Source organism: Gouania willdenowi, chromosome 22 (assembly GCF_900634775.1).
Source record: "Gouania willdenowi chromosome 22, fGouWil2.1, whole genome shotgun sequence".
Lineage (NCBI taxonomy): Eukaryota > Metazoa > Chordata > Actinopteri > Blenniiformes > Gobiesocidae > Gouania > Gouania willdenowi.
Genome location: NC_041065.1, coordinates 16,626,287 through 16,759,832, shown reverse-complemented (window position 1 = coordinate 16,759,832; position 133,546 = coordinate 16,626,287). Strand labels below are relative to the sequence as shown.

Below are 133,546 nucleotides of genomic sequence, written 5' to 3'. Positions count from 1 at the left end.
AGATAAAAGTCCTCATTCAAAAAGAAAACTCATAATTACAAGACAAAAGTTCTAATTTTAAGAGAAAAGTCGTAATTAAGAGATAAAAGTCCTCATTCTAAAAGAAATCTCATAATTACAAGACAAAAGTTCTAATTTTAAGAGAAAAGTCATAATTAAGAGATAAAATCTTAATGGAAAGGTAAAAGTCCTAGTAGATCAGTGTGGAAGATGTTAGAAAAAGCCCACTTTGCCTCAAACCCCTGAACGCATCATTTTAAAGGCACAGATGACTCAGAGGAAGAGGATGGACGTGACAGGAAGGACAAGGAAGCTGATGGCCAAATAAGGAAACTCTTGATTCACGTTTTTCTTTCCACCTCTTCCTCCTCAAGCTTCTCGTACCTTCCACGGACAGAAAGGAAACGGAAAAACCTCAGATGTTCAGTGGTTGTGGAGAAGATAAAAGGAAAGAATGGCTGATGTCCAAACAGGAGACTGAACACTAACCTCAGTACAACATCTGTTTAAAGGAGAAGTTCAAGCTCATGAACTAAACCTCAGCATTAAGACTCGTGTCATATTTACCTTATGAGATCCTTAACTCATAGGTATGAAATGGAAAGTCTCAACTTTTAGAGAGAAACCATAGTTATGAGATTAAAAGAGTCACGATTGTGAGATTAAAAAAAGTCACATTGCGAGAGAAAGTCATATTTACAAAACAAAACCATAACTATCAGATTTTAAAAAATGCAAATTATGATATAAAAAAGTTATAAAGTCATGAGACGAAGTCTTTATTATGCGATACAGCTCTTAATTAAAATTATGAATTTAATAAAGCAAAAACTTTTTGTGAACAATTAATGCAGCGCAGTCATACAAAGGTGTAAATATCCAGTTGTTTGCTAAAAGAACAGTGTGTTTTTGACAATGTTGTACCCACAATAACGTTTAGCTCTGCAAACAACTGCAAAGAGTACATTCACAAGCAGCCTAAACAGAAGTGAATCCAGTTTTAGCAAATAATCTAATGATTTGCCTTTGGTTTTTGTTTTAAAAAAGCTGCATCGAGCCATGTTTAGTGCTAAGAATTGCCGGGTTTGGCCTGTGGACCTCGAGTTTGTCCAATGTCATGAAACAATGATAACAAACTGTCCACAGATTTTAAAACCTGCACATAACTTGAAAAGTTCTGTGGAGAAACCAAAAAAATTGTCAGCATAAACCACATTTTGATAATATTTAGAACTTTATTACCCGTAATTGTTAGTTAAAAAGCTTAAATCTGTTTTGATCTTATAAAAGTATCAGAGTTTACCAGAATTATTTAAAAGCTACAACCTGTTCACTGTATGAGAGCCACAGGTTTTTCTCAATAGAAACTCTTCTGTGTTTTTTCTTAAAGTGACATGTATATATTTTGTATTCATCTTTTCACGTGCCTTGCCCATCAGCACATAAACAGTGTAATGCGAGAACTTAAAAGTTTGATGTGAGCACGTAGAGGCATTGAGTACGTTACCCAGATGTTATGCCGGTGTTGCACCAAAATCTGTGTCCCATCAGATTCTGTGACTGCGGGTGCTAATGGTTCCCAATGTCAACGTGTGCCCGGTCAATATCAGCCGATTACAATTATGGCGTAATTAAATTGTAATTTTTTGAATCTGTTGCTGCCGTAATCGTAATTAAATTGTAATAATTGAGTTCAGATAATTGACTTTGTAATTGTAGTTGCCATGAAAATTGTCGATTAGAATTTCATGCAAAACTGGGGAACCTTGTTACAGTTGTATGTACTGTTTTACATATATGTAATTAACAATGATGCATGTTTCATATCAAGCTTTCCCACATTTTACCATTTAAAAAAATATTAATACCTATATTTTATTATAGCCTAATAAGTTAACCAATAGATAGGACATAAATTAGATGATTGATATTTTAGTGTATTTTACAGTTGTCATAAGTGATGCTAACACAAGAGGAAGGTTAACTTTTATTAGGTTATTTATTTCAGGTTCAGTGATTAATTGTAATTGAACTTTAGTAATTGCGATCCTTTCTGAGGATAAAAAATAATTATTATTCAGTTATAATTGGGGAAAAATGCTGGTAACTGCAATTGTAATAGAACGTGGGTAATTGAAAATGTACTTGTAACTGAAAAATGTAATTGACCCCAACCCTGACATCAGCTGACAACACAGGCATCACCTCTATATATTGATGTGCACCTGTTTAGAGTTATATTGATATATTTGGGTTTTACGCACTCACGTAGAACTTTTACACAAGCAAATATAATTCATGTCCGTTTAGGGGCTGCTTAAGTTTTTCTTACAGCTAAATTACATTTAAATATTATGACATTAAACACCTCTGCACTGGTTAGAAATGTGTAAAAAGCATTTGTTTCAGTTGTTGGATTTAAAACCTGGCAGGGCAGAAAATGTGGTTGAATATCCATGAGTTCTGTTTTATATTTTTTTTAATTTATTTATTTACTGAATGGATGTTGTTGTTATCACAGTGTTTTACTGCATTGGCTCCTGTCAGGTTTCTCTAAAGTTGTTCCTTTCCATGTCTGCGGTTTTCTCTGTGATGACTCGGCTTTTCCTCTGGCTGCCTTTTTGCTGACTCACCAAGGCTGATAATCTTATTCTAAAGTCTAACCACATTTGTTCGCCCAAAAATCTTCCTTCAGTGGAACAGGAATATCCTTTATGTGGGAATTATCATGTGAGCGCAAACCAAGACTAAAGATGTGATTGTTGCCAAACAGCAGAACAACTGATTCAATTTCACTGGTTTTAATTTCTGAAAAAGGTTTTGCTGTGGATTGGTTGGATTTTAGCCAAATGTAAGAAAAAGCTGCCTTTTCTGAGCTAAACACAGTGTTTATCTGAATTAAGCTCAGCTGATCCATCCCTCTGTGTTTTTCACTGTTTCAGTCTAGGTTTACATCAAGTGTGTAATCAACTATCAGCCTGTGGGGAAACTTTAACCTAGGAGTGGCACAGCTCGTGGTTAGTTTGGAGAAAAAACAATAATGTGCTAGAAATTCCAACAAACCTTGAATGCAACAGTATATACAACTATATGCACAAACACAATATTGCACCTTGTTATGAGTAAAAATGCATTTTTTTTTTTTGTTTTTTTTTAATACCTGAAACGTAAAAATTAAAAAGGAAAACAGTTTATCTTGGCTTTTTGTTTTAACTTCTCAAACGTCTTGATTCTGCATTATTCTCAAATTAACATTGTTACCAAGCTTTAAGACGCAACCACAAAGGATGATTTAAAGCCCCTTCATTTGACACTGAAAGCTGTTTTAAACTGCCTTAATTTTCAAAGATGTTTTCAGATATGAATCAAAATAGCATTATTCACAAAGCTTCCACAGGTGTCTCTCTCAATTTTAATTATAAAAATAGCTAATTTCAATAAATACTAAAGACGTCCAATATCATAACAAGTGCTGAGATTTGTATACTCACTAATACAGATAATGCAAAAAAGGATACTACAATTTAACAGAAACATAAATGAAATTTTCATTCGTATCTATTATTTACTTTACTGGTCATGCAGCTTTGTTAAGGCTGTGTTCTCTTTGTGTGTATATTTAAGTAAACAGTCACAGATTAATCGAGCCATTGACTTTTTATTACTAACCTAATGTGGAACATGAACATGTGTATTTACAAAGCTGCCGATATTGCTTATTTACCTTTCAAACTAGTTAATTAATAGATTAAATCAAATTGGTTAAAATTAAGTCTGTTAATCGAGCCAGTACACACCTTAGGTTTCAGATTTCATACCGATATCAGGACATTCCTATTAAATGTATTAATACTCTATGGTTTTATGTTTGTGGGACGACACTGGGATAAATGTGGGCCCCCATTTAACCACAGGTTTATTCTCTTTTCCTGTGGACAGATGTCAGTTGGTGAGTTTTGTCTTACAACAACAGGAAGAATTCAGTGAAACTTGTCCTAAAAAAAACTCTGCAGAAGAACAATGTCAAAGGCATTAATAAGGAATAAAACACACAGCAGCTAATCAATAGTTGCACCTTTAATTATAAAAAAATATTTACAAAGATGCTACAATGTTTTGTCTTGGTATAAAAAAATGCATACATTGTACAATGATAATTAGTCTTTGAAGGTCTAGCTCCCATTCTGACATCCTTCAGGAGTGTTTGCGGTATCAAGGGTGTGGTAATACTGTGTTAGAGTCCGTACGTGACGTTAGCCTGAGTTATTAACCTCTTCGTCAACCACGCCGACGAACAATTTAGGATGAAAATGCATCCGAGGAAAGGCAACTGTTTGCATAAAGGAATGAAAGGAGGCGTGTTCAGTGGATGCAAAATGACAGAGCTGCATAGTCGTTTGAATAGTAACCCGGTTCCTTTTCATCATCACTGTTATTTATCTTCAAACATCAGGAATAAATATTTACTGCATTCAAAACCAAGGGCGAAATTTGGGGGCAAATTTCATCAGGCCTCGTAGATGATGGGAGTCTGTACCGAGATACAATAAATACAATAAATAAAGCAACAATAAATTAGCTGGGTTGACACAGATCCTCGTTTGAAGAGAAATATGGCTTCTGGATGCAGTTTTTCATCCCGAAAGGCTTTAGGAAGGAGCTGCTCGTTACCATGGTGACAGGATGAACGCGCGAAGCAAGGAAATCACATCAACTTTTTCACGTTTTGGTCGGTGGTTGAGAGTAATTTCCCTGCTGGGCGTCGTAAAGCTTTGGAATGAAATGAAAACAAAACAGTGCCGCCAAGTTTGACTGTGTCGTTGCTGACGAACCTTTAGTTTTTAAAATTACCGAAACAATGGAGACGACTAATGCCTTAAAAACCGCTTCAGAGGGACAGGAAAATAACAATAATATCAAAATGAGGCTCCTCCTCTTCGACTGTATAATGCAAAAAAATATATTTCTATATACACATACGTACATATACATATATTCCATTCATAATTACTCAAATCTCTAGGAAAATATGCATTCATTCTGCGTTGATTTACAATTTGTTCTGGTTTTGGGATGTAGTGTGACGACTTGTTCCTCAGTCCATGTAACAATAAATAGAAAATGGACAGAATGAAGAAAAGAGCTCGAACAACAGAACAGAAGACAGACGTAAACATGTAAATATGGTAAAAAAAACAAAGGACAAACGAATGCATCATGGTGTTTGTAATTATCTTTGCCTTCTCACACGTTTTGTCCACAAAGTAGGAAACTAACCACTCAGAACTCCCCAAATGTATGATTCTGAGCGCCTAAGTGCCCGTTACAATTTTCAGAGTAAAAGTTGGAAGTGCAGCCATCAGAGGACAATCTACAATCCTATATTCTACGTCAGAGGTTCTCAACTGGTGCTTTGGGACCCAAAAGGTGGATCGCTGACCTTTTTTAGAGAGCCAATTTAAAAGTTCCTGTGCAATTATTTCTTTTTTGTAACGCCATCAATTCTTGCTTTAAGGTTTTTCAGTATTCAATTCATGACAACTCTAACTTAATATTTAACTAAAAATCTACAAAATTTAATTTCACAGTTATTTTATGTGATAAAGAAGTGATCCAGTAAATGATCCATATAAACCATTTTTCCTTTACCTGTTAAATCTTCCTTAATTCTGGTCTGGGTTTGTTTTTCAGAGGTAATGGTGAATCCCTAAAGCAAACAACAACAAAAAAAACCCCAAAACACTGCTTTAAATAATACAATAGAAAAGAAATCTACATTGAATCTGCTTTTATATTCATTCTGACTGAGCACATTTGTGTTGATAAACATTTGTCCATCTTGAGCCTAAAGCTGTATTTGTTGAGAACCGCTGAAGTTAGTTTCCCACCTTGTCCCAAAACCAACAATCTCCATCTGTAACAAAACAATAACACAATCAGGCTTTGCACATGCGGACTGTGCATAGTGTGAGGGCTGTTTCACACCGGCAGCTTCTGTGTTCCCCGAACCCCATGGCGAACTGGCCATTGTGTTCAAACCAGTTCAGAACCAAGAAATCGTTCCCACATTGGGAACCACGGCAACCTCAGTGTGCTCCTAATTTCCCCTTTTAAAATGTGTTCCAAATTCAGATTGAAAAACCATCTTCATTACTTCTGTTACTTTCATGTATTATTATATTACTTATTAATTTTGTTCTCAGTGCCAACTAAATCATCTTAAATTTGTATCATCTTCAGTTTGTTATTCAACCAATTATGCAAACGTTATAATTACATTTTGGTGTTATAACATATTTGTATACTTTTGGTTGTTTTTTTTCTGATGTGCTGATAAAAGATACATAATGTGTAATAGTTACACATTAATATTAGTTAAAAAAATGTTTTACTGTCGGATGTTTTTGAATTGCTGGCTTCAAGCCGACTGGAGCGAACTGTGAACAGAACTCTGGTTCTGTTTTAACTGGTTTGAACACGGGCCGATTCACTGAAAAATCCCCAGAGTTCAGAGACCCGTTGTGTCTGAAAGCAGCCTGAGAGGAGTCAATTTTCAGGATCCCACTATGATCTCCATGATGTGGTCCAGTTCGTTCAGGTCTGAGCGGCAGCTGGTTCCGGTGCTCAAAGCCGGCGCTGCATGAGGGGAAAGACTATCCAGCAAGTCGTAAGGCCCCATTTTAGGCGTGCTCTGCATGCCTGTGAGCACTGTGTCCAGGTCGTAGTACGACGGGTCCACGTCTGAAAACAGCTCCTCAAGCGCCGGGTCGGGCGGCGGCGCCGGGTGTTTGATTTCAAAGGTCCCAAAAACCTGATCCCCCCTCCTGGAGTCCGGCACGTCCTCTGCGTCCGACGGACACTCCTCACTGTCTTCGTCCTCGCTGTCATCCTCCTCATCCTCCCAGCCCGGCTCAGCGCCGAAGGGAGCGGGCAAGAAGGAGGAAGAGGACAAAGGGTTGGCCTCTGAATCCACATCCTCCTCCATCGCCGCTGCCACTACGACCTCTTCCTCTTCCTCCTCCTCTTCCTCCTCCGGCCCAGCAGGGAGCGGCTTCGGGCTCTGCGCCGCCGCCAGCGCCTCGCTCGGCCTGCACAGCACCTCGGTGGCCACCAGCCGGTCGGCCGGACACTGCGCGGCCGCCAGCGCTTGCGTCATGATCTGCCAGGTCCCATCCTGGGTCATCTCCTCCTGGATCTGCCGCACCGTGTTGGCGATGAGCACCGAGCGGCACAGGTTGGGCTCCACCAACATGTGGCACAGCTGCAGTTTGATCAGCGACATGTCCAGCAGAGACTGACGCTGCAGGCTGTACGTGGACGACAGCGGCCGTACGACTGGGCCCAGCTCAGCACCCAACGCAGGTTCCTCTCCGGGGTCGGAGAACTTGCGTTTGGTGCCCTTCGCGAACATGTTTTTTTTCTGTGGGAAGGGAAGAAGAAGGAAGAGTCAAAATTAATTCAGCTCCACGACCCACTTTTAGGTCCCGACTTGAACTTTGAAGAACCTACGCGATAATAAACGACGAGCTTCAGAAAGAGAATGTTTTCACTGTTCACAGAAACACACCAGCAGCAGCCCTGCTCACACACAGTGTCAGGTTTCACAATCTACACATGACGCACTAGGAAAACAAGAAAAACTGGAATTTCTTTCTTCCTCAAACACAGAAACTCCAGCTTCTTCAAACCAGGATGGTCCTGGTCTTGCTTAAAGGGGTGGAATGCGAGTTGTTTTAAATATTTTTACGAATATTTTTTTATTTTTATTTTGAGGCACTGCTCTCTGCCCATCAGCTCTATCACTGGGTAAGAATCCAGCTTTGATTGCAAGCGCAGCTCGGAGAAGGTGTGAATTAGCTCTTAGTGATACTCCATATTAAAACCTGCAGAAGTAAAAGAGCTTGGTATGTTCATGTTTTATAACACAGTCATAAATATGGTATGCATTGATGGAAAACATCCATTAAAAACAGGCAACACGACCAAAAAAAAGATCAAATGAAGAAAATTACTTTCACTTTACTGAATGCAGCCAATTCAGTTATTTGGGTAATCTTTACTAAACTGTCTAAAAGTAATCTAAAGCTAAAGATACAGAAAACAACGTCTGAAGATAAATATTTAAACTACAACAATGTTTTATATATATCCACCCACTGTTTTGAATTCATTTACAAACCACCTACACTTCCTCTTAAATTCCATATTTTGTTTCATTATTATTGCTCACTATTTCCTTCTGAAAACGATACTTCAAAATATGTGTCCCACAATCTTAAATTAATTTCTTAAAATCAGAGCTTTAAAAACATATTTAATGGCTCAATTAGTGTTTATATAATATCTGCACTAAAATAAGATGTCAATCAAAATTAAATGAGATATCAATGCTGCTGCTTAGTTAGCTTTACTTAAAGGAAACCAAGAATCTTAAGTACTTACATGTTTTTTTTTAAAAGAAACAGACCTCATTATGTCACATTTATTCTACGTACAGTCACACGACATCAAATCATATAAAGATTTTTGTAGGTCTATATTTAACAAATCAAAGATCACCATTTAATTTACATTGAGCAACATGTATCAGATCAGAACAAGAGTGAAAGTGAAAATAAAAGAGTCCTGACGGCTAAAAGTGAAAAAGAACTTATGATGGTGCTCGCAGATCTAAAGTGAGAAATCACTATGAGACACTTGCGGTGGAGAGTTTACACTAAAAATAATATAATATGGTAGGGCTGAACGATTAATTGCATTTGCGATATTACCGCAATATCATAATCTAATCACAAAGGCTGCAATTTTTGTTCTTGTTTTGTCTTGTCTTGTTCAGTTCAGAGTGTTTACGTAGTGCAGTCCACATGTTTACATGTTTAATGAAACGTGAAGTTAGTTAGATATGTTGAAGAGGTAAAGCCACAGATTAGTTTGCTTTTTTGTTGTAATCTGTGCTTTAAAATGTATATTTTAAATTTATTTAAAGTTTATATAAATCTGAAATTGTTTATTATGAAACAGATTGATTTATTGCTTGCGTTCATTGAAAAATACATGACAAGAGGTCCTTGAAAAAACAATTGCATATTAAATCACAATATTGAGGGAAAAAAAATTGCAATTAGATTCATTTCCAAAATTGTTCAGCCCTATAATATGGTGATAATCATTATCTTTCCACGTGGATTACAATAATCAATATGTTTGGCGCTAATTATTTTTTAATTCATTTTTTATCTTAAATTACCCTGTCTGCATTTGTCATTTTAGATTGACACTACATGTAGAGCATTTTTTTTTTTTAACAAACACTATACATATTCTTTGTTACAAAAAAAGTACTATTAAATGTGTTATATAACTTGTATTGCATGATTGTGACTGTCACCAGCCCTCCCTAAGGAATGCTGAGCTTAACTTTATTATGGGGAAAAAATGTAAAAAAAAATGAAAGGGTAGTGTTAGACCTGAGTAAGGGGGAAAGACAAGGGTCAAAGGGTTTGGGGCGATTTATTTAATTAGATAAAAACAAACACCTGCTGGACTTTTAAAAGGCACTAAATTTTAAACTGCATGAAGTTTTTATTTATCGTTTCATCACAGTCTGTGCTGAATTCTGTAAAACTGACACTAAATCACACGAATCAAACTGAGAAATGATGCACTCGACAGTATTGCAGCTATTTTTAATCATTGGAACTGATATTTCAATGCACTGTTGTGCAACTTTCTTGCAATATACTATTGTTGAACCACAGTAATATTGGCCTTGTAAACCATGTATTGTTTTGTGAGGTACCCTGCGAAGTATCTAAACATTGAGCCTGAAAAGGTACATCATATCACTAACAGAAAACATGCAAAACTCCAAACTGTAGTCGACAACGGTGCTTAAAGATTCATGCAAACTTCACAAGAACAGTGTGTATGTGCATGTAACAATGTGCATGGTGTCGTTTTTGCATGTTTACATTTACGTTTTAGTGCACTGGGTATATCCTATATAAAAGCCCAACTAGGGACAAGACTTAAAATCTATAGCGATAAAACTCCTTGCATAAAACATATGTTGCATTCACAGTTTATAGTAAAATAAAATTTAAATAAAATTATATTATATTTTAATTATCATTCTTACCACCTGTATTAGTGTGAAGATTCACTGGTTTTAGAAAAACTACACATTTGTAAGCCTTAGAACTGTAACCCCCCCCCCAAGTTTTACTTGTAATTCAATTCAAATCATAATTGACAATTTAATTGCATTTTCATGTCAATTACAATTGCACACAAAATTATCTGAACTCAATTACAGTTGTATTACAATCACATTTTAATTCCAGTATATTATAATTACACTATAATTGTAATTATCAATTACATGACTTTAAATATAACTAACCCCAAGCCTGATGCCTATATTAGATTTCTGACCATTCAGTACTCAGATAACAAAAGGATTTTCAATTATTTTCAACGACAATCATGTGCAAAATAATATGCTACTTTTGAAAATTCAGAGAAAATATAGTTAAAGAAAATGTAAGCTAAATTTTTTCCCCACAAAATACTACAGATTATTTAAATGTATGTGTTACACATATGCATTATGTTTAGATTTTGATGACACTTATTTGTGATGCTGGTATTGGTTATCAGTTCATATTCTGAGGTATGTAAACATTGTTGTACCACAAGCATAATTTCACCCATGGCCATTTGGATTTCATCTTTAAATCAGTGACTACAGTCACCTAAATAGTAAATACACACACTGCACGACCGCAGTCATTAAATCTGTTTATTTTAGGAACATAGGGCAATTCTAATACTTAGGTAAACTATACACATATATTTAATTCTCCTTATTATTTGGAAATAAGATCATCACTAAATCCCACTTTTCTATTGTAGTATGTACAAATAAAAAATATGACAATATTTTGTATGGAAACCAAAGATTTCGGGGGTTTTTTGTTTGTGTTTTTTTTTTTTAGATCATTTCTTTAAATTTGAAATTAAAAGTTAAACATACTTTCTGGAGCTTGTCTCTCTACAATAAACAGCATTAAAAGTGGATTTTTTTAATGGTATTGAAGTGGCCTTTCTTTTACGCAGTGTGATTATTCATCTTTTTGAGCATTTTTAAAGGCTTGTTTTTATCGCGAGATTTGGCGCCTCAGCTAATGAAATTGAACCCTCTGAACCGAAGACAACTTAGTGAAAGTTGATACATTTCTCTCAAATGACACGAATATAGTTATCCATGGTTGTGCCTGAGTAAAAAAAATATTCATTTAAATAGACGTTAAGGTGAAATTATTTTTTCTAGTGTTTATCTATGTTTACCGCAGTAATTTGTGTCAAACTGAGGACAAAAACAAAATGCTGCCTCGCTGTTTCTGAAGTCAATGGCGGACGGCCTGCCCTTCCCCCACCGCGCGCACAGCTACTTTCACAGCCTAACTGTTAAAAACACCGACAACAGCGACTGGTTACCGGCTGTGAACCGTCAGTCGCCCACTGTACCCGGTATTACCGCTGAATCCGACACGGACGGGGTGTCACGGAGTCCGTCTAGAGCCTGTGGGGCACTCCGGGCCCGGACCGAAGCATGCTTTGTCTTTCCTGCTTCACCGAGCCACAACGAGGCCATTTTACGCTAGTAGCTAACCAGTGTAAGGAATCTGTTAGAGCCCCAGCTAAACTGTGACAGACGTCACAATGAAACATAAACAAGCCTGCTATATAAATAGCACTGCAGGTAGTAACATACATTTAAAGGCTTTGTTTAATCAGCCAAATTAATAAAACATTAACATATCCTCCTGTTAATCAGATTTGAGACAATTATACATTAAGTGATTTTATCTCATTTGTACAGCAGAACCTAATCTTATCCATCTACTATGAATTTAGCCACTTTATCCTCAACAATATCACTTCTTATTTTGATACTTCTATACTTTTTGCACACTTCAATGTCTCTTTAGCTTTTGTATTATTTGACACCCAAATCTCCCAAGTTAAGTAACTTACCAAAGGAACTGTATAGTTCTTTGATGATCGTGTTATCTAATGTAAAATCAAATTGTTATCAAAACAATATTTGTATTATACAAAACTGAAATGTGATTATTACTCAAAAGTTGAAGCTAAATGTATCTATAGATGGACAAATGCTTTATTCTTCATGTGGAAATACTTGTATTACAGCCGTAGGTTAACAGTATTAAAGCCAAAACGGGAAAAAGACAGAAAAAAATTCAATATAATAATTTTCGTTCCATTTTAAATGTTGTATTTTGTTGCATTGTTTTCCTTTTTTACGTGTTGGTGTGTTTGCTACCTCATATCCATTTTGCATCGGCTCATCTGGAATTGTATCGGAATTAGTGGATCTGTTTCATTATATTTATTTCCCTGTGATGGATGATCTCTCCTACACACTTTGATTTTGGCATTGTTATTCAGTGTGATAGAACCATCTCATGCATTGGTAATGTTACTTTTGAAATGTGTATTTAATGGTAAATGATAAGTAAAAACTAACATGAATGTGAGTCACCGTCAGAAACGATCAATGATAATAAATGTTCAGAAATATTCAGAACTCACATCCGTTTACATGATAACATGTTGGCACAGATGTATAGTAAATAATGTTTTATTGTGTCCATCTATTGTGTTTAGTAATATTATTATGGACATTAAATCCACCTTTTTAATTAATTTTCATGAATTTATTTCCTTGTGTGAGTCGGTTTTGCAACTTAACAAACAACCCAATTTTCCCCATTATAGGATGAACACAGTTATATTTAATTTATTTTATCTCATTAACTTAAAGTACAATAAGGTCATACTTTTATCCAGTAACAATGATCAATGACAATTATTAAGCAGTGGTGTAAAAACGAAAACCTTAATTATTGTTTACTTGTGCAAATATGCATTTCTACCTATTTTTAATGGCTTTTCTGTGCATCTATTTTGTTAAGCTACTATGTTTACTGTTCATTGATTGTGACCATGCTGGTTAAATTTCCTTTGAGATCCATAAAATACAATCTAAATCTTTAACCGCATTCAGGGATTATCATGCAATAGTCATACTTCACAAATCAACAAATGATTATTATTCAGCTTTCAATTTGGAGGGTGAATTTCCCTGTAGAGATATTTTTTACATGTTAAATATAATTTTGATAATTATTATCCCCATTATTTTCTGTTTTTTTAGAAATCCTGAAATAGTTTTCCGCTATAATATTTAAAAACAGGTATTGTTGTGTAATAATGATTTTACTAATGAGCAACATATATTGATTTAAAGCATGTATTGCTATAGACATTAGCACTACGATTACTCAAGCCTCGTTAAAAACAACATTTAAAGCATTTAGTAGAACATTATATATACAAACATTACAATAATATTAGACAATATGAGCAATAATAAAATCATCTTTAAATGCGATACAGTGGATGTTGACCCTCTTCCTGTCACCAGTTAACGGTGTAACCAGTAGATCCGGAACACCCAGCTAGCAGTTAGCTCACATTTCCACCGCGGAGCTCCGTGTTCGTTAACCGGCCCAAAGTGAACACAGAGGTGGGTGAAGCTCCTCTAACCGTCGGTAGAGATTCCTCCAAACCTCCGACAGTAACTTTTTTTAATCTTAGCCGAGCTTTAAATGTTAAAGTCCCTGAAGCGCTCACCGTCCTCCTCCTCTTCCTCCCTTCTACCCCCTCCCAAAAAAACGAGAGTTTTGGTTAAAGTTTGGTTTTAAAAAAATGGCCCAAAATCACCGGGAGGACGGACCGAACACGCGGACACACTCACCGGTTGTTAGAGTTATTTTATTCCCGTCTGGGTCATAGGATCGACGGCCGGGAGAGCGGAGACACGGATCAGATGAGATCATTCATGCCACGGCTTCAAACACTGAAGCTCCGAGAGCTGGAGGAGCTGACAGGGAGGAGGAGGGAGGAAAAACACACAGGGAGGAGGGGGGAGGAAAAGAGAAGAAGAAGAAAAAATACACACAGGGAGGAGGAGGGAGGAAAAGAGAAGAAGAAGAAGAAATACACACAGGGAGGAGGAGGGTGGAAAAGAGAAGAAGAAGAAGAAGAAGAAGAAGAAAAAATACACACGGGGAGGAGGAGGGAGGAAAAGAGAAGAAGAAGAAAAAATACACACGGGAGGAAAAGAGAAGAAGAAGAAAAAATACACACAGGGAGGAAAAGAGAAGAAGAAAACATATAGACACATACACAGGGAGGAGGCATAAAGTGTAAAAAGAGAAGTAGGCTGCGTCCGAATAATCCCTTCTATCTCCTTTCCTATCTACTGTTCTTTAACCCCCGGAAGTGTTTAAATGGTAGTCTGATCGTCAAAACAAACGTGATCCCTTTTTCCTAACACCTTTCCTTAACCCCCTCACGTCATCCACGGGGTTATGGAAAAGTAGATAGGAAAGGAGAATAGGACGGACTATTCGAACGCAGCCGAAGAAAAAATACGGCATTGGCTATCCGTACGGTTGCCGTATCAATATACTGACATTCTAGCCGTACGCAGCGCCCCTGATTGGCCAGTTTATGTTGCGTGACTAAGGCTAAACCTAACCCTAAAAATTGTGGCAATATTGGGAAAAATACACAGGGAGACAAAATAGTAAAAGAAATGAATGAAGAATGAATTGACAAAAGGTGCAACAACGCATAACTCCAGAAAAAACTACACAATAAAATTGAACACAATCTTTGGAAATATCAATTGGAAATCTGTCATCAGTGAACCTTCTAAATGCTGCCTGTACAATAAAATCAAGGAAGTATCATTCGAAATTATTCATATTATATGACGCAAACAACCTGTATGTAAAAAGATTAAACTCTAAAGCTGAGGTTCATTACACTTTATATAACTTGTTCCCAGAATCCATGACACAACTCTTTTTTTGAATGTTTGTTTTTTGGATGAGTGTTGAAAATATTTAATTAAAAAACGTAAACTAAGAATAGATAAGAAGGCCACAAATTTATTATACTGTAAATATTAAATTAAAACAGATGCAGAATTTTATTATATTCAGCAGATATTATATTCATTAATGGGCTCAAACAGAACCTACAATTACAGTATTTCACATGGAAATAAAACATTACTTTAACATACTACAAAGTAGTAAAAACAAGAAAGCAATAAACACTTTAGACATTTATATTGCAGCGCAAATTTAATTATATTTGGTTACAATAATATTATAATGGCTTTAAATATTATAATAAAATAAAAACCCTATGTGAGGCACTAAATATTGTTCTTTGATATTATTTTAATGTAGTTTTTCTTTATATTTTCTGTATTGTATAATCTCTGTATTTGTTTGCACAATACATTATTTGTATGTATATGCATAATTTGTATATTGTATATGTTGCTATATATATTATAATGTATTATTACATTGTATACTCGTTATACTGAGGTGACAATGTTGTTACTACATTATTGCTGCATGTATCAATAAAAAAGAGAAAGAAAAAGAAACTACACACAGGAAAAATACACTGGGAAGTAAGAGGAAAACATACACAAAGAAAGGATAAGGGAAAAAAAGAAGTGACACGGGAGGGAGGGAGGAAACATTCACAGAGTCGAGGGAGCAGGGAAAGAAGAAACAACACACACAACAAGGAGGGTAGAAAAAATACACAGGGAGGATGGAAGGAAGAAGAAACATACACAGGGATGAGGGAAGGAAGACAGAGAAGAAAAACTACACACAAGGAAGGAGGGAGGAAAAAACAACAAGAAAAATACAGAGTAAGGAAGGATGGAGGGGGAGAGAAGAAGAAAAACTACACATGTGCGTGTATGTTTGTGCTCATATATATATATATATATTTATTTATTTTTAACTGCATTTTAGTTCCTCTATATATATATATATATATATATATATTTACATTTTTCTTTATTTCTGGTCACCAAGACTGACACTTTGTTAATTTATCTCTCTCTCTCTCTCTTTAGTACCCCCCATAGTACCATCCCTACCCTACCCCCATTTGAGAAACACTGGTTTACAGTATGATTACCAGGGAAACCAAAAGACAAGCACAAAAACGGCACAATGTCCAAATCCTTTATTTTCATTTTAATCAGCCTTTACATACCATGTGCAGTGTATATATATATATAGGTCTATGATAGTTTAGCGTCTAAATATTATTCACTTAAAAGCCATATAGACTAAATTCCTCCATAGACTTATTTTTGCATTTAAATGATATAAAATCAATCTCGGGAAAAGAAGGATATTTAAACTTGTTTCTTCAGACTTTTAATTCATCATCCAACCACTGAGCATCCTCCAGTATGTAGCCCAGACCCATGGAGCGGCGGGGGTGAGGTTTAGTGGGAACTGCCTCCTCCTTTGAATCCTCCACTTCCTGCAGGGACATCAATTTGTGAGCCGTGATGTGAAAAGTCATGTTAAAAAGAAGGTTCTGGTCTAATTCTCACTCTGGGACTGATGACACGTCTCACTCTCACTTCCATCCCTCCGATGCAGTGAGGCCCAGCCCAGTCTGCTCTGTCGGCCTCGGTCTCACAGGCAAACATCACAAAGGCCACTGAGCTCTGTTTACCTGAGTGGAGGTGCTTCCTTATCTACAATTCACATTAGAACATTTGTACTGGACGCCTATACCAGATTGGAGGGACAGATTCTTTAAAAATATCATGTTTTCCAGACTTTACCTTACATGACGTGACTGTACCCCATTCTCTGAAATAAGCCTGGATGTAGCCTTCATTTAAATAGTTAATCAGCTCTGTTATGACGATTCCATGTTCCTGAGGGAATGGGAATAAGTATTAATATCATAAATTAGATGCTGTGTGTAAAACAAGACGTTAAAACATTGTTTACAATCCTGTAATGTGAAGCCAATTCAGCCATATACTTCTTAGGAAGACTGATGTACGCTCTTTTATTGGAAATGCTCTTTCCGTCCATATGATCTGAAAGAAACGTAGAACATGGATATTTATTGTGGAAGATGTAAATATTACAGCATGTTGGTCTTCCAGAGGGTGAAAAAGTAACTTACCAGAAGTCATTGTTGAGTTTCAGAGTTTCGTCCTCATCCTCCTCGAAGTAAGACGAAGTAGAGAAGACTGCTTTGTGCAGTGGGTTTATGTATCCTCCTCCTCCTCCTACTTCACCTCCGTCACCTTGGTTTGTCTGTGATTTTCTCATCGATGTTTTGAAGGACTGAACAAAGAGTGACCAAACTTGTCACACTGCATTGGTGTAAAAAAAAAAAAAATGGCATAGTTACAGAGAATGGCTGACATTACTGACACCATGATAATAATAGTTGCAGATGAATGTTTTCATGCACTGGGACATTTTTTAGAAGTGTAAAGCAACATGTCAGAGTCTTTGATGTTGTTCGGATCTACAATGAAAGCTAACAGCACCAATCAATATAGTAAGTTAACATAACCTAATTTAAAGAGTAAGTTAGACGTATTTATAACATAACTTTGAAATGATTTTTGGAGAATTAACATTTTATGGCTCGTGTTAAGTGGTTTGCTCTTGATGTACTTTAAGTACAAGAAATGTGACCTGATGGATATATTGTATTTCAGGAAGGCTCACATGCCTTTCTGTATTACTGTATTACTGTATTTACGTCCGGACTTCTGGTGACAGATACAGTTCCTCCAAGAAAAGCACAAAAGAGTGGAAGACAGATTGGTCACCTGGGAGAAAATTGTTTAATTCAACTTTATTTATAATAGTACCAAATAGAAAAGGTTATCAATTGGCAATTGTCACAAAATATATAGTTTATTTGAAAAAACATTTCCACAAGAGCAACCATCAGCAACGATGGAGAGGAAAGGATACCTGAAAATGACAGAAGAGCAAGGAGAAAGCACTGTGTGCAGAAAGAAAAATGTGATACATCTAAATGTAATGGGCTTGCAGCTCTATTTTTATGTATTTTTGTCTATTTGGTCATTGGAGGAGATGCAAACAGATCAATGTGATTTACCAAAGCTTATGAGCTCCTTTTTTCCCTTTCTTCTTCTTGATGATGATATTTTTTTGTTCTTGGCTGTCTTCAAACATATACATACAATACAAAGAATAAACATTCATTTTAACCACCAAAAATGGAATGGGCTGAAGCAGTAACTGCTTATCGGAGCCCATCCCCAAACAGCATTATAAAATCAAATAATAAAAAAAAATAGAAACAACTTAATAACCGCGCTATTCATCAGTTTATCAACTTATGTTTCAATAGGTGCAAAACGTTTTGTTGTTTGATTTTTAAACATAGACAATTAACTAATTAACTTCCCAGATAGCACGCATACGTCTCGCCAATGTCGGCCTCAGATCGTGCATCGGCATTCTACTCCTAATGCGTAATTTTGTGTGTGTTTTTCACCCAAATTGGTGACACCACTTATAAAACTGTAGAACTGTAAAATGTCACTTCCATGAAGCTGCTTTTGTGCTGGGGCTCTTTTGGCTATGCTGCTGAAAATACATTTATGATCAAGAACTGTGTCTCTCTTTATTTTGTCCACACATAAGCTATTTAGTGGTAGTATATTGGTTTTTTGTTGTTTTTGTGATATTGCCATATTCCTATCAGATTTAAGTAAACACTCGACTATGGATATGAAGATATTTATACTAATTGAATGATCCGTCCTAAATAAAGGATAATATAAGCTGTAGAGAGGCCGCGCTGAGCATCTTTAATCAATCGTTCAAACGGCGATGTCTCCGCGACGTCTGCCCAGTGAGCAAACGCTCTCCATAATACGTTCATCGCGTTTATGTCGGTGAGATATGTGTGCCATCAGGGTTATTTTTATTTTTATTTATTTATTCAGTTTATTTCCGACATGGTTACATTTTTTTTTTTTTTTTTTTTTTTTTTCATGCCGAAAAAGGAGACGAGAGAAGCAGTTTGCTTATCCGGGTCCCGTCCCCTGTTTTACCATCGCAAATTTACATGGGTTTACATGTCTCTCTGGTCAAACATTCTTGATTTCTTCTGAACGTCCATCTGTAGTCAGTGTTGTCCTCTCTATCTTTGTTTGTGTTGGCCTTGTTCCCTGCCAGACGTTGTTAGCATTCCTCCAGTTCAAGAATAGTTCCTCTTTCGAAGGTGTTTGGAAGGTTTTTCCCTTTTCATCCACAATGTCACCTTGTTTTGTCTCTACATCAAGGGTAATCCAGCTGTTGTTAGTTCCATTGGCAGTGTTGTATCCTCCACTGTCTGATGATGGGATCAGATCCAACTTGTATAAACACATCACTACATCCCAGTTCACAAGCAAGGCAGTATTTTAATGTAATATATCTTAGTTCATAAGCGTGTTTCTAACTGCTGTTGTTAGTTTTATTGGCAGTGTTGTATTTTCCACTGTTAGATTTAACTTGTATAAACACATTATTATATCCCAGCTCATAAGCAAGGCAGTAATTTCATTGTATAAAAAAAAAAAACGTGTTTCTAACTGCACATATGACAATAAACACTTTGAATTTAAATTTAATGTAATCCTTAATCACCCCACCACCTAGCAATTGAAATGAATAAATGACAGACCTTTTTTACTCTTGGTTTCACATTTAAATCGGTCTCCGTAAAATAATCACAGTCTGAGTTTTGTTTCCAGTGTTTATATAGATCTGGGTCCATATCCATGATTACCATCAGTAGTGTTGTTGTTTAGGTGGATCCTTCGTATTTTCCCAAGTTGTCCATCGTTTTGATGAGAACTGGTTTTCCGTCCTCTTCTTCCAGGATGTAAATCCTGCAGTTTTTTGACCAAGTCTTCATAATCTTTCCTTCTTTTTTCAAAGAAGTTAAAGTGATCCTCAAGATCATTCCAAAGTTTAACACTGTAAACAGAAATTCATCTTCTTTTAACATTTGTTCTAAATTGATTTTGTCCAATATACCGTCCTTCTTTTTGTTTAAAAAATGATACAATACCAAAGGAAGTGGCTCACTATTGGTCATTTCAAACAGTAAAAGAGTAATACATCTGAAAGATAGCTTATTGGGATGATCTGGTTTTACCAAGAATGAGTTTATTCCTTTTTAAATGGAAAAATAGCAGCTGCACACACACACACACAATACAACACAAAGAAAAAGCGTTGTCCAACCTCTTGTCTCTAATTACCCAAAGGCTCTTTTGCCTTTAGGAATGGAAACCAACCATCACATTCATACGAGTGCGTGTCGCTGAAAAATCTATAATTATAACTGTCAACAATGACTTTGTGGCTCCACTGCAGTTTTCCTCATTCATACCAACACAGCTGTGATCCTCAGTAAAGAGTCTGACAAAAATGTAGTTTGAGATTTATTTAAAATTATGACCAATTTTCTCAACAACACAATGCATAATAGCGCCTTGAGATGACTTTTGCTGTATTTAGCGCTATATAAATAAAGTTGAATTTAATTAATTTTGTGGGATTATTTGTTTTAAAAATTCAGGGGTTTATATTTTTTTTTACTGCATTACTGCAGTAATATGTTATACATTGACAAATTGAAAGCTGCTGCATATTTTGGGGAGTTTCACTGAATTTGTGATTATTGAGGGGATACTGTATTTATTACTGATTTGGTCATTTACAAAAATATTTATGTTTGTGCAGAAACTTTTACTTTAAACAAAATCTACCACAGGCAGACCGGGGTGCTCTGGTGTGCCAGAGTTGGTAATGGTTTTCATGGGATTTTAGTTGACTTTTTAGTAGAAAATCTAAGAAAATTGATTTTTTAAAAAAAAAAAAAAAAAAAAACTACAACAAAAAATACACTTATCCTAGTGGTCGCCCACCTTTTTTCTTGTGAAATAAAAGCCACCCTGCCAAAAAAAAAAATGAATGTGAATTTTAAACCCACGATTTAAAAAAACATTCACTCTCATTAAAATGCCTTTTATTCTAAACCGTCTTTAAAAGTGAAGCAGATAAAAAGCACATGGAACTATTCTACAGAGAGGGACATTTTATGTGCTCATTCAAAACAAGTTTCGTTACCACACACACACACACACAGCACTTTAATGGGAAAAATGTACAAGGAATCTGTGTTTATTGGCATAAATATGGCCATAAGCAGAGATGAAAGTAATGGATTACAAGTAATCACGTTACTGTAATTGAATTGCTCTTATGGGTACTTGTACTTTTTTGTGTTTATTTCTAAATCAGTCATTTTACTTGAACCTAAGTATGTTTTAAAAGCAGTAAAGTAATTTGTTACATTTCTACACCCAAACGTTACTGAGTAAATTTTATATATATATATATATATATATATATATACATATAAGCCATGTATTGTGTTGATGCATTTTTGCCTGATCCATTTGGTGTTGGGATTAAAAAATAATATGTTATATAATGTTTTTGAGAGTTTTTTTTAAATGTTTTAAACAAACTACTTCTGCCACACAACTTTAGATCTACACTAAACCAGTCAGTGGTGAGAAAAAAGTGTGAGCGCACGCCTTAAATAATATCCACGATCATATGTCCCCTGTATGGAGTTGATCATGAACAATGAGTAACAGGTAGCTGCTAATATCTGTTTATTTAAATGTGTTATAACACCAAGGCAGGTGGCCTGGACTCTGCCTTGCTCTGCAGCAACTCCGGATGCTCTGGAATGGGAAACCAGAGCATCCGGTTTAATTTGACACAAACAAGGAAAAGAAATTGAGTAAAAAAAACCCTTTCAGCAAGAAGGAAGTTTGTGTCCTCTACTTCTTGCTAATGCACCTGTATTTGATTCTCTTTTTTATTTTAAATCCTATGTTAACAAAACTGTAGCAGGTAGGCTTTGCAGTAGGCCTGGGCCGATAGCAGATTTTGCTTGACGATATATTGCCCCACAAATTATTGCCGATAAATGATATTGTCGGTTTTGTTAGACCAAAATAACCACTAATGTAATGATAACATATCATAAAAACGCAAGTACACACTTTCAAATGAACCTTTGTGAACAAAAATGCTAATTTGTCCTTGCAGTACTTCATCTACAATGAGATATTCTAGGTTTCATGTTTTCCCAGCTAAGCAAACCAACGCATCACAAACACGTAACAACTTGTCATCCCTTGGCATTAACACTATAGAGTATTTCGCAACTGATACACAGCACAAGTTTCCGAGTTATATGCCTGAAAATCGAAAGAAAAAAAAACGCAGACAGCTCAATTCATCACGTTACCAACTAAGCACTGAGTAAACAAACCCATTCCTGTTATCTTCCACAGTAATCAATTTCCTGATAAGTAATGGCACGACTGACCACATTTGTGCATAGCAGCAATAGTATGTAGTACATCAAGTTGCCAAGGAAAAGACAGACAAATATGAGAAGCATTGACGTTTAGAAAACAATGACCAGGTAATCTCACACAGGAGCATTACTGTATGTGATCAGAGGTTATTGATTAAATGCCCCGAGGCATTCTGGAGATGCCACAGCAGCCAATCCAAAAGAGTATCATCACAGAACTTCACCATTCTTAAAAATGTGTCGTGCATTGAAAACCATCCCTGCAGCCTAATACAGCTCCAGTAGGGCCTCGGTTTTTTTTTGGGTTTTATTTTTTTTGTGATTATAGAAAAGGGACCAAAATCATGGTAGAGACTTCCTGAAATGGAAATAGATAAATAGCAGGGACTATGGCCACACCTACATGTTTGGGGAGAATCTAATGGATTTTCACTGTATTTTCCTATTAAACATGTCAGTAAATGTAAAATTTGTAGCAGTTGTTTGGAAGGTATGTCATATACAGCGCAAAATCTCACAGTGCAAGATCGAGCAGTCCCGCAAAATTTTCAGCATACTGTTTTGACTTCTGAAGCATATAAATATAAAACTATATACAGTACAAAACTTTTAACTAAATATTCCCTATTTAGCATTTATTTTAGTATTTACATCAAATTTTGAAAGCCAATAAAACAGAAATGAAATACAATTGCGTATACCAAGGTTGTCCTTTTCTGCTGTGTGTCTTATTAAGGCTATGGACAAAAGTCACTGTCACACATCCTTGACAAATCCTCCAATGTTCTGTGTAAAACTCACAAAGTTGAACCCACTTCAATCGCTCTAAGGATTAATAATATTGCATGGGAAGATCATTTTAAATGTCCAGTAGGCCTAAATTGTCACTAATGCAAAGTTACTTGGGATGTGATGGCACGAATGCAGGAATGTAAGAAGTTAATAAAATCAGGCTTTCCACACAAACAAACAGAGATTTTCACTGTAGCTCAGACAGAAAAAATGTGTCACACAGTAATCTGATCTAATCAACCTGTTACATTATTTATCATCAAAGGTGTTTCAAATTAAAAATGTGCTTTATCATGTTCACGGATTTCAGTGACATTTACAAGGGTTAGGAAAACTCCATGTTCCGTGATTTCTAAAGAGCCCAAAAAAAATGACATCATGGCCCAGTCCACCTCCTTTGCTTCAGACCGCCTTCAGTAACAGACTATGCACTTTTGGTTCATTTACATGCGGTGGGCGTGTCAGGAGCCTGGACCGGAGAATGCGCGCAGTTGCGTAAATAGACATAGAATAGACACCATGGTGAACACACATTGTAACATTATCAACTTGATACTGAAATGAATTCTAACGCTCAGAAGAATTAATAAACTCAAAGAAGGTGTAAACAAAGTCTGACAGCTCATACTCACATGCAGGTTATGGGACAATATCAAATATTTACTCACTATTTCCGCCCCATTAACGGGTGGGCATTGGGCAAAGAGAAAGAAATGTTAAATCTTGCCCAATACCTCGCCACAATATCTTGCGATAGGACAGACTTGACCTCCTGAAATGTAAATAGCTATGACAGATTAAACTCTTACCAACATGTATTGGAACAACATTACGGAATTCATTTCCAAGCGTTTTTCAACATAAGAACCCAGTGACAGTAATGTCTAGCAAGTTTAGCCGAAACTGACCGACATGTCAAATCTTGCAGTAATCTAATCTTGCATGCTTTTGGAGTACTTCTGCAGCATAAAAATATGAAATTGATAACTATCAACTCAATTAACAATATTAAGCATATTTTACTGTACTGCATTAAGCACAGAAAAATCATGGGAGAATCAAATCTATCTAAGACTACACTATCTCGAATTATTACATACATTTTCTGATTATTTACAAAATTGGAAGATTTTTCATTGTAATCTAGTATCAGTTGTAGCCCCAGTTCCCATTTAGTTTATTATCATCCAATGAGTGTCCAGTGTCGACCTCCATAACTTGGCATGCATGAATATTAAACCCTTTCCACCACCTAATATCACTTATGTCGACCCATTATTGTCACTTTTAACTTCTTTTCATCATATTTCATGCTAGAGATGTAACGATTAATCGTAAGGCAGTTAAAAATCGATTCATAGGTATCACGGTTGATATCGATTTTCTGAAAATTGAATCGCAGTACTTTTTTTTATCCACAAGTGTAGGCGGCGGGCGGAGTCTGCTACTACTTTCTTTCTGGCTGCCTTCTACTCTTAAATATGTTAATAAATGATTCATTACCCCTTTAGCACCGAAAGAATATCTGTAATATTATTGAATATCTGTAAAAGTCACGTTTTTCTATTAGCTCTGTCTGCTAGCATAGCTTCTCTTCTTCACTGCAAGATATCTGCATGCCAACCGATCACTGTATTACCAGCGCCCTCTGCTGGTCCAAACAAATATGACGTAAATCATTGCAATCACGGGTTTTTTTTTTTTTTTAAAGTCCAATTGTTAAGGCACAAAATACATTTTCAGTTGCACTTTTAAAAAGAAAAATAACTATTATGCAGTTTTGCATTGTTTATTATCGAACCAGAATTTAAATTAATAGGCTTCATTTTCATTTGTATTATTCCTTTATTTATTTCATTCAAGATTTATTTTTAGTTAAATTGCATTGTTTTGAATAGTTTATCAAGGAATTCTTTTGACAATGAAAAATAAAAGGAAAATAGTACCGTATTTTCTAGTTTTTTCCCAAAAAAAAAATTTGTCTACAGTCCCATTTTGTAAAATAAATCGTGAGAAAATCGTATCGTGAACTCAGTATCGTATCGGGAGTTGAGTGAATCGTTACATCCTTAATATATATATATATATATATATATATATATAAATATTTTTTTTTTTTTTTTTTTTTTTCTTTTTTTAAATGATCAACCGACATTGTGAAACAGACACAAAACTCTAAAACATTTGTTTTAGTTAGTTGAGTTAATAAATGTAACTATACTTAGAGCCTAATATTTTTATTTTTTTTATGAACTGAATTTACTGGTGTTATTTTATTTTTAAAAAGAAGTGTACATTTTGACAAACCTTTTATTATAAAGAAATGCCTTTGTGGAAAATAAAATACCGGTAAGTTGAACTGTGCAAGATTTGGCCTCTTTCTTTTTAAGTTTATACATGAGATGTTTACTGTAGAAAGTGTCTGCAGGTACGTTAAAGCTTTTCTACATAAGCGCAAGCGCAGGTGGTATTAAGGCGCCACACTCACCGCATCGAATTCCACATTTGACAATTTTTTTTTTCATTTCATTTTATAATACTTAACACGGCAAATTCCACCTTTGAAAATACATATCCGACAAAAATAAGCATTTTAGGGATAGAGTTAGAGTTACGGTTGGGTTAAAATAAAAGGGTTAGCGGGGTCGCTAAAAATAAATATGAGCTAAAATACAAATGACGGAAGTGTACATATCACGTGACCTAAACTGGCCAATGAGGGGTGCTGCGTATCCATAGAGTGGCAGTCTACGGATATGTTTACTGTATGCAAGGGAACCGTGGCAAGAAATATTACCAAAAATAAATGTGGGGGGTGAAAGTAACTTTTACTTTGAGTTCTATTTAATTGAGCTACTTTTTAGTTGTACTTAAATTTTATATATGACTTACTTGTGCTTGAGTACAATTTCAACCAAGTAACAGTAATTCTACTTGAGTATGATATATAAGTACTCTTTACACCTCTGAATATGGCCATATGTACACAGAGGAAAGAAGGACTTGGGATATCAGGATTAAATGACATAATGACTGGATGAATTTGGTGACGCTAAAGGCATCTGATGGGTTTACTAAAATAGGCCTGATATGGAAAATATGGAAACTGGAAATTGTAAGAGTTAAATTCCAGAAGATGGCGGTAAACCAACAACAACAAAGGTGCAAAGCTGCCGGAAAAGCCCGCAGAAGAAGAACACCAAGAAACGTTCCGTTTCCAGCACTTTCTAGAGCCGGACGCTAAACGCGGTAGCACCGCCCGGAGTAGAGGCTTCTAGAAGCAACGTGCTGCGGACAGACACTGTACACCGACACCGCCAGGCCTCGGACACTCGCACTCACCTGTACCGACCGATCCCATGGCCAAGTGGGGAGAAGGAGACCCTCGCTGGATCGTGGAGGAGAGAGCGGACGCTACAAACGTCAACAACTGGCACTGGTAAGCCGGGCTAACATGCTAACTCTAACCGCGGCTACACGAACCGCGGCAGTCCGTTATTTAACCCCACGTTATTTAATGTTTATAATATAGTTTACTCCCACAATGATCTTTACTGAGCTATGGAGACTAACTTTTGAAATTATTTCACTGTAATCCACTCGAAGAACCAAGCGACCAACGTGACCTCACAGTGTAATGTTTAAAAATACATCCAGCTGTGTGTGTGTGGCGGTGTTATGTCCCTGTGTGTCTATATATATGTGTGTGTGTGTTTATAAAAGTGATAAACTGTTCGTGTTATATATATGTTTAGTTTTTTTCCCGAAGGGACACACGAGTTCCTCAAGTGAAGTATTTGGCAGCACGAAAAATAAGATTTATAGACGCAAACACAAATGCAGCACATCACATGTTTTTCATTTACATTTTGATTTCTCATTGCTATGAGGGTGTGTGCGTTCTCCCACTTTCTTATCAAATGAAACTCGATTGACTTCTTCCTGGTTAACAATGCTTGTGGTGAGTAAATGAATAGAGTTCTGTCCATGAATCACCATGAGTTACAATTGATAAAGAATCTTTGAACAGTGTGTGTTTAAAAATTTGTGTATGTATGTGTTATATACAATGTGTGAATGTGTGTATTTTTTTGTCACTTGTGTGTATGTATCACGTACTGCTTGTGTGGGTGTATATTAGGGCTGGGCGATTTAGCCAAAAAAAATGTCCGTTTTTTTTTTTTTTTTAAAGAGAATTTCGAGAATCCCTTGATAAACTATTCAAAACAATGCAGTTTACCTAAAAATGAAATAAATAAAGTAGTAATACAAATGAAGAAGAAGCCTATTAATTTATATTCTGATTTCATAGTAAACAATGCAAAACTGCATAATAGTTCCATTTCTTTTTAAAAGTGCAACTGAAAGTTTATTTATTTTTATTTATTGGACAAAAACTAGAAAATACTCTTATGTTTTCCTTTATCGCTCATTGTCAAAAGAATCCCTTGATAAACTATTCAAAACAATGCAATATACCTAAAAATAAATCTTGAATGAAATAATACAAATAAAGAAGCCTATTCATTTAAAATCTGGCTCTACAGAAAACAATGCAAAACTGCATAGTTCCTGTTCTTTTGAAAAGTGCAGCTTAAAATATATTTTGTGCCTTAACAATTGGACTTTAAAAAAAAGTCATTGCACTGTATTTACATCAGATATTTGTTTGGACCAGCAGAGGGCGCTGGTAACCCAGTGGTCGGTTGGCATGCAGTTATTCTAGCAGTGAAGAAGAGATGCTATGCGCTAGCAGACAGAGCTACTAGAAAAACCTGACATTTACAGATATTCACGTAATATTACAGATATTCTTTCGGTGCTAAAGGGGTAAGAAATCACTTATGAACATGTTTAAGAGTAGTAGACGATTCCGCCCACCGCCTATGCTTCTGAACAAGAGAAGGATAAATGGATCAATAGATAGCACCCTCTGCTGTTTAAAAAAAGTACTGCGATTCAATTATCAGAGTATCGATATGAACCGTGATACCTATGAATCGATTTTTAACTCCCTTACAATTAATCATTACATCCCTAATATGCATGTATGAACGTATTAGCGCATGTGTGTGAATTGACCTTTCGCAAAACTCCACCCACAAATCATCATTTTCCAATCATACGTTCGAGCAACCGTTACTTTGTAAGCAAGGTCCGACATGCTCAGAGCAGGGACAGTGGTGAAGCGGTGAGCTCATGGCTTGTGCGGGTCGGATACCAGGACCCCAAGAGTTTGGCTGGGAGAGTCGTGTTCTTTCTGTTCTCAAAGCCGAAAACACAACTCTAGTGATGTCTACAATGGACTATAAAAACCTCTCACGGATATGTGTGTGTCAGTATGTGTAGTATAGGAGATGTGTATTGTTTTTAACGTTATCTAATCTTGTCTGCACTAATGTGTACGTTCAGTAAAATGACATTGAAGCTAGATTTGATTTTGATTAAATGTGCAGTTTGTAACTTTCCCCTCCCTCTCTGCTGCTATCTTTCCCTGCCTCCAAAGTCCCTCCCTCCATAGTAATATAACAATGTGATGTGTAAGAATTTGAAGATGCAAGATACTGTTTTATTTCTTGATGTCAATTTTTTTAATTTTATTTTAAACTGTTTTTTAAGTTTCCATTTACATGATCAATATCCATCAAATCAAACATTATTCTATATTATTTTAACTGTATAGAATTTAATACACTGTACTGTCTTCATTGAGAAGGTATTTTTTGGCTCCAGTAGGACTTTAATCCAGGTGTGATGAGACAAAATGGTTCCTTGTAGAGTAAAGGTTGCAGACCACTGACCAGGGAAGAGGGTTATGAGACAGAGCTGGACCCTCTGAATTTAATTCCATGGGGTGAAGCAATGCAGATGCTAAGTTGGTTATGTTACTGTTAACTTAATTCAAGTACAGCCTTCCTGCACAATAAAAAAAAAAACAGAATACATGTAATCTATTGTTATGCTTTGCTGGTTTTTAAAAAAAATTATTACATCTTTTAAAATGATATAAAATAAATTACCTGTTATTTCAGTCACTGCTTGTTGCAGAAAAATGGAATATTGTCACTAAAACCTGAAAACGTTTAGCAAATATCTCAAGTCATTGTCAATCTTTACTTCATACAAAACTATGGTACGCCAGTGAAGTCAACTATGCATCAGCATGTGTGGCTGTGCTGTAGCCCCACACCCCCCATTCAAAAAAAGGGTGCGACCAAATTCTGTGCTGGTGCGACCAACTTTTTCAGTGCTACCACTGAAATAGTTAGTGTAGAGCCCTGCATTGTTAAAAAAAAAAAAGACGGGGCTACAGTCACTACCTTGCTATGAGCATTGCTGTGTTTTGGCCACGGCGGAAGGGCATGATTTGAGCAACTAGGTCAAGCGTGACCTCGTCACTCAAAGTTGAAAAATTTTAAGTTTTTCAGCGACTTCAAGCGACAATTCTCCCTTTGTAGGAGAGCGGAGGCTGCAGCTGCTCCCTGCTCCCTCTCACTTCAATTTATCGGGACATAATTAAAGCGGTTGACTTCTTGAAAACCACAGTAACAACTGATCATAATGCATTCTGAGTGAACTCATCCTTTAATATCTCTGTAAGTTGATAATTTAAACCGTAAAAGCGGAGCAAGAAGGAAAAGAAGTGATCAACCCTTTCTCTTTTACTCTTCTGTCACCGGCTCCACACACACACACACACACACACACATTGTTCCCTGGTGATCGCGTCACTGGAGTGATCAAAAAGCGCCACTATGTGCAAGCGACTCATCAGGGGTGATTTAAGTGACTGCAGCGCGACAGTCGTGTTCGATGTGAACGCACCTTAAGAATAAAAAACATAAACAAGGTAAAAAAGAAGGAAAAAGGTCAGTTGTGAGCTGGAGCTCCTGCTGCGCCCTTTCGGTGAATCGTTTCGATAGTTGTAATGTCCTCTTTGTTTTTTATTTTAGTGTGTTTAATATATCCCTCCACAGCATATTGTAGCCCCTTTTGTCTGGATCTGGAGGATTGCTCCAAAAAGACTCGCTAACCTGGACAGGTAAACTTCTTCCAGCCATTCCAGATGAGACCAACTCAGGAAAATATTGGACATCGTAAAAGTAAACAAGGGGCGCCGGACTTTTGAGAAAGGTCATTTGAAGCGTTATGCTTGTCAACATTCCTGATAAACATCAAATCTGAACTAATTAGGAAATTCTGTGTCTTTCAGCAGCAACTTGCCTGAATGATCAGATAAAACTATTTTCCGGACTTTTCTACCTTTAAAACAATAAATAAAAAATTGTACTGTATATGTCTACTCTCTCCTCAGGACTGAACGAGATGCCACTAACTGGTCGTCAGAGAAGCTGAAGTCCTTGTTGGTTGGTCTGAGTGTGGATAATGAGGACGGGATGGTGGAGGTGACAGAAGTCAGCAAAGTGGAAGGAGAAGCCTCGATCAACAACCGAAAAGGAAAACTCATCTTCTTCTACGAGTGGAACCTTAAAGCCGTTTGGATAGGTGGGACTTGTTTTTTGTAAACAAACAAATCTATTTTAAACAGATCCCAGTGAACAGTACCCCATTCACGTAACTCCAACTGGTTTGATGTGGTTAAAGACATCCAATGGTTGCCTTGGTAACGTAGCCTTACGACTAAACTTTTTATAGGAACAATAATAGAGTCACGAGAGGATATGTGAATGCTGATTGTATGAATTCTCTAAAAAAGGCGATGCCCACATATAAAGTAATATTAACTAACTTTAATGATTACATTTTAGAGAATTAAAAAAAATAATGCAATAGAAATGTTTGGTCATACCACTCAGTGCCATATATTCCAGTTAATTGAGACTTTATGTTTCAAGCACTTAAAGAGTTTCCATAGTACGAGTACACGCCTTAGTGTCAAGGCACCCCTACTTTCAACCAGGCACATGATGATAATAGGGTCTCATTTTAAAGGTTGTACACTCCCATAAATGTCTGTGGGCTCACCCAAACTTATTTAAAATTAGAAAGAATAGGCATCTTCTTTTAGGAGTTGTGTTTTTCACATCTTATTGTTGCCTAAAATGTGACGTTTTTAGTGTTACTGTGAATAGTTTTCTTCTTTTTCTTACTCATTTTCAAGGAACGTCAAAAACTGGAGTTAAATACAAAGGAACTTTTGAAGTCCCAAACCTGTCGGATGAAAACGACATGAAGGATCTGGACGTGAGTCTGAGCGAACAGCTTAGATTCCATGGCTCAGCGTCTCTGCAGTGATCCGCTGACACATCGTTTTGCTGACTACGCAGGTTTCTGTGTCGCTGAACAAAGATGAGCCTGACACGCCACTGACCAACCTGATGAGGACGAAAGGAGTGGAGATGGTCCGTGAGGTGCTCGGCAGCTACGTCGGCTACTTAAAAACAGGCACGTTCATTGGATTGTTGTGTGTAGTGATACAACATATGGGTTGATTTTCCTATCTGATCCAATAACTGATCATTCTGAATTTCCTGGGTAGATGAATCTCAAAGATATCAAAATGTGAATGTAAAAGCAAAGAAATGTTTGAAATACATTTTGATAGTTGTCCTCTGAGACTGTGAGGCTGTGTTAGCTTAGCACGTAGCGGCGCTGGCTAAACAGGGTCAAAGGATAAATGTTATAGGGTCGACTTTTCGGTTCAAATTGTTTTATCGGAACGTGAAAGTAATTGGTTTGTAAGCAATTTTGATTGAATGTCTTGGAGAATTTTCAGTTAACTTTGGACACAGAGTTTGCTTTAAAGCTCCGTTGTTCATGTATTTAACAAACTGTTGTTGCAGAGTTCACTCAGGGAATGATCCTGCCAACAGCCAACGGCGTAGCCAAACCTCAGTCCACCTCCCAGTCCAAAGCCAAGCTGGATAAAGCTCAGGTTGGTTCCCATCATAGTCACTGAGCTGCTTCTTTGAGACACTTCAGACCAGGTTCAGAAGTCTCTGAACTTTAAGGATTTGCAAAGAACTGACACGTTTTAATCAGTTGAAGCAGAAATAAAGTAGGTCAGACATGGGCAACTGGCGACCCAGGGTTTAGTCCCCACAAATATTATTTCAAGAAGTTGGAAGGTATACACAAAATGACAACAAAGATAGACACAGCAACCACTTAAACAAAATACTACAAAAAACGACACTTTACAGAACACCTCCAAAGACACACAAACTGTCAACAAAAAGGAAAATACAGAAAACAAGAAAAAAATGTGTCCCCAAAAATGCACAAATCGACAATAAAAAAAAACAGAAAACGACAAAATACACATAATTACAACAAGAACAAAAAGTAACAAGTACTTTTAATGACCCCCCAAAAAAACACAAAAGGACTAAAACAAATCTTTTCTCCCTCTGCATTAATGCTCTGATTGGTCATTATTCTAAATGCCAACATGACTGTTGATTATGTGGCCCTCAGATCAGATTCAGTGGCATTTTTGTGGCCCTTGCTGTGATCGTTGTCCATCCCAGAAGTAGGTGATTGTATGAAGTCACTGTCCTGTAGGTGGCAGTGATTCACCAGAAGAAAGCAAACAACCACCATCAATGTCAGCATTTCAGTTATGGCTGGGCGATATATCGAATATACTCGATATATCGCAGCTTGTAGTCTGTGCGGTGTTGAAAATGACCATACCGTTAAAATCGCGGACTTTTTTTTTTTTTTAAATATCTTAGTGGCATTATGCACAAAAGGTGCACTTAAATTTAGTGTTCTTTTGAAATGTCATCTTAATGACAACATGCACAAAAGGGCACTATTTGTTTTAAAATATTGTAGTGGCATTATGTACAAAAAGTGCACTTTAATTTTGTGTTTTGAAATGCCATGTGAGTTGCATCCTGCACTAATGTCTTGTTTTGAAATGTCTCTGTGACAATTTTGCACAGAACGTGCACTTTCTGTTGACAATTTTATGTTTGAGCCACTCACTGTTTAATAAATACAGTTATGTCAACTTTGACTTAGTTGTGATATCCCCTTTTTTGCATGAAAGTTTAAAATTGGCATATATTAATGCAGTATGATCAAGAATGTTTTAATGTAGACATATAGAATCATCATACTGGTGTGATTTTGTGCATCAAAGTGTTAATTCAAGGGTAATGCAAAATATCGAGATATATATCGTGTATCGTGACATGGCCTAAAAATATCGCGGTATTTATAAAAGGCCATATCGCCCAGCCCTAATTTCAGTGTTGGCTGGTGTTGCTTTAACACAAATGTACCTGTGAACATTAAAACTCTTTATCTGGACAGAGTTAAAGTTGCTGCAAATTTAATAAACCACTGAACCCAGCTCCACCAATAGCATGAAATCACTGGTTTCCTTTAAGCTTTTGTCAACTACTCCCCCTACTGGGCTTCAGTGTAGACATTCCAACACTCGCCCAGTTGAGTTCTGCTTGGTTCTGGTTTGATCGTAACCACTTCAGAGACTTCTGATCCAAAGCCTTTATTGTCTGCAAACATTCTCAGAGACAGAGACATTAAAGCTCCTTCTCCTTGTGTGGAGCAGATTTCCTCCTCAAGCAGCTCGGCCACTCCCACCAACACTGGCGTGAAAATCCCAACCTGTAAGTTCAGCCTGAGGGAAACCTTCCTCACGTCTCCGCCTGAGCTCTACAGAACCTTCCTCAACCAGGACGTGAGTTTCCCTATTCAGCTTGTCCCATTGCTGTGCTTCCTGCTACACACACTCTCTCTCTCTCTGCAGATGGTTCAGGCGTTTACACGCAGCTCGGCCTTGGTCGACGCAGAACGAGGAGGAAAATTTCGTTTGTTGGATGGAAACATCCTCGGAGAGTTCACAGAGCTGGTGAGAGAGAATCTACAGCTGCATCCCATTGCACTACCATCAATTCTGTGCATAGAATTCATTTAAAAATAAATTTATTTTATTAATTTATAATATTTGATTGATTGGTTTGCTAAAGAACTATTTTACTTACGAATGATTGCAGAAAAACAAATTCCAAGATTTTGGTGAAATAAAATTATAAAAGAAACGTATGAATCAGCATTATTTATTTCATGCATTTGAATATTGACACTTTTTTGTTTATTTTAAGTTTTTGACCTGAAGCCAAGATAAATCAAATCTGTTATTAATTGGTGAACTTTACAATCGTCTAAATAATGAATTCAGTTGGGAAAAAAGTCACTTTCAGTGTTTGGTTTTTAACTCTGGGCTGATTCTCCATCCCTCAGGTCCCCGACAAGAAGATAGCGATGAGGTGGAGATACAACAACTGGCCGTGCGGTGCGTTCACTGCACTGTTTCCCACTAAAACATTGTTTTTATCTGCATGTTTCAACACGGAAACATTCAGTGTGGCTGATTACAGTATGAAGAAAAACATACATTTCGGCTGCTTTTTCTATTTCAGTGCATTTCAGTTCAGTTTAAATACACACGTATAACATTGTGTCAACAGATCACATCAGCCCAAGTAAAAGCTCGTAACTTGTCTGTTATTCGTATTTGCTTAATTGCTACAGGCTGTGAGCCAAATGGAAAAATGTTAAATTCATTTTATTCCGTTTAAAGATGTCATTTTTTTCAACTATGAATAAATAAATCCTAAAGGGCTTTTAAAAAAAGAGAAAATGTTACAAATTTACTCTTTCTTTAAAAAATGTTTACCTATGTGTAGTTACACTTATTATACTTTGCTAAGTAACCATTGACTGCCCTCTAGTGTTAAAAGTGTATAAAAACTACCTTATAGGTTCACTTTTTATAACACATGGTAAAAATAAAGAAAATTGGCTAAATGAATAAATAAAGAAATGAAATGTTTTTCTGATTTCTGTTCAGAAATATGAATATATATATATATATATACAAATTGAAAGTTTGCAGGCCATATCTTTCAAAATAAAAGCAAAAGAAACTCCTTTTAGAACAATAATCAAGCTTTTTTTTTATATAACATGATGCCTCTCATCTCACTGCAGAGCACTATGCGACGATCACCATGACATTCCTGGACCTGAGCAGTGAGACGGAGCTGAAGCTGGATTGTCGCGGGGTACCTGAGAACCAAGAGGAGCAGACGAAGGAGGGTTGGAAGAGATACTACTTCCAGGCCATTAAACAGACTTTTGGCTTTGGTGCGCAGCTTTTCTAAAAGCGGGAGCTGATGCCTCTGTTTTGGATTTTTAATCTTGTCCGGTCCGGCTCAGAAAACTCACGCCATGAGTCGACAACACGGCGCTGACACTGTAAATGTTTTAGTTTGTCTCCATATTTAAATCTAAGCTGGCTCCCTTGACTCAGCGTTGGCTGCAGCATTGATGAACTGTGCCGTTAAACGCTGGAGGGAAACTCTGGAAGACCGAGTTTCAAATGAATGTTTACTTTTTACAGATCCGACTCATCCCACGTGTAACTGTAGTGAAGATGCATGTTTGGTTTCCATATCTTTTCACGGCGTCGGTTCCTCTCCGTTCTAAGGATTCCTAATGGATTTCACATTAATGAGTGTCTATTTATTCCTGATTTGATCCACCACTGTAAACAAAGATTAGTTTATTGGAATAAACCCATCCGTCTGCGCTCTGGTTTGGGGTTTTCTTTTTTTAACACTTTATTTTCCGTTTGTGTTCTCAATCCTTAGGAAAATAACAAAGATGAGCAGAGAAACCATGGTGTTTTCTACTCAAAAATAAGTTCATAATTACTTGAATTTTGTGTCAACTTTTTTTTAAAGTCCCTGTTTCAGCATTTTTGACGTTTTAATACCATCTTATTCGATGGCTTCAATCATGCAAATGTGGTAAGAAAAATTATGAAAAATATGTGGTTTGCTGTCAATTAAATGTTAAAAATTTCCTTTTTGCATCATTCAGCTCATTTTTCAAAACTGTGCTATGTTGATATTGGAAGCAATAAATAACACGTATACATTACAGCTGTAAACATGTACTGTATAGACACTATTGAATGCAGAGTGTTAAACTGTAAAAGGTCATCATTTATGATTGAACTGTTTGCTGTAATGCTATCTTTAACTGTGCCAGGAAAAGGGTAACACACTATAAATGTGTGAATAGGAGTCAGGTTGTGAGGGTAAGGAGTGGATGTGGACAGACTGGATGGTGGCGCGTTCAGATGCTGACGCTGCGCTGAGACTTCATTGAGGCTGAATCACTGTACTTTAAAGAGAAAAGTGTTTGTGTGTAGCTCTTTAAAAATCAGAAACCCAGTGTTTTTCACCTGCACTTTTATTTACATTAACATGTTCATATTACCATGTATTTATTTATGAAGATGAACATCCATCTCTAAAACTTTTAATTAACAAGTGCTGTAAAAAAAAAAAAAGAGCAAACAAGGCCGCGCTATAGTAAAAAGAGCGCTTGAGTTTGGTTCCAAAGATCTCAACTTGTCACTGATTTTAGAAAAATCGAATGAAAAGGAAAGCCCAGAGTTTTAAAAATAAATGAAAAAGTAAATGAACTCTGTAGCTGTGGCTGTACTTCTCAATATCACATTGACAAAAAAAAACAAACTGCAGACATGAAATCACAGGCAGATGAAGAGCTCTGACTCCTGAAACAAACACAGGAGGAAGTGATGTTTAAACATGGTCAGGGATGAAAGGGACAGCAGCAGGCCACAAAGACCAGCAGTGTGTTAGTAGTACAATAACTATATGACAGGCTTCTTCATTATAAGATCTAATTCAAATATCTGTTTTTGGTTTTAGATCGAGTCTATCTTAGACATTTCTATGTTGTTTTTTGAGAAAGATAGTCCGTCATCGTCTGCATATCGACACACATTTGTTCAGTGTTTTAAGATTTTGTCACGTTGCAAACTTTGGTTTAAGTGCTTCCATTAGCTTGTATTGATAATTATTATTTTTGGCATTTTCCCCAAAGAGCTACTTGTAAAGTGGCAATAGAACTGTCATTCTGCACCTACAATAGTTTTCTTTGCCCGATAGGATACAATGATCCTATAAGTCAAACCTCTATCCTCTGACTCTGCTCAGCCAGCGTTGCTACGTGCTAAGCTAACCCAAACGTGGGACTGGTTCCTTGTAAGGTGATCCTTCAGACCTCATTTACAGTCTGCAATATGTGGAAAACAAAGATATATTGATTTAAAAAGGCACAACATTACATTAAAATACTGTAAAATGACAAATTGTCAGACACTTTTGATTCATCTTCAAGTTTGTCTGCTGTACTTTATCGACTCGCCCACCTTAGCTGAAACGATGAATGTATTATTCTGTAATTAAGGACTAGTTTTAATAATCATTGAGCCTTGCAGATTTACTGCATTAAATTCATTACTGGTATGAATTATTTAAAGTCATTGTCTTTTTGTAATTGTTTTGCTTTTCTTTGGACTATTTTTTTTTTTTTAAATGGTGAGATAAAAATAAGTATTTCATTACAGTGTCTTAAATCCTGAACCATTTAATGTGAATCCTGGCTACAGTTGTGTTTTCAGCTACACCACCCTATTATTTCAGCTAAAGACAGGTGTGTTTCTCTGAGGATGAGTTAGGCCTAACGTACGCTCGAGCTGGAGACGTCGTCACGTGAGTTGAGCATCTTTTTCAATTCCATTCTTTGTTCTCTTTCGACCGGTTCCTGAACACAGACTTCACGTCGATTGTTCCTAAAAAAAGAAGAAAAAGGTGAAAAGAACTGAGCGTCCTTCTAGCATGTTCCCTGCCATTCTCTGACTAAATGATTACTAAATGTATACAGTAGATCCCATACTGTGGTACACGTCTGTTAATGGCATAATTGCAGCAGAAATTATGCTTTTCTGCTGAGCGTCGGAATGATTTTTTGTACCTGTCTTACCTGTACAAAGACCAAATGCTCATGGCCCTTCCATCGCCCTGACACAGAGCTTGCTCCATCACATCTGTGAGGAATTGAAAGGGCTTCTCAGACTCCACACACTGCTTCCTGCATCAAAAACCATTCGCTTTCTTTATCAATCAATCACTATTCATAGAGCACCTTTCAAACAAATTGATGCAGAACAAAATGCATGAGCAAAAACCAAAGGAAACGAGATCCTACTCTCGTCAAAATTGTAGCTGCACAATTATTACCTACATTATAATTATAAAAATGCACAATATACATTTAATACATACATCAATAATAAACTGTATTTGTTAACTAAAATGCGAAAATAATCGCGGTAATAAGTCTTAGAGACATCATTAAAACTAAGTTAGGCACTAATAAAATCAGTAGAAATCACAAGATAAATACACGTAAAAGATCTCATAAAAGATCAAATTAAAGACGGTAAATTAGGGATTAGATTATTCAAAAAGAAAGCTAAAAAAAAATTCAGGACATCCTACTTCAGTCATAAAAAAAAATGATAATTTTACCCATTGTTCTGTGATTAAAAGCTTTTTTTTTCTCTTCCATTTTCAGTTTCCAATATCTCAGGAACTACACCACATAGGAAACTGAAATTTGGTATAGTGATACAACTCCACCTACTCTCTTAGAATATACAAAAATATCTGCAATACATCCTAGCTGGTGGACATGCCAGCCCTTCAAAATTGGAAAAAAGTTTGTCGGGGTTTCGGGCTAGATAGGGTGTATAGCAGATTTTGTATATTCTGACAGTAGATGGAGCCGTATTACTTTAACAAATGTCAGTGTCCTATATGGTGTAGCTCCAGAGATATTGGAAGCTAAAATAGAAGAAAAATAAGGATGCATGAAAAAAATACACGTACCCCCTCACTAAATTGTCCATATCTCAAAAAGTATTAATTCGATTAAAACTAAAACTTTACTGTGTGCCTATTGAAAAGGGGTGTATGCTAACCGACCACTGGATTTCCAGCGCCCTCTGGTGGTCGAAACAAATTTCTGCTGTAAATACAGTACACTGACTGTTTTTTGTTTTTTTTAAGTCCAATTGTTAAGGCACAAAATACATTTTCAGTTGCACTTATGAAAAGAAAAGAAACTATTATCCAGTTTTGCATAGTTTACTGTAGAGCCAGAATTTAAATAAATAGGCTTTTTCTTCATTTGTACTATTTATTTTGACAATGAAAGATAAAAGAAAATAGTAGAGTATTTGTTTATTTATTTATTTTTTTTTTTTTAAGAAGAAGAAGAAAAAAAAAGAATATTTTTCAGTCATCATTTGTCTACAGTTTCATTTTTTAAAATAATAAATTGTGAGAGAATCGTATCGTATCGGGAATTGAGTGAATCGTTATATCCCTACTATTGAATAATTACGGAACAATTGGTAAAAATTTCAGATTTTTTTTTTAGAATAAAATGCGTGGGCCATTTGTTGAAATAACCCATTTATACATTCTGATAAGGAGCAAAGTGCTTCAGCTTATACAGTACAATTTGTTTCTAAGGATATTAAAAAGGCCCAGGCAGGATGAAAATAATATTTGATATACATAAATTGGAATAAATAAGGACGATGGGAAGGTGTAGAACTGGAATTGACGTGTTGGTAACAAACTCACATGTGAGCAACCGACAGAGTGTTGCTGAGCTTAGACTGAGACACGAGGAAGGTTTTAATGAGCAGAGACTTCAGGAAGATCTCCAAGGCCTGAGCTGAGCGTTCAGGTCAGGAGGAACAAAAACAAATACATTAAATCCAATAAATTCAGCTTTTAATCCTTTAGAATAATCTCTTTCTTTCAAATGCATCAACAAAAAAAAGGATGAAAAGCTCACAACAAAAACTTCTATTTTTTCTTTAAATAAAATAATAATAATAATGAAAATCTGACTTTAAAAACAACAAGCGAAAAGGCTTTATCTTTTTAAAGGGACAAATTAAATCTTGCTTGGACTGATCCAACTCTACCATCTTAACTTTCAGGAAATCTAAACCCAAAGTTTAAATATGTTTCCTCCCAGAAGGATACAAATGATGACAGGCACCGCCATGGACATTCGACCAACCTCTATGTCTTTCTGCATCATCTTCTTAATACGCTTCTATCCTCAAAAAACAAGAGAAATACCACGTTGGTAATATTAACCAAAACCACTGATAATTCATTCTAAATGACGAAGAAATTCCCCTCAGTTTTAATAAAGTATCGCTCCGTCAAAGCTGCTCCTGAGAAGAAGAAATAAACACTACAAACTGAAGAAAGATAGTGTTCAGATGACAACAGTTTTATTTCTAAAAGACTGCATAACTCTTAAAAAACTATTCAAATAATAAGGTATGAAAAATGTGACTATAAAGGTTTTATTTTATATGATAATAACATGAGATGGAACTGAATAATATGTATTTATCTATTTAGTTAAAGCCTTTATAACTTTTAGTTTACTTCATGAAACATTTAAAACACACAAACAAACAAAAAAATACAATAATATAAAATTACAACTAGTACATTTATCTTAAAGTTTAAATGGGCTAATACAACTTTTAAAAATATATTGTTTAATAGGTCAAAGAAAGACTGAAACTAAAATGTGAAAGAAATTATCATTTAAATGATAGGGGTGATTTTAATTGTTGACTCTGGCTTTATGAGCCGTATATTTTGGCTGATTTCACATGTATTATTAACACCTTTTCATGTGTCTCGAGTTTAATCATAAAAAGAAAAAAATGTTTTGCTTCAACTCATTGTTTTTTTCATTTTAAATTTAGCTCAGTATTCTTTACTTAAAATTTCATAGCATTCACAACTTTTTTAAATGACATTAGAAATAGGAAACTATGCTAAATCTAGTGATTGTCATAAAACATGTAATATTTATTAAGTAAAGTTTGCACAGACAATCACAGGCACAAAAATTTCAACAGTTTTCTCCCGAGAAGAAGCACTGTTTTAAGGTGTATTTAGGACAGTGCAAATTATAAATCATATCAGTCATTTATTATTCTTAGTTAAATCCACACTAACATAATATATAGTGTAATCAAAATAAAACAACACACATAATAAATGTTCTTATTCTAAAAATAAAAAAAATAAGAAAAAAAAGAAAAGTCTGATAATCATTTCCGACGGTCCCTGAATGCAGCAGGGTTTAAAACTTTGACCGACCGGTTAACAGTAATACTCACAGGGGAGAATCGAACTGGGTATTTCCTCTTATGTCCGGGCATCTTGGTCTCTTTAATCGACTCGGCTCGGTCACATCGTTCATATTTTCACCGCAGAGACAAAACCGTTTGTTTACGTTCAGCGGTAAAAGAGTCGTGAAAAAGTGACGTCAGGAAACACCTGAGGAGGGACCCACGTGAGCAAGCAATGACCCCGCCCTCACCCCCTGGTTAACAAAGTATAACTAACATCAAACTGGATCATGGTTACTGACAAAAGTTTCATATTTTTAATTTCTTAAAAATGTAATTTTGTGGTTTATCAGACAGCCAAAATACAAATGTTCAAATACTAAAAAGTTCAAGATTAATAAATATTATAACCTAAATTTCAAAATATTACATGACATAATGACACGTCATCATGTTGTGGCAACTTGATTTCACCATTTCAATTGTTTTGTACTTTTTTAGTTTAGCTTGGAGGTAAAAAAAAAAATAATAATATTAATAATTCATCAATAAAAATCATGGTATTGTTATTCAAAAAGCAAGAAGAATATTCTCTTCAGGTACGTCATAATTATTATTAATCTTATAACCTAACCTTCATATTATTTAAATATTAAATATAATATCTTGATTATGATAGATGATATTATAATCAAGAACTCCTATATTTTATCACATAATTATGACTTCATTTTCCCGATTGCAGCTATTTATCTAATAATTAGGACCACTTAGTCCTTATTTTCGACTTTTATCTGTCAGTCTGATCCCACGTGATTGGCTGCTTTAAGAATACAAAAGGGTATAAGTACACTAAAAATATGTTGTTGTTTTTTAGAAAAAATATTCAACTACAAGTAAAGGTCAGATGAAAAACAAAGCAGTAAAGTAGTCTTCACAAAAGCTTTTCAATTGCAGTACCAACGTATTTTTCTTTGTTACTGTACTGTACTATATTGTTCACACATTACTTGTGAAATTTCATTTAAACTTCAGGTTGAACAACTGAAAATATAGAACATTTATTACAACCATAAATGGCAATGCAAGGGTAATACTTTCAAATCGAAAACATCACACAAACATTAGGAAAAATCTAAACTAAAACAAATAAGGTAAAGTAAAAAAAAAAAAAAATAATGAAATAAAATAATGAATTTTAAAAATCATTACACATTACTCCACACAACACATTTCTCAGCCCTGGCTGCAGTACCACCGTGCGGCCGCTGGCGGCAGCAGAGTAACTGTTTACAGCAGCGGGGCAGCACGAGCCGCGGCAGGTCGCGTGGAGCGGAGCTTCAGACGGTTTAAAAGTTACACAAACTGCACGCGGGGGCGATTTAACGGTTTAGCACACTCGGTCACGACCCACGGAGACGGAGGACACCGACGGACACCGAGTATTTGTATGAGACTGACCATTGGAGAGCCAAACAAACTATTTTAGCCCGAGGCTAGCTAACGGTTAGCCGCTGGGCTAGCCTGACACGGTCCGGATCAGAAGTCCATTCCTGGATGTGGACACCCCCAGACCGAAGACCCAGCCCGGTTTAACTCCCCCCTGCTGTTAGGAAACTCTCAGCATGTCCACGGAGCACGACCCGGGTGTGACAGCGGTGGAGGACGGCGGAAACGAGGCGGCTCCTGCGGGGCAACAACCAGACCGGCCCGGGTCCGCGGACCCCCCAGGATTGACTGTAGACTGCATTGAGAACGACAAGGAGAACGAGCGAGACGGAGAGGAGGGAGGCCCGGTCAAGACCAAGGAAGCCCCCCCGCCCAGACGCAACCCTTGGAACAAGACGACGGGCAGGGTGGGGGTTGGCAGCCCCTCCTCCCACTCCACCCCCCAGGACCGAGACCGAGGTGAGAGCTGTCAGGTTCACTACAGAGGGGGAGGGGGTGGCGGGTTCACTAATAACAGATACAAACACTCAGACCGACACTTTAGGGTGTCACCCTACCCCCACCTCTGGGTGCTGTGACCCTTGGGGTGTCCGCGGTGTTAACCTCCACCTTAGGGTGCTGTCACACATTCCCTCCTCCCCTCGTGTTGAGCACCACGTGTTGATTTAGCAACCAGCAGCTAACCGTGAATGAAACACGCCTTACACAGACCCTGATTTACAGGACGTGAGGAACTCGTCAGAAGCAGAATCTCTCTTCATAATTATTGTATTATGTTACCCCCTCCCCCCACACCTTTCAATAACTAAGTAATACAACTCGTGTATAACCTTCACTTTGCAGCAGGGATGTTGTTTTGAACGTGTGGGCCCCATGGAAATATTTCTGTGTGTAATGGGTTTTCTGCCCTTTGCCTCATGAGGACCTGAACCTGCTCAACACGGTTGGGTCCTGGTGAGGAAAAGGGGGCTGCGGGCTAAAGTTTGGTGTGGCCAATGGCCTGGCAGCCTGCAGTTCCTCCCCCCACTGTGTGGCTGATTGGGTGTGGGAGTTGAGAACAAAAAATGCTCCTTAGAAACAGCTGGGAAACTCCCAGTGCATGTCAAGAGTAACCAGTGATGTTTGGATAGTGGAAACCATTTAAACCTGAACAGGCTTACACTGAATTCTTTCAGCTTCATGTACATGTGAAGGTGTGCTGCTGTATCTGCCCACTGTAGGGAGTTGTAATGTTGGACTCTTTTTTTAAATATATATATTTCCACTAGGGCTGGATGATATGGACCTAAACTCATCTCAAAATGGTGATATATAATAAAAATTAGGGATGTCCCGATACAACTTTTTCACTTCTGGTATGTTACCGACATTGCATCCTTGAGTATTTCCCAATATCGATCCGATACGATATCAGCACGAACCATACATACTTTTATTACTTATTTTGTAGTGTGGAATGTTAGAAAAGGCTTGATCAAGTGATATTACTCAAACAGAGAACAATAGTCAGCAACAGTAGGTATGAGAAAAACTGATCCATTTATTATTAACCTATTGGTTACATTCATTTTAACCTTCAACATAATATCTACAGTATTCTACAATTGAATATATATCGGAGATTTTAGATGCAGTCTGATAAATTCCGATATTCGTTTTTCTGGCCGATATTGGTCCGATATCAATATCGTATCTGGACACCCATAATAAATATCACAATAATTCTAATAGAAATTAGGTCTTACCAGAAAGACAATTCTGGGATAAATTTGCTGATACAAAATGCTACACAGGCACATTTATTAACAAACAGCTGCATAATATGTGCCACTTCTGGCTTTTTCTCCTATAAGGGACAGCACGTGAGTGAGTTCTATACTGTGGCTTGTTTAGTGGTAGATCGGGTTAGGACACGATTAGCTTTGAGAAGTAGAGAAAGCAGTGACACCTAAATTTAGTATCTGAATACAAAATAAGTTATACAATTGTGTATATATATCGATATAGGCGATTTTGAAATTTTCCATATTGCCAAAATAGAAAACTCGATATAACTTGAATCTCGATATATTGCCCAGCCCAAATTATCCCTATAGCATTTGGCATCCTGTGTTTTTTTTTTTAGCTACATCTCCTGTGCAACTTATATATATAGTATTGACTAGTTTCCTAAAACCTCCATTAAGTTATTTCTGAGTGAGAAAAACTGTGTGTAATGTTACATCAGAACATAAGTAAACATTACCATTAGTGACTTGAGTGGTGTTTAAAATCAACTGGTGCCTCATGTTAACTGGTGACTGAGTCTGAGTTTCAGCTGATTATGCACTGAAGTCAGTGAAATGTTAAAATGCACACCAGTTCCACCCTAAAAATCAGTAAACATCCCACCTACTCATCGTGTTTCAGCTAATCTAGCAGTGAAGAAGAGATGCTATGCGCTAGCAGACAGAGCTATTAGGAAAACATGACTTTTACAGATATTCAAGTAATATTACAGATATTCTTTTGTTGCTAAAGGGGTAAGGAATCATTTATGAACATGTTTAAGAGTAGTAGACGATTCCGCCCGCTGCCTACGCTTCTGGATGAATAAATTATCTTCGACATGACGAGTTCTGTTGTTTGTATCAGGCGTTTTCTCCCACGCTACTTGCTTACCATGAGCTGACCAATCGTGGCAAGGTCAAGTCCAACGTCACTTTCTAGGTTGCCAGTTTGTAATTACAAACAAATGCTTCGCTGGATAGATTACTGGAAATGTGCCCTGCAGTTTTGATGCACGCAATGCACAGCAGTACCAGTAACATGTTAGTGGGGTTGCCAGGTTGGGGGCCCTCTAGTGGCCGGGGGGGCCCTAAGCAGGCGCTAAGTCTGCGTGTAGGCTGGGCCAGCCATGCCTGGCGCAGACACTCACATCACGTGTGAGTGACGTAGTTCAAACAAGAGAAGGATAAATACATAGCGCCCTGTGCTATTTAAAAAAAGTACTGCGATTCAATTTTCAGAGTATCTATATGAACCGTGACACCTATGAATCGATTAATAACTTCCTTATGATTAATCTTTACATCCCTAGAATATAATGTAAAGGTAAAAATCAAAGAAATCGGGTGGAACTTAATGCAAACTGAGCAACTGAACCAATGTTCTATACATGCCTATAAAGGCTGTAGCTGTGTTAGTTTGTACTGCAAACTATTTGTTGATTTTAAAAGACAGGCTTCAGTGATTCATAATGAGCTTTAACTATCACACGGCTGCTGAACAGCCCCCAGCAACAGTATTGTGTGCATCTTACACATCCCTATATCATCAATTCACCATATGATTGATAGGTTGCATTGCTGGGTATACAGTATCTCAGCAACAGGCCTCTGCTTGCATCGCATCTAGCCTACTAGAATAAGAAAAAGAAGACGACAGCGAAAGTCAGGATGTCAGAATCGAAAAGAAAAAACGCTCACCATTTTTAGCCATTATTAAAATATGGATAGTGGTTGATCAGCAGCTTTCAGTCTCCAGTTGAAAATGTCACGTTTTTAAGATGCTTGGACCAAGTAGTCATTCTTTGTGTTACGAAGCAAAAACACTGTGTCTAGAGTGACTTGGCAAAGATGGCTGCACTAAAAATAGCCACAACACAAATAATGACATTCAGTAAATTTCTGATGACAGAAATATTACCTCCTCACTGTGAGGTAAGGTTGTGTCAGGTTGGCAGATTAAAAAAAAAAACCTTGTAGTGTTAGGTCAGGATAACATCAAAGATAAATAACAGTGTCAAAAGTTGGATTCCACTCACATTATGGTTAATGTCTAAGGGCCCTATTTTTCCGTCTGGACTGAAGCGCTTCTTTACACACCTGCAGTTATGTGCCTCTCTCCTGCGCGTATTCTCCGGTCCAGGCTACTGACACACCCACCCTGCGAAAGTAGACCAAAAGCTCGTAGTCTGTGAATGAAGGACGTCTGAGGCAAAGGAGGCGGACTGGACCATGATGTCATTATTTTTGGGCTGTCTAGAAATCACGGACATGGAGTTTTTCCAACGCTTGTAAATGTCATTGAAATTCGTGAAAGTGATTAAGCGCACTTTGATTTGAAACGCCTTCGTTGATAAACAATGTAACAGGTGGATTTGATCAGATTACTGCAGTGTGAGGATCGGCCGCATTCTTCTGTCCGAACCACAGTTAAAATCTCTCTTTTTCTCCTCATACTAACAAAAGGTTAACGTTTGTTTGTGTGGAAAGCCTGATTTTAGAAAGTTCTTACATTCCTGCCTTCAGAAATGATAATCGCATCAGCATCATCTGTCATGTACGAGGTACCTGCTCTAAAGAGTGACTGAGTGTGATGTCTGAAGGTTTAAAGAAATAACCCTGCAGAGCATCTTGCTTTAATACAGAGGAGACTGATGTTTGGAGTGAAACAGAACCATTGGCTTCCTACATAATACACAGTTTTGAATATAAATAGTTGAAAGCCTTTTGGAGCTGGTGTGAGTGAGTCTGTACTGAAGCTGAGCGCCATATAAATATGTGTGGGAACAGTTTCTGCTATCCATCCTCTCATGCGCGTTTCATTAACCTCCGCATATGACCAGGCCAGATTTGAATGGGAACGCCCACATTTCAGGGCTGCTACACCCGGAGTGCGTAACTGGGATGGAGGCGCGCAGTGACTGACTTAAGTACAGGGTGCGAATAGCGCACAGCCAAAAACAGCACTCTCTGACTTACACGTATGAGAGAATGGAGCCCTAAAATACTAAAGTATATATACTTTTAGTAACTCAAACATGCATCCAAGAGTTCCATTTTGATTTCCAAACTCAATTTCTGTTCATTGGGCATATTCAGACAATTACAATAGCCATGATTAACCAAAAATAATTTTTGTAATACGCCAAAAATTCAGCCACCATTTACTTACCAAAACAACCAAATGAAACGGGATGTTTCAAACACCACGGTCCGCGCATGTAAGACTGGAAACGAGCCAACGTACAGGTTTCAATACATCTTAGCATGAAGGCATCTTCTAAGTAGAGTTTGACACGGACGACGGAGTGAAAACGCATTAGTTTTGTTAAATATTAGAAACTGAATAATGTGTCCTAAAATGACAAATTGATATTTACAGCCACGCTATTACAAAACAAAAAACAGTAAAATACATTTTAAATAGAATGGTTTATTTTCTAATCTGGCCCACAGGTTTTTATTAATTAGTTATAATGAAAAAAAAAAAGTATTTGAGAAAATAAACAAGTGAAAAGTTTAATAATGAATAAAATGAAAAGGTAAAAAACTGCATTAGGTAACACATTATTTTGTAGTCTTGATTTGGAGAATCCTGACAGTAGCTTTTAGCTGGCAGCCCTTGAGTTTGGAATTCAAGTTTGGGTGGTCCAGGTTTTGGAGGACACCAGAGTCTGGGCTATGACTTACATTTGTGTAACTCAGATTTGTGTATCTGTTCGTCCTCAGTCAGGACTCTAGGCTGACGTTTTTCCCAGTGGCAAAACACGAAAAAATTTAGTTTATAGATGCAAAAAATAAGCAGCAGATCACACATTTTTAGTTCCTCGTTTCTTTCCTCTCTGAACTAAACACTCAAGATATCAGTTGTTCTACTGCTTCTGTGTTTTGGCCGACTGGCATATTTAAATGTCAGCCAGCATTCCACCACAGGAGTGGGATCAGACTCTTCAACTGGACCCTCCATGCTGATCCTTTAGGGATGTAATGATTCACCCAACTCCCGATTCGATTCACGATGCTGGGTTCACGGTACGATTCTCTCACAATGTATTTTACAAATGATGACTGAAAAAAAAAAAAGTTTTTTTTTTCCTTTGAAAATAAAATAATAATACTGTACTGTTTTCTTTTATCTTTCATTGTCAAAATAATCCCTTGATAAACTATGCAAAACAATGCAATTTAATTAAAAATAAATCCTGAATGAAATAAAGAAAGAAATAGTACAAAACTGCATAATTTTCTTTTTAAAAGTGCAACTGAAAATGTATTTTGTGCCTTAACAATTGGACTTTAAAACAAATCCCATTTCAAATATATAATATAAATAAACAAACTGTGGCTTTCATTCTCTCTCTTGTTTCTCCCTTTCCTCTCTGTGCTCCTCTTACCTTGGAATTCTTTCTTTCTCACCTCTTTCATTTTGTCTTGTGAAAGCCAAAATACGTATATGTATAGTACGTCCCGCTAAATTCAAAATAGATAGCGCCCTTTTGCTGTAATAAATTTTTTTTATATATATATATTATAGATTCAATGTCAGAGTATCGATGTGAACTGTGACACCTTTGAATTGTTTCATAACTGCCTCACGAATAATCTTTACATCCCTATGATCCTTATAACAAATTTATTAAGAACATCCTTAGATCTGCATTTAATGGACAAAAAAAGGAACGATAAAGCCTTTCTACCTAAGAATATGAACTACATCACTAAACTGAAAGCAAGAACTGTTCACTTCTAACTTTTCCCCCATTTCCTCCTCCACCTCCTCACCTGCCTCACTGTGCTCTGATTGACTTCATCCTGCTATCCATGCTTCTTTCACGCTCTGTTTTTTTGCTGGCCTTTCTTTTGTTGCATTATTACAGATCATAAAAGATGCAGCTTGGATGTGTACAGGTCAGGGCTTTACATGATATTCCAAAGGTCACGTGTAATGTGGGGCAGTCATCCCCAACCTTTTGTCAAGGACTGGCTTCTTACCTGCCTTTTCTTCTTATGTTTGCAAGCTGCTTTCAATAACCACCCGGCTGCACTGGCTTAATCAACAAAACAAGCGCCTCCATACACACAGCAGACGTTAAGAGCAGCAGCGGACCCGTAGATCCAAAAACCCGCTCTCAGTGCCATGGGGCTCAGTAAACAGAAGCAGTTTGGTTGAACTGGGCCCAGCAGCTCATCTCCAGCCGAGTTATAAATAACTGAATTTTCTTTGGACTTGCCATGTCAGGCATGTTAGAGGTAATGATAACTTTTACTTGCCTGAGCAATTGCACAGGTGTTAATGTCGAGCCCTGTACATAGACAACTAAATCATTTTCACGGTTCACACATTGTTTTTTTCTCCAGGCAAATGCGTGTGAAATGCTGGCACTGTAAGCCCTGCTCAGAACAACAGCTGAGTTAAAATCACTCATAGGCTTATTCATTACGTCTTCCAATCGATCGGTTTGTACATGTGTGGGAAGTAAAACAGCTGTTTTGTGTGTGTGTGTGTGTGTGTGTGTGTGTGTGTGTGTGTGTGTGTGTGTGTGTGTGTGTGTGTGTGTGTGTGTGTGTGTGTGTGTGTGTGTGTGTGTGTGTGTGTGTGTGTGTGTGTGTGTGTGTGTGTGTGTGTGTAACATGTTGAGCTATATTTGAAGCAGGCATCGTTTTACAGAGCCAGCACGCCCGTGCGTTCAAGACTCCTTATCAACCTGACCATCCTCTGTGTCTAGGCCACTCCCAGATACACACACACACAGCAAACACCAAACAACTGGTTAAACCATTCATTCCCTGCAGGGAGAATAATATCCCACAGAACGATGATGAATTCTGTGTGTAGCTGCAGCTCATTTTAAACTCTTTATGTTCAGCCATGATGATGTCTGTCTCTGTTGTCAACCGTCTGTTTACAGATCAACAGAACGCCCTGAAAGTCGTCCGTGCCTCCAAACCAAGGACCAGGAAGTCCAGCAAGGTAAAGCTACTTCATTGGACATCAGAAGATCCTCAAAAACTCTTTAAATTGATGAATAAAAACACCAGATTACCACAAAAACACACGCAAAATTTTTTAAACAGACTGTTCTCATGTCTATGACAGTATAAGGCAGACAAGATGTGACAAACAAGTGTTTATACTTGGCATATTTTGATCACAATATATTGTATGTCTTATACTGTATATTCCCCAATTTCTACTTTATAAGTTTCTAAAAAAAAGTTGCAAATCATTGGGAAAAAAATTTGTAGGAATTGTTTTTGAACTGGCTATTTCCAAATCAGTCTCAGGTTAAAAATTCTCAAATAATGTAAGGTCGATGTAATTATTGAAATTTTAATTTTATTAAACTTATTTTTCTTTGTATCTATTTAAGTGTTTAGTGACATAAAAAACCCTAATAAGCTACTAGAGTTGCACAAAAAATACACTTTAACAAAAAACAAAATAAAATGCAGTTTGTAAGTCCGTCACTGGTTAAGTGACATTAGGCTGAAGTAAACAAATCTATGACAAGTTTGTTTTTATTTAAAATACAATGTTTTTCATAGTATTTTTTTTTTCTCTTTTGTCACATTTAAATGTCATAAAGTTTTTAAGTTTGTTTCTTTCTGTTTGCACTTAAAAACACTGTATAAATCTTTCACCGCAGGTTAAAACCTTTAATACAAGCCGTGTTTAATCAAAGATAACACAAGTTTCTTGGGTTTAGAAATATGATTATATCGTAATACATTTTTATCTATATAATGGTATACAAAAAGATGTGGTATATTATGATTGCTTCTATTGGTTTCTGAAGTTCCTTTTAAAAATAAAACCATTTTAAAAAAAAAAAGCACAAATTATCACAGATATTTGCTCAAATTACCATTAAAGAGTCTGTTAACTGTCACAGGTTAAAAACACATTATAAAGACAATCAATCAAGTTTTATTTCTAAAGCGCTTTACAACAACCAAAGTTGACCAAAGTACTGTACACAATAAGAATATAATTTAGAAAATGCATAATATATAATTAAAAACAGACCATTATCATAAGTGCCACAGAACTGTGTGTCAAATGCCTTTCTAAACAGATTAGTCTTTAGTCTATTTTTGAACAGGGTACCTAACTCAACAATATAAAGACAAGGTACACAAAAATGTGATAAACATTTGATAAATATGATTTCAAAAATTTAACAATATTATTTTCCTTCCTGGCATTGTTTAAGTTTTAGACAATCCTCCAAAAAAAAATTTTTTAAGCTTAAAAAGAATGAGGGTGTTGAGGAGTTGCGTTCGTTGATCGTCTCATACATCTTTATAGTATAAAACCATGTGCTGAGTGGGAAATCCACAGCTGCTGAAAAGCCAGTGGCTTGTTTGCTCTTTCGACTTGTTTTTCCACGACAACGTTTAAAGTCAAACTTCTAAAATGTCACAATTACTGAGGGGTGAAACGTTTGAAGACTTTAAATCCACAAGGACTCTAAATTTAAAGCTGGGAGGATTTTTCTTTACGTTTTCTCCTTTAAAGAAACTAAAGAAACTCAACTTATTTTATGATCTGCTTTGAGCCCAAATCCTTTATAAAGAAACAATTAATAAAACCTGGGGCTGGGCTTTTTGTTCTTTCCTTGGTCATTTAGTGTGAGCTGCTGTTTTTAAAGAAGAACCTCGTCATATATACATATACAATGGTTTCTCTGCATTGAACCAGTAGTGTAGTGTTCCATGGGAACATTTTTTTTTTGCAATTAAGAGCATTTTTGAGGACTCTTGGTATGTATTCAGGGTATATATGATATAATATGACAAACCTGTGACCCTCTGCTTACTAATCCACTTTTTTAAAAAACTTTTTAAAAAGTGTATTTCATTAATTGAAGCCTTCAAACCAAATAGGTATGCGTAACCGTCATCAGAAAAAAAACACAGGTTTTACTGTTTTGTTTTTTAATGTAAGAAAGTGAAAGGTCATATGATTAAAGGTTCTATCCCTTCTAATTTAGCTAAAATAAACATAACTAATAATAACAAAAAATATAGTGAAATAAAAGGCATTATTTTTCATGTTTAAAACAAAAGGTTTTCAGCCATTTTTTTGTATTCGCCTTTGTCCGAAAATTTGAGAAGCTAAATTTTAACAGAGAGAAATACCTTGCTAATTAAAGGTTAGATAAAATTTTTGAATGGAATAAATTAGTAGTAAGTTACATAACCATCATGTCAATTACATTTTTAAAAATCCTTTTCTCACCATTTTTTTTCATCAAAATTTCGTTTTTAAAAAGAAAAACAGATGAACAGACAAAATAGACTAAGCTACACAAACAAACTGCATGGACCAAAACACTGCACATGCTTTCGAGTCTCAGTAGATGTGTAATCACAATGTCTATTTGCTCAACGCTATATTACAGCAAAGGCAATGTCCTGATCCTGAACACTCAGAATTTTAGTTTTGATAAAGTGCATTTAATTCATTTTAAAAAAACATTTCAGGTGACGATCTCTCTGTGATTATAGCTTCAATTTTAATAAACCTTCAGGTTTTGTGAATACTCGATGTGGCAGTATTAAGATTGTGTGTTTTAGATGTACACACACACTGTGTGGGCTCGATACACATACACACTGTGTGTGTGTGTGTATCGAGCCCTCTCAGTCTAACCCTGACCTGCTTTGGCAGCGTTAGTGGAGTTTGTCCCACAGATGGAGCATTGACCACCTCCTCTTTCTCCCACCATCGTCCAAACCATCAGAAAATGATCACACAAAGTGTTTACAGCACTGAAACAAATGTTCATTCAGTTTGATATATTTTTACTTTTTGCTGCATCTGTAATGTTCAAAGATTTAACACACAAATTGATTCTCATTGAACCTGAATAACGATAAGACATTTCCTCACTTTTGCAGTCCAGTGACTTCAGTGACATCACTAACTGGCCGACACCTGGAGAGCTGGCCAAAGAGGTACGGACGTTTGTGTGGGTGTGAGACTCTTTGTGTGGGTGCGGTGGGTATGTTTAAAAAAACAGAGGCATCCTAATTTCATAGCGTCCTAGTAGGACCTGAAAAATTAAGTTTCAGGTTATACACATTTCAGTTTTATTTACATTTTATCTGTCCATCTAAATTGATGCAAATACTAACAAACTAAACTTTAAAAAATCATGCCAAAAATGCTTCATAGGCTTCAAGTAAAATCTTGTGATAGTAATTTTCAATGCTAGTAAAAGTAAAAAGGGTTTGTTCAAATCACGCTAAATGTTGTGCGATCGCATGGATTTATGCTACACATAAAAAGTCAGTCCGTTCACGTCTTCCCAACAGTTACTACATATTTAACCCCCAGGTTTATTGGAAAAATATGGGTGAAATATTTTCCTAAAACATGTAGGCAAGGTTATATTCCTTGCTGTGTTGCTTTTTTCGTTTTTCGCTAGTTAATTTTGTGACTTCCGTCCACTTTCTGTAATTACAGAAAATCATAGGCCCTAGCCTACCTCTCATGTCCAGTTTTATATATATATAAGTTGTCAATAATTTTTTGTAATCCAGGTATTTGAGGACATTGATGCCCAAAGTGTGTGTATTTAGTTATGCATTAATTTTGCTTACGTTCAAAACAAATAGCATGTTACGTGGACAAATCTATATTTTTATTAAGTGAAAAGTATGATGCATTGAAGCAATGCAAATGTGTACAATCAGGCTGGTACCACTTCTAGGGCCTACGGTTTTCCTCCAAAAAACACGGAATTCACTTCCTGAAATGAAAATGGCAATATGACACGGAATATACCCTCACATGCATGCTTTGGAACAAATTCAGGCATTTACACAATATTCTTTCCCTTAAAAATAGGTGACTGAATGAATCTCCAATTAGAGAAAGATGATGAAATGGAAATTATTGGAAGGAATTGCTGAAAATTTGAAACAGAAAATCTGCCTCAGTTATCAGGAAAATTGTGTGTGAGGTGAACTTGTGAAAGACATGTTGGATCACAGTGAAGGGTTTCAGATTTCTGCTCACTTGATGCAGCACTGAAAGCATGCAGTCAGACTGATTTGATGCTGTTTTGTTCATGTACCTTCAGGAGTTTTCCATTGAACTTTTATATAAAGATATACAAGATTTCTAAGATTTAGTGTATCTTTGTGTAGAACAATACATTTTCTCGAGTGCTACAAGCTTTGTCAGGTCTCTTATTATTTGCTGATGTGTAGGAGAAGGTTTTTCTGCATCAGGTGTTTTTAAAGATTTGGTTTTCCTCCATCCAGCAGCAGCAGAATGTCCTGAACAACGGGAAAAAGCCTCCGTCCACACGTCGCGACAAAGACAAGAGGAGAGAGCGTCCGGACAGGAAGTCAGAGAGCAGCCATGACGGCGGTGAGAGCAAAGAGAACCAGGAGGCGGAGTCAGACCGTCTGGGGGAGCCTGTCAAGGAGCAGGAGTCCAAAGACGCCAGGCTGAAGAAGAGAGGAGGTGAGGGTAAGCAATCCTTTTTTTTCCTCTAAAACGTACGTCTTTTTTTTTTTTCTGCTGAAAACATTTCATCACTGGAAAACATTGGCCTCCGAATCACAACATTAGCCACAGTGTATGTAGTAACGTATGCTAGGATGAACTCACACCACAGTCTTTAGCAGTAATGTTCCTCAGTATATATGGCATTAAAGGAGTACATTTCCATGTTTAAAGCTGCACTAAAAACCCAATGTTAAGGGCTGACCACAACTGCTCTGTCTGTTCCTATCCTATTGTATTATTACCCTGGAATTTTATCTTGTTGTGCTTTTTCTGTTTCTGATCAATCTATAAAGTACCGTATTTTCCGGGCTATAGAAGGCACTGCCTTATTGGTCGCATTCCAAGAATTTAGCAATTTTCCAAGAGAAATCCTTGTAAAGGCCGCTCCGTCACGTAGCCCACACTCTATTGGCTGATGAAGGTGCCCTTCAAACGACTCGGCCAATCAGAGCGGGCAGGTAGGCGGGCTTCTGTACTCCTTTCTATTTTAACGGAGATTTCCGTGTATTCCGAGGAGTTTCAACTGATGAGTTTCCATCTCCACATAAAGTCTCCTCCTCACTGCCCCACGTCTGAATATCAGTGCATTTACATCTTTTATGATCAGTTTTTACTGTAACTAGACTGCCACACCCTCAACTTTAAATAAAAAGCACAGTAACCTCGGGCGTCGAAAGGCGCTTATATTCAAATAAAGTATATTATTTTTTCTTATTGGAGCTTTTACAACCACAAGACTGCTAAACAGCACCCAGCATGGCAGAGGATACATTTGACATCTGTTTTGATGTATATCATTAATCATACCTTTTGTTTACTTAACATTATTTTATAGACAATGATCAATTTGTGGCTCAGTCTTGTGCCGTTTGTTTGGCGAAATTGGTTAAAAGTTGCAGATTCGTGTTTGGGAATTTGAAGCAAGTTTTTTCCCCATTGATACATAAATGTAACTTGATACAGATATAGAGTGTAAAAGTAACTGTGTGTAGAAGATTTTGCCTGAGGAGCCATGCACACCTTTCATTAAAGAATTTCTGCGTTCCCAGAAAACATGAAGACTGGTTTGCTGTCAGAGCAGCTTTTCTTCCAGCATGAGAAACCTGAATCAGACCTTGGTTTGTTTTTTAACCCAAATCTACTGCAATCATTGAATGTTGATGTTCAGTGATGATCTGTTTAACTGTACTTTGACATGATTACTTCTGCTTAATTCAGAGTGATGCAAACTGATGCATGTTCTGTGGTGTGTGCAAACACAAATGAGACAAACCAGTGAAGAGTTTTGTCCCAATGTCAGATCTGTTTGTTCTTAATGGGAAGATATGTGATTAAAAATGTGTTTCCTCCAAGTCAGTCTTTATTTCAAAAGCTAGTATTATAATGAAACATTGTAAAATGTACATTTATAATATATATAACACTTTTAACACGACTAAGAGTGATGGTGTGAAATTAAAATCATTAACTTTTGAGAGAAGCTGCTTGGAAAACTATCCACAAGAAAATACCAGAAACGATATTTCAGAAAAGTAATTCATTGCACTTTTCATCTTTGTAGTAAAGCAGCAGCTTGTCAGATGTACCTCAATGGCTGTTTTTGGTTCTGGTTTTGTTTTTTTATTTCAAGGAATATGAAACATCCGCTGCACAGACAGCGGATATTTCATATAAGTCATAGAAAACTGTGGAGGATTTTCTTTGGTCCAAAACTTAGTTTTAATTAATATTCTGCACTGTAAACGCAGCAGTGGAAAATTGGCTAATAGCCAATCACTAGTCAGTTGCATGCTGGCTAATCTTTATCTAATAATCAGATTTATGTGGCATGTCAAAAGTGTCTGCTTTGTTTCAGCTTACAAGCTACTTTTCCGATGATCGTGTTGTCGGGATCGACTGTTGTCGACATGATTTTCTGGACGAATTAGACACGATTGGATTGTAAAGCTGCTTGCTTATAAGAAAGCACATCACTGTACAGAACACTGACACTGTGGACATGGTGGGTCCATGGAGCACATACGCTGCAATAAAGAGGACTACACATACTGTAATAAAAAATAATTAAAAAGTTGTGAATGAGATGTTTTTCATTTTTCTAGTTAAACAGATACATGTCAAAGATGCCTTAATTAAAGGATGATTTGGTTGATCTTTGTACGTTTAGTCATTTCACTTCAACCTGAACAGATCTATTCTTTAGACGTTTGTAACAAAGGAGAAAACAAGACATTTTAAGGAGATACTGTCATTACTTAATGCACTTTGACATTGATCAGTTTTTTTGCTGAAGCATTATTGTAAAATAAAAAGACCATGCAAAAAACAACTAAGTATAAACTACATTGATTTTATTCATACATTTTATTAGTGTAAGAACATTACTTGGATTTGTTTTTTAAAAGTCAGAACCAAAATTGGAGTAAAGTTTTTGCAGTTACAAGCTATAGATAATGTAAAAAAGAATTTAATTTACACTTGTTCCGAATTGTTGGATCGTCTTTGGGCCAAAACTCTTCACGCTGTGTCACGGCAGGTAACAAACGTAAGTGGGTTTCATTGCCACTGGAGGAAACGTCCCGGGATGACGGGGAAAAGACGGCCGGCGGACGCTCGGACGCGGAGCCCAACGACTTGAACGACTCCACATCTCCCAATCAAACGCTGCACAGTAACCGAGCGCATGATAGCAGGAGTAAGTGTGGCTTCTTCCCTGTGTGACTCTCTGCTGTTTGCTCTGATACGACTCCATGTTTGCTCAGCCGCCGTTCGTCTCACCGATTTTTTTTTACAAGACCTGCACACCTTCATGTCTGCATGTTCACTAACAGGAAGGTTCTCTTACTATTTATGTAGGTGACTGATATTGCTCAAACTCCAAGATTAAATCATCAAACCTTTTTGTTTTTTGTCAGAATATTGGTTTAAATTCTAATTCAATTTCACGCACTAATATGAGTGACAAACATATGTTGTTCAAATTTCAAGATTAAGTTGTTAGATCTTCATTTTTGTCTAAATGTGGTTTTAATTTTATCGTGGTTCCCCGCACTGATTGAGCCTGTTAGTATGTTAGTCCCCTCTTCACTGTAAGTTCCTCCTGTGTCTTCAGGTTGGCGAAGTGGGCCTCGGGACTTCGGAGACGACTCCAACAGCGTCCGAAATGATGGCAGCAGCATCCGTGGAGGAATTCGAGGCCGGGGAAGAGGTCGCGGTCGAGGTAGAGGTCGTGGACGAGGTGAGCATTGGCGTTTAGCGTCCCCTTGAGCCCCCTCCTGTTTTAAAGTTTCTGAGTTTTTACAGTTTCTGCTCGAGTCCTTGCTCAGCTTTCTACTCCTCCGCCAGGTCGGTTTGAATACTCGGGAAACTTCCGGGATGGAGACGGCTCAGCCCAGGCAGGCTCAGAGTTTGGCACCAATATGGTTTACTACTACGACGACGGCAATAAAGTGCAGATGTACACAGTGGATGAAAAACTGCTGAAGGAATACATCAAACGACAAATGTACGTAGACACTTTTTAATCCTCACTGAACATTGACTGCGTCGCTGAACATTTTTTAATGTTCAATGGCACAAAAGCCATGTGATGGCATTTTTATAATCATGTAAAGAACATGAATTAGAAACAAAGTGAAGGAAGAGTTGATCAAGAGGGAGCAGATTACAGCTAAACATGAAAACTATTTAATTTTTTAAAAAGTTGTTTGTTAGTTAATGGCTGATCCTGACTCTGAGGGTATTTCCTCCTGAAGAGGAAAGTGACGGAGATAGAGTGTCTGTGTTCATAATAGTCAGAGTCCACGCTAGATGATCAGTGAATGCTGACATGAGATAATTAAACCCTTTGATGGGTCTGTGGTTCAGATGAGAAAATTTACATTACTTTGATCAATGCATTGTACTCACAGTATGCATATTTATTTAACTTCCCCCATTTTAACAAGAAAATTGTCCTTATTTGGAAATTCTTGTTCATACATTGCCATACATATTATAGTGAAATTTATTAATTGAAATATCTAATTTAACATATTGGTACATCAATTCATAACCAAAAGCTTTACCCATTTTCCTGTTTTACAATGACAGACATTTGAATAGTTAAATATATATACATAAAATTAAACAGTAATGTAAAAAAAAAAAAAAAAAAACCTCAACGCCTAAAGGATTTAACAACTTGTCTGAAGCCTGGTGGTCAAGCATAACTGAGTAACAGTTACTGTAAACCTGCAGCACCCAGATTAACCTCCCACAGCCAAAGGCAGCACTTATTTTTTTAAACAAAAATGTAAGTAAACTAAAGGTGTCTTTTTTGTTGATACTAAAATAATAATGAGCTCTTCTGTTTGTTGACTGCAGGGGGCACCATAGCGCTCTCATAACCAGCCCAGAATAAAAAAGTTAAACTCCTAAATATAGTCTGAGTGCTTAAGACTGGACAGGCCATCAAATTACACACAGGCCTGAGAGAGTCAGGAGACCAATTATAGGGAAAATAAAGTGTGTGTGTGCGTGCGTGCGCGCGTCCTCAAACCTCTTCCTTTGCGATATTCAGACTGCTCACTCAGGCGACAGCACTCAACCGCAATAACTGTAGAACGCCTGCAGGCTGAGCTCCATGGACCAACTGTATGTGCCTGCAGAACGTAACAGGGTTCCTATTGTAATATTTCCCCCCACTAATAATTCTACTTGTATTAGTTGTACATATTGTCATTTTTTTTTGGGCACAAAACTATTTCTTACATTTAATTATAAAGTGTTGTAGAATTTTCCAGATAAGACTAAGGCTGACACTATAAAGCAGTAAAGAAATGGATACATTTAAAGTGACACAATAATCATACAAGAAAATAAATATGAACATAAATAGATATGTAGCAAATTTAATAGATTAATGAATAAACTAATAAGAATAATAATTACATAGCATACAATGATTTGTCAAATTCCAGATATTATTTTAGAATACACTGTATTTTAGCTGCATTTACCAAAAAGTGTACATCAGTCAAGGTTTAAAAAAAAAAAAAACATTTAATGGTCAAATATTTATTTCATTTTTAAAAGGTTTTTTTTGTCCTGGCAAATATTGGTGCAAAGGTTTTCCTTTATCTTATTACTTTGTGTAAACTGATTTAGATTTTCATTTTTTTTTTTGGTGAGCTGCAGTGTTATGAAGGTTTTCAAACATTACATTAATCAGTTTATTCCTTTCATACAGCGAGTACTACTTCAGCCTTCACAACCTGGAGCGAGACTTCTTCCTCAGGAGAAAAATGGACTCCCAGGGTTTCCTTCCCATCTCCCTCATCGCGAGCTTCCACAGAGTCCAGGCTCTCTCCACAGACATCAACCTCATCGTTGAGGTAACACTTGACTCCACAGTCATACTGTCAGTTGTTCAGCTTATATCTAAATTTCCTGATCATTAGAAACATGCGTATATTACAGAGGTAACCTCCTGACATGGAAATAGCTATGACAGGGAAAATACCCTTGTCTACATGTTTTAGGGGAATATCTGGCATTTTCACTATAGTTCCCCATCAAAGTGACTTATATATTGTGCAAAATTTTTATTATCTCCCTATTAAGCATTTTTGGCATTAATTAAGGGATTAACAAAGGCAAATCTTGGAAATGATAAAACAAAAATTATGCTGCGGAAGTAAGGTAAGATCAAATCTCGTGATAATAATCGCAACCCTTAAATAAAAGAAGTCGATCATATTTTCCTCCCTTATTTAGTTTTTAACTGTACTTTTTTCTCTCTATTTGTTCTTTTTTAGTTTTCTCTCCACGTACGCTCATGTTCATGCACTTTAAACCTATTTAAACTTTAATCTGTTGGGTATTGAGTGTTCAGTGTGTCCATGTAAGTTGAATGTTGAGTAATGTGAGGTAATAACTGAATCTTGTCCTTCAGGCACTGAAAACCAGTAAAGAGGTGGAGTTGGTGGATGACAAGGTTCGCTGTAAGTCGGAGCCGGAGCGTTGGCCCATTGCTGTGCCTCCCCTCATCGGATCGCCACGAACTGACTTCTCACAGCTCATCAATTGCCCCGAGTTTGTTCCCCGACAGACGCTGAGCTCCACCAACTCCGGTCAGTGTCTTAACATCATTACTGACTCCTAATTCTAATAGGTACTCATGAAATAGTTCAGGTTTTAAGTATCTCAACCCTCTGAGTCCCAAACGTTATGAAGGCACAGATTAGGAGACGTTGACAGTTTCTTTTAACACACCCACTGCCATTTCCTTTATTGTCCTGCTGCTCCAAATACTCATCTGAGCAGAAAATGTGGAGTGTGCTGAAAGGACTAACAAATAAAGATCACTTTTCAATCCTTCAACTACCCAGGAATCTGTGCCTTTTAATTCTAAATCTGATGTATATATATACTGAACCCGTAAAAAAAAATCTTTTTAGAAAATGAAACCCCAAATTAATGAAAATATGCCTTAGAAATTAACCTAAAACTTAAATAAACCTTCAAAAATATGAAAAAACTACCTTAAATATAAAAAAATTATCTACAATTTGCAATTGAAATCTGCTTTTTTTTTTTAAAAAAAAAATCCTTTTAAAACTTAACCCTAATTAAAAAAAAAAAAAAAGATTATGAAAACAAATTAAAATGATAGGAATAAACCCTAAAAGACAATCTAGTGTTGGTTCAGTTTAAACAAGGCTTCTTCCACTTGGAAACTGACTAATGCTGTGTTGGGAAATACATTTGTATTCTGAAGGTTTGCACTACACTCTATAAATCATTAACTGTTGCTAAAATTGCACTTGCTCGGAGTATTCCTGCACAGATATAGAACCTACACTAGGATCAGTTTGATTTTTCTGGTTCAAATAATGGAAATACATTTTAAGGAATGAGAAAGCTTTAATTTGGCTTCACATTGTGTCCAAACCAGGCAGGATGTCATAGTTCACCTAAACTGTACCTGTAGGAGAAAATCTAGTCTAATGCTGGTTTGTGTGTGTGTTGGTGTTTACAGCTTCACCGCTTGAAAAAGAAGCTCCTCTAGATGAAGGTGTTGCTACACCTTCAGACTCTGCAGACCCTTCCTCCTTGTCTTCCTCCTCTCCCTCATCCAGCAGGAAATCACTCCCAACCTCGGATGACACCAAAGACGCCCCTAAAGTCGACCCAGATGCCTGGATCCAAGTGGAGAAACGGCACCGACAGCCATCCGGAAAGGCTAAGCTGGTAAGAAAAAGTTTAAAAAAAAAATAAAAACACATTCTTCATGCTGGACACAAACTTTACCAGTTTTCGTTTTGCCATCATCTTTATTGTCTACACATTAGGCTGATTGTCATAATTTTATGTCTGATAAGTAAGTCCTCTCTCCTAAATGTCTTTGGGTCACTTTCACCTTTTAATACCACCTCTCTTCATCACTGCTCTATTTTTCTGTCCTCCTCTTCCTCACCTGAAAGCATGTCAGTGATGATGTGTGTGTTTACGCCTCCTCTCCATCCTCTGAGCTCCATCCTGACTCTTTCTCCTCAGCAGTTGAGTACTTGGCCTTTCATAGTTCACCTCTTTTCATTCAAAGTACTGATCCACTCTATTCACTTCTTATCTGTCCTCTTAGGCCGGAATTCATTATATTTGACAGCATCATTGTTAAAAAAAAAAAAAACAGAGTGAAGAAGGAAGGCAGGGTAAAAGAGCAACAACCATCCAATAAAATATATAATAACAAATACAGAACACAAAAGGTCTTCCTCACAACAAAGTCTAAATCAAGAGCCAAAACATTGGATGCACAGTAATTATCGGTCCGATAACGAGGAATTGCGCCATTTTTTATTTTTTTTTAGGGCCAGTGATTCTCAATCTTTTTTTGTTGTGCTTCCCAACCTCAACTGGAAGCATCCATTAAAAGCAGCAGACACAACTAACAGTAGCGTGTATTTTTATCCTAAATCAAGCCAAAGATTGTGTCCAAAACATCAATGCACCTAATGTATGTTTATCATTTTTTTTGTTTATAGAAATAAAGCGACAATAAGTTAATAGATGTGTTTTGGCTTGAGTCGCCTCAGTGATAAATTAATCTACCCAGCGGCCGTTCAGCTGTCTTTGACTCTGAATCATATGTAACCTCTGTCATTTTTAACCTTTCCAAACATGTTATGTTAATATGTGAAAAACAACCAAACAACCATGTTATTCAAAATTAAAACTTGCATAAATATTGATAAAACACTTAAAATATTGATAGCAATGACTATTTAAAAATAATATAAAATTATTGGTGTGAAAACATAGCAAGAAGCTTGCACATTAGCACAGCCAAAACATGTCAAATTTAGGTTTTTGCTTTTTTTTACTTTTTAGATTAGGTGTTCAATTTCATTGTAAAAAAAATGTTTTTTACGATTCGATTCATGATACTGGGTTCACGATACAATTCTCACGATTTATTTTACAAAATGGGACTACATAAATGACTAAAAAATATTCCTTTATTTTTCATTGTCAAAAGAATCCCTTGATAAACTATTCAAAACAATGCAATTTAACTCAAAAATATATCTTGAAATAAATAAATAAAGAAATAATACAAATGAAGAAGAAGCCTGTTAATTTAAATTCTGGTTCTATAGTAAACAATACAAAACTGCATAATAGTTCATTTTCTTTTTAAAAGTGCAACTGAAAATGTATTTTGTGCTTTAACAACTGGACTTAAAAAAAAGAAAACAGTCTGCACTGTATTTGCGTCATATATTTGTTTGAACCAGCAGAGGGCGCTGGTAACCAAGTGGTCGGTTGGCATGCAGATATCTTGCAGTGAAGAAGAGATGCTATGCTAGCAGACAGAGCTAATAGAAAAGCGTGACTTTTACAGATATTCACGTAATATTACCGATATTCTTTCGGTGCTAAAGGGGTAAGGAATCATTTATGAACATGTTTAAGAGTAGAAGGCGGCCAGAAAGAAAATAGTAGCAGATTCCGCCCGTCGCCAACACTTCTGGATAGCGCTATCTGCTGTTTAAAAAAAGTACTGCGATTCAATTTTCACAGCATCGATGTAAATCGTGATACCTATGAATCTATCTATCTTAACTGCCTTACGATTAATCATTACATCCCTAGTCTATTATAAAATGGATAGCTGAATTGATTACTAAAAATTGGTTTAGTTGCAGTTTTTTGATGAAATATTCTCAACTGTTCAAAGGTTCACTGTGATCTGGTGGTTGTAATGCACACTTACTTTTCAGATCTAAAACTGTGGGTAGTGAAGCATGGTCTGTATTAATGTTCCCTCTCTCGTCCAGGGTGACTCTAAAACTTCACCTGCACCACAAACTGAGCCTGACCAAGAGGAGCTGGACTTCATGTTCGACGAAGAAATGGAGCAGATGGCGCCACGAAAGAACCGCTTTACCGACTGGTCTGATGAGGACGACTCAGACTACGAGCTGGACGACCAGGATGTCAACAAGATCCTCATCGTCACTCAGACTCCGCCGTATATCCGGAAACACCCGGGGGGCGACCGCACAGGAAATCATGAGTCGCGGGCCAAAATCACCACAGACCTGGCCAAAGCCATCAATGACGGGCTGTATTACTACGAGCAGGACCTGTGGAAAGGAGAGGAGACCATTGAATGCAGCAAGGTCAGAAAAAACATTTGGTTTTTCATTGAGTCCCTGAATTAACTATATTCATCAAGGTATTTAGACGCTCCTATTTAGAGCCTCCAATTTTCAGTTTTCCTCATTTTTCCCAAATCCGACTTAAAGCATATGCATTTTCGTGTCATTTCATTTGTATCTTATTTTATAGGCTTTCCCTAATTTGATCTCATTTCTGAGATGTCCCGATACAACTTTTTCATTTCCAATATGATACCGATATTGCAGCCTTGCGTATCGGCTGATAACAATATTGATCCAATATCAGCATGAATCATACATACAATTTTTTTTTTTGTCTTCAGTAAAAAAAATATAATTACTTTTTTTGTAGTGTAGAATGTCAGAAAAGGCTTGATCAAGTGATGTTACTCAAACAGAGAACAATAGTCAGCAACAGTAGGTATGAGAAAAACTGACCCATTTATTATTAATCAATTAATTACATGAATTTTAACCTCCAACATAATATCTACAGTATTCTACAATTGAATAAAATAAATGAAAAATGAATTGGGGAAAAAATAAAGAAAAAAAAAAAAATTCGGAAATTTGAATCCGATATTTGTTTTCAGGCTGATATCGGACCAGTATTGACATTGGGACACCCCTACTCATTATTGGCTATTAAACTTCCCATTATTGTGCCAAAAGTGCTTACTACGGTAACATGAGGTAACTTTTATTATTAAATTTCTATTTCTATGCTTCTGATTGTCAAAGAAATGCTGAAATTACATGAATTAGTTTTTGCTACACTTGCAAGTTATTTATTTAAATATTGTTGAAATCCTTAATATTGTCTCAAAACATTCATGTGCAGGGCTCGCATATGCGACTATTTTTTCAGTGTGTGCGAGTGAAAATTTCATCTGGTTGCATCTGTGCGAGTGCGTAGGGTGACCTTATTTTGAAAATCCAAAGGGAGGAAACTTCCTCGTCCTCTGAGTCTTCCTCCTGTGAATCAGGGTCCGACATGGACACTACATGCGCCGCCATGTCCCCAAACACACAGCTGCTGCTATACCAACGCTAGGGACAGACAAGGTCTGTGCTGCGTTCACGGACACTGTGACAAACACACACAGCTGCTGCGTCTGGGCACGCGAAGCTAGGGCTGCACGATTTTGACAAAAAGCCTAATTGCGATTTTTTTTTGACAGATATTGCTATTTCGATTCGATTTACGATTTTTAAAAAATATTCTATACGTTTAAATGCATATGCATTTTTTTTTTTTCCAAATTCTGTTTTCCACATCATTTTTTTTAATTCTGTTTTTTAGAAATATTAATCAAATTTTTCAGAAAATATTAGTTTTTCCCTCTTGTGAGGAAACAAAATACTAATAAATAAAAAAAAAACCATAATTAAGCAAAAATGTATGTCAAAAATAAAAATGTAATTTAAAATAAGGTAAATATAAGTTGTAGTGACATCGATTATTCCGACTGCTCCTTTTTAATTTTTCATGTCATATAAAGATGTAACAGAGCAGCATTAACTCATTCAGTGCCATTGACTAACTTTTAAGTAATTTCAAATCTATACGCTCAGTGCCGATGACGTACTTTTACATCTATTACATTTTTTCACAGGGATTACTAGAATACACCCTGGCTCAGGTCCCTCATCAATATCTAATGTGTAGTGTGACGTAGTGACCAACTGTGCCCTGAAGGAGCGCACCTTTTAGATGAGAGATTAGCCACTGACGCTACCACTAGCTAAAAAGGAAGAAGCAGGGACGAGGGAGATTATGGTGCTACGGAGTGATATTGTGAAGTATCTAGCAGCTCACAGCACCACATACTAACACAGAACATGTGTGGACCTTAGTGGATTATTGATAATGTTGCGATTGTGAGATAAAACCATCAACTAACCGGGCTAAACGGGTCATCTCTGTGTGTCGGGAGGAAGAGGAAGTTACGTCTGTGTGATTGACGGGGGAGGAGAGACTTGGAGGAATGTCAAAATACAGTAAGAAGTCCATTCAACTCTGACATAGATGGCAAAATAATAATAATTTTTCCATTAAAAGCCCGGTCTCAGTGTTGTTTTTGTGGTTTTATAGTAGGAAACCAATGTTATGGTGTCACTAAAGCAAAAAAAAAAAAATGCTTCAAAGTCACTCAGAGATTTTTTCAGAAAAAGCCATTTTTCTCAGCTTTTTGTCACAAACTGGCGATTTGTGTGAAACTTGCCTATATTCAACTGTGGATTACAGAAGAACGAAACAAGCAAGAAACAATTACTTTTTATGGTGAAAGTAGAGACTTGAATCTTTCAGAATCTGGTGTCAGATTTCGGATTGTCATTGTACAAAATATTTTGTGGATCTTTGAAAATCAGTCAAAATGCTCAAACGGCTGGCACTGAGGGGGGTAGAAATTCTGCAAATGGCTGGCACTGAATGAGTTAACGTGGATTTTAGCGTACTCAGAGACTCGCTGTAGCCAAAAAAAAAAAAGAGAGAGACTCGCTACAGGCATGCAAGTGTGTGTCCTATAACCATCTTTGATTGGCCAGTATCCCAGGAAGACAGTTCTCGGCATTCCTGATTGGTGAACATATATATCACTTAAATGATGGAGACGGAAGAAAAAACCTCCAACATCTGAGGTTACGTTATCACATTAGTGAAAACCTTAATACCGACGCGATTATGGTTAATCGTTCAGAGCAACAGAGCGCATGGGGGAGCATGACGAGCGGAGTGACGGAGAGCATGTGGGGCGCGCTTATCGGATTTGGGGCGGGGAAGAACGCGCTGAGCGAGCATACATGTGCAGCGCATTCACGATTCCACACCAAAGAGGAGGACCTCTTCAGAATCAGCATGGAGGGGCCACAACTGATGGACTATGATACCAGGCCAGATGTTCAGCTGTGGTTCTCCCAGGGCAGGGGTCTGCAACCTGTGGCTTTGGGGCCTAATGTGGCTCTTTGACTCTTTTGCAAAACTGTTGAAATAAATTTTAAAAAATTACAGAGGCTATTAATGATTAATGACAAACAAAATCAACATATAACAATTTGTTAACCTAAAATAAATCACGTTGTGCAATGACTCAGCACCTTCCTACTTCACCATTTGCAACATCTACAGACCATCAACTTTCCTGCACCTGTGGCTAGCCTTAAGTTTTAAATCCCTTGTAAGATAATTAAACCAACTTAAACACTATTCTAGAAGAAAATAGAGATTTTATGTGTGTGGAAAACAGATATCTGCCAATGTGCCAGTTAAATATGCATGCTTTATGTGTGGCAAGAAATTAGCAATTAACAAGTGTTGATCGACATGATCATGTGTCATCAAATTCAAGTTACTTTTTGTAGCCTTTTAAATACATTAACTAAATAAACGATAACACACACAAAGGGATAGGATGAGCCCAACAATGCAGTAATTTGATATATACAACAATTAATGCCATAGAGGTAATTCACCTATATTATCAACCTTATTCACTTATTTTCCCAGATTGTTAAATGTGAGAAAGTGTCGGCATTAAAGTGATATTCCTGCAAATGATGTCAACCAATAACCCTCAATCTGAGTTTGACAGTTTTGTGGTTTCCCTGGAGGTTATGGGAGCCGGGCATGTAAATACAGGTTTGAACTTTAGGGTAAAGTGCATTCTTTAGTTTTCGTGCTTGAAAAACACACCAGGAAGAATTACTAATGCTTTAGTAGTATTGTTTAACATTAAACACTGTGTGAGTGAGTGTTGGTGGTGGTTGGAAGGGTCGATGGTACACTATGGCAGCCTCGCTTCCATCAGTCAGCCCCAGGGCAACTGTGGCTACAATAGTAGCTTACCACCAGTAAGTGTGGAGTGAGAGAATAATGCCTTAATTCTGTAAAGCCATTTGAGTGTCTATGATAAAGCGCTATATAAGATCCAATGCATTATTATTATTATTAATAATAATAATAATAATAATAATACTTGGATTATGTGCTAATTTGCCATTTACAGTAATTTTATTATTTTTTTCAGTTTGCAAATATTATCTAAGTAGATTTTCAATGTATTTATATATGAATTTTCATTTTTTAAATAAAACACTTTTTCCTCATTTTATTTTTCACCTAATTTAAAGCCTTTTTAATATATACTGTATATATATAAGATCAGAGACACTCAAATACAAACCTTAAAGGTCCACATGGACATTTTTTAACGAGTCAGTTATTATATTCGGTCAAGCCACAGATCATACATAGATTCAAATGCATACTCGAATAAGACCTTATCTTTGCAAAACAAGTATATCATGAGAGGGGTAAGGAACATAATTTACTGTCCTCCTGAATTTAAAAATTAACATGCTAAAATAAAACCCAACATCCCTTTCAGTTTAACAAAAACTCCACCCTTCCGTATAATTTTTTTGTAAACAAAGATTTCAAGATGTCAAAAATAAACTACACTGCTGTTTAATGACATAAATGTCACCTTGTGTCTGTTGCCAATACTTTGGCTCACTTGGTGTGATGGTCAGCCTGAGACTCTAATAAATGTTCATTCGACCTGTGCTCTAACTTGTAGAAAAGCATCAATTAACAACCACATGAGCTGCAGTGAAATGTATGGATTTGTGTTTGTTAGACATTACGTGATAACAGCACATTTACACATTTACTCTGCTGCTGACCATTCCAAAACACACACGTGAAGGAGTCACATGCTCGGGTGGCCGCCTATTGAGTATTGTATTTGATTATTGTAACTAAAAGTCTATTTATGGTCCAGCTAAACTCAGCCGTTGAACCAAACTCTACCCTTTTCTGTATCTTTTTTTTATATTTATTATTTCTTCAGTAGAAATCATAAAAGCTGCTTTTTTCTCATTTAAAAACCTCTCAATTTAAATCATCTCTGCTCTGCTGGTGCTCCAAGTTCTTTCCCCATCCTGGTTATTAAAGTGGTAGGACTAAAAATAAACACACTATTTTCAGCTCACTGTATGAAACTTGCAGCTACCTGCAGAACTCTGTGACCTTTGTAACTATATTTACAGTTTGGCCAGGTTTGAAAAGTTATTAGATCTGACTTGGACATTTTGACCATAATTCCTTATTAGCAGATATTTGGAACATTTATGTTGGATGTAAATAAGGATTAAATAAATCATGAGTCACATCATTATATAAAGTCTAACCCTCAAATTTCAGTGTAAAAGTTGCCAAGAAATAAGTAATTTAACCTTTTTTGGGCAAATACTAGCCTTAAGAAAAAAACAGATTAAAGATAAATTACTGGGTTTTTTTTGTAAATTTATCCCGACTTTTTTCCCTGTTAGTTTTACGTTTCAAAGACGTTATTTTTGGTTTTTTGGTTTTTTCAAACCAACTGTGTTCCTTGTTGATTTTACATTTCAAAGTCTAAAAGAAGTTTAATCCTGAACACGGAGTAAAAGCTGAGTCTCTGAATTCTGAATGGACAGTTTTCTGCCTTGTCAGCTCATTGTCGAGCTCAAAGGTTGTTGGTAAAAATACCACATGTCTGATATGCCACGTCTGAACACCATCGTATCGCATATTCCTGACGTGTAACGTTCAAAGTCCACGGGACATCTGCCCCATGTCACACTGCAGTTTGTCATGCCTTCAGGGGTTTGTTTTTAATTGTCGTGTCACTGTGTTATTGATGACTTTTTGTACATGTGAGTTGATATCTCGTATTATAAAGCTGAGGAATGCTGCGGTGAACTTTGATGTTCAGCTCGTCTTTCTCCACTTCGACACACAAACTTCAAACTCACTGCAGAAAATAAGCTTCCAACTTGTAATAATTTCATTAATAATGAATGTCTAAACACATGCTATCTGCCAATAAAAAAAAGTTGGCGATTCATATGACTTTAAGTTATTGATATTTGGTTTCTCTTAATAGGTTAATGAAGTTTTGATCAACTTCATTAAAATTACTCACATTTAAATGATCCTGATGAAATTATTCCAGACTGTAATGATTAAACAAAAACAACTGGATGCAAGAATGCATCAGTTATTTCACCACTAGGGGTCAGAATATTTGACAGTATCAGAAGTTATCATTAACCTACGATGTTTCAGACTCTACAATCCCTGGCATTGATGGTCTCATCCACAACAACACGCAACTTTTCCCACAGATCTTTTGTAGCTTTGATGAGATGTTGTTCAAATGCTCTGAGCAGGTGAAGTTGATTAAAGCTGACTCATGTTTTCACGGAGCGTCGCTGCTCTTGACTAGAAACGGATGCAGTTAACAGGCACTGGTCGGCTCTGTATTTAGGAGTCAGTGATGATTTGCATTATGTTTTGGCAGTTTAAACAGTGTTACGGGTGGTGTAGATGGTGTTTAATGTGACCAGGATGGGAGTGGGGCGGGATATGACGGGCAATTATGAGCTCACAATAATGTTACGTTTAGGAAAAAGACATGCAGTTGGAAAAATAACTATGCTATTATTTGGCTATACCTCTAGACATACTTCAGCTTACTTGAGGAGTTAAAAAGGATATGACCTTTTCAACTCTATAGCAATGTAGAAAATTAAAAACAAAAAAAGATGCACAATTTGGTGTGTATAACTACTGTTATAATTAGTTATGATCCTATAATATTTGAAAATGAATTGCTATACACATTAAAGTCAAGCTTTTTGAAATATCAAGCCCAAATACTCTAAAATGTAGTGATTAAAAAATCATGTGAACATTTATTATGTTTTGGCAAATACATAATACAGACTCACTACATAATGATTGGGTTAATGCTGCTCAAGTCCGGTCCTGCAGAGCCCCAGTTCTGACTCTAATGCAGTTAGCTGTGGTGAACCAGCTGAGCATCTAAAACATGCAAGACGGGGGATCAGACTTGAATACCACTGTTATAGGTGTTAAAGCCTTGATTGCAGCACTTTTATTAAATTTAATTTAATATGTGCTGATAATAAAAGTATTAACTTTATTATCTGAATTACAAGTGAAAAACTTTTTGTTTTTTTCAGTTCTGATGTTACTCAGTCCCAAAACATTTCTCCTCACTCTCATATTGACTTTTTTTCTCTTTTCCTCAGCAGGAAGTGGAGAACTTTAAGAAGCTGAATGTCATCAGTAAAGATGAGTTTGACACTCTCACTCCTAAAGTGCCCGTCGACATCAACCAGGAAGTCCCAGCTATCCCGTTGTCAGGTGTGTTTGATTAAAGCTGAGTGGTTGATGTACTCTAAGCCAGCACAGTGACAATAACCAGCTTTCTGTTTTTTTTCTCTCAGTGGACACTGGAGCTGATTTGGCGCGATCTTTACCTAAAACTGTCCCTGAGTTGCCAAGTTCTCACCAGCCACGAACCCCCAGAACGCCTCGAACGCCCGGACGCCAAGACCCTAACAAGACGCCTCGCTTCTACCCTGTGATTAAGGAGAGTGCCGCCATCGATGGACAGGTGGGAAAACACATACACATGCAACATGTCATCAAAATGATAAGACTTGCGTATATTAAATATTCTGTAACAATGTGCTCTTGGAAAATGCTGAGCCAAGTAAATGTTATTGAAGTAAATGACTAAACACATATTGTGATTGAAGGTTTTATTATGTAGATTGTCATCATTATAAGAAATATGTTATAATTATCAATTAAAAGTTATAATTATCAATTAAAAGTCCTAATTAGGAAAATTTAAGTTATAATTATGAGATTAAAGAAATAAAAATACAGGGATCAAAAAGTTACAAGATATGAATGCCAAAGTTTTGAAAACCGAATAAGTCAAAGTTATGAGATAAGCCATGTGAGATGGAAAATGTAATCTGTGTCTTCTTTATGGTATTTTCCAGATGCCGAGGAAGAAAAAGACTCGCCACAGTTCAAATCCTCCTCAGGAGGCTCACATTGGCTGGGTGATGGACTCCCGTGAACATCGGCTTCGATCTGCATCCATCAGGTCATTGTTTTGAAATCCCCCTCCAGCATAGCTTTCTAAACCTGTTCCAGTTTGAACCAATCTGTAGATAGCATGATCACTAAGTGACCTGGGACACCAACTGGTAGGAGTAATTAATGTGATTAAAGTTTAGCATAATGTGATCAAAGTTTAGCATTTTCTTTCTCATAGAAAATACTGGAGAAGAAAAATGTAACTAACCGCCAATAACTTTTGTTGTAGTCTTGGTCAACTTTTTATTTTCACCTGACTGAAACAAGACTAAGACTAAACGCAAACAAAGACTGGGGTGCCTAAAGTTAGGACTTAAATTAATAATGTTCAATCAAAGAATAAAACTAGACAAAAAAAGCTCTTAAAGGAACTGACTTTTTTCAGTTTTTATATCTGTTATAATCAGCAGCGCTGTCAGACACAAGTTATAAGGAAACGTGATTATTAATCGAACCGTAACACTGACTGGCACAAATGCTCAAGTTCAGAATTTTTTTGCTCCTAATGATAAAGGAGGAGGAAAAGAACACATACAGTATTTGTAATATTTTAGAATGTTTTCTCTAGTTGTTTTGATGACCGCATCAAACCACAGTGTTCAGTCAGCATGCTCACACACATTTTGCTTATTGATTCAGTGTTGGGATGATAACAACCCAAACTGCACCTGTAGTAGATTTTTGACCAGAGCGAAAAGAGAGGCATCCAAACCTGGCGCTTAAGGAACAACATGACCTCATTTTGTCCACCTGACATGCATAGAAGCTTTTATTTTGACATTTCCTTTTGTGACTTCCTCCTGCAGCAGCTCGAACGCCTCTCCTTCTGAAGGAGCTCCTCTGTCGGGAAGTTATGGCTGCACTCCTCAGTCCCTACCTAAATTCTGGCATCCTTCCCACGAGATGCTGAGGGACAACGGCTTTACCCAGCAGGGTTACCATAGATACCGCAGACGGTGCCTCAATGGTACAAAAACTAACTGTCTCTCAATTCTACATCTGTTCCTGTCTTTTTCACAAACACAGAAAAAAATAATTCTGCTACTGTCAATTGTCATAGATAATTGAAGAATAGATATTTTCCTGTTCTTTGTTACAGATGTATTGAGAATAGATCTGTACTGTCAAAGTGAAATGAGTAAATGTACAAAAATGAACTAAGTCATCCATTGAGGCACATTTGACATGGAGCTGTTTACCTAGAAATATTAAATAATCATCTCCTCTACATCTTTCAGGGCGTTCTGTGCAATGGCCGTTTCATTATCCTGTTTAATTAAATTGCATTTTCATATAAAGTTGAAAATTTAGGACACTTTCTAATATTTTGATGTCATTCTTTGGCATTGAATGTTGTGTAGAACTGTCTAATAAGAAACAGTTCATAACACTGCACAAAAAAAAAGTGACTGGTTTAAAATGAATTTATTGTAGGTAAGTTTGTTTCCTTTCTGGTGATGTTTGGCTCTCGTTGTTGCAGAAAGGAAGCGGTTGGGGATCGGTCAGTCACAGGAGATGAACACACTCTTCAGGTTCTGGTCCTTCTTCCTCAGAGACAACTTCAACAGGAAGATGTACGAGGAGTTCAAGCAGTGTGCGGTGGAAGATGCCAAAGACAACTACAGGTGAGGACAACAGTCAGTGGAATGTAGGACGTAGGTGGATTAGCGAATTTAGTTTAATACGTGTTCCTCAGATGCAGCATAGGAGCTGCTTCCTTCTTGTGTTGCACCTTTTGGTAAGAAAAAATCCTAATGACCTGGGGCCTTATTCATAAAACTTGCGTAGAATCTGCGTGAAAATGTGCTGTACCAAAAATTATTTGGATTTAACAAACCGTGCTGAGTACATCTGTTACGCAAATCACAGCATCTCCATCCTTCAGCCTCGAAATTAAGCCATAACAATCCCAGCAACTGCACGTGTGCAACACGTGGCATGTGCAGCACCAATTAGTTTTATCTTATTTCGCTCCAGTTACTACCGTTGGGGCGACCGTGGCTCAGGTGGTAGTGGGTCGTCTTCTGATCGAGAGGTTGGGGGTTCGAACCCAGTACCTGACTATGTGTCGAAGTGTCCTTGGGCAAGACACTAAACCCTAAGTTGCTCCCAGTGTTTGACTAGCGCCTTGCATGGCAGTCCTGTCCCACTGGTGTGTGAATGTGAGAGTGATTGGGTGAATGAGCTGATATGTAAAGCGCTTTGAGACTGCTTCAGTGTGGTGATAAAGCGCTATATAAAATCAAGTCCATTTACCGTTTACGTCAGAACCGGTGCATTACTCCTACTGGGTTTGGGTACCCCGCCCTAATGATACAGCTGATGATCACTTGTTTCCCTCTTCCTGCAGGTATGGCCTGGAGTGTCTCTTCAGATACTACAGCTACGGCTTGGAGAAGAGATTCAGAATAGATCTGTTCAAGGACTTCCAGGAGGAGACTCTCAGGGACTTTGAGAAAGGTAATGAACCAGTGCTCCCATTTTCAGAACCCCGATACATACACAAGAGTGATGGATGGAGACACTGCGCTTCCTCACTATGTATATCACCTTGTAAAAACTGTTTAGCAGGCTAAATTAAAAATAAATAGTAAACCAAGGAGTTACAAAGATAAAGACAACATAAACAGTTTAAACAATAGAATATTAGAAGAAAATCTGATCCTAAATGCACAGCAGCATAAATAAAAGGCCTCCTTAAAGTTGTAAGGACGCCTGTTGTGCAAACACTGTTTCACAATAAACTCTTAAATCCACTATTAGGATTACTGAGGAGGGTTTTTGTTCACTGCCAAAATGGAGCAGAAAAACCTCCCAAGACCTAAACAGGAGGTTTAAACATTTTGTTTCCTTCATTCTTGTTATCGCCCCCTCCAGGACATGAACACCAAGGTTTGTTTGATGAGGAGGCTGCAGCATGTAAACAACTCCAGAAAACAAAAACAGAAGTATTATGTTTTAATTTAATTGAATCATGAAAAATTGCAGCAGAAATCTCATCAAAAATCAAAGAAACAGGATAGGAAGTGAAGAGAAGTTGGGAGGATACAGTCTGCTGCTGGTTGTCCACTTGTCCCTCTCTCCTCCTGATGGCTGATCTCAGTGATTCCTCCTCTGCTTGTGTTTCCTGTGTCTAACAGGTCAGCTCTATGGGCTGGAGAAGTTCTGGGCCTTCCTGAAATACTCCAAGATGAAGAACCAACCGATTGATCCAAAGCTGCAGGAGCATCTGTCCAAGTTCAAGAACTTGGAGGACTTCAGAGTAGTGGTGAGTGAAGGAAGTTAGATGTTAACTTCCAACCTACAAAAACTCCTTGTTTTCAACACAAACATGCCTGATTTAGTGCTGATGATTCTAATATTTACATTGTACATATGTTGTGCAGTTTATTTATTGTTTTATGGTGGATTTCTTTTTCTTATTTAATGTTGCAGCTGTCCGTCAGCTCAGTCAGAGCTCATTCAAATATACATTTTTCAAACAAATTAAAATGTTCTTGTCTGATCCACTCTAAACTGTACATTTCAGAGCTTAGAATGTGTTGTTTTTACTCGAGGAGTTATGTCCCCGTTTCATAGATATACGGTGCAGGAAGAGTCAGAAAGTTCAGAGCTTAAATAATTATTCTTTTTCTAATTAAAACTTCTAAAAATTCTATTTCTATACTTTTATTTTCTCAAAGGTAAATGAAAAAGAACAATATTGTTCACCTGATGCTCACGAGGGTCTGGTACCACAATGTGTTCCAACACTGCTGTTATGCAGACAGCGGGGGTTGGAAGTAACCAAGAAAAGTTTGAACACCTGTAGGAATTAGTAGCACCAGCTTTCAAGGCTGATTCAACCTTCATTGCTGCAGAACACCTTTAAATTGTTAACCCACTTTGTGTTCCCTGAAAAAGGCCTGTTTATATAATTCTGAAATGTACATTATTTTTCAGTTTTGGGTAACCAAACCTTTTTTTTTAAACCTCTGGCTGTTCAGTGCTTACCTTTGTACCATTTCAAGCTATTCATTGGACTTGCACGACTTGAATTACAATAAATAACTGGAGAGATTAGGGTGTTCTAAACATTTTGTGTCCACAGCCTCCAGTCGGAGACGAAGGAGGCCGGAGGAGACGACCCTCGACCGGGGATGACGGGCGGCGTCGGCGAAATCCCTCTAACTCTACCTCAAAGGCTTCACAGGCCTCTAAACCGTCGGCCGCCAACACTGCTCAGAGCAAAGACAACGCCCCGAAGGGCACGCAGAGGAAAAACGAGGGCAAACCTGCGAAGAAGGAGAGCGCCGCAACAAACAAGTGAAAGACCCACCTGAGGGTGAAGAAGAGAAGCAGTGCGCTCAGCGTCGGTTTGATCGTTCTTATTGGTGCATTTGGTTTTAAAGCAGGCAGGTGAGCTAGAAGCGACGGCTCGTTTACAAAATCACACCAAAAAAAAAAAAAGAAATCCATTCCCTGCATTTGGCCTTCCATTCTCACTCATGCCAAAATCCTGCAGGAACCGTGAAGGTAAAGAGACGCTGCAGAACGTCCCGTGCCTTAATACCTGTCTCTATGATAAAGTCACAAAATGAAATTAGTGACAAAATTCTGCCTTTTTTCCTTTGTATTGGATGATCTGGGGTTTTAACACTGACAAAACGTACAGGTTTTCTTTCTCCGTTGTGACAATCACGCTGTAATCTGATGCTTCAGCGCTAGGTTTTAATTCAAATCTGCAGAGAATGATGATGATGATGATGATGATGCATTTAACCGGGAAAGCTTTAGGTCTTGTTTTACACCCATAGGTTGTTTTAATTTATTGTTTTTTTTTTCAGTTTTTACTCCTTTTACTTGATTGATCATAGTCTTAGGTATTCATTGCAGTTTGAAAGGCTTCTGCTGTTGGAAGATAAAGACAAAAAAAAAAAGTTTCTGCTGGAATAAAGAGTGCGAGCTAGATTTTATGTTTTTAGCTTTTGAGTTTGCTTCGTATTATGTTTGAGGCTTGGTGCTCTGTGGCACTTTAATTACTTATGAATGGACTTAAAAAAAGAAAAAAAAAAAAGGTTTTAGAGTTGAATTTAAGAGAAAAATGTAAATACTATAAAAAAAAAAAAATCTTTTGCTTTTGGAATATCCTTTTAATCCTCAAAAGTGCTAGGTTCAATCGGTAGCTTGGTTTTTCTGTGTGTTTTTGGAAAAAAAATGCAATGCATGTTGATGAGATGTAAAATACAAAAAAAATATAAAACCATTTGATTGTCTCTTTGCGTGGGTGTGGTTTGTCTTTTATTTTCTCTTGTGGAGTTACTCTATACAGGTATTACTAATGCAGATAAGCCACGAGTCATGATCCACTGAAATGACTTATTTCCAACTACCTGATCATTTTAAACTCTTTTTAGCACTATATAACTGACCAAGAACAACACAATTTTTAACCCAAAATCTGACTTTTGCAACATCCAAAAATGTTTTTATCAAACCGTTTTCCATAAAGATGAAGTGAATCTATGATGATCTATAAACAAAAATACGTTAGTCTTAATATCTTTCATAGCTTATCTTTTTACTGTTTGGTGGTGGTTTTATATTCCTTTCAAAATTTCAATGGTGGTAAATTTGAACTCTTCCTGCAAAACAAAACCAATCAAATATGTTTTTGAATTTTGTATTAATGAACAATTATTAATTTGCCACATTTGTAGAAATGGTTTTTGACTAAATAAAGACAATACTTGGGCCCACATCAAACTTTATTTAATAATTACTTAAATTCAATAAGGCCTTTTTATAATTAAGTAGGATTTTTTACTTTGACTTATTTCTCATAATTTTGACCTATTCTTACCATCTCATAGAAATGTGGTTAGTTCAAACTATTTTGAAATGACCTTTGTCCCACCAGTAATTATGGTAAATTACTTAGTATTTATGACTTCATCTGTTGTTTTTGTTTTCTTTTTTTACATTTCCAGCGGCGGAAATGAGTTTTCATGTAAACGCAATGAAAACAGTAAATAATGAATATGACAATATTTGTGGAGGCGTTTAAGTTCCTTCTCAAAAAGTAGTGTGGTAGAGTATTTCTGTGTGAATAAACTCAAACATCAGTCTGCACTTTGCTGTGTTTTTATTATCAACCATTACAGTTGATAACGGTGAGCTTTGGCCTTATAAACAGCCCTGCTTCCCTTTTGTCCTACTTCTAATGAAAAGCCTGCTATTGTTGGCGCTCCCGCTCATTGATGACGTCCTCTCACATGCGTGGCCTGATTTCCGACGGTCCATGAAGCCAGCAGTAGGTTTGTCTACTAGTGGTTCCCAACCTTTCTTGTCTTGTGTACCCCTTGAGCCTTTTTGTCATACCATGAGTACCCCCTCACTCATACGTGTTCATGATTCTCCAAAAGTAGAACATAACACAACTGAATATTCAACGCAAGTCATTTTATTTCATCTTCTTAAATTGAACAATAAATATTCAGGCATTATCTTCTTATTTAACTCAAATTAAACATACAATTATGTTGCCTTCATGGCAAAAGAAATGATAAATATAAGAATGAAATTATCGTTTGTATTATTAATACTAATACATTATGATTATATTGTTATGAAAGTAAAAATAAAAATGATATAAATAAATACAAAACAAATAATTAACCTGCCTGTGTTATGTATAACTTTTACTACAAAGGAGCTTCTTTGAAAATGTCCCCTTTAAATAGGCATTTAAATTTTAAAAACAAGTCATAGCGCACACGTACCATTTTATTGACAGACATGAAATGACTGAGAACATTTTTTTATTATCTTGGAAATAAATTCTTAATTTTTCCACATACCCCCTGCAATGTGCTCACGTACCCCTAGGGGTACGCTTAGTAACTAAGCAATGGTTATGAAGCGTAGTTTTTAGTGTCTCATGACTAGTATTCTGTAATTATGATTTTTGTCTTATAACTATGACCTTTTTTTTATCTCGAAATTATTGCATTTATTTTATATGCATGTTTTTTTTTTTTGTTTTTTTTTTTAATATTACCTTAAATTTGTATCTCGTGATAATAGCAGTTGTTTCTTGGAATTAAGGCTCTTTATCCAATAATCATGACTTGGTGTAGGTCGTTGTTTTTATTTTCGAATGTTAGTATATAAACATGCATGAAGTTCTATGCTTTTATCTAATCCCACTTCTAATAGAAATTCTATGCTCTTCCGCTCTTTGATGACGCTCAATCAACTGGTGTATCCGGATTTCCGACCTCCTTTGAACGCAGCAGTGGGCCTGACTAAGCAGCATGATTGACGGAGACAGTCCGAGTCCGACTGTGGACTCCAGCGGCAGACAGGAGCAGACGGTCGGCCTCGGGATGCTGTTGAGCCTTGGTGTTTTGGTGCTGGTTCTGGCGGCCTGTGCCGCGGCTTACCGCCGCTGGAGCCGCCGGCGTAGCTCCAGCTCGGCCCGGGCTGACGACCCGCTACCGAAGATGCGCAGACGGGACTTCACGCTGGAGCAGCTGCGGGAATACGATGGTCTGCGCAATCCGCGGATCCTCATGGCCGTCAACATGAAGGTGTTCGACGTGACAAGCGGCAGGAAGTTCTACGGGAAAGGTGAGACAAGTCCCGGTGGGGGGACTGCTCCCCGGACTGTCCCCAGGTTCGAGGCGAGTCTCTGGGTACAGAATTCAGGCGCAAACCGCTAGCTGTTAGCTTTAGCTCCCCTGGCTTTGTCTGTTTTTATAATTTGGACGATAAGCATCGGGCTACGTGTTTTGTAAATAAACTTTAACTTGCAAACTTCTCCCGTAAAAGCAGCTAAAGTATCACATTTGTGGTTTGATGTATCCAGTTAAAGTATTTGTATCATCTTGGTTAGCTAACATTAGCCTGTTAGCTCTGTGATTATTCTTGTTTACGCTAACATTTCTCCAACATTTATTCGGTCCAAATCTCCATTATGTGTTCGCTTTTAAGCATTTTTCTTTTTTAAGCCTGGTCTGATTCACCAACAGTCTTACTGGGATGAACTTCCCCATTTAGAAACCGTGAAACCAGTACCATTATAGTTACATTTATCCAGGTAAAGTAGTTATGATTAACCCAGTTTGCCAACAGTAGCTTGTTAGCTCAGCCATAATACAACATTATTACTCTACAATCTCACAAACATTAATTTGCTCCATTTCTCCATGATGTGGTGGTTTGTAAACATATATTTTAAAAGTCAGATTTAAATATTCAAAGACCTACTGAGATTAACTTCTCATTTAAAACTAATGGATTTGAATACCTCTCAAATGCAGACTTTTTTTTTTTTGTTAAACCCCAAATTCCCATTATTTTACCATTGTGAGTGTTTTTACTTTTATGAAGTTACACAGAAATAATTTAACTGTCTTTAACTTCAGTCTGAAGCAGACATCCATCTCCAGTGTAGTTTAAGTTCTCCGGTTAAACTCAAATAAAGTCACTTTATTGCCCCAGCCTGTTAGCTCAATCATATTACTTGTTTTTTTATGCTTGAATATCACAACCACAAACATTTACTTTCTCTATAAAGTCAGACTTGCTTGATGCACTTCATGACTTTGTTTACTGACATATAAAGATGAGATCTGTTCCTTTCATTGTGAAATGTACAAAATGTACCCAAATCATCCTTTAAGCCAGTGGTCTCCATCCACCAGGCTGCTACTGACGTTCTGGTACCACTTTGAAAGTGGGTTTGTCTCGTCTGGGATATCGTAACATTCCACGTATTGCAATGTCTTCCTCTGGGAGTATAAAGGCTTTAAAAAGTCATTTGTAGGGGTGTGTATTGCCTGGCATCTGGCGATTCGATTCATATCCCGATACATAGGTCACAACACGATATATCCCGATATTAAAGTATAAGGCAATTATTGCGATTTTTATATATATGACTTAAGAAACACTTTGTAAATGTGGACACCTTCATGAGAACATTATGTATGAAATATATTTTATTGGCATATTTTACACTCAAAACATTGTCTTTAACATGCTATGTGCCAATGACTAAAAATAAAAAAAAATATGCAATCTGCATGTGGCTTTTAAACCAACTTTGACTTTAGTGCAACATGGCTTTAGTGCAACTTAACTGAGGTATATGCCTAGAACAACATGCCCAGGTTTCAGCACTTCTTGGTGCATTTACAATGTCTCCTGCAGTGGAAAAAACTTTCCTTGTTAAATAAAGGTTAAAAATTATTATTTTTTAATTGATATGGATGCATTTCGAATCGATCCGAGAATCGCGCGATGTGATATCCCGATATGTCGCCGAATCGATTTTTTTTTTTCAATTTGCATGTTAAAAAAACTTTTTAAAACTGTGTTAGAAAGGCCGTTTAAAAGTTGAGTAAGTGAGTTTCACCCTGATGTGCTGGAATCCGGGTGTAGTCGGTGCTTTAGGGCAGTGTGGCATCTGATTTACAAGGCGTTACACGCCTCCACTGAATGAACTATTAACATACAAATCAGATCATACCTTGCTCTACAACTGAAGCCAATGCAGTGCTTTTCTGCATGATTCAAAGACATTTGGATTCATCAGATCAACATTTTTCACAGCTCTAGTATGTGCTGTAATTCTCATGCCCAGATGGAAAACGTCTGCACTTTTGGCAGAGAACAGGCGTCTGCTTGGTCCGCTGCTCTCAAATACAACACCAACATGGGAAAAAGATGCAGAGCCACAGCAGCTCGCCTGTTGAATTGGAACACGTGTATTTTATACAAATTTTTTTTTTAAGCTGAAGAAGGATTTTAAGTCACATTTTTAGTGCTCAGAAAGTTTAGCACACGTAGGTTTAGTGCATTCTTTAGAAAAATGTCAATGTTATTATTCATAGAGGAGGTGCACAGTCCTCTAGTTGCACCAAATACCGGTAGTTTGTAAAATATCAAATAACACCTTCTACTTTCTCTTTTTCTCTCATATTGGTCAGAATTTTCCTTCCTCGCCCCACTCGACAACAAACATCTGAGCCAAAATGAGTTTGAAAGCCTAATTTAACGGTTCAAAACCCCTGTGGCTGCCTTGGGCCTCTTGAGCAGGTTAGAAAACTACAGCTACTACATCAGATATTTGAGTTCTGCAGTCAGTGACAGGCAGTAGATCAATTTGTCTCCCAGCGATGGTATGTTGGTCACCTCACCTGGTGTAAAAAGTATAAGAATGTTGGAGTGTCTGTGTGGATTTAAATTAAGGTTGTGCAATTAATCGAAATTTGATGATTACACTCAACGGTTACAAAAATAGCAATCGTAGGGCTGCACGGTTATGGCCAAAATTATAATCACGATTATTTTGATCAATATTGTAATCATGATTATAATCACAATTAGCCATCTATCTTATCTATAAAGCAAGGAATTTCTGTCTGTCTGTGTCTCAAATATATCTGTGAATCAGGCAACAGACAGAGCTGAGACTTTCAACATGGCTGCTGCTTGGTTCACTGGTGTGCAACGCTGGATTTGTTTGGACTGCAATGATACCATTAATTATTTCATAAAATTGTCTTAAGCAGCGTTGCAGAACAGCTCAATGTTGACAGTTAGTCATGGTAACTCAGGATAAGTTGAAAGTTGTGTAGAATTTACAGGAGTGACTGCACAACCACTAAAGAGGGTCTAATATCCTAAAAAAAACACCCCGTAATTATTGACCAGCAGGTGTCTGCAGTGAGCAACGTTTGTATCATGTGTTTAATTCAGAATTAAAATTGCATTAGGAACTAAGTTTTTACAAGGTCAGTTTAAAGATTTAACTTTTATTCTGAATTAAAGAGGAATTAAAGCTCCCATGTAAACCATCCGTGAAAAAGCTACTTTACCTCCCACTTTTCTATAGCAAGTGCCTACGGGCACTGCACTAGTATTTAAACGAAGCCATGTTTCCCAATTTATTCCTGCTGTTAAAATTTCCAAAATTATTGGATTTTTGTCTTTTGACAATTATTTATCATATTTGGCAAAAAAAACTGTTTATATTGAAGTACTTTTAAACAAACATGTGTACAGTTTAGAGTGCAAAATGAAAATAATTATAATAAAAAAATTACCCCAATCTACCAAAGGCTAAGTTTTAAATAAGAATTATAATGAAAAATTAATGTAAAAAATGAATCAAAGGCCAACTGAATAAATACACTATTAGATGTGCAGAGCCTGTATTATAAATGTAAATATTGCAGACGATCGGTTTTATTTAATCATGACAACCAAAATCGTGATCACAATTCAAATTCGATTAATTGTGCAGCCCTACATAATCGAGAAAAAACGACTATTTATACATGTTTTATTGGCTAAATCTCAAAGCTAAAGCGAGCCTGCGGGCTAACACGAGGAAAGCTGTTGCTCACGGTCTTCAAACATGTGAGGAGAAACGCAACAAAAACACCTGATAAACAGGCAAGGCCAGTCCAGTCCTCTCACATGGGAACACTTTGTGTTTGATGATGACCGACAGGAAACGCATCATGTGCAAGAAGCGTTTGGTTTTGTGCAAAAGTGAAAATACTCGATTTCAGTGTTTGAAGGATTTTATTTATGTTTAAAGAACATATTTTACATTTTGTACACAAAATAAATAACTTTTTGTTGACAAATGATAGTGATTTTAATTTTGACTAAGATCATGGTGGTGATTATTTTTCCTATAATCGAGCAGCCCTAGTGTAAAGGTTCTGCTGCAGCTGTGAGTGAACATTACAGATGTGTCTGTGCAGCGTCTTGTTCCCACCTTTGTCGAGCTCGTCGCTCAGCATTTCTCCAGCTGGCGCTCAGCCAACTCTGTAATACACTATAATTATTCAAACAGGGCCTCGCCTGCCCATGTGTCAGTCTGACACTCATCACAGTGTCACAAACATGACGGAGGCTGATCTTTACAGATGCTACTGTAAAAATACTGGCTCACAATGGTTTACTTAAGTTAAAGTACTCGTGTTTGTATGAAAATGGACCCTCGTTCATGTTATTTATGGCCTAAATAAAGCTTAAAAAACTAATTTGAAGATATGAGTTTTCTATTTTGGTGATACAGAAAATTATAATATTGCCTGTATCAATATATATATATATTATCGTTACTGCTTTCACTGCTACTACTTCAGCATAAACTCAGTCGGATGTTTTACTGAGTACGTTCTAACCCAGAACTTCCCCTAAACAAACCACACTAAAGAACTCACTCACACATGCTGTCCCTTAGAGGAGAAAAAGGCAAAAGTGGCACATATTGTGCAGCTGTTTGTTAATAACATCAGCAAATTTAACCCAGAATTGTCTTTCTGGTCAGACTTTATTTGAATTAAAATGATTGAGATTTATATAATATACATCACCGTTTTGACAAAAAATATCGAAATTTTGGTATTATTAATTAGAATATTATACCTATAAATAGAAGTATTGTAAATTAATATATGGGTGTTGTCCTAACTAAATCAGTTACATTGTATCAGTACAAGAATGAACATAATTTAAGTATATTACTGGAATAAAAAAGAAACTAATAATCTATCCAAATATCTTTTCATTTCAGTGTTTCCAAAAAGAGGAGTTTTCCACAAAGTAATGAGTAAAAAATTATTAATTATTTAAATAAAAATGATGAAACTACAGAGTAGAGTTATTTTTACTCCTCCTCAGGTTATTAAAGGTATAATTAAATGAACTCACAAATAAACACAAAGTGTGATTAGTGAGCGATTAACAGAATCAAAGGATAAAAGTGGAATAGCATACAATTTCTGAACAGAACAAAAGCTTTCTCAGAAAAACAAGGATTTTATTTGTTTAAAAAAATGTTTTCATCCAGAAACCCTGGCCTGATCTACTCTTCAGGTTTATTACATGTGGCTAAATATTATTGCCACGCCCACACTGGAATTAAACATGTATTTTTTTATTTTTATTTTATTTACTTTAAAAGGTTATTATTATAGACCAGAGATGGGCAACTTTTATTACAACGGGAGCCACAAAAATGTGATTTTCTGATCTGAGGGCCACATTATTAACATTAATGTCAGCATTTAGAATAATAAACACAGGAAAGAACAAAAGAGTTTGTGTTTGTGGAGTATTTGTTTGTAATTGTTAGAGGGCTGCAAAAAAAGTAGATGATAGGAGGTTTTAACGATGTTACATTTTAATATAAAAAAAAAAATATTAAATCAGTTACAAATAAGCATCTTAAATGTTTAATTGACTGTTTTTTTTTTTTTAATTGTTTTATGTTTCATTGCTCTTGCTCTTCTCAGATCTGTAATCTTGGTTTTATTTTTGACCCCACACTCACATTTAAGCCCCACATCCGTCATATCACCAAAACTGCCTTTTTTCACCTCCGTAACATTGTTTGACTCCGCCCCACCCTCTCCACATCTGTTGCTGAAACTCTCATCCATGCATTTATTACTTCAAAGACTCGACTACTGCAATAGCCTCCTGTATGGTCTCCCTTCCTCTGATTTAAAAAAAAAAACAAAAAAAAACTGCAATATGTTCAAAACTCTGCCGCCTGCCTCCTCACCCACACCCGCTCCAGAGACCTCATCACCCCCATCCTCCAACAGCTTCACTGGCTCCCCATACACCAGGGCATCCATTACAAAGTCCTGCTCATCACCCACAAAGCTCTCAATAACCTGGCCCCTCCGTACCTCACAGACCACCTACAGCGCCACCGAAAATAATAAAATAAATCTTAAATCCCAACCAAAAAAAACAATGTAAAAATTCATACTTAGCGCGAGCATATCGATAATCGATCGTGCGAAAAATAATATTGTGATATATCGAGATATTGTCACACTCCTATTTTCTCGTGTGGAATGTTAGAAAGGTTTTGATCAAGTGATGTTATTCAAACAGAACAATAGTCAGCAACAGTAGGTATGAGAAACTGACCCATTTATTATTAACCTATTGGTTACATACATTTTAACCATCAACATAATATCTACAGTATTCTACAATTGAATAAAAAAAAAAAAAAAAATGGAAATTTGAACCTGATATCCGATATTCGTTTTCAGGATGATATTGGATCGGGACACCCCTACTTCTCAGTTAGTATTGATTGTTAAATTGGTTATTTGGTGGACATATGTTCATAGAGGCCTCTGTGAGAAAGGAGGTGTGCAGTTGTATCTGAAGTGTTGTGCAGGATCAAGGCTTATCTAATCTGTGGAGATAATGTGCTCTGCCTCCAGAGGTTGAACGGCACCGACGCTGAAGCAAACTGTTTTCTTTTTGCCTTTAGTCGCTCAGCAACAACCTGGGAATGACAGAGTTTTTCACATGCTACTCAGCTGATGTTATTTCAGAGGATGATGGTGAATTTCAGGAAGAAAGCTGAGAAACAGAGGAGTGACTCATCATTAGAGGCCATTAAAGTCATAATTATACAGTCAAAACTCTCATTTCACTGGAAGCTCAAGTAAAAGGAGGATGTATAAACTGTCCAAATTCATCTGGATGTTATGTTAGTGAGTTGTAGTGTTTGGGAATGAGTAGCAAACATAGCAGATTGCTGACTACGGCATATTAATAAGACGGTCATTTTCAGGACATCCCGCTCACAGGGCTCAAAAAATTCTGAAATTTTAACCAATTGTGATTATTTACTAGGCACACTGTACATTTTTTTGTTTGATCGAATTAATACTTTTTGAGGTATGGTATGAGGCCAATTTAGTGAAAGGGGGGGGAAGGGGGTGTGTTTGTCGATTTTTTTACGTCCTTTTTTTTTCCATTTTCATTTTCCAATATTTCATCAACTACATAGGACACTGAAATTTGGTATAGTAATACAGCTCCATATACTCTGCTATACATCCTATCTGGTGGACATGCCAACCCCTCCAAATTGTAAAAAAGTTTGTCGGGGTTTCGGGCTGGAACATGCTTGGGCTTTCAGTAAACTTTGCATTTGCCTCAGCACCCTGTAATTTGATCAGCTTTGAGATATGTACATAGACTGTTCACATCACTAATGATTGGGGTGGGAACCTCTGGGTACCTCACGATACGATACGCGATACAAAGCTCACTATATGACGATACTGTGATTATCGATATATTGGACAGAAATCAATCTACGATAAGCTATCATACCATTTTTATTGTATATCTCTGAAAGACAATAAATTGAAAAAGTGTCCCATGAAGTGACACTATTTTATTGCAACATTTCTGTAAATAAGTGTCAACATACCAATGTAAATGAATAAGTATCTCCAATAGTGCTTTCAGTAAACAAAAAATAGGGTCTTTCTTTCCAGTGACACCATTATAATGTAATATTTCAGTAAACAATATATTGGTTCCTTCAACAAGCAGTGATAACATTTCTGTGAAAACATACCTGCACATTTTAGTGAAAAAGCAGAAAAGGTTTAAAAAATAAAAATAAAAAATCAATACTTAGCAAGAGCATACAGTATTAATAATCGATCGTGCGGAAAAATATTGCGATATATTGCCGTATCGAGATATCGTCACACTTCTACTAATTCGTCACATATGCGCATTGGTTCTATGGTGACAGTCTCTTGAAATCCCAAAAAAAAAAAATATTGTTTTAATTTTCATTGGCTCTAGTCATAACTGCATGTGGGCGTGTAAGAGAAAATCTGATCTGTTTTATTTTAAAGCTGACTCATCATTGGCGTGGGGCCATTTGTTGAAATGACCCAAGAGCTAACCTACACATGTATATATATTTTATCCTCAGCATTTCTGTTTGGTGTTCTGGTGGATGTAAAAGCCCAAAATGAAGGACCAAAGCCTGGATTTTAAAAATCAAGATGTAATTTTTTAGTGGAAACATGTATCGATATGATTAACCCTTTCCCATATGATTGACGCACCTGTAGGGCCTTCGGTTTTCACTTTTTACCCAATTTAGTTCCATGGTCTTTCCATAATGAGATGCCATTACTGGCTATTAAACTTCCTGAAATCATGCCAAACAATGCTTAATATGGTTAATGAAGTTAACTATTATAGTCACATTGAAATCATGCATGATTACATAGTGTAAAAGTTGACATTTCTGTCTCTTTGTTACACTCGTCAGACTTTCAGCCATCAATTTAACAAGGAAAGATATGTAGGGGAAGGCTTAATCCATGTTCTATAGCTATTTCCATTTCAACAGGGGAAGTCAGCACCTGAGATTTAAGTCACTTTGTTATGCATTTAACTGCTCGTTTATGGAAAAATGGCATGTAACTTTGCAATGTTCCACAATATTTGTTATAATGCATTTAAAATAAATGGATACCTCAAACCATTACCATATATGGAGTGAATGAGCCCGATGACGTACTTGATAATTAGACAGAAAAGCTGCACGTGGCTCACAGGGTGCGACCCTTGCCATAGGGAAACATTTAGGACATCTTTATTATCAGAGCTAAAGTTGACGCTCCTCTCCCTCTGTTTTGCTCCTCAGACGGTCCGTACGGTATCTTTGCTGGTCGAGACGCCTCCAGAGGCCTCGCCACCTTCTGCTTGGAGAAAAACGCTCTGAGGGACGAGTACGACGACCTGTCTGACCTCAACGCAGTGCAGATGGAGAGTGTGAGGGAGTGGGAGATGCAGTTCATGGGTGAGTTCAGCACGTTTCATCCATCACTGTGTTAGAGTTGTCATGATACCAAAATGAGTAGCCATGATACTATACCAGACAAAGTATCACGGTTCCGAGTAATATTGCGATACTGCTTCCTTTTTTAATTATTATTATTTTTATTGACTACAATGTATTTGCACAATTTAGAAATACTTATTATTATTATTATTATAAGAGTACATAAACAAAAGCATATAAGTAATAAAAAAAATAAAATAAAGTTAGAATTTATATGGTTGAAATTAAATAATTCAACTTCCTTTGCACATTAATTTATCTTTAAATAATATAAATAATCAACTTAGGATAACAAATCCACTGTCTTTTAAAAAAAAAAATTTGACAATAATGTTTGCTTAATGTAAAAAAACCATAGAGGACAGAATACAATAAACAGGAACTGATTCCCTGTGAAAACTATAATTTTATGCAATTTCTTACTTTAACATCCTTTAACTCTTCATTCCTCAGCCTGTACACGGAGCATATAGCCTAATATTAGCCAATGAGAAAATAAACAGAGCATAGTCCATAGTGATACTACTTCTGTGTAGTTTCAAGGTTCTTTATTGTCAAATATGCACCATGTTAAACATACAGCACAGATGAAATTGCAATCCCCCCCCAACCCCCAGTGCAAACCTGCAGTGCATAACAAGAGCACTTAAAACACAAAAACACACAAAAAAAACAACTAGCAATACTATACAACAAATAACTTAACTAAAGACATTCGGACAACAAATAACGAACAACAGACAATCGACAGACAAGGCACTTGTGAGTGTTCCACTATGAGGTAGAATGTGGATAAATTACTATGAGGTAGAATATAAATAAATTACAGTATTAATAATATAAACAGAGTGCAGATTAAATTACGAAGTTAAAAAGTGAGGTAGTGTGCAAATAGTACAAGTAGCATAACAATACAATACAATGACGGCTGTGCAGAGTTGAGGGTGCGTGAATTAGTGGAGCACGCGGGGGGTGGAGGTGGAGGGGGGTGATGCCAGGTCCTGTAGGGGCAGTTGGCAACCAAAGCAAGGAGCATTACCGTCCACCATACTGATACTAACCTGGTATTCATACATAAATCTGGGTGATGTCACAGGTGTTTTATGAGGTTGGATGTGTTCCCTCCTTTGGAGAAAAAAAAAGAAAAATATATTCCTCCTTTGGCTCCTATAGCTTGGTGACAGCGCCTGCACAGTGGATCTCCTATTGCTTTACAGTCTGTGCCTCGTTTATTTATTTATTTATGTATTTGATAGGGACATTGCACATTAATGAACATCAGTGTAAAACAAATATAAATATGCCGGATTATAGCTACAAAGCTAGTTTTCATCCGTAGTCCCGAGGCAGGCAAATACATATGAAATGATAACATACTATAGAATACAATACAGCCATATGTGACTTTTGGAGTTTGGTTTTTTGAGCAAAATTAGTGGCGCCACTGACGACGCCGCCACGGCAGACTCGCCGCTCAGGCCCGGTGCTTCTGCCATGGTGAGTGTGTTGTCTCATGTTCGTAGCCGTGCGCACTTCTGGGCTAGACAGAACTTTCGCTTGTTTGTTTGTTTTGAAGCCAGTTCCTATCGAAGCGGAGCTGTTTTCAGTTCTTTCATGCCGGTGTAGAAAGACATGCACAGCCAATCAGCTAACAGACGGGCGGACCCAGCGTGCGGAAACAGCCTATCATATCCTTTCATGTCACCAGTAACAGGCAAACAGCCAATCATTCAGCAGCTGTGTTGTTCGTTTGCAGTAGTTGCCATGTTGGTTTGTTTACAAGCGAGTAGCATGCAGTGAGCTTAGACTATGCAGAAGCCGGGAGGAGAGTAGAGGCAGCCATTATGTAGCGGAAGCTGGTACCGGTAGTATCGTAATCCACGGTAGTACCGTTGTGTAGAATTTCTAGTATAGTAGGAACCGTTACATTTTCGCGAAACTATGCACTATGTGTGCCTGTCTGGGTAAACTGGTTATAACCGACTGATTTTCTGTCTGCTGAGCTCTGAGGCCACTTTTTTTGTGGTTCCTTGCAGAAAAATACGACTACGTGGGTCGGTTGCTGAAGCCTGGAGATGAGCCTTCGGAGTACACGGACGAGGAGGACATCAAAGACCACCTGAAACATGACTGAGCCGGTCGTTTTCACCGACCAAAGCCAGGATTCCCAAACAAGCTGCGACAAAACGCCCGCCTCCATCAAAACTCCTCCCTCTTTTAACCTGGCGTCAGAGGGCGGAGACGGATCGTGCCATTTAGACAGTCGAGACAAACCCTGAAATATTTAACCTGTCGATGGGGATCGGCGATCAGAGGCCAGCTGTAGAAACATCTGCCCGAGGTGGTCGGCGGTCCGGGGGGCGTAGATTTCACTCTTTTAATCCCAAATGAAACGACAACAGACGGTTTTCCAATCAGCCAACCAACCACTCATGTTTGCTTTTGTTCACTGAGGGCGGAGCCTGTGTCTAACTAAAAGGCCAAAGGTTGGGTGTTGCATCTTCTGGTTGTCAGTTGTAGTGTTTGCACTACTAGTTTTCTTTGTTTATCACCATGTGATTGTGGAGTAGCGTAGAGGATGAGAGAAGTCGAGGTTGTGGTCATTTTTTTTATTTTTTATCTTCCCCCAACACAGATTTTTTTTAGTTTTGTTAATCAGCTTCAGAGTTTCTTTTGATATAAAAATAACTGACTTCAATCACTGAACTCAATTTTATTTTTGTATTTTGTTCTATTGGTACCTTTTTTTTCTTGTATTTGCTCTGTTTAAAAACCGTTTTTGATCTTAGGACATAGTTTTTTTTTCATTTTTTTTTTCTCATATTTGGCTTCCGAGTTTCTCGCTGTTTCGAAACAACCACAGAAGGACTGAATTGCTGGTCGGGAACCCAAAAGGGAAGTCGATTAAAAAAACAAACTGATTGTTTACGAGCCGAGTCCGTCACGTCCACTGTAAATGGTCCGAGTAATAACTGTGCCTTATTAATTTGTTCGAGCCGCCGGGTTTCGAACCTTCAACTCGATTCAGTCGGTCGATTGTTCGCGCACAGACTGTAAATCTTCCCCACGTCACACACACACTGTAAATATCCGTATGAGTTACTCAGTGTTACTGCCATAATTAGCCTATATAGTCAAGAACTCCACATTACATTATTGGGTAGCGTTGTCGGCCAAAAACTTGTTTGTTGTTTGTTCTGTTCTCTTTTTTCCATTTCTGAACTACTTTTTAAATGAGAACCAGTTTCCCCCGAAACTTAAATAAACCAATAGGAAGGTTGCTAAAGGCGGAACATCAGGAGCTGTTGATGCAAAGTATTTTTTCGGGGGGAGGGGGGGGGGGGGGTTGTTGCTTATCATGTAAATATATCTTTTATCGAAGCATGTGCAGCGATGATGTGAGCTATGCCCAGTTTCACCACATGTATTTAAATGTCGGGTGTGTGTGTGTGTGTGTGCGCGCGCGCGTGTGTGAGAGGCGGGAAGGGATTTGATCTTGCATAATAAATTGATTTGGTTAATAATGAAAGACAATCTTGGATTTATTTAAGTGTTTGCATCTTTAACTGCAAAAATAGGTTATTATGTCCACATTATTGTAAGGTTGGTTCATGGTAATCATTTTGACACTTGACTGTTTTGTTTTAAAACCCTATTTCCTGCCTCCGACATCGGCTTTTTGATACTGCTAAAGCTGACTTAGCAAAAAAAGAAAAAAAAATCCCTTTCAATCTTAGTTTCTTTCTCATTCTATCAGTAAAAGTCTGTGCTTTTTAACCAATGGATTCTCAGTGAGCCAACTGAAGCACATTCCTATGTTTGGAGAGCACAGTTGTACATTTGCCTAAGGAGGGTGAAAAAAACAACAGAACATAATGTGCAAAACGTCTTTATATAAATCATCTCCAGATGTGGATTAGCCAAAAATAACCTTCAAGGTAAAAAAAAATAATAATAATAAAATTAAAATGTATCTTGAGCTAAAGGCTTTAAAAAAAACATGTTCACTATTTTAAATTTCCAAATATGCATTTTTTTCATATCTAAAGAATGTCATCACTAGGCAGGGGTGGTCTAAAAATGGGTCTACTAAATCTGAAAAAGAGCAGTTTTTAATACAATAAACACTGCAGTGAAATATGTAAAAGGAGCCAAAATGATACACGTATTTATATGTTAGCTGAATAGCATGTCATTGGATGAGTGTAAATGGTCAATAGTTGTATATTTGACATTTATGTTGGGCGAGTCTCTTGTGGTTAAACAGCGCCCCCCTCTGTTTTATGGCGAACCTAAGCATCGCACTCAAAAAATACACATTTCTTTAAATAACTGTGTTGCCAGATTGGGAGCTATTGAGTTGAAACGCAGCAAGGAAGGACAAAATGTATTAGAATTATGTTTTCAACAGTTTGGAAAATCAAAGTCCAAAGATGAACGGAAGAATTCATCCGAACGAATACTCCAAATAAATCTGATAACTACAATAACATTTGAAGCAGAAATAAGCATGTTTCTTTGACTAAAAGTACCATTAAGATAGCGTTTTTAGACGGGGAAGTGTCTGCTGTGTCTGGCAACGCAGACGGGGTTCGTGCGTGAGATCGGATCCCTGTGAGATCGTCCAAACTTTGCACAGCTTTCTGCAAAACGTCTTCAGGAATCCGATTCGTTCCTGACCGGATCGTTCTCGTAAACAGTCTGACGGTGAGTATGCGCGGATGATGATGATGATGATGATGATGATGAGCAGGGCGGTGATGAAGGTGTTCTCACGGGTTAGTCGGTCCTGCAGGAGCTGCTGTTGATGATGATGGCAGAGTTCATGTCTCAGAGTGAGCTCGACTATCCTTTCAAACTACTGGAGTATTTTAACGGCTTCAGAGTGTCTAAGGTAAACAAACACTCCATTTCAACCTAAAAAGTTCTTTTTCTGTATAATTTGCAGGGTTGGGGTCAATTACATTTTTCAGTTACAATTACAATTCAATTGCGATTATTATTTTTTTAATCATCAGAAAGTCAATTACAATTATGCTCTCAATTACTAAAGTTCAATTACAAATATTCACCATTGCTGAGCCTGAAATAAATAACCTAATAAAAATTACGAAGCGTCTATTGATACGGAAACGAATTCATAGTCAGTTTTACTATTGATACGGAAACGTATGTTTTTCATTTTAACATATTTAACACGGCACATTCCACCTTTAAAAATACATATACGAAAAAAATAAACATTTTATGGTTTTTCCTGGGTTAGGGCTAAAATAAAAGGGTTTGGGGGTAGCTAAAAATAAATATCAGCTAATATAAAACTGACGGAACTTTTGGTGGTGTACCTATCACGTCACCTAAACTGGCCAATGAGGGGCGTTCCGTATGAATAGACTTGTCTATTCATGTCTTTCCGTATGAATAGCCACAGCCTAAAAAATTAACCCTTGATCCTTTTGTGTTAGCTTTCTGTTAGCCTCTCTCATGATAACTGGTCCTAAATCAGCTGTAAATACACTAAAAACAAATATCTATCATATAATTACTTTCCTATCTATTGGTTACCGTGCTAGGCTTCCTAATCAATGAACATATAAGTTGTAATGTTTTTGGTAATAATAATGCATCAATTTTATATCGTGCTTTTTTGGACTCTCAATGTTGCTTTACAGAATTAAGGGATTATTCTTTCACGCCACACTTAGTGGTGGTAAGCTACTACTGTAGCCACAGCTGCCCTGGGGCAGACTGACGGAGGCGAGGCTGCCATAGTGCGCCATCGGTGCCTCCGACCACCACCAACACTCACTCACACACTACATTCATACTAGGCAATGTGAGTGAAGTGTCTTGCCCAAGGACACAGTGACGGATACCATTGAGGTGACTGCCACCCACTGTGACACCTGGAATTCTCAGTGGTCTCCCATCCACCTACTAACCAGGCCCAGACCTGCTTAGCTTAGCAATGACAGGCTGGTATGTCCGTATTACCCCTCAATTCATTTATTTATTTATTTTACATGGTAAAATGTGGGAAAGCTTGATATGGAGCATATTTTAATAATTGTCAACTTATGGCAAGCCTTTTTAACATTTAATAAGTAGCGGTACTTGTAATTGGATATCTATAAGTCAATTTTGACATGTTGTCATTCCAAGTCCACACATCCATGATGTAATTTTGACTAGTGGATATCCCCATTGTAGATATCTGAAACTTCATTACAACTATTTGAAATGTCCCATTGACTTCCATTCAAATTTAATTTCAGATATCTACAATTCACATTCGACATGTTACAATTCCCAGGCCACATATCCATCATATAAATCTGACTTGTTGCAATTGTAATTGTTGATATCTATAATTCTATTCCCACTAGTAACAATGTTATTATTATTATTATTTTTTTGCTTTGCAACTTGCAAAACAATAGACAGGAACCCCCAGGCCCCCCACAATGTCAATTGTTGATATCAACAATTCAATTCTTACTAGTCATAATATTAATTGATATAATAAATTGAATTGTAGATATTTGAAATTGAATTCTGACTAGTCAGAATGTAATTCCCACTAGTGAGAAGTAAAATTGTAACTAGTAAGCTCCATTGATTAAATGTGACAATGGCTTGCCATAGAACCACCCTGATATTCCCATGTACACCCGTGCTGACCCTGAAAAGGAGCAAGCAGTTTGGAAAATGGGTTCTGACGGAAACCTGTTACAATTGGACCCTAAACCCACAAAAGCATTTTATAAAAAGGGGACAATACACATTCATCTTTCTTTCTTTAATTTCCTTTTGGCTCTTAGGTTTAGGGGTCACCACAGCAAATCCTCTACCTCCATCTAATTCAGTGTTTCTCAAATGGGGGTACATCTACTCCTAGCGGTACGCAATGGCACTACAGGGGATACTTGAGAGCGAAAGAGAGTGGAAAATTAACAAAAGAAAATTTGAATTACAAATATGGGGTTTATAATGTTTATTTTTAGTTTGAAATGATAACCATAATCCATCCATTTTCAGACCCGCTTTGTCTTATTTCAGGGTTGCAAGTGTCTGCTGGTGCTTATGTCCAGCTTTTTTCAGGCATTAGGCGGGGCACCCTTGTCGGGGCTCAAGTCCATCGCAGGGCAAACACACGCAGACAACCCCTCACACTCCCATTAAAGGTGCAGTCTGCAACTCTTATAAAAAGTGACTTTTTATCATATTTGCTAAAGCTGTCATTATGTAAGGACAACTTTACAAAAAGTAGATTGTGTGAAAAAAACAGACTCATTGAGTCCCCCTGCAGCCTTTGACAGATTGCCAGAATGCACCGCAACCGAGCAAAAAAAACCAATCGGAGCCAGGATTGTGTTTGATGGCTGTCTGACAGCTGTTGCTCACAGTCTCCGCCCCTTTCCCGGAGCTAGAACGCCGTCTTTTTTACAGTGTATGGTGTGGAGGAGTAGAACATGGAATTAGTCACTTTTCAGCTTGAAAGGAAATTACTGCTGCTTGATTTACATTATGTTTGATTTGTAATTGTTACACTAGAACTCTGTGGTGCATGTGTTGTTTGTGTGTGCACAGCAGCCTCCATTTGGGCTGCTGTAAGTAACACTGTGTTGTTGTTGTTGCTGCTGCTGCTGAGGTGTGTGCACATTGAGAGACAAGCGCTGCAGTAATATTGTTGTGTTTGTAGGACATAAAACACTTAAAGGATCACTGGAGAGAGGATTACGTTGTTACCTTCTTTAATGTTGGCGCCCATTCATCTCAACACACACACTTCTTCGACTCCTCTCTACTTCCTGGCAGCTCTAAAGTAAAAACAGTCACACTATGCCCCCTACTGGCCGGAGAAGGATAAACTTTCAGAACACAACATTTTCCCCCTTTCTTAAAAGCATAACACTTAACAAATAATGTGGGGTATAATCAAAGTGTTATTTTCTTTTTTTCACACCGTGTAAGATCCTTTGTTATAACCTGAACATATCAACCTCTTATGTAGTTATTATAACATGCATATAACTTCACACAACACTTATCAGAACATTATAACCTGCATGTAACTTCACATGACAATTGGCAGAACATTTCTTTTGTTTTTTTTCAAACCCATACTGTATATGCTCAAGTGACATAATCTTTGGTCCAAGCTGGCTGTTTTCTATTCCGTTGGCTCCTCTTCTGCATGTTGTCACTTGTAGCAGGTTCTGAAGGCTGTGGTTCTTCTGCTGTAGGAGTAAAGGTCTCCGGCAGCACCGAAAGGCGTGAAGAATCCCAAGTCTTCCCGTCTGTCAATGTGTAGCTGTGATGTCCCTTAGGATAAACTCTCAGAACACAACAAATATGCTTTTAACAGAGCATGTTGCTGTCGGACTAACGTTTGCTTGTTGGCTCCTCTGAGGGAGGGACTTTAGAAAGTTTGGAGGCAGGGCAAGAGAGCAGCGGGGAGGGAGGGGGAGAGAGGGATCTTTTTTTTTTGGAATGTGGGAAGAAGCTAGGGTACCTGGAGAAAACCCACACAAGGACGGGGAGAACTAGAGTAACAACAGCACCAGGACTTCTTACGGATCATATCGCTCCACTGTACAGCTGATCTAAATACCGTTTGTAATGGTAGAATGATATGTGCATTATAATTCTGAGCTTATATGTATATTTTTCCCTCCCTTCATGTCAGAGCTGTTTTCGTATTATGTTTTCTCAAACAAGTTCACAAAACATGTCTTGTTCTCACAGATTCTCTGTGTCAGACAATCCCATAACAAAGCTCTTGCAGGTGTCCCTTCCTTTGTTATTATGCGATTAGCCAATAGCAGCCTTTCTACCCAGTTTTTCTTTTTATCCTATAAGAAATTTGTGCTGTTACTGTGTGGTTGTGACTTTTCCTTTTTCACGTGAGACCTCTTCATCGGTACTTGTACGGTGTTTACGGTAGTAAATATGGAGGCGTCCAGTGTAGGACTGTGTGTTACGCTGAGAATCTTTCTTTCCAACAGAAGTCAGCACTTCATTACTTTATGGAGTGTGAAAAAGACCCAGGTTTATCTCCGTAACCATTTGCCGTGATGGCTGCTACATCTTTACAGCGGAGGTTTTGGATGTGGAGTCAGAGTCAACAGTGGTGGGATAAGGATGTCAGATGTCTCAATAATGCAGAGTTCATTTAGAATTTCTGAATGACAAAAGGAAATCCCCTGGGACTCAGAATTAGGTCATTTTCGCATGGTGATGACGTAGGAGTCGAATAGAAAGCACCTCGGAATTATGCTGTTCAAACTGTCTAACAGATCGGATACAAGGCTACAGCATAGCCATGCATGCTGATGAATAGTTGACTTCACTGGCGTACCATAGTTGAAGTAAAGATTGACAGTGACTAGAGATATATTTGCAAAATGAAGGAAGGTGCTGAGTCATTGCACAACGTGATTTATTTTTAGGTTAAAAAATTGTTACTGTATATCTTGATTTTAGAGGTCGACTGATATGGGATTTTCAAAGGCCGATGCCGATACCAATTTAAAAAAAAAAAAAAATCAGCCGATGGCCAATATTTAAAGCCGATATTTGAGGCCGATATACTTTTTTTTGAAGCACATTGATTATGAAAGACAATTGAAACACTCATATGATATAAATGTATATATTAGAAATTAAATTAAATACACCAATAGAGCTCTTAACATTTATTGAACTTTAAATATACCGTACACAACCAAGTAAAAGAAAAAGTACAAGACGGGTAAGTAAGTTATTTGTCATAAATAGCCTTTAATAAAAAATAAATTAAAAAAATGATTTATTTCAATAGTTTTTTTTAAAGCTATAGGGAGCCATTGCAAATGATTCAAAGAGTCAAATGGGGCTCCAGAGCCATATGTTGCAGTCCCCTGCCCTGACAGAATCACAGCTAAACATCTGGCCTGGTATCATAATCCATCAGTTCTGACCTCTCAATGCTGATTCTGATGAGGTCCTTCTTTTTGGTGTGGAATCGTGTATGCGCTGCGAGTGTACACTCTCCGCTTGTCGCCCCACATGCACGTCGTCACTATGCTCGGTGAGCTCATTTTTCTCATTAAAAATATGTGCCGTGACTGAAAAAGGTTGGGAAACATTAGGCTTCCTGCCTGGCAGTCCAATATATTCACTGCCTCTTCTGTGTACATGTCCAAACCATCTTACTGATGATACCCTTTTACCACATCACACCTTTTTTGCCCCCTTTTTTTTTTTCACATCACTCATGACACTTGTTCCAGCCTGCTTGAACACGCTTCTTCACTTCTTTTCCCAACTCTCAATTTTTCTGGTACTTTATCTCTACTCCCTGTAACCTCACCGCTCCACTTGGGTTCCTCTCATTTAAATACATGAACGGTATTCAATCTTGCTGAGACTAACATTCATTCTAGCCAGTGGCTATCCGTACGGTTGCCGTATCAATATATCGACATTCTAGCCGTACGCAGCGCCCCTATTTGGCCAGTTTAGTTCATGTGATAGGTCAGTCATTGGTCAGTCTAGGTTTCATGACTAAGGCTAACCCTTACCCTAAACCTAACTCTAACCTTAACCCTAAAAATTGTTGTGATATTGGGTTATAACCTAACCCTAACCCTACACCTAACCTATACCTAACCCTAAGACGCTACAGACGTGTACTTCAGTAACTGTACCAATAGCAAACTTCCCCCTGTCAACATTTGGTGTGAGGATCTTACAAAAAATCCATCATTACATCTGGGTCTGAGTACAAATCATTTTCCTCTGAGGAGTGGTGCTAATGATCCTACATTGATCACATTTTAAAGATTGTTATGCTGTCATGTACAGTGTAGGGAACGTTACTTTAAAAAAGTAATTAGTTATAGTTACTCACTACTTGTTCAAAAAAGTAACTGCGTTAGTAACTAAATTACTCTATAATAAAAGTAACTCATTACAAAGGAAAGTAACTATTTGCGTTACTATTAAAAAAAAAAAAAAAAAAAAAAGAATGTGTATCGTGAGGTGCTTCATTAAATTTGAGTTGCTGACAACAGATGTGGACAAAGTCTTCTCTCCTAGATATAATGAACACTTCACATACACGTTCTTGCCTTTTACCACAATTAATTTAAAGTAGTGTTTGTATCGTCACCTTAAAAATCTCAACTTTTCATCAGACTGCTCCACGCTCGCCATCTCTGCTGCTTCATCAAATCTGTAGTGTGTGTGTGTGCGCGTGCGTGTGGCGGGTGCTGGCACGTCGCCTTAGCCAATCATAATCGCTCACCTTGTTTTTAACCCGCCTCCTCTTGCTGGCACATGTGTAAAAACACTGGCTCTGATTGGCTACCATGAAACATGACGCAGCCTAAGCCAATCATAATCGCTCACCTTGTTTTTAACCCGCCTCCTCTTGCTGGCACATGTGTAAAAACACTGGCTCTGATTGGCTACCATGAAACATGACGCAGCCTAAGCCAATCATAATCGCTCACCTTGTTTTTAACCCACCTCCTCACACCAGTCGAGTCAGAAGCCGGGGATGCCTTCGGGATAACATTTTATTTAATCAATGCATGTAACGCACCGCATTTAACGTTCAGTAACGATAACGGCGTTGTAACGGCGTAAAAAGTAATTAGTTAGATTACTACGGTGGCTGGGAAGTGTCAGGTCACAACGGAAGTGTTTCCGACGGACCGGTATTACAGACGGACACGTTTCTGGCAGATGTTTTTAACCCACCAGAACAGTTAAGAACAAGAAGAAGACATCGAAACGCGTATGAAAGTAAGTGAAAGTTGATTAGGATACTCTTATATTTTTCATATCAGGCTGTCACATCATAATACCGGTCCGTCGGAAACACTTCCGTTGTGGCCGGTTTGCATTCGTGTTGTGACCTGTTTGCATTTGTGTTCGTTTCTGTAAATGCATTCACCTGACACTTCCCAGCCACCGTAGATTACCCCGTTACTGAAAAACAAACGCCGTTACCTAACGCCGTTATTCCAAACACTGGTCATGTAATAGGTCTGAACAGGGATGAGATTCTGCAAAGATTATGGTGTTCTGGTTCAGAATGAATGAAATTTTTTCATACATGGACGCATAATAATCACGTTGTGTAGAGAGCGCGGTGCAAGTGTCCCTATAAGAGTGAACTTCATGAAACAGTATGTTGTTCTGGTTCACATAATCTTTGAGTTGTGATGTAACCTCCTTCAAATGGGACAAATAACAATCACGTTCTGTAACAACCCCGTCGCAAATGTTCTTATAAGAGTCAACTTCATAAGCAAGTCTGTTGTTCACGTCCATAATCTCCTTCAGTTTTATTGAATTGTTGTTACATTTGGACTCATAATATCGACGTTGTGTAAAGTGCGCGGTGCAAATGTTCTTATAAGAGTGAATTTCATCAGACATTCTGTTGTTCAGGTCCACAGACTCTTTGAGTTGTGATGTAACCTCCTTACAATGGGACAGATAAAAATCACGTTCCACAGAGAGTGCCTTGCACATTTCCTGATAACACTGAACTTCATAAGACATTCTGTTGCACTGGTCCAAAGATGCCTTGAGTTTTGACGAAACCTCTTTACAATGGGACAGACAATCATGTTCTGTAGAGAGCTGGTAGATCTGGGCCTGACTATCCTTGAGTTCTGATGAAATCTGGTTATAATTGATCACCGGATCCAGTCCTGGGGAGGCGGCGATGATCTCATTATGATGGTTCTGAAGATTTTTAGATTCTACAGACAGTGTGTTGTTCTGGTTCTTATACTCCATAAGTTCTGCAGACAGCTTGTTGTTCTGGTTCGTAGACTCAACAAGTTCTACAGACAGAGTGTTGTTCTGGTTCTTATACTCCACAAGTTCTGCATACAGCTTGTTGTTCTGGTTCTTATACTCCATAAGTTCTGCATACAGCTTGTTGTTCTGGTTCTTATACTCCATAAGTTCTGCATACAGCTTGTTGTTCTGGTTCTTATACTCCATAAGTTCTGCAGACAGCTTGTTGTTCTGGTTCTGATACTCCATAAGTCAGTAAGGATTTGTTAAATGCTTAGGTTGATATCTACAGTAAGTGTTGACTCGTGTGGTTTGGGACCCATCATTCTCTGAGAATGAGATTTTTAACTGCAGTACGGTGAAGTCACTTCCTTTGATGTCAATGCTCGATAGCTCTGATGTCACCGGGCAGCCCAGCTCTCTGATGTCACAGAGAACGAGTGTCTGACATGGTGGCTCACTGATAGTTCCGTCATAAAGCTCGACTGGGACAAAGGCCCCTTCTATATCTCCTTACACAGACACACACACACACTCACAGGTGAGAGTGAGAGTTTAAAGTGACTAAAATGAGCAAATAAAGAGGAACCAGGTGGCATGTGGGCAAAATGTGGCAAACAATAATGAAAAAGGGCAAAAATGTGGAACAAGAAGAGGCAAAATGTAGGGGGAAAAGGAAACAAGTGGTATTTATTGGGCAAAAGGTAACTTATTGGGATGAAAATTGGCCCAAAAAACAAAGAAAGAACAAAAATGTGATAAGTGTCCAAAAGGATATTTAATGGCAAAGGGTAGCTTAAGTCTGAAAAAGGTTTTGAAAAGGGGCAAAAATGGGACAATGGACGTTGCAAAATGGCCAAAGGAAAAAGGGTTTGAAAAGTTTTCCCCTTTTAAGGTTTTCTGGGGGAATAAGAATTAAAATTAATAGATAAAGAGCTACATGTTGAGCATCACTGACTTAATAACTGCCTGAGCTTCTACATAGTGTCACTGATAATGTAGAGGGCTGGTCTGCTGCCAACATACAGAGTATATGAAAGCTCCTATCAAATGATGCTGTTAAATACATGCTTTTCATTGTGGGATGGGAAAGACCTATTGCTGCCTGCAAGCTTCCTTCAACACTTGTTTTGAGAGGAAGGATTGGCGTTAATTCGAACCATTTTTTTCTTAAATTTCACTATTTTAATTTTGATATTTTTCTTTTATTTATTGTGAACTGCTGGGTATAAAATTTGTCAGGTGCAGACCTACTATTTTTCAAATATGGATTCAAAATGATGAGGAAAAATGTGTCAGGCTACCTTATATAATATAAAACACAACATGAATTTAGTCGAACAAAAATGTATTGATTGATTCCCTGATGGTTGAGATGGTTATGGGTAAAAATTAAAAGATAATAAGTAAAACTAATCAGCCAGTAACATTTAGCTGATAGCGAGCTTTTATGCACGTGTATCAAATAAATTGGCTGTGTCGTCATGTCTCTCCACCCAGGTGATATTTTCTGCCTGTGAACTGGGCGTGTTTGACCTTCTGCTGAAGTCCCAGGAGTCCCTGAGTGCCCAACATGTGGCGCAGGAACTGGGAACCAGTGTGGATGGAATGGAGAGGCTGCTGGACGCACTGGTGGGAATCGAGATCCTGAAGGTGGAGCAAACCAGAGCGACCGGTGAGAAAGTTTTTGAAACAAAAAGCCACTTTCATATGTCATTTGAAATAAAAATGACTAGTTTAATCAAATATTCAGCAAATGGTTCAAACTGTAGATAAAACTAAACTTATTTTTTAATCCCAGAGGAAATACTGCATTGCTGGACAGTATATCAGTTTCTTACTTTTGTGTTATTATTCATGCAATTAATTTACTATTAGTGATTTATCTGAAGCTTTGTCTCTTGTTTTTGTAGGTTGCTAGACCAAGAGCTACATAAATAAACCAAAGGCTAAAATGGACGACAGTCAGTACCCGTGCCTCCCTGTAGGAGGCAGAGTTATGCCTGTTGTGCCATTGATTTTCCTGAAATATATTCCTTTGTTATTCTTGCAGCAGCGTTGTACAGCAGCTCTGACGTGGCCAACCTCTACCTGGCCAAAGGCAGCGACAAGTCTCTTCACGACATGATCATCTACCAATCGCAAACCATCTACCCACTCTGGAACAACATGGTGGACGCCATCCGGTCAGCTAGATAGGATGAGGTAGATTATTCCCATTTAATCAACGAGTCCTTATTATGGTTTTTATTTCCCCTTTGTGAAGGGAAGGCAGGAATCAGAACGAGAAGACTTTCGGGCTTCCTTCGGAGGAGATTTTCCAGGCTATCTACAGGTCGGTGTGGATCCTGTTTCCTTTGTGAAATGGTAACGTATCTTCGGTTTGGTTTGGACTCTGTTTGGCTGTGGTAGATCAGAGGAGGAGATACTGAAGTTCATGGGTTTAATGAACTCATCGTGGGTTCTCGACGGACACGACATCGCCACAGCGTTCGACCTCTCTGGGTTTAAGAAGATTGTCGACCTCGGAGGTATGATGCTGAAGTGTTTGTTTCCAGAGTGAACAGAACAGGGAAATGGAGCTTTACAGTTCACTGCTTTCTCCATTTTAATGGAATAATGGTCAGATGGATTTAGATACATCACTGTTGAAGATTTTAAGGCTTAGTTACGACCAAAAGTTGTCACCACTTTGTTTCTCTGAATACCATGTTGTTGCTGAAACTCTGGTGCTGCTTTCCCATATCTTCCTCAAACAGAAATAAAATGAGCAACATACAGTACAAAACATTAACAAAATAACGCCAAATAAAAATCAAGTAAAAAATATGACTTCAAAAACCTACAACTACACAAAATTGCCCTGAACATTACCATAAAAACACACGAAACAACAAAAATACACAGAACAACCTTACTAAATCCACAAAGCTGCACAAAATGAGTCCACAAACACAAAAATTACCAGAAACACACACAATGAAAAACGAATGCAACGCTGACGTGAATTTTGATAATAGGGCCCTCAAATGAGACAATCCTATTTTTGTGGCCCTGCTGTGATAAAATCTACCTCTCTCTCCACTTCAAGAGATTTTAATCTCAAAGAAACCGAGTTCAATAAAAAAAACTACTTAATAATAAATCAGGGTTAGTCTTAAAGGGGAACAATAGATGGATTTATTTTGAATCTCTCTATAAGAAACAGTCTTGGGCTTCCTTCACTTCTCCACGCGGATGGAAAGACTGACACACGAGCTGTTTGAAGTCTGCAGTTGTTAGTTTTTAACCCAGTGGTTCCAGGTTTTAAACAATTTACACACGCACCTCACATATTTCCTACCACATTGATAGAAATTCATTACACAACTCATTAATGACAACTTAACGGCAAAGTTAACATTTTAAAATAACCAAAAGACAGAAATGCAATACATTCAAAAATGACTTTGATCTATAGTTGGAGTCAAGACAGTGTTCAAAGAAACCTGCTGATATATTCAGCAACAAACAAAAGAAGCATGCTGGTACTCAAGCTTTGACAACAACTTGAATTTCTCCCAGGGTGCACTGGTGCGTTGGCGCGTGAAATGGCGAGGGAGTACGAATCGTCCTCCGTCACTGTGTTGGACCTCCCTCAGGTGGTAGAAGCAGCAAAGAAACATTACCGTGAGGACGGCGACGATGTGGAGTTTCAAGCCGGTTTGTCTCAAATACTTTCACTCCATGATTGTGTGAAAAAATATAAATCACTTACACCTCCACAAACAAACGCACAGAATAATGTGTGCGCGACATAACTGGGAAAATCCTATATTTACAGCAAAATAAACCTCTTTAAAAGGTAGAAAAAAGGACGACCGGTGAGAATTTACCCTCATGCTTGAATTCATTTGAAATAAGAAGAAAGTGTAATAAATACTAGTAAACTATTGACGTGGGAATGTATGTTAAAAAATAATTATTTGCCTTTTTTTACAAATGTGACTAAAAACAGCTTCAAACACGCTGAAGGCGGCAGTCTAATCTTTCATTTACAACCATCCCATGATATATTTTTTGTAATTGTTAAAATAAAAAACGTATTTACATGAAAATAAATTCATTTGACGGTAGAAGATAATTTCTCAGTACGCACGTATTTACTGGAAATCTGGGATAGAATCATTTAAAATAAACCGTTGTATGAATTTCTTAGCTACAATGGCTCACTAATTATATAAAACTGGTCTAGACTGCAGCTAAAATATTTTTGTAATTGTAATATTTATTTATTTTATTTATAAATTCTAGTTTGAGCTACTTTGATTCATTTTATGTATGTGCTTTACTTGCCCTTTTGTGTGTGCAATGTGCATATGTATACAATGTGTGTGTATGTGTGCACGAAGCTATATACTGTGCTTATTTATTATTACACTATAAAAACACAATAGAAATCTTGTTTTAATTATGGTAAAGCATATAGTTTGACATATTTTTGCTTGATTTTCCTCCAGTGGGAACCTTACATGACACCCTTAGTAAGACGACCTTTGCTTCTAGAATAAACTATAATTATGACAGGATGTATTCTTAAAAACACCAGATTTAAAACTTTTCAAGACATATATCATTAGTAAGTATAAGAAAGTAGAGCAACAATTTTACCTAGGGTAGCAATGATATGTATATAATGGTATAAAATATATCAATACTTAATTAGCACAATAAAAGGTTTTTGTTAATTTATATATTGCCACTCTAAATTTAATTGATGAAATTTGTCATAAATATGAAATAGTATAATATTGTGTATGTATGTACTGTATATATGTGTGTGTTCGTATGTATATATGTTTGATGTTAGTGTATAAACTGTATATATAAAACTTGTGCAGAATATGTATTGAATTTATATTGTAAAAATAGTAATATGTTAAATAATTTTTGCGTGATTCTCAATTGGTGGGTCGGGAACCAAAAGTGGGTCATGGACCTGTACTGGGTGGGTCGCAGACAGCTGGTCAAAAAATAAATAAATACTTAATATGTCTTATGTTGGACTTATATACTTTTCTTTTGGCAGACATGCTGTGAAATGCATGTGGTAAAAGAAAATATATAGATTTGTGTATAGATTATATATGTTTGTTTTCAACAGCTATTTTTGAAAAACTGGGTCAAAATGTAATGACCGTGGCAAAATGTGGGTCCCAGGGTGAGACCAGTTGAGAACCCCTGATGTAGAGAACCTTGTTTTGTTTTGTTGTGATGGGGTAGGCGTGTATAAGCTTTTCTTCAGCTTACACCCTTTCGGGTGAAGAATTACACAATTGAGTGTCGTTTTTCTGAAGATTGCCAAAATAAAATTCAAATGATATATTAAAAAAAAAAAAAATGATTTAATGACGCTTTTTTTTGCAGGAGATTTTTTCAGTGGGGAACTTCCTGCTGCGGACTTGTACATTTTAGCTCGCATCATTCACGACTGGTCTGAGGAGAAAAGCTTGGCGCTGCTGAAAAGGATCCATGATGTGTGTGAACCAGGTCAGTTTAAGAAGCAGCCGATTTAGGTCACATCTGCAGATAAATCACATTTGTTGATCTCGTGCCTACCAATCAGCGGCCATGCGTGTTAGCTTAGCATGTAGCAGCGCAGACCTAGCAGGGTCAGAGGTTGTGGATAATTACAGTTTTATTTATTGTCTGCATTAAATGAAGATATCATTTCTTCTGACACCCAAAGAATTCTGGTTTAGGCTCAGGATATGTTGAGCCACCTTCTTGGAATTGGCTTTTGGTGTCTATATTCTACTCATACCATTTCCTTTGAAACCGTTGATGATGTGTCACTGATCCGTGTCATCCATCAGGTGGTGGCGTCCTGCTGGTGGAGGCCATGCTCTTCGAGAACAGACGAGGACCCGTCACGGCTCAGATCTTCTCTCTCAACATGCTGGTGCAGACCGAAGGTCGGGAGCGACCGCCGTCAGAATATACCGACATGCTGAAGAAGACTGGCTTCCAGAACATTCAGTTCTGCCGCACTGGGAAGTCCTACGACGCCATCCTGGCCCTCAGATGAACATGGACTGAGGATCCTGAAAACATGTGAGACTGATAAAAAGCACATTGTCATCAGCGTAACAAGAAAAGTTGTGTGATTGTGAACCCCCTGATTTCTCCAACTATTCATTCTGGGTAAAAAGTCTTCAACCTATAGCTCTCGAGCCTCATACAGCTCTTTAGTTCCTTGGTTTGACAAGATTATCAGGAGTGACATTTTTTAAAAAAAATCTCTATTATCCTCTTTTACTGCACTCACTGCTGCAAGTATTTTACTTTAAATCCCCTGCTTAAGTAATTAAAGTCAACATTGTGTCAGTAGGTGGCCTATAGCTGGGTGTTGTTTTGGTTTTTAAAACAAAAACAAACTGATGTTAATATAATTTTGTAATAAACATCTTGAGAAAATGAAAGTAGATCTTATCTAGCTGAACTTGCACAAAGCGAGTCATAGTGTTCAATAACTAGAGAGACTTTCCACGTGTTTTCCTCTCATGTGTGTTACTGGTGCATGTGAAATATTTCTATAACATTTTTAGAAACCCATGAAAACTGCCTTCTTAGTTTTTTCATTTCTCTTTTTTTGTTGTGGTCCTGTCTTATTATACGTATGCTGCACCATTTTCTTAAAGAATTACTTTTTGAAACCTGCTTTTATTTTGTGAAATAAAAAGGTTCCTGTAACTTGATTTTATCAATGCTTAGTGTGTCCTTTAATGTGCTGTTTTCATATTGAGAAGCAGAAAATATAGAATATCAATTAAGCTAAATATAACATTTTGTATATTTAATAAATATTAAGTAAGACAAATTTTCAAATTTTAATTGACATGTTTTCGTAAATCAAATAATTTTCTTTTTAATTTTAACTTCTGTTACTTAAAACTATTTAAAGGTTTTAAAATGTGTTGTCTCTTGTTTTCGTAACCCACTATCGACACTTAAGAAGAAGATGTGACCCAAACTACAGATAACTTTCAATTTTAACAAGACGAAACATGAAAATATGTTGCTGTTGGATATACTGTACATTGTGTAGGCTTTGGCTAAAACAAAAAGAATAATTTTCATTTTATTTTTAAACCCTCTTTCATCCAAAAACTCAAAACAGGCCAACTAAAAATGTAAAGAAAAATAAAAAAATATATATTAACAGTGGTTAAATATTTAAAACCTATCAAGGCAAGGCAAATTTATTTGTATAGCGCATTTCATACTCAAGGCAACTCAATGTGCTTTACATGATAAAACATTCAATTGTTTAAAATCAATAAGAACATTTAAAATCATCAGTAAAATCATCAACAAACACATTACATCAGCAACATGACCAAAAATCTCTCTCTCAATCATATGCAGTAGAGAAAAAAAGTGCCTTTAACTTTGATTTAAAAATGTCTTTTCCCGTTTTTTCAATACATGAGACTGGGATTTTGTCCATTTCTGTAATAAAGAAAAGCTTTTAACTAAATTCTGCCTCATACTGTCAGAATTAAGAATGGCACTTGGCTACAAAAATAAAGCTCCTTCAAAATAAAAGCAGAGAATCATTCTTAAACGTGTTTTTATTATTGTGAAATGCCGACCCTTTATTACAGAAATGGACAAAATCCCAGTCTCATGTATTGAAAAAACGGGAAAAGACATTTTATTCTAAGCATTTTATGGACAACTGTGGGGTAAATATTATGCATTTGGATAAATATTCAAACTTTGATTGCTTAAGTATAGAACATAATTATTTTTATCTTATACTTGTGTAATATTCTCACTTTAACCAAAGTCAATTTTTAGAAATAAATATTCACTTTTACTCAAGAATGGCTTGTAGGGTAAATTATACAAGATTGTTATGTGAACGATTGATTGCTTTAGATCAGAGCGGTGATGTGGCCTTGACCCCTGGAACTCTGCTGCCCTCCAGCGGTGGACAGCAGCAGGTACAGGCCGGTCGCAGTGCCCTCCTCCTGGCTGCAGCTCCGTGTTTGGGTGAGTGAGGAATGCAGGTCAAGCGGAACTCACGGCAGAAACTGCGGCGGACATCCAAACTCCAACTCCCGACCCGGAGCTCCTTCTCTGTGCACCGTAAGCTCCGCTCTCCGCCCGGATTGTTTTAGACGGTTCTCTTCGTTTCCAGTGCGGCGTCGCCGGGCAGGACCGCTAGGAAAACGGGACGTCGTCATTTTAAAATGGCGCCAAAGATCAAGCCGAGCGCAAAGAGCCACGCTGCGTCCCACCGGCTATACGCGCACTTTAACACCTTCCTGCTGTAAATGACAAACTCTGGGCTTTATTTGGCCTTTATTTATGCTGCTCGTTCTGCCTCAGTGCTTGACCTCTAACCTTTACCTCTGACAGGTAAACGTAACGTTAGCAGTGGCGGCTAATGCTAATCACAAACTACAACAACACTGACGCCGCGGCTAACCTGCTAATGTTAACTGGTAACATCCAATGAACGTTATATAAGATAAAGTAACTTTTATGGACAAAACTTGAGTCTGGGTGCAGGTGTGGTGAGAATCAATCATTGGTCTCCACAAGTAGAACTGCGTGTTTAAAAAAAAAAAAAAAAACACACGCATTAATATGGTAATAAACAACGTTTACGTAGAGAAGCTAGCCTCTGAATGACAGCTTTTGATAGGGAAGTAAGATAATATTTAATGACTGCGTCCTGCCCCTCTGCAGATAAGTGTTTTTCTGATGTTTGGTTATACAATGTCACAATAATTTATACATTTTCAATTAATTACTGTTCGGATTGTTTTTGCAATATTCACTTGAATTATCAACTCGAAAACAGACTTGTTATGATTCACGCCTGGGAATTGGTTTGTTTTGTTAAAGTTTTAAATCCGATGAAGCCTACATTTGTGCTGCACACAGAAAGAATACTTATTATTCATTGATCCCTAAAGTCAGGACAGTTCGTTAATATAAATGGTGAAAGGCATAACACATTTGTAGACGTGTTAAAATACGTTTTGGATGTATTTAACAAACATTTAAAATGCTGTGCACACACGGTGGATATTAAATTGAGCCATAACACACTTTTCATACCTATGATTTTAGCATTAAAATCACATTTCTGGTTTTTTTTTTTTTACCCCTTATGCTAACGTTTGACTGGCAAACAAACGAGTTGGAGGCTAACTTCAGTGCTGAGTAGTGAGTTGGCCCGTATGTTGCATAACGGAACAGGCTAATGCTATGAAGCTAAAATAAAACTCCGCATACATATAGTGATGTAAGTCTTTCTCGTTTGTTTTGTTTGATAGTTAGTGTTTTGTTTTGGACATCATAACATTATGTAAATACAGGTGGTATTTTCCCCCCCAAAAAAAACTTTGTTTTGGCTATATATGACAAGACAAGAGATAACACAGAAAATTATCAATATTTACATATAGGTTAATAAACCACAATAGCAAAGGCTCATGGAATTTGTGTAAGTCAGAGTATTTTTGCTTCTGGGTTTTACCTTTTTGTCTTCTGTATGTTCGTACTTATGTTAGGAACAAGACTTTTAATCATTATATTTATGATCTTAAAACACAATATATGTATATTCTTATTCTTTCTTCATGTGTTTATTAGTCATGAAGGCTTCCCCATGAGTTTTTGTTTTACACACACACACACACGCCAAACAAATGCTCAGTTATTTCCACTTTGTTATGAAAAAGATAACTTTAAGTTTCAATTTCAAAATTCACTCGAATAAATGCATAACACTCTGAGTTGTGAAATGCAGGGAGATCCGGAATCATTTTGGACACATTAAATTCTGTATATCACCAAGTTTATCATTTTTACCAGTTTTTAGAACTACTATCTTTACCAGGGAGCAAATATTTATTCCTGATTATTGTTTTTCAGAGTTTTATTGGGCTTTATTTACCAGTAACTAGTTCCTACTGCTCAGAAACACATGGAAACTGGTTGTAGCTTTATTTTTTATTTATTATTATTATTTAAAAGGTTTCCTCATTTGGATGTAGCCTACATATGTGTTCATAAAACGAACTATGTACAACAATAATATAATATTTATAAACTTGTAAATATGCAGTAGGAACTACTTGCCAGGAAATAATAACCAGGAATGTTTTCTCCCTGGTAAAGATAGTAGCTCTAACAACTGGTACAATGATAAACTTGGTGATATTACACCCTGTGAATGCAGTACGGGGCAGAATTTACTGTTTCCAAAATATTTCCGGATGCTTCCAGTGTTTTAGTATTCAGTATGAAATGCACTTTCTTGTATTCTAGAGGGATTGGGAAAAAGTTGTTGGGAAATTTGGAATATTTGTTTTTCTCCATCTGATGAAGTCGAAATTTTCTGCGAACTGAATTGACTCCCAGGGATAAATAAAGTATTCAGAATATGAATCTGAGGCAAAAATGTGGCTTGTTGTTTCAGTTTCCTTTGAAGAGGACATGTAGCTTGAATTATTTATTTAAAAACACTACCTTTTTAATCTCAGTTTAATGCCTTAATCTATGGGTCACACCTTTATTTCTTTTCCTAACAAAGGTGTAAAATTGTCTTTTTTGTCTTATGTAGGAAACTCCCTTTGCTCTCGAAGCTTCGCTGACTGACGACCATGAAGAGGAGCAGGCACAACAGCAGCAGCGACGAGTCTGACAATGGAAGTAAGTCAGCGCTGTAGTTATCGCCTCTGCTGACTCATTCATACCAGATCCAAATATAGACTCAGCGAGGCCGGCACACTTCAGCTAGCGAGACCACAAAAGTAGGGCTTCAACTTCAGACTGGGATTCAACAAGTAGTCATATTTTCAGCATTTACTTGACATTAAAGGATTTCCTGATGCACTTTATCCTTGATGGTTAGTCGTGTTTTATCGCTGATAACCATTTGCATACCTAATTTTAAATGCCTGTCCAATTGCTACAGCTTTAGATAGAATACGTTGGGAGTTTTTTTGTGTAAAATAAAACCAGATGAGTTACGCTTGCATACCATGCAATCAGCTTGTTCCCTTTTAATAATAGGTTTGGAAAAATTCTGCAAAAAGTGCCTTCAACAAATCACATTGTTTACAATTATTCCCAAAGCATTATAACCCACAAAAATGGAGATGTCATTTTTCTAGAACTTTGACGTTTTTTTCCGAAGAAAACCACCGAAGCCACCAGTTTCACTATCTTTCTACCTTGTTTGTTGCACTTTCTAATAATGGAATATTTACTCACACAAAGTTGTATGTTCCTAAGCTGCAGAAACATTCAGGCTTAGATTGCATTGTTGTAAAAAGTGGATTTTGGTGTCCATTTTGTGCTTGCAAACTGTGCATAATGTATGGTTTTCTGTCAATGCAACACAAGGTGGCAGTAAAAGTTTTTAACGCTCATATCACACAAACCAGTTTATGTTTATTATCACCTGCCACAAATGTGGAAGGAGGATATAGGTTTGATCTCCGTCCATCCGAGTTAAAGGGGACAGCTTTTCTTAGAAACCGTTTAAGATTGGATAACCGAATTTGGTGTGTGGCTTCAGGGTATCAATACCTTGATTGAGTTCGAAAATGAGAAGTGCGCAATTTTATTTTCTGGAGTTATTGCCCTTGTTCTGTTTGTTTTACTCTGTTCGAGGTATCTCCAAATGGGACAGCTTTTCTTAGAAACCGTTTAAGATGGTTAGTCATTTTATTTTCTGATGTGATGATGTTTTCTTATGTCTGGCGGGGGATGTTGATGACTTTGTCTTCTTGTTTCTTGATGAGGCTCTTTTTGTTAGAAGTTTTTCTTTAAGCAGCACAGACAAAACCACGGACCTGCTTGTGTTTTCTGTCCTGCAGGTAATTCAACATGCTGGTCTCAACACTCGTCACACCCTCGAAGAGGAACGGGACAAAAACCCTCAGAGGTACGTGAGTGCACTCACACTATATTTAAAACCCAGTTGCCTTTAAATCATGGGTGTCAAACTTTAACTCTACCTGACGGCTACTCACTTTTTAATGTTGCATAAAAACAAAACAACTCCATACATGACACAAAACAAAAATCAGGTAGGTAGGCGACACAATGAATAACCATTGTATCAAAGATAGGCGGTGGGGTGTTCCTTTATTAATTATTTCCAAATATCAATGTGGGAATTAAGTCATCAGATCAGTTTCTAATATCCAGTTCTAACAATTAGTTTGCCATTTAAAATTGAATTCAGTATCTTTTTTTGAAACTGATCAATTCTAGCAATTGTTATTACTTTTTAACACATGAAGGCCAGTTTTGGTTCCCTCTAAACTCAAGTGAAGTATCTCAGATGATCAGACAGTACATTTTTGGAACCTTGAAATAATTTTAACTAGGGATGTAACGATTCACTCAACTCCCGATACAATTTGATTCACGATACTGGGTTCACGATACGATTCTCTCACGATTTATTTTACAAAATGGGACTGTACACAAATGACTGAAAATATTTCTTTTTTTTGGAGGGGGGAAAATACTGTACTAATCCCTTGATAAACTATTCAAAACAATGCAATTTAACTAAAAATAAATCTTGAATGAAATAAATACAGGAATAATACAAATGAAGAAGAAGCCTATTAATTTAAATTCTGGTTCTGTAGTAAACAATGCAAAACTGCATAATAGTTTTTTTCTTTTTAAAAGTGCAACTGGACTTTAAAAAAAAACAGTCATTTCACTGTATTTACATCAGATATTTGTTTGGACCAGCAGTTGGCGCTGGTAACCCAGTGGTCGGCTGGCATGCAGAAATTCTTGCAGTGAAGAAGAGATGCTATGCTAGCAGACAGCTAATAGAAATACGTGATTCTTACAGATATTCACATAATATTACAGATATTTTTTCTGTGCTAAAGGGGTTAGGATTCATTTATGAACATGTTTACAAGTAGAAGGGGGCCAGAAAGAAAGTAGTAGCAGATTCTGCCCACCGCCAACACTTCTGGACAAGAGAAGGATAAATAGCGTCCTCTGCTTTTTAAAAAAAGTAATGTGATTCAATTTTCACAGTATCGATGTGAACCGTGATACCTATGAATCGATTTTTTACTGCCTTATGATTAATCGGTACATCCCTAATTTTAACTAGACATGCTTTAAACACGGTTTTTGTGGCTATTCACTGATCACATGATAGATTGGAAAAAGGCCTTTAACTTGTCATTCTGGATTATTTCTCAGTTCAACGTGTGTGTGTGTGTGTTTCTCTATCTGGGACTAACACTGCAATCATTCTTACTGTTATCTTTTGAATCGTACGAGTGGACTTTCTGCCCACAGTGCCCGCCCTCTGAGCAGAGAGCCAATCAGATCAAACCAAAGCAGCCACCTGATTGGTTGCTAGTTTTCTGTCTCCATGAGATAACTGAGAACTTTCATACCCTGTGTACACGCTGATACATGAAATGCATGATTCAGCGGAAATATGACATTGTGATCAATTTGGATTTTTGTAGTTTAGACCCAAAACAAAATACATTTTGGTCAAACAGGTGAATAGATTGATCCAACCATCTATGGAATAAAAGTAAAAGTAAAATCCTATAACTATGTTAGGTTCTGTTTTTTTCACCATCTGTGTTTCTGCTCCCAGTCAATAACTCCATTTCACTATTCGTACAAAGAATGCTTCAATGATTTATCAAGTTACTTGCCTTTAAAGTACTTTTTTTTCACCTCCTCTTGATAAAGCTCCATTTTTCTCCAACTTCATTTAAAACAAAAGTGCTTGATAGTTAAAATCAAAGGGCTTGAGGCTAAAATTATAACAATAGACAACTTGTCGTGCTTATGAAAATATAAAATTCTTAAGAAAAAACCCAACAAATTTACGTGAACATGCATCAGCTACAGTGGGGGAAAAAGCCCCTTTTACCAGGATGAAATCTACTACAGAACCAGGCTCAGGGGTGTCAGTATACATTATCGGATACACAGGGCTGCTTTATATATTGCTGTTAACACATGATTTTTAAGAGTTAGCTTCTTCTTTTTATGCATTTGACATCTGACCTTCCTTACAATCAGCAGCTTGATGAAAAGTGATTGTTTAGGTGTTTTACAGCTGTGTTCATTTCCTCAGGTCTTCAGGACCGACCTGATCACAGCCATGAAGGTCCACGACTCACACCAGCTGAACACAGAGGACTTCTACATCCTGGCCGACCCCTGGAGGCAGGACTGGGAGAAAGGCGTCCAAGTCCCAGTCAGTCCACATTCCATCCCACAGCCCGTCACCAGGTAGGACATCTGTATTAGATTTAGGGACTCCAATACAGTCCTTTCTTTCTTTCTTTGTTTTACATTTCTTTAAAATAACAGTTTTTGGCTCTCAATCCAATATCATGATGTGTACTGATGACTTTAACCCTTCGTGTTTTTCAGAGTGTTGGCCGAGAAAGCAAAGGAAGTCATGTTTGTCCGACCAAAGAAAATGATCCAGACGTCGGGTTCCGAGGCGCTCGGATACGTGGACATCCGAACGCTGGCGGAGGGGATGTGTCGCTACGACCTGAACGAAGAAGACGTGGCGTGGCTGCAGATTATTAACCAGGAGTTTGCAGAGATGGGTGAGTCGCTGGTGACTGAGTATGATACGGTAACAACATAAATTACACTTCAATACAAATTCCCTCTTAGACATACCCATATTGTTGTTATTATTGCACTATAACAAGTAATACACCCTCATATGCATGTTTTAACATAATATGAGCCACTTACTCTCAATTTTGACCCTTTGTCGGGTGAGAAGAGAGACGGAAATTATACGTTGAACTTCACCTCATAAAATGCGACTAGCTATAAAAGCTATAAGACACAGTCACAGACTAAACATGAGGCTGAAGTCTTGCAAAAACAGATGGACATGTAAAAAGAAAAAGTACTTTCTCCTCACTTCTGCTGCATTGATAAGCAATGGTGAACTCAGTTATTCGTATTGAGCTTGTTTGTCAAGATTTAGGGGGGTTCAGTAGCCTGTACTGACTTCTGGGGGAAATTTGAAATGGAAAATTGGAAGCTTTACATGTGTTTCACTAATGCAAATGTCTTATGCTAACTCAGCATCTCCTACTACAGTAGTTCTCAACTTGTCTGTCTTTAAGACTTAATGGGAAACCACAATGTCATGTGATACAAGATTTATTAGTAAATTATTGAACTAATGATGCATTTTAGCATGTCAAGATTTTTTTAACATTCACACTTTAAAGTGGCCTCATGCACAATATGAAATGAAAGAGTACATCTTAAAAAGGCTGAAATGATTAATTTTTAGTTGCCCTTTTTATCCACAAACTGTGCTTGATTTAGACCTAAAGTGCTTTTTAAAAAGGGAAAATGTTCCAAAATTAACTTTTTGTCTAATTACCTCATTAATAGATAATGAAAATGCTTAATCTTGAAGAAAAGTAATTATTTACTGCCCTCTAGTGTTAGAGGTTTGATAGAACACATTCTGTTGAATAAAACAAAAACATCCTCTGGTCATTTAAAGAATAATAATCTCTTTAGGTGCACAATTTAGATTATTATACTTATTAATATTTATCTTTTCATACCCAGAGTTAACAATGTTATCTTGTTTCATAGCTTTTTGCTATAACATCCGTGAGAAATTGCTAATGCTGAATTGTCACGCATTCTTTTCCAGCATTGCCTCCACTTGATGAGATCACCATGGAGCGAGTGATGGAGGAGTTCGAGCACCGTTGTCACGACAACATGACGCACGCCGTGGAGACGGAGGAAGGGCTCGGCATCGAGTACGACGAGGACGTTGTGTGTGACGTCTGCCAGTCACCCGACGGCGAGGACAACAACGAGATGGTCTTCTGCGACAAATGCAACATCTGCGTTCATCAGGTGGGATTAATGAGTTAAAAACAGCTGTAGTGTCTGAACCTAGCTTCAGGTGGAGACATTTCCCCTGACCATGATGCACGTTGTTTAGTTTGTCTGATCTCATGTACCACTCCTCTATCCACAGGCGTGTTACGGCATCCAGAAAGTGCCTAAAGGCAGCTGGCTTTGTCGCATCTGTGCTCTGGGAATTCTGCCCAAGTGCCAGCTTTGCCCAAAAAAGGGCGGAGCCATGAAGCCGACCCGGAGCGGGACCAAGTGGGTCCACGTCAGCTGTGCCTTATGGATCCCAGAGGTGACGCTCAGTTTATCAATATGTTTCCTTTATTTTCACTATGATTACAATGATTGCTCTGCAGAAAACACACAATAATATTTCAAAATGAAACCTGTGATTGGTTCTGCCAAACAAAATTACTTGAATATGGTTACTTTAGTTCTAAAAATACAGATGATAGTATTAGTTACATCCCAGCACACACAGTCCCAAAACATTATTTGTGAGACCTTTAACTACCTCCAATGATTTGAGGTGTAATGTTATGTCACCTGGTAAACTCATCACACAATAAACACTTTAAAAATGCATTTCAGATGAAGCTCTATTTTCATTTATAATCATGCGATAATATCATCACTACTTGAACCTTAACACGTAGCATGAGATTTTGAACGGGACCATGAGCAAATTTGGACATTTTCTAGAAAATTAGATGCCATTTTTCAGGACATTGTGACCTGATGCAGTCTAACATCTATGTTCATCGTGACATTTCCTACCGTAAAATATCTAATTTCTCTTGTTCTCGATCGTGTGTTACAGGTGAGCATCGGGAATCCAGAGAAGATGGAGCCGATCACCAACGTGTCGCACATTCCCACAAACCGCTGGGCTTTGATCTGCTGCCTGTGCAAAGAGAAGACTGGAGCCTGCATCCAGGTGTCTGCTCTCATCGATCAATAGACGTTCTGATTATTATTATATAATAATTATTATCTGTCCTTCATCAGATGATGCTTTCTGTTGCATCTGTTTTAAATGATAATTCCTCTTAGGATTCTAAACAAACTGATGTTGTTTAAAGTTTTGATAAATTAATAATTTTATTGTTAAATTGATTGTTTTCTTACTCTTTAGTGCTCGGCTAAAAACTGCAGGACGGCTTTTCACGTGACCTGCGGCCTACACGCCAGCCTGGAGATGAAAACCATGCTGACGGACGACGACGAGGTCAAGTTCAAATCCTTCTGCCCTAAACACTCGGGGCTGGAGAGCGGTGAGGACGTACCCTCGGAGGAGCAGAGGGAGGGCATCAGAGACGGGAAGAGCCAGAGGAGAGGGCGGGTGAAAGCAGAGGAAGAGCCGCACTCACTGGCCGACAATCCAGAGACACTGAGCCAGCGCGAGCAGGAGAAACGGGTCAGCCTCCGTAAGATGAAGCTACAGGAGATGGAGGAGGAGTTCTTCCAGTTCGTGGAGGCAAAGGATGTGTCTGCTCGCCTGAAGCTGCCCCTGGAGGCCGTGGACTTCCTGTTTCAGTACTGGAAGCTGAAACGCAAAGCCAACTTCAACCAGCCGCTGATCACGCCAAAGAAGGACGAAGAGGAGAGCCTGGCCCGTCGCGAGCAGGACGTTCTGCTGCGCCGCCTGCAGCTCTTCACCCACCTCCGACAGGACCTGGAGCGGGTAGGTGTGACCCACCTGGTATCAGACCACTACAGTCCAGGCTTTAATGGTGTGGGCCTGTTGCTCTCCACAGGTGCGTAATCTCACCTACATGGTGACTCGGAGAGAGAAGATGAAGCGTTCACTGTGGAAAGTTGAGGAGCAGATCTTCCAGCAGAAAGTCCGACTGCTAGACCAGGAGCTGCTCAACGGTGAGTCCTCCTTCCATGTGTGGGTTCGCTTAAAAAAAAAAAAGTGCTCAGCAACAAAAAAAAATCTGCTTTCTCCTTTTCAATACAAATAGAATTAAGTTAACAAATGTGACAAATATCAAATGTATTATGAAGAAAACAGCACAGACTTTAGAATTAGATAGGATTATTTGTTTATCTTAAACACAAATGTGTTTCCTCTGTTCCAGTCCTGGAGGGCCCCTGTCCTGCACATTTTAAGTTGTCCTTTCCAGCGAATTGATTGATGTCTTTATTTCGAACATGTAAAATGATAAAAGAACAGTTTAAAAAAAAAAAAAATTAAAAATGATGAATTATAACAGCAGAAATAGACCATTAATTTGATCTACCAACGCTTAAACTTCTCAACTTACTTGTACGAAAAGGAGTAGGAAGAAGTGTACACTAATTTAATCCTACCCCTTTAATCACTACTGATTTAGCTTTTTTAAGTACAACTAATAGATAGATAGATAGATAGATAGATACTTTATTCATCTCCAAGAGAAATTCACAGTTCCAGCAGCTTACAGGTATGGGAACACAGGGGCATGCAGGGAAAGTACAATGTAGAAATTTAAAAATTTAAAAATTAAGAAAAAAATTTAAAACAGTGCAAAGAAAGTACTAAGGTAAAATATAATGGTATAATATCGAAATACAGTATAGTGTGTGCCAGTCCAGTTGAAGTGCAGTTGTGCAGATGACAGTGTGCAAGATACAGTAGATGTGTGTGTGTGATAAAGTGCGTGTGTGACAGAGGGTGCATGGTGTGATTAGCATTAAGTCCAGTGTTCTATGGTTGATTTTATCGCCCCCCCCCAGAGTTGTTAAAGAGCCGCATGGCGTGGGGGAGGAACGATTTCCTCAGTCTGTCAGTGGTGCAGGACAATGACAGCAGTCTGTCACTGAAGCTGCTCCTCTGCCTGGAGATGGCGCTGTGCAGTGGATGGTGTGGATTGTCTATGATGGACAGTAGCCTGTTCAGAGTCCGTTTCTCTGCCACAGATGTAAGGCTAATAGTAGAATTAATCAATTATTATCATTAAACAAATTGTCCATAGCTAATCATTAAAACGGAAAACAAAAAACCACTGGTGATTGGTGATCAGGGTCATTCCTGTACCTTGTGAAAATAATATACCCGTTTTTAAACTGAACCATGTTTGAACATTGCTTTAACTCCACAAATTGACATACAAAAACTTTTCAAAGTTGCTCGGTTAATTTGTAAGTGAATCTATTGGTGAAATGACTCGATAAACAACCAAATCATACATTAAGAATGTCCATTTAACTGCAATAAATGACGTTTCTTCCAAACGCCTTCATTGTTATGGTGACGAATAAGGAAACGGTTGAATCTTTGTGTTCCGTGTATGTCAGATGCTAAATGTGCTTCTTCCTCTGAGACTGGGAAGGAACTCCAAACCAGTTATTAGTGTCACAGCCACATATTTGGGTTAGCTTAGCGTGTAGCAATGCTGGCTGAGCAGGGTCAACGGCTAAAGATAAAAAGTACAAAGCTGTTATTGGGTTAATGTAATGCTTCACATTGGCTCTACACTGTTTACTGTCTGTTTGGTGACGTGTGCGTTTGTTTTTAGGCGATCCCTCACAGAAGGATCTAGAGGAGCTTTTTTCCTCTGCCTTTACTTCCTCCCAGTCAAACTCCTGCTGGAATCAGAAGAACAAGCACGGATCGTCAAAGCAGGAAAGACGAAAAAGCAACGACAGGAAATCTCCGTCTGACAGGAAGTACGATCACAGCCGACCGCACGACTCCAGGGAAGGGAGAAACTCTGGAGTCAAAGCCGCTGCAGAGGCAGTCCTGAGCTCTGACAGCGGCTCACGCACAGCGTTCCCAAAGGAAACGAGCGCCGTTAAAGTGCTGAAGCCCGAGGGCAGGAAGAGTTTCAGAAGGGAGGCGGATCAGGAAGTGGCGTCTCGACCTAAACAGGACGAGCAGGAAGACAGACGGACCAGGAGACGCAGCGAGGTCACAGAGAGCCGGCTGGAGAAAACCGTGTCCATCCGTCTGGTGGACATCAGGAATTCAGACGTTGATGACTTCTTCTTCCACGAGGGCGGGGTTAAAAGAAGCTTCATCACGTCAGACGTGTCGTGCAACAACACTAAGCTCAATAAAGTTGTTTCAGAAGTCAAATCTAACGGCGTCCTAAGAAAACACCACATCAACGGCTCACATTCCTCAAGCGACAGCGCACACCTAAAGAGCTGGGGGAAGTTCAGGATACCCAAACGCAGCGATAAGACGCCGAGTACCGCCACCACCAAGGATGCGGATCTACGCAAGCCTCAGCTCAGACTGCTAAACAAACCAGTGAACAATGCTGCAGAGCGGGGGGCAAAAAACAGAGAGTTGGACTCCAGACGGAGCGACAGCGAGCACCTGAAACGATGCCACTCCCACCAGCTGAGGGATGGATCGGCCCTTAGCCGCAGATACGGCTCTGAGTTCATCCGCAGGGGCGTGCTGGCGTCCTGAAGGGGGCGTGGTGGCGTGCTACTGCTGCACTCTTAAGAACAAGCTGCACTGTGTTTGTGAGAAACGGCGGCATTGCGTTTCAGGCCAAAACAACCAGAGGAGATTTTTCACTTTGTGCTCAGTGTCCATTTAATTTAACGATTAAATACGTCACAAAAACTTACCGAAAGCTCAACTTTCTATGTGATCCTAAAAGTCCTCATCAACAAATCCTTCCAAATGTAATTTTTTGTTTTCTTTTAAGCCATCTTTAAAATGTTTGATAAACATTTTGTTTCTCCAACTGTTACTTTTTCTGATGATAAATTTCTCTTTTGATGTTTGGAAATTATTATTATTAAGAAAAAATATTCTTCCACTTTAATTTCGGCTGGTCTGATTTTCCTTCTTTTCTTTTCATATTTTTACTTTTCTTTAGAAGTCTGTAAACTTTATTGGAAGTTAAAAATCAAACCTCTATATTGTTCCGCTCATTTGTGGATTTTTTTTGTTTTATTTCTGGGTTGTTGACTTTTTTAAATTTTAATTTGTTAACGTATTTCAATTTAAAAGCTGAAAGTGTAACTCTTTCTTATACGGTCTTCTGCATGTTATTACACTTTGTCTTTATGCTGTAGCATTTTCATTTTTTCCTAACCCTAACAGTTTGATTTTCATCTTCACTCTATTTTCTAAATGTTTCAACATGTTTCCTCTTCTCTTCTTTTATGTTTTTCATCGTTTTAATCTTTCCATGTTTTTCTAGGAGTTGGTTAAATTTTTTTTCCCAGGTTTATTTTTTCAAAATTAACATTATTTGGCAATTAATTTATTATTTTCCTACTGATTTTGATTTGACCTTCCTTCAGACATTTCTTTATTGTTTTGCTTAGTGTGTTTTTGTCATATGGGTTGTTTTTTTTTGTTTTTTTTGTCCATAATTTTTTTTTTTTAACTTCTCCTTGATTAATTAATTTTTTTAGAATCCTGTATTTTTTTGATTGTTTTTATGTTTTATTTTATTTTTAAACAAAACATAAAAGATTTTTTTTTTTTTTTTTTTTTTTTTTCCCTTAAAAACAAAATTTGGTTCTGAACGTTAACCATGACTAATTTTTGCAGTTTTTCGTCCAACTCTAAAAATCTTTGGGCTTTTTTTAACAATGAAACTAAATCCCAATATGAACTTTTCTCTCCAATATTTCCACTTTTCCCTTCAATGATTTGATTTTTCTCTCCTCGTTTTATGAAATCTATAAAAGCAAAGTGAAATGTACCATAAACTCCTCTGGTTAAATGTGGGTCTGATCTGCTGTGGTGCAAAACGTTTATTTTTCTCTACATTTGTTTAAGAATAAAGTTAGATTACAGAGTTGATATTTATTTTTTACAAGAAAGATATTGAGAAGAAGAAAGAACTTTATTTTCAGCTAGTTTTTATCATATTTGTTTGGTGGAGAGATGTCCAGATGCCACTGGTGGAGCTCTAAGTCAAGTATTATTAAATCAAGTCGCACTTGGAGAATCAAAAAGACTGTGTACGTCCTCTGTCCAACAAACTCACAGTAATAAACCCAAACTCAGCACTTATAGTGTAAGTGAGCTGTGATCATGTGCCTGACATGTATTTGTTTGCACTCGGCAGCACAGCCACGACTAAAAGATGTTATTTTTACACTGAAGACTCGTTTTGAAGCATTTTGCTGCTGTACTACTGTTATGCAAAGTTAAGTTTTTCATCTGTTTTAATGAGAAATAAAATTTCTGAAACTAGTGTGTGTGTGTGTGTGTGATAAATAAAGTTCGTCGTCTTTGTCTTTTGTCAAAAATGCATTTTTAGTCCAAATGTAATCATCAGGACTATTTCAACACCCAGTAATCAACCTGTGCATGGTATTGTTTGTAAATACACAGATTTGATGTAATCCATCCGTGTGACTAGTTATATTGTGGTTATTGTCGATGAAAAATGACAAACATTTTTAGTCAACAAAAGAAACACGGCTGGAGATAGAAACTGGCCAAGAGGCTGAACTGGTGCAACGGGACTTAAAATAAATAGTGCATTAAACTAAACTAAATCAATGTAGAGCAAAAAGCAGTGGGTGAACATTTCTGTTCATAAAAAGATACAGGGCCTGAGAGTACAGGTTATTTAGCCAAACCTCAATATATACATATTTTTATGCCTTACTAATTTTTAAATTTTTAAGCCACGCTATAGCTTTACCGCTGATTTAGGGTGTTAGTCACTTTTTCTCATTTTCCACTTTTTTCCTCATTTTTCATATTACGCGAATTTATCCCAGTTTAAGTGTGCACATTATTTTTGCACTATTTTTTAGTGTCTCATGATTGTCTCGTCTCAGACTTGAAAAAAAAATTAAAAATATTTCATTTTTATGCATTACGTCTGATTTAGGGTGTTTGTCATTTTTTTTCTTCTAATTTTTCATGCATTACTGCATTACTGCATTTTCATCCCAGTTTAAGTGTGCACATCATATTTGCATGAAGTTTTAGTGTCTCGTGATTGTCTTATCTCAAATTAAAAAAATTTAATTTTTATGCCTTACTATATATAGCCTTACTTCTGATTTCGGGTGTTTGTCACTTTTTTCTCATTTTTCATGTCTTACTGCATTTTCGTCCCAGTTCAAGTGTGCACATCATATTTGCACTAGTTTTTAGAGTCTTATGATAGCCTTATCTCAGAAGAAAAATTCCAAATTTTTTCCATTTTTATGCCTTACTATAGCCGTACCTCTGATTTTGGGTGTTTGTCACTTTTTTCCCATTTTTCATTCCTTACTGCATTTTTGTCCCAGTTTAAGTGTGCGCATCATATTTGCACTAGTTTTTGGAGTCTTATGATAGCCTCATCTCAGAAAAAAAATTTCCAAATTTTTTCCATTTTTATGCCTTACCTCTGATTTTGAGTGTTTGTCACTTTTTTCATCTTACTGCATTTTTGTCCCAGTTTAAGTGTGCACATCATATTTGCACTAGTTTTCAGAGTCTTATGATAGCCTTATCTCAGAAAAAAAATTCCAAAGTTTTTGCATTTTTATGCCTTACTATAGCCTTACCTCTGATTTGGGGTGTTTGTCACTTTTTTCTCATTTTTCATGTCTTACTGCATTTTCATCTCAGTTTAAGTGTGTGCATCATATTTGCACTAGTTTTTAGGGTCTTATGATAGCCTTATCTCAGAAAAAAAATTCCAAAGTTTTTCCATTTTTATGCCTTACTATAGCCTTGCCTCTGACTTTGGGTGTTTGTCACTTTTTTCTCATTTTTCATGTCTTACTGCATTTTTGTCCCATTTTAAGTGTGCACATCATATTTGCACTAGTTTTTAGAGTCTTATGATAGCCTTATCTCAGAAAAAAATTCCAAATTTTTTCCATTTTTATACCTTCCTATAGCCTTACCTCTGACTTTGGGTGTTTGTGACTTTTTTCTCATTTTTCATGTCTTACTGCATTTTCGTCCCAGTTCAAGTGTGCACATCATATTTGCACTAGTTTTTAGAGTCTTATGATAGCCTTATCTCAGAAAAAAAAATTCCAAATTTTTTCCATTTTTATGCCTTACTATAGCCTTACCTCTGGTTTTGGGTGTTTGTCACTTTTTTCTCATTTTTCATGTCTTACTGCATTTTCGTCCCAGTTCAAGTGTGCACATCATATTTGCACTAGTTTTTAGAGTCTTATGATAGCCTTATCTCAGAAAAAAAATTCCAAAGTTTTTCTATTTTTATGCCTTACTTTAGCCTTACCTCTGATTTTGAGTGTTTGTCACTTTTTTCTCATTTTTCATGCCTTACTGCATTTTCATCTCAGTTTAAGTGTGTGCATCATATTTGCACTAGTTTTTAAAGTCTTTTGATAGCCTTATCTCAAAAAAAAAATTTCAAAGTTTTTCCATTTTAATGCCTTACTATAGCCTTACCTCTGATTTGGGGTGTTTGTCACTTTTTTCTCATTTTTCATGTCTTACTGCATTTTCGTCCCAGTTCAAGTGTGCACATCATATTTGCACTAGTTTTTAGAGTCTTATGATAGCCTTATCTCAGAAAAAAAATTCCAAATTTTTTCCATTTTTATGCCTTACTATAGCCTTACCTCTGATTTTGGGTGTTTGTCACTTTTTTCCCATTTTTCATTCCTTACTGCATTTTTGTCCCAGTTTAAGTGTGCGCATCATATTTGCACTAGTTTTTAGAGTCTTATGATAGCCTTATCTCAGAAAAAAAATTCCAATTTTTTTCCATTTTTATGCCCTACTATAGCCTTACCTCTCACTTTGAGTGTTTGTCACTTTTTTCATCTTACTGCATTTTTGTCCCAGTTTAAGTGTGCGCATCATATTTGCACTAGTTTTTGGAGTCTTATGATAGCCTTATCTCAAAAAAAAAATTTCAAAGTTTTTGCATTTTTATGCCTTACCTCTGATTTGGGGTGTTTGTCACTTTTTTCTCATTTTTCATGTCTTACTGCATTTTCGTCCCAGTTCAAGTGTGCACATCATATTTGCACTAGTTTTTAGAGTCTTATGATAGCCTTATTTCAGAAAAAAAATTTCAAAGTTTTTCCATTTTTATGCCTTACTATAGCCTTACCTCTGATTTGGGGTATTTGTCACTTTTTTCTCATTTTTCATGTCTTACTGCATTTTCGTCCCAGTTCAAGTGTGCACATCATAATTGCACTAGTTTTTAGAGTCTTATGACAGCCTTATTTCAGAAAAAAAATTTCCAAATTTTTTCCATTTTTATGCCTTACTATAGCCTTACCTCTGGTTTTGGGTGTTTGTCACTTTTTTCTCATTTTTCATGTCTTACTGCATTTTCATCTCAGTTTAAGTGTGTGCATCATATTTGCACTAGTTTTTAGAGTCTTCTGATAGCCTTATTTCAGAAAAAAAATTCCAAAGTTTTTCCATTTTTATGCCTTACTATAGCCTTACCTCTGATTTGGGGTATTTGTCACTTTTTTCTCATTTTTCATGTCTTACTGCATTTTCGTCCCAGTTCAAGTGTGCACATCATATTTGCACTAGTTTTTAGAGTCTTATGATAGCCTTATTTCAGAAAAAAAAATTCCAAATTTTTTCCATTTTTATGCCTTACTATAGCCTTACCTCTGATTTTGAGTGTTTGTCACTTTTTTCATCTTACTGCATTTTTGTCCCAGTTTAAGTGTGCACATCATATTTGCACTAGTTTTTAGAGTCTTATGATAGCCTTATCTCAGAAAAAAAATTCCAAAGTTTTTCCATTTTTATACCTTCCTATAGCCTTACCTCTGATTTTGGGTGTTTGTCACTTTTTTCTCATTTTTTATGTCTTTCTGCATTTTCATTTCAGTTTAAGTGTGTGCATCATATTTGCACTAGTTTTTGGAGTCTTATGATAGCCTCATCTCAGAAAAAAAATTCCAAATTTTTTGCATTTTTATGCCTTACTATAGCCTTACCTCTGATTTGGGGTGTTTGTCACTTTTTTCTCATTTTTCATGTCTTACTGCATTTTCGTCCCAGTTCAAGTGCGCACATCATATTTGCACTAGTTTTTAGAGTCTTATGATAGCCTTATCTCAGAACAAAAAAATTCCAAAGTTTTTCCATTTTTATGCCTTACTATAGCCTTACCTCTGGTTTTGGGTGTTTGTCACTTTTTTCTCATTTTTTATGTCTTACTGCATTTTCATCTCAGTTTAAGTGTGTGCATCATATTTGCACTAGTTTTTAGAGTCTTATGATAGCCTTATTTCAGAAAAAAAAATTCCAAATTTTTTCCATTTTTATGCCTTCTATAGCCTTACCTCTGATTTTGAGTGTTTGTCACTTTTTTCATCTTACTGCATTTTTGTCCCAGTTTAAGTGTGCGCATCATATTTGCACTAGTTTTTGGAGTCTTATGATAGCCTTATCTCAAAAAAAAAATTTCAAAGTTTTTGCATTTTTATGCCTTACCTCTGATTTGGGGTGTTTGTCACTTTTTTCTCATTTTTCATGTCTTACTGCATTTTCTTCCCAGTTCAAGTGTGCACATCATATTTGCACTAGTTTTTAGAGTCTTATGATAGCCTTATTTCAGAAAAAAAATTTCAAAGTTTTTCCATTTTTATGCCTTACTATAGCCTTACCTCTGATTTGGGGTATTTGTCACTTTTTTCTCATTTTTCATGTCTTACTGCATTTTCGTCCCAGTTCAAGTGTGCACATCATATTTGCACTAGTTTTTAGAGTCTTATGACAGCCTTATTTCAGAAAAAAAATTTCCAAATTTTTTCCATTTTTATGCCTTACTATAGCCTTACCTCTGGTTTTGGGTGTTTGTCACTTTTTTCTCATTTTTCATGTCTTACTGCATTTTCATCTCAGTTTAAGTGTGTGCATCATATTTGCACTAGTTTTTAGAGTCTTCTGATAGCCTTATTTCAGAAAAAAAATCCAAAGTTTTTCCATTTTTATGCCTTACTATAGCCTTACCTCTGATTTGGGGTATTTGTCACTTTTTTCTCATTTTTCATGTCTTACTGCATTTTCGTCCCAGTTCAAGTGTGCACATCATATTTGCACTAGTTTTTAGAGTCTTATGACAGCCTTATTTCAGAAAAAAAATTTCCAAATTTTTTCCATTTTTATGCCTTACTATAGCCTTACCTCTGATTTTGAGTGTTTGTCACTTTTTTCATCTTACTGCATTTTTGTCCCAGTTTAAGTGTGTGCATCATATTTGCACTAGTTTTTAGAGTCTTATGATAGCCTTATCTCAGAACAAAAAAATTCCAAAGTTTTTCCATTTTTATGCCTTACTATAGCCTTACCTCTGGTTTGGGTGTTTGTCACTTTTTTCTCATTTTTCATGTCTTACTGCATTTTTGTCCCAGTTCAAGTGTGCGCATCATATTTGCACTAGTTTTTAGAGTCTTATGATAGCCTTATCTCAGAAAAAAAATTCCAAAGTTTTTCCATTTTTATACCTTCCTATAGCCTTACCTCTGATTTTGGGTGTTTGTCACTTTTTTCTCATTTTTTATGTCTTTCTGCATTTTCATTTCAGTTTAAGTGTGTGCATCATATTTGCACTAGTTTTTGGAGTCTTATGATAGCCTCATCTCAGAAAAAAAATTCCAAATTTTTTGCATTTTTATGCCTTACTATAGCCTTACCTCTGATTTGGGGTGTTTGTCACTTTTTTCTCATTTTTCATGTCTTACTGCATTTTCGTCCCAGTTCAAGTGTGCACATCATATTTGCACTAGTAATTAGAGTCTTATGATAGCCTTATCTCAGAAAAAAAAATTCCAAATTTTTTCCATTTTTATGCCTTACTATAGCCTTACCTCTGATTTTGAGTGTTTGGCACTTTTTTCATCTTACTGCATTTTTGTCCCAGTTTAAGTGTGCACATCATATTTGCACTAGTTTTTAGAGTCTTATGATAGCCTTATTTCAGAAAAAAAATTTCAAAGTTTTTCCATTTTTATGCCTTACTATAGCCTTACCTCTGATTTGGGGTGTTAGTCACTTTTTTCTCATTTTTCATGTCTTACTGCATTTTCGTCCCAGTTCAAGTGTGCACATCATATTTGCACTAGTTTTTAGAGTCTTATGACAGCCTTATTTCAGAAAAAAAATTTCCAAATTTTTTCCATATTTATGCCTTACTATAGCCTTACCTCTGGTTTTGGGTGTTTGTCACTTTTTTCTCATTTTTCATGTCTTACTGCATTTTCATCTCAGTTTAAGTGTGTGCATCATATTTGCACTAGTTTTTAGAGTCTTCTGATAGCCTTATTTCAGAAAAAAAATCCAAAGTTTTTCCATTTTTATGCCTTACTATAGCCTTACCTCTGATTTGGGGTATTTGTCACTTTTTTCTCATTTTTCATGTCTTACTGCATTTTCGTCCCAGTTCAAGTGTGCACATCATATTTGCACTAGTTTTTAGAGTCTTATGACAGCCTTATTTCAGAAAAAAAATTTCCAAATTTTTTCCATTTTTATGCCTTACTATAGCCTTACCTCTGATTTTGAGTGTTTGTCACTTTTTTCATCTTACTGCATTTTTGTCCCAGTTTAAGTGTGCGCATCATATTTGCACTAGTTTTTAGAGTCTTATGATAGCCTTATCTCAGAAAAAAAATTCCAAAGTTTTTCCATTTTTATACCTTCCTATAGCCTTACCTCTGGTTTTGGGTGTTTGTCACTTTTTTCTCATTTTTTATGTCTTTCTGCATTTTCATTTCAGTTTAAGTGTGTGCATCATATTTGCACTAGTTTTTGGAGTCTTATGATAGCCTTATCTCAGAACAAAAAAATTCCAAAGTTTTTCCATTTTTATGCCTTACTATAGCCTTACCTCTGGTTTTGGGTGTTTGTCACTTTTTTCTCATTTTTCATGTCTTACTGCATTTTCATCTCAGTTTAAGTGTGTGCATCATATTTGCACTAGTTTTTAGAGTCTTATGATAGCCTTATTTCAGAAAAAAAAATTCCAATTTTTTTCCATTTTTATGCCTTACTATAGCCTTACCTCTGATTTTGAGTGTTTGTCACTTTTTTCATCTTACTGCATTTTTGTCCCAGTTTAAGTGTGCACATCATATTTGCACTAGTTTTTAGAGTCTTATGATAGCCTTATCTCAAAAAAAATTTTTCAAAGTTTTTGCATTTTTATGCCTTACCTCTGATTTGGGGTGTTTGTCACTTTTTTCTCATTTTTCATGTCTTACTGCATTTTCGTCCCAGTTCAAGTGTGCACATCATATTTGCACTAGTATTTAGAGTCTTATGATAGCCTTATCTCAGAAAAAAAAATTCCAAATTTTTTCCATTTTTATGCCTTACTATAGCCTTACCTCTGATTTTGAGTGTTTGTCACTTTTTTCATCTTACTGCATTTTTGTCCCAGTTTAAGTGTGCACATCATATTTGCACTAGTTTTTAGAGTCTTATGATAGCCTTATCTCAGAAAAAAAATTCCAAAGTTTTTCCATTTTTATACCTTCCTATAGCCTTACCTCTGACTTTGGGTGTTTGTGACTTTTTTCTCATTTTTCATGTCTTACTGCATTTTTGTCCCAGTTTAAGTGTGCACATCATATTTGCACTAGTTTTTGGAGTCTTATGATAGCCTCATCTCAGAAAAAAAATTCCAAATTTTTTCCATTTTTATGCCTTGCTATAGCCTTACCTCTGATTTTGAGTGTTTGTCACTTTTTTCATCTTACTGCATTTTTGTCCCAGTTTAAGTGTGTGCATCATATTTGCACTAGTTTTTAGAGTCTTATGATAGCCTTATCTCAGAACAAAAAAATTCCAAAGTTTTTCCATTTTTATGCCTTACTATAGCCTTACCTCTGGTTTGGGTGTTTGTCACTTTTTTCTCATTTTTCATGTCTTACTGCATTTTCATCTCAGTTTAAGTGTGTGCATCATATTTGCACTAGTTTTTAGAGTCTTATGATAGCCTTATTTCAGAAAAAAAAATTCCAAATTTTTTCCATTTTTATGCCTTACTATAGCCTTACCTCTGATTTTGAGTGTTTGTCACTTTTTTCATCTTACTGCATTTTTGTCCCAGTTTAAGTGTGCGCATCATATTTGCACTAGTTTTTAGAGTCTTATGATAGCCTTATCTCAGAAAAAAAATTCCAAAGTTTTTCCATTTTTATACCTTCCTATAACCTTACCTCTGGTTTTGGGTGTTTGTCACTTTTTTCTCATTTTTTATGTCTTTCTGCATTTTCATTTCAGTTTAAGTGTGTGCATCATATTTGCACTAGTTTTTGGAGTCTTATGATAGCCTCATCTCAGAAAAAAAATTCCAAATTTTTTGCATTTTTATGCCTTACTATAGCCTTACCTCTGATTTGGGGTGTTTGTCACTTTTTTCTCATTTTTCATGTCTTACTGCATTTTCGTCCCAGTTCAAGTGTGCACATCATATTTGCACTAGTTTTTAGAGTCTTATGATAGCCTTATCTCAGAACAAAAAAATTCCAAAGTTTTTCCATTTTTATGCCTTACTATAGCCTTACCTCTGGTTTTGGGTGTTTGTCACTTTTTTCTCATTTTTTATGTCTTACTGCATTTTCATCTCAGTTTAAGTGTGTGCATCATATTTGCACTAGTTTTTAGAGTCTTATGATAGCCTTATTTCAGAAAAAAAATTTCCAAATTTTTTCCATTTTTATGCCTTACTATAGCCTTACCTCTGATTTTGAGTGTTTGTCACTTTTTTCATCTTACTGCATTTTTGTCCCAGTTTAAGTGTGCGCATCATATTTGCACTAGTTTTTGGAGTCTTATGATAGCCTTATCTCAAAAAAAACTTTCAAAGTTTTTGCATTTTTATGCCTTACCTCTGATTTGGGGTGTTTGTCACTTTTTTCTCATTTTTCATGTCTTACTGCATTTTCGTCCCAGTTCAAGTGTGCACATCATATTTGCACTAGTAATTAGAGTCTTATGATAGCCTTATCTCAGAAAAAAAATTCCAAATTTTTTCCATTTTTATGCCTTACCTCTGGTTTTGGGTGTTTGTCACTTTTTTCTCATTTTTCATGTCTTACTGCATTTTCATCTCAGTTTAAGTGTGTGCATCATATTTGCACTAGTTTTTAGAGTCTTATGATAGCCTTATTTCAGAAAGAAAATTCCAAAGTTTTTCCATTTTTATGCCTTACTATAGCCTTACCTCTGATTTGGGGTATTTGTCACTTTTTTCTCATTTTTCATGTCTTACTGCATTTTCGTCCCAGTTCAAGTGTGCACATCATATTTGCACTAGTTTTTAGAGTCTTATGATAGCCTTATTTCAGAAAAAAAAATCCAAAGTTTTCGCATTTTTATGCCTTACTATAGCCTTACCTCTGGTTTTGGGTGTTTGTCACTTTTTTCTCATTTTTCATGTCTTACTGCATTTTCATCTCAGTTTAAGTGTGCACATCATATTTGCACTAGTTTTTAGAGTCTTATGATAGCCTTATCTCAGAAAAAAAATTCCAAATTTTTTCCATTTTTATGCCTTACTATAGCCTTACCTCTGATTTTGAGTGTTTGTCACTTTTTTCATCTTACTGCATTTTGTCCCAGTTTAAGTGTG

The 133,546-nt window shown here is 37.0% G+C and overlaps 8 protein-coding genes across 22 annotated transcripts; 5 read left to right on the top strand and 3 right to left on the bottom strand.

Annotated features, from left to right (window-relative positions):
• Positions 1-4,059: 4,059 nt before the first annotated feature.
• cdca4 (cell division cycle associated 4) lies at positions 4,060-13,998 on the bottom strand. Of its 2 annotated transcripts, none has more exons than XM_028438691.1 (2): positions 13,843-13,998; positions 4,060-7,420 (listed from the first exon to the last, which is right to left on the bottom strand). In XM_028438691.1, the coding sequence occupies exon 2, from the start codon at positions 7,409-7,411 to the stop codon at positions 6,554-6,556; it is 858 nt and encodes a 285-aa protein (XP_028294492.1). In that variant the 5' UTR covers positions 7,412-7,420; positions 13,843-13,998; the 3' UTR covers positions 4,060-6,553. The 2 variants fall into 2 exon arrangements, with proteins under 2 accessions (XP_028294492.1, XP_028294491.1); XM_028438690.1 differs by having other exon boundaries at positions 13,847-13,996.
• A 2,143-nt stretch (positions 13,999-16,141) lies between these two features.
• LOC114455933 (heterogeneous nuclear ribonucleoprotein A2 homolog 1) lies at positions 16,142-17,281 on the bottom strand. The gene is made up of 5 exons (XM_028437274.1): positions 17,128-17,281; positions 16,947-17,038; positions 16,775-16,870; positions 16,538-16,684; positions 16,142-16,464 (listed from the first exon to the last, which is right to left on the bottom strand). The coding sequence occupies exons 1-5, from the start codon at positions 17,135-17,137 to the stop codon at positions 16,348-16,350; spliced, it is 462 nt and encodes a 153-aa protein (XP_028293075.1). The 5' UTR covers positions 17,138-17,281; the 3' UTR covers positions 16,142-16,347.
• Positions 17,282-26,377: 9,096 nt separating this feature from the next.
• On the top strand, positions 26,378-36,770 carry ahsa1b (AHA1, activator of heat shock protein ATPase homolog 1b). Its single transcript, XM_028437273.1, has 9 exons — positions 26,378-26,617; positions 30,494-30,684; positions 31,301-31,383; positions 31,467-31,584; positions 31,983-32,074; positions 33,722-33,850; positions 33,920-34,021; positions 34,414-34,465; positions 35,164-36,770. The coding sequence occupies exons 1-9, from the start codon at positions 26,538-26,540 to the stop codon at positions 35,334-35,336; spliced, it is 1,020 nt and encodes a 339-aa protein (XP_028293074.1). The 5' UTR covers positions 26,378-26,537; the 3' UTR covers positions 35,337-36,770.
• LOC114455934 (dr1-associated corepressor) lies at positions 36,552-42,339 on the bottom strand. The gene is made up of 6 exons (XM_028437275.1): positions 41,282-42,339; positions 40,116-40,188; positions 39,705-39,798; positions 38,035-38,142; positions 37,741-37,843; positions 36,552-36,760 (listed from the first exon to the last, which is right to left on the bottom strand). Exons 1-6 carry the CDS (start codon positions 41,321-41,323, stop codon positions 36,734-36,736), a joined length of 447 nt encoding a protein of 148 aa, XP_028293076.1. The 5' UTR covers positions 41,324-42,339; the 3' UTR covers positions 36,552-36,733.
• Positions 42,340-42,503: 164 nt separating this feature from the next.
• Positions 42,504-77,859, top strand: larp1b (La ribonucleoprotein 1B). Of its 8 annotated transcripts, none has more exons than XM_028437266.1 (20): positions 42,504-43,141; positions 50,358-50,419; positions 53,353-53,409; positions 54,727-54,934; positions 57,510-57,668; positions 58,086-58,211; positions 58,319-58,478; positions 60,204-60,348; positions 60,909-61,086; positions 61,995-62,206; positions 62,440-62,514; positions 64,297-64,641; positions 71,740-71,854; positions 71,938-72,107; positions 72,505-72,611; positions 73,411-73,571; positions 74,085-74,229; positions 74,955-75,064; positions 75,745-75,872; positions 76,695-77,859. In XM_028437266.1, the coding sequence occupies exons 1-20, from the start codon at positions 42,859-42,861 to the stop codon at positions 76,911-76,913; spliced, it is 3,165 nt and encodes a 1,054-aa protein (XP_028293067.1). In that variant the 5' UTR covers positions 42,504-42,858; the 3' UTR covers positions 76,914-77,859. The 8 variants fall into 8 exon arrangements, with proteins under 8 accessions (XP_028293067.1, XP_028293069.1, XP_028293068.1 ...); XM_028437268.1 differs by having other exon boundaries at positions 54,724-54,928; XM_028437267.1 differs by having other exon boundaries at positions 54,724-54,934; positions 71,743-71,854.
• A 1,995-nt stretch (positions 77,860-79,854) lies between these two features.
• Positions 79,855-92,832, top strand: pgrmc2 (progesterone receptor membrane component 2). The gene is made up of 3 exons (XM_028438916.1): positions 79,855-80,215; positions 89,106-89,261; positions 91,340-92,832. The coding sequence occupies exons 1-3, from the start codon at positions 79,900-79,902 to the stop codon at positions 91,435-91,437; spliced, it is 570 nt and encodes a 189-aa protein (XP_028294717.1). The 5' UTR covers positions 79,855-79,899; the 3' UTR covers positions 91,438-92,832.
• A 1,029-nt stretch (positions 92,833-93,861) lies between these two features.
• On the top strand, positions 93,862-108,841 carry asmt2 (acetylserotonin O-methyltransferase 2). Of its 6 annotated transcripts, none has more exons than XM_028437545.1 (9): positions 93,862-94,010; positions 94,099-94,197; positions 103,605-103,779; positions 104,161-104,290; positions 104,371-104,439; positions 104,517-104,635; positions 105,669-105,806; positions 107,511-107,633; positions 107,960-108,841. In XM_028437545.1, the coding sequence occupies exons 2-9, from the start codon at positions 94,111-94,113 to the stop codon at positions 108,169-108,171; spliced, it is 1,053 nt and encodes a 350-aa protein (XP_028293346.1). In that variant the 5' UTR covers positions 93,862-94,010; positions 94,099-94,110; the 3' UTR covers positions 108,172-108,841. The 6 variants fall into 6 exon arrangements, with proteins under 6 accessions (XP_028293346.1, XP_028293345.1, XP_028293348.1 ...); XM_028437544.1 differs by having other exon boundaries at positions 104,158-104,290; XM_028437547.1 differs by lacking the exon at positions 105,669-105,806 and having other exon boundaries at positions 104,158-104,290.
• Positions 108,063-123,155, top strand: jade1 (jade family PHD finger 1). Of its 2 annotated transcripts, none has more exons than XM_028437542.1 (11): positions 108,063-108,197; positions 112,729-112,817; positions 113,990-114,057; positions 116,257-116,414; positions 116,559-116,743; positions 117,829-118,040; positions 118,165-118,332; positions 118,861-118,977; positions 119,176-119,724; positions 119,798-119,915; positions 121,544-123,155. In XM_028437542.1, exons 2-11 carry the CDS (start codon positions 112,769-112,771, stop codon positions 122,443-122,445), a joined length of 2,526 nt encoding a protein of 841 aa, XP_028293343.1. In that variant the 5' UTR covers positions 108,063-108,197; positions 112,729-112,768; the 3' UTR covers positions 122,446-123,155. The 2 variants fall into 2 exon arrangements, with proteins under 2 accessions (XP_028293343.1, XP_028293342.1); XM_028437541.1 differs by lacking the exon at positions 108,063-108,197 and adding an exon at positions 110,056-110,237.
• Positions 123,156-133,546: the final 10,391 nt, after the last annotated feature.

What these genes read in the sequence shown, in the direction of transcription:
- LOC114455934 (XM_028437275.1), bottom strand. Translation starts at nt 41,323, where the DNA reads ATGCCCGGACATAAGAGGAAATACCCAGTTCGATTCTCCCCT. An exon ending in ACCCAGTTCGATTCTCCCCT is followed by an intron (nt 40,189 to 41,281) that starts GTGAGTATTACT and finishes TTTTGAGGATAG; the next exon opens with AAGCGTATTAAGAAGATGAT. An exon ending in GGCGGTGCCTGTCATCATTT is followed by an intron (nt 39,799 to 40,115) that starts GTATCCTTCTGG and finishes CTGAACGCTCAG; the next exon opens with CTCAGGCCTTGGAGATCTTC.
- ahsa1b (XM_028437273.1), top strand. Translation starts at nt 26,538, where the DNA reads ATGGCCAAGTGGGGAGAAGGAGACCCTCGCTGGATCGTGGAGGAGAGA. An exon ending in ACGACATGAAGGATCTGGAC is followed by an intron (nt 31,384 to 31,466) that starts GTGAGTCTGAGC and finishes CTGACTACGCAG; the next exon opens with GTTTCTGTGTCGCTGAACAA. An exon ending in ATACAACAACTGGCCGTGCG is followed by an intron (nt 34,466 to 35,163) that starts GTGCGTTCACTG and finishes ATCTCACTGCAG; the next exon opens with AGCACTATGCGACGATCACC.
- asmt2 (XM_028437544.1), top strand. Translation starts at nt 94,111, where the DNA reads ATGATGATGGCAGAGTTCATGTCTCAGAGTGAGCTCGACTATCCTTTC. An exon ending in AACATGGTGGACGCCATCCG is followed by an intron (nt 104,291 to 104,370) that starts GTCAGCTAGATA and finishes CCCTTTGTGAAG; the next exon opens with GGAAGGCAGGAATCAGAACG. An exon ending in CGATGTGGAGTTTCAAGCCG is followed by an intron (nt 105,807 to 107,510) that starts GTTTGTCTCAAA and finishes TTTTTTTTGCAG; the next exon opens with GAGATTTTTTCAGTGGGGAA.
- pgrmc2 (XM_028438916.1), top strand. Translation starts at nt 79,900, where the DNA reads ATGATTGACGGAGACAGTCCGAGTCCGACTGTGGACTCCAGCGGCAGA. An exon ending in CAGGAAGTTCTACGGGAAAG is followed by an intron (nt 80,216 to 89,105) that starts GTGAGACAAGTC and finishes TTTGCTCCTCAG; the next exon opens with ACGGTCCGTACGGTATCTTT. An exon ending in GTGGGAGATGCAGTTCATGG is followed by an intron (nt 89,262 to 91,339) that starts GTGAGTTCAGCA and finishes GGTTCCTTGCAG; the next exon opens with AAAAATACGACTACGTGGGT.
- larp1b (XM_028437265.1), top strand. Translation starts at nt 42,859, where the DNA reads ATGTCCACGGAGCACGACCCGGGTGTGACAGCGGTGGAGGACGGCGGA. An exon ending in AGGTAGAGGTCGTGGACGAG is followed by an intron (nt 58,212 to 58,318) that starts GTGAGCATTGGC and finishes CTCCTCCGCCAG; the next exon opens with GTCGGTTTGAATACTCGGGA. An exon ending in GAATACATCAAACGACAAAT is followed by an intron (nt 58,479 to 60,203) that starts GTACGTAGACAC and finishes CCTTTCATACAG; the next exon opens with CGAGTACTACTTCAGCCTTC.
- LOC114455933 (XM_028437274.1), bottom strand. An exon ending in TGGCTTCACATTACAGGATT is followed by an intron (nt 16,871 to 16,946) that starts GTAAACAATGTT and finishes CCATTCCCTCAG; the next exon opens with GAACATGGAATCGTCATAAC. An exon ending in GTACAGTCACGTCATGTAAG is followed by an intron (nt 16,685 to 16,774) that starts GTAAAGTCTGGA and finishes TGTGAATTGTAG; the next exon opens with ATAAGGAAGCACCTCCACTC.
- cdca4 (XM_028438691.1), bottom strand. Translation starts at nt 7,411, where the DNA reads ATGTTCGCGAAGGGCACCAAACGCAAGTTCTCCGACCCCGGAGAGGAA.
- jade1 (XM_028437542.1), top strand. Translation starts at nt 112,769, where the DNA reads ATGAAGAGGAGCAGGCACAACAGCAGCAGCGACGAGTCTGACAATGGA. An exon ending in CGACGAGTCTGACAATGGAA is followed by an intron (nt 112,818 to 113,989) that starts GTAAGTCAGCGC and finishes TCTGTCCTGCAG; the next exon opens with GTAATTCAACATGCTGGTCT. An exon ending in AGACCAGGAGCTGCTCAACG is followed by an intron (nt 119,916 to 121,543) that starts GTGAGTCCTCCT and finishes GTTTGTTTTTAG; the next exon opens with GCGATCCCTCACAGAAGGAT.